Source organism: Panicum virgatum, chromosome 5K, assembly GCF_016808335.1.
Source record: "Panicum virgatum strain AP13 chromosome 5K, P.virgatum_v5, whole genome shotgun sequence".
Taxonomy (NCBI): Eukaryota; Viridiplantae; Streptophyta; class Magnoliopsida; order Poales; family Poaceae; genus Panicum; species Panicum virgatum.
Genome location: NC_053140.1, coordinates 53,067,153 through 53,206,214, shown reverse-complemented (window position 1 = coordinate 53,206,214; position 139,062 = coordinate 53,067,153). Strand labels below are relative to the sequence as shown.

Here is a 139,062-nt window from a genome sequence, read left to right as displayed (position 1 = left end):
CATATACGATGGATCCAACTCAACAAATATTTCGTGGACTCAAAGATACATTTCAGCGCATGACGGATCTCCAGAGCGCCGTGCAGGCATTGTAGGAGTTTGACGTGTTTCAGCAGAAGGTTGGCGAGTATGGCAGTGAAATGGCAATGCGGATGGCGATGGACCCAAAGACATCCTCATGTAAGAATTACTCCGTAGGACATTGTTGTTTTCTCTATTCGAATATATTGCTTACATATTCGGTTGCACATGCAGTGTCCTGGTGGATGATGTTCGGATCAAGCACTCCAAAGCTGCAGTACCTTGACATGAGGCTTGTTTCGCAATGTTGTTCGTCCAGTGGATGCGAGCGGAACTGGAGTACTTTTGCATTGCTGTATACAAAGGTTCACAATCGGTTGTCGCACAAGAAACTTAACAAGCTTGTCTATGTCAACTACAACCTTCGTCTCCGACTTAAGGAGGTCTCCGGCCCACCGATGCGTGAAGAAGGTGATTTCATTGACCAGCTGGCCTATGTTTCTTTCTATGATGAGAATAATCTGGTGCGAGAATGGATGGAATATGGTAGATCTATCCGGGCTCCAGTTCCGGACGAGGATGATGATGACGGCGACATCCCTCTCTCGTCCCATCTTGTCAGAGATCAAATAAACGTGCCAGATTTACGTGAGGCTACGGGGGATGATTCCATCAGCGTTTGGGCACGTAAAAATGTGGATGACACTCACCTAGAGAAGAGGAAGTTGCAGAAGGGGCCTACAAAGGGTGACCCGAAGCGTCAAAAAAGCAAAGGAACATCAAAACCAGTAAGCAGCGGCACCGAGACTGATGATGGCGAAGGTGAGCGTAGTCCTCCATATCAGAAGTCCAAAGATAGCACCTCGGCCGATGATAGTGATGATAGTGACGGTGTTGATGCTGGTGGTGGTGGTGGTAGTGGTGTTCGTTTCACAGGTATACATTGCACATACAAATACACACATATTACTGACTATGAGTATTGACTACTAATTATGATATATGGTTGATTGCAGGGGAGACTCGGTTCACACATGCTACTCAGGACACCGACCATGGAGCACCGCAATCGCAGAGGGGAACAGGTGGACCGACGGACTACGACACTCCACAGTACTCTTCTTCCTCCTACATCGATTCCAGGCACTCTTTTCACTACCCCATTCTTGACATCAGCATGCAGCCACCGACGAGATGAGTGTACGAATAGAAAGGCCCCCATTTTTACACTATGTTAGTTCAGGAATGGCAGACAACATCGGTGTGGACGGGCCAAACTTGGCAACAATACAAGGCTGAGCTGCTTAGAGTGCGAGGTATCGCTTTGATGTCCACCGCCGAATATCAAATCGCGTTCCAAATGGGAGTCTTCCCATTCCTACGTTGAACTCTTATTTGATGTGTACAAGTGTATGACTCGGTATTTGTATGCATAATTATAAATTCTTGTTTTGGTGTGATCATTTACATTAATATGTGCATAGCTCATGCCGAAATTTTCTTTTATTTCACACCGGGGAACCACTTTTAACCGTCGGAAAATATCATTAAACTACCGTTATACCGGCCAAACCGGCCGGTAAACCGGTCCGAACCGGTTGCACTACGGCTTTTCAATTCAAATTTGAATTCAACTGATTTGGACCGGTTTTCGATCAAATCGGACCGATATACCAGAACCGAACCGCGCCGGTTTGGCCGGACCGGTTGGTAACGTTAACCCTGCTTCTGCTTGTACTACACTCCCGTTCGGTCAGCTAGCTTGGATTGGTTTTACGCTGGTGAAAGTTACTGCTCGTACTAGACAACATCGGACGGTGAAATAAAGTTACGCGCGGCGGTGGCCCGTGAGAGAGATCCGGCGGCCGGAGAACCGTTGTTCAAGACTCTGTCCACCTCCGGCGACCATTCTTGATGTGCCGGAATGCATTGTTGCCTCCACCTGTCGCGTCTCCCGTGACCACGGCTGTGTATCCGTAAAAATAGTGGTAAAAATATCACATCGAACACTGTAGCATTTTTCGTTTGTTTGCGGTAATTGTTGTTCTACTATGACCTAACTAGGCTCAAAAGATTCGTCTCGTCGTGTACATCAAAACTATGCAATTAGTTTTTTATTTATATATATTTAATGCTCCATACATAAGACAAAAGATTTGATGTGATAGATGAATAGTAAAATTTGAAGAGAAATTTTGAAACTAAACACAGCCACGTGGTCGCCCAGTTCGGGCAGCTCATTTACCCATCAGGCCATCACTCCTTTTCCGACAGAAACAGCTCTGAAAATCTCCAGAGCCATGATAAGTACAGTAGGTACTGCAACAGTACTCAGAAAAACAAAACATGAAGAGAACGATAAATTGCCATTTTTTGCGAGCATGCAGGCAGGGAGGATCGTCCGAATTCTGAAAACATGCATGTGATGGATTGGATGCAGGCATTAAAGGATCGAGCGGAGTGGTTGGTCGATCCATCCATCCATCCAGCGGGCGACGCCGCATCAGTAGTGTGTGTCCCGTGGTCCTCTCACATGCTGCGCGATGGCGCCACTACAGCTGATGATGGATGCGCAGGCAGCCGGGCAAGTACTCGGGTGATGGATGCGCAGCTGCAATGGCTCTATTTATTCGCCGAAAGCGCGCGGAGCCATCAAGTCTTCAACCTTAGCCCCCGGCCGGGCATGGGCATGGGCTCGCCGCTCGCGCTGCGCTAAGGCCGGCTCCAACGGTGCCCCCTATCCCTCCCCCACCTCATATCGGGAGAGTTATGGGGGAAATCCAATCCAACAATTCCCCTATAGCTCCCCCTATATACGAGAGGAGTTAAAACTCTCTCTACATATAGAGTGAGTTCCAATTCCTCCTATATCTCTAATTACATCGTTTTTTCGCGATATTAATTCCGTTTGAGCCCCGTAACATGATGATAATGCGTATTATGATAGTACAAATACTGTATGATTTTTTTAAATTCAAAAACGTTAAATAAATAGTTAGTTAATGAGTGATAGTATATAGGAGGAATAGATATGGGGGAATAGTTGGAGAAAAGGAGTTATAGGGGGAGAAATCTTTTGGAGGGAGATAGTAAAATATAGTAAATAGTACGTTTGGGGGGAGTTTGATGGGGGAATGGTTGGAGATAGACTAAGAGAAGTTTTATAGCGGGCCGGGAGCACGCCATCATCAGGTCGTAGCGCCTGCATTGAATGTGTTGCAGTGAGAGCGGAAGCGCTTGCCGCCGGCTGTAGCGGGCGATTCAGCATCCGCCCGTTATCGCTCTCTCATCTCCACGTCGGATCCCAACCGGTTCTCGATCCCTTATAATACCTGCTCTAATAGCCGGCTAGCAGTCTCCAATCTTTCTGGTGAGCTGCTGACTCTCATTTATGGTTGGCCAGATCGGTGCTCCCTTCCCGTGGACGTCGGCGATGATGGCACGTCCGATCACTCGCGCTTCAGCCTGGGTCTCACAGGGGCCTGAAGCCGTCACGAGCTCGATCCCCGTCAGCTGCATGCCACACAGTACATTGTTCTCAACAGAAGTTTTTTAGATATATATTTCTATATATAAACTAGTTCAACAGTGCATCATCATGGCCATGGCCCTGTTTGGTTTTCAGTAGTACTAGTAGCACAAAAATTTTGACCAATAATTAGGGATACTAAATAAATTCAATTTATAAAACTAACTCCACAAACTTGCTCTACTTCGCGAGACGAACCTAATGAGGTCTTTGACCGTACGATTCGAGGATGGTTACTGTAGCATTACTGTAATCAATCATCAATTGATTACTATCATTAGATTCGTCGTGAAAAGTTACACCCATCCGTAAAAATTTTTTGCAAATAAACTTCATTTAGTACTCCATGCATTGAAGATTCTTTTTTTCGGGAATCGTGTGCTAGTAGTACTAGGGAGAAACAAACAGGGCCCATGTTTTTGTTTTCCTGACACGTTACGGTGGATGGGTCTGATGAGGAACATCCGTACGGGGCCCAAAATAAGCACCCTGATTCCTGATGTTGCCCTCCAGCCGTGCCCTTGGCCGGCTGCTGCTGCTCCACCGCTACAGTATATACACGGCTGCTCTGCTGGGCGCAGCAGGCAGGGGAGTTAGTGTGGTGGATGGGGGTGCCGGTGTTGGTGGAGGCCGTAATGGTGGCGGTGGTTGTTGAGAGAGCTAGCAGAGCGGGGCAACGGCAAATGCGCGCGCGCCAAAAGCCAAGCCAGCCCGCCCGGCCATCTCCGACGACGTGTGTCCGTCCGTCCTGCGACGAGGCTTGAGAGGGTGCCGGCGGGCAGAAGTGGCCCGGCCCCGGGGGGACGACGACGGATCGGAGCGAGTGAAAGTGCGCGCCCTTCCCTGTCCATTCGTAGACGCAGATTTGCCGGCGATCGCGGTGCGGTTAGTTGGACGCGTCGTCGTCGTGGTTCGTGGACGCCATGATTGCTCGCCGCTCGCCGTGTCACTGGTGGTGGTCGGAGTGGTGGATCCGTTGTTCGGTGATGCTGCTGCTGGAAGCATGGCGTCAGCAGGGGAGGTGTATATCTCCGGGACTCCGGGTCTTCTGCCGCTCTGCATGGCATTTCTTCGGGGACGCGTCAGGTGAGAAGCTAGCTGATGTAGGTAAAGGGACGCTCGTCCACGTCGCCCAATCATAAGGTGCTAGCATTACTTGCGCTGCGTCCCTACCGGAGCAAATGAGCGTCCGTATCTGTCTGTTGAACGTTCAAAATTGTTCGATGAATAGTTCATATATATGGTTCCCCTCCTGGCATGTACTGTATGTGCCTGCTTATATTCGAGTGTTCGTCCATGATGCCCATTGCCTAAGGTAAACGATTTTGATTACTAGCTATAGGTCCTTATTTTTTATACGCACTATTCTTCCATTTTATCACGCGCGCGCACACACACATTGTGTCTCGACTCTCCTGTACTGACACAGCCTAGAAAGCAACATTCCAGCTAGCTATCTTACTATTATTAATTGGAGTCTCCTCTTGAAGTCTCACATTATCTAGAATTCTAAGTGGATACTTAAAAAATAGAGAAATTCTAGAAGTTCTCTTAAAAATTAAAAATATTCGGTCATCAATCCGACAACTCTAATCATAATAGTCATTGGATCTGCTATCATTTCTAATAAATTACCCACATTCACCATTATGAAAAATAGATTAAAGTAACCCCTAAATATGTATTTAAATTACTTACCTCTACCTTATAAAAAAAATCTAAAGTAACCCCTAATCTTTGTGTAAATTATCCACTTACACCATTATAAAATAATGCACATAACCCCTAAATTTTATATAAATTATCCAATTTTGTCATTATTAAAAATTAAATTAACCCTATAAATCTGAATCTAAATATATAACTATAATAAAAATATTAAAGTGCACCAAAATAATATTCTAAATTATTATTTTTATCATTATTAATGCATTATTTATATTATTATTTATATAAAATACTACCCATGATATGTGTCACCATATATTCATGTATGATGGAAGAGATAAGAATACAAATTCACAAACAAATAATTTAATTAAATATATATCAAACACACGTGGAGGTGTGATGCAAAATGAATCTATTGCAACTAGAATGATAAATATATATTTTAGAGTATGTGTTCGAATATTTAATAGATAATTATAACTATTAGTTATAAGTTTTGTTTTTTTTATATTAATTCTAATTAGCCGGTGCGGGGGCACGGGTTGATAAGCTAGTTTTTATGAAAATTATGACATTGATTCTTGGCACACTGACGGTTAACATCAGGTAGTTCTAAAGAGGCATAGTATATTTGTAGATAGAGAGAGTGTATTATATGTATTAGTTATGCTGCAGTAAGATTACGAAGTGAACTAATATTGTACTGTAACTTAACTGGATTCTAACATCTATATTAAACTAATTGTACCACATCTGTCGGTCTCAGTTTTAACCACGCACGCAATCGTCCTCACATTCGGAATGACGGGAAGGATGTAGAAATGTGTACACACGAGCCATCACATGGACACGGCAGCAAATAAGTGTCTCCACAAATTTCCGACTCGTGACGGATCGAATCACCTTGCTGTGTCAATTATCGCCTCAGTGGAGGAGAAGAGGACAAATGGAGATTCGCACCGATTTGACAACCCCCCCCCCCCCCCCCCCCCCCGGCCCGCCCGCGAACGAGCAGGGGGCGCGTTGGTCTCTTCCCGAGCCTCACACGATCACATCGCCCCTGATGTAGAAACCTCATTTTCAAATTTTACTCGAGGGCCATCGCGGCGATCCCTTTCGCCGAACTTATTAATTTCTCCGCCGGATAAACCCAAGACGTCACCTGGAGAAACCCGATTCTGTTTTGGCTACCAATGCGTCGTGCGGAGCAGAGAGCGCGGTGATGCTCGAGTTGGCGACCGAGAGAAGACCTGTCCACGGGCAGGGAGAGACCCGGCGGCCACCCGGGGCGCGCGCCGAGCGGCAACAGCGCCGCGTCGGCTGGGCATCGGCGCGCCGCGGTGTCCCCACAGCTCTGCGTCTGCCATCGGTCGCCTCACATGCATGGGCCAAACCCCGGGATCGCGTCGCGTCTGTGTCTGTCCCCGTCGATCGCCTGGCGGTGCGAAGCCACGCCCGACACGCCGACGACGGCGTGACGCAGGTCGTGACGACCACTCGAGGCTGCAACCGCGGGGGCCTTCTCCCGGTCGTTTGATATACACCTCGCTCACTCTCACTCCGGAGCTCCACTGGTTTGGCCTACGGGGGAAACGCCAAGCGGAGGCGGAGCACGCGCGGCATCGCCCGTCGCACTCGCGCGGCACGACGCCGGAAAGGGACGGCACGGCACGGGCAGGTTGGCTCATATAGCGATCAAGGAACAAGGAAGATGGCGGCGGCCGCGTACGACCTGGCACGCTTTCATTCGGATGCGTGGACGCCACAGCTTTTTACAGCGGCGGCGACTACCGATCGCTCCGTTCAACCGGGATCGAGCAGCGGCACGCGGTGACCACCGGTTTGTCGCTTTGCTTGCATTGCATGCCCGCTCCATCTTGGCATCATCCCCGCGCGCACGAACGCATGTAGCCGCAGCCCTAGCCTAGAACTTTTACCCTTTTTTTACATGTAAAAGGCGACGAGCTAGGGAAGATCGTATGGACAGGACGGGAGAGCCGGCGGGGCGTGCTGCGCTTTTACGCTCCTGGACGGCGAAGAGTCCCGCCGGCCGGGCCGGAAAGATTAGTTAGGCGTTCTCCAACGGCACCCGGTATCCCTCCCCCCACCCTACGTAGGGGGGGCTGGGGGGGGGGGGGAGCGAGCCCTCCAACGGCTCCCCCCACAGCTCCCCCTATATATAGGGGGAGTTGAAACTCCCCCCATATATAGGGTGAATTTCAATTCCCCCTATATCTCTAATCACACCGTTTCTTCGCGATATTAATCTCGTTTGAGCCCCGTAACACGATGATAATGTGTATTATGACAGTACAAATATTGTATGATTTTTTTTAAATTCAAAAACGTTAAATAAATAGTTAGTTAATGAGTGATAGTATATAGGGGGAATAGATATGAGGGGAATGGTTGGAGAGAAGAAGTTATAGGGGGAGGAATCTTTTGGAGGGAGGTAGTAAAATATAGTAAATAATACGTTTGGGGGGAGTTGGATGGGGGGAATGGTTGGAGAAAGCCTTAGTAGGAGAACAAAGCTCGTTATAAAGGATAGCACGGGTTAGTGGTCGACGGAGAAATGGCAGACCCTTTTTCTCCTACTATCGCGTGCGTGCGTGCTTGCGCGTGAGGGAAAAGGGGCGTGCATGAGTACAAGCAAAGGAAAGGCCGTCTGAACTCAGGTCACTCCACTCCACCGGGCCGTGTGTGTAAAGCGAAAAGCCATGGAATTGTGGAGAGGAGGGGACGGGAATTAGCAAGAGGGGTGCAGGGTGCTAGCGCGCGCACTAGCTCTCGGGGAGGAGGTTAGAGGTAGGGGGGGCGACAGGCCGTAATGCGCGAGCTGGGGGAAGGAAAGCAACGGCCGCGGCGTCAGGGCACCGCCCGGCCGGCCAAACACAGGCAGAGAGCCGGCGGCGTTAGTGCGGTGTTCCTTCTGCTGCCGGTCGATCGGATCGAGTCGTCGGCGCCGCTGGCTCGCCGACCCTGCCGGCATGCAGCCGCTGCTCGTCCGAGAGGGCACGGCTTTCCGCCGCCCGTGCCGTCCACGGCAATGCGTTGCCGGTGGTGCCGCGCCACTGTACCGGATGCATTTGCGTCGGGTCACGGCGCACCACGCCATGCCATGCCCGCCCGTGAAAACGGAAATCTATCTAGGAATCGAGCGTGCGCCGGCCACGGCTTTGGGCGTGCGGAAACGTCGGGCTCGTACGGGCGCGCCAGTCACGGCGGGCGCCCGTGCCGTGGTGGGTTGGTGCCCGGGCGACCTCGTGCGGCCCGTCCGGGAGACCGAATGGCGGTTGGGCACGATGCTGCTGCTGCTCTGTTGCCAAAGACATGAGGATCGGAGGAGGAGGAGGAGGAAGAAGCCGGCCCGGCTGACTCTCTTCCTGCCCGAAGTCAATCGCGGGCAAAGGGACGGGCGGGCGGACGGCCAGCCATGCCCGTCGTTCCAGTTCGCGGGTGCGGCGGGGCCGTGACGGCGACGGCCGGTCAGTCACGCGCGCACGCCATCCACAGTGCGCGCGCGTAGGAGGCCGGTGTACTCCCTCAGTCCCTCCCCTGCTGGGCCCCGGGAGCGCGGCAATGAATCCGGGCCGGCAAGGGGGCGACGCCGACGCGCCCCGACAGCGGTCGTGGGGGCGCGTAGCGGGTGACGCTGACGGCACCGTGACGCCGCGGCCGCGTCAGAGGCCACCGCAAGGGGAAAAATGAAAAGGTAGCTGAGGAATCAGGAGCCAGAGGCTGAATGGATGATGCCACGATGGTAGTGCTCGGCAAGCAAGCCGGCGCGACCCGGGAGGATGGATCAAGGGCGCCAGCAGAGCGCCGGCTGTGTGTCACGTGTGCGTGTCGCGCCCACCTCGACTCGACTCCGCCGGGCACTGCCAGTGGCAGCTAGCTAGCTAGCTAGCTCTAGCCAGCGGGCGGCGGTTGGCTCCGTTCGGGGCACATCGATCGACGAACGGAGCTGTCGAACAGGCTCCACCGGTGGGTCGTCGATCGCCCCGGGGCACGGCCCTTGATTGCCACAATTCTGGAGCCTACAGACACGCGCGTTCTTGTTGCAACCGTGAGCCAACACGGATCGATACCCTCGGATTCGTTAATTATACAAACCTCCAACGTACACGGATGATCTGACAATAACGGCCGAACATGCTTGCCTACTTTGGTCTTTATCGATGCGTGTGTGAACTGAATCACGCTGACGCAGGCTCTTCTGTGTATGGGTACATCGATCCGTGGGTTGTGTTACCTAGCTGCGATGGGAGGAGCTAGCGCTACAAAAGGTAGCTAGTTCGATCGAACAAAGCGGTCTTCTTTTTTTCGGGAGATGCAAGTGCGAGCGCGAGTGCTGCCTCCACAAGATTTTTGGTATATCGGCAGGGGGGTTCATGCCTTTTGACCGTCCCTTTCTTTGCGCCCTAGACGAAGACAGTAACTAGGCGGCTAGGCCTAGCTCGCTCTTTGCGATCGAGATCGAGGATCGGTGGGCTCCGCCACCATCTCCAGCTATTAGTAGCGGAGATCTAAGTGGCGGACGAGGCACAAGATCGGGCGGCTAATGATAGGGATACTCTTCTAGAAGACGCATCCGTAGAATATTGCGTCGTCCGTGCACAGCCTACGTCATCACGTCGTGCGCATCCGTAGGGCTACACGGTATGGTGAGATGCGAGAGACTGGAGCAGCGAGCTAGACACCACCTGCAACGCATGCAGGTCGTCCCATTGTACTTACGTGACTCCAGATCAGACAAAGCTAGCTAGCTAGGGGAGTTTCGGATGTCTTCAGATTAAATTTGTCCACATCTTTAAGCGCCAGTACGTAGCTGCAGACGCTCTAGCTAGGGTTGATCCATTGCAGCCGAATCCGAATTGTACCTGTATACGGCCAATGCTGAAGCTAGCTAGGCATAGCGATCTTATCCCAGGCGACTGAAGAAACGGACAACTAAAAGTTTGCATTTCGATTTTCTAGTAGAGCTTCTTACTTCTTAGAAGTGCAGTGTATGTATCTGACGTGCTAGCAACAAGGTGTATGTATTTTTATACTCATAGTGATGATTAGATGGTCTAGATATTTGCAGAAAAGCGATTCACTACTTTTTTTTTAGATAATGGAATTTTTCGGCCTCTACAGTTTAACGTACACAGCCTTCAATTATTACAATTTTTCCAGCTTCAAAAGCTGTAATAGCAGGAGAACAAAAAAAATTAAGCCTGACAAAGTCTATCATTATACTTCCATCCATGACTCGCAAACATTTCTAAGGCTATTATCTCCAAAGAAGTGCTGATTTTCATGAACAGATCCTTTGTCGTCTCCTTATGCTGCAACATTGACCAAAATCGTAGCCAGTGGGTCCCTCTGAAAATAACCCGCATAAAGAATGAATGTTTAACGTTGTCAAAGATAATAACCTACAGAAAAGCGATTCACTACTTGTGGCAGCAAAAACAGAAAAAACAGCACTACATGGATCTTATCCGCTGCATCCAGTGTACCACCGAAACCCAGTTTTGATTCAAGAATCTAACACGTCTCCAATGGCAGCAGATTGCCTGATGGTCAGAGCCTCCGAGCGGAGCTTTCATTCCGCTGCTCCCCCCACTTTCTGAAAAGATAGCTTAGTTCTCCAGTAACATTATAAGTTACGCCGTGTAATTATTGTAATTATGGGATGATCCTAGGACGATGTGACTCGAGATCTTTTTTTTTTGTTTCCGTCCAAGAGCATGGCTGTCCCTGAATTGGATCATTACCCGTGGTTTTCTCTGATAAAGCAAGAGAGAGATGACAGACTTGTTCTTCAAACATTCGGGGATAACTGGCTGGGCTGAATGGGGCCCAACAAGACTGTACAGTAGCAGATGAGAGCCCATCAGCACGGTTTGGACCTGGATCCTGGTTTCCCCCAAACAAAATTTGCCTTTTTCTTCTTTTTTTTTCTTTGCAAGGAACGAAAATGGGGTACATTTTCTTCTTAGTGTTTGCAAGATAAACGGAATATATTGGCTGCACGTTTTCGTGAAGTGAAACAATAGTTGGGTAAATGCATAGAAAAATTAGATCCGGTAGTATCTTTCTTTTTAGATAATGGAGCCTTATAGTAGGGCACATCCGCACATATAGATACCCATCGCTCATATCGTGGCGTGCCTGTTCCTTGGTCGGACCTGGGTAGAAACACATAAATAGGCCATCATAGATGATCGGGCCTGCAGCTGTCGCACGTGAAATTAGAGATAAAAAAATGTCTTTGGAAATCCAAACATCAAATGTTGAGATGGCCGAGTTGGTCTAAGGCGCCAGATTAAGGTTCTGGTTCGAAAGGGCGTGGGTTCAAATCCCACTCTCAACATAATTGTTTTTTTTTGCCTTTCTATATACACTCGCTGGTTGCATCTATAGTTTTTCAGGCCCGGTTCACGATGGGCCTTGGCGCCTTGCTCATATTTTTCCTGTTCTTTTGATTTTGATAAAGGCTATGTACAACTCGCTGGTTAGTTTTTCATCAGCCCTAGTCCTCTTGCTCTTGCTAGGTCTTCAAACTTGTGCATTTACAGTGACGCCGGCCCAACTAAACAAACAGAAAAAACAAGCGGTAGCCAAGCTTTGTGCACAACGAACGCAAGGAAACGGAAGATATATATACATCAGTTGCATGCCATTTAAGGCTCGACTATTCTGAAGAGAACGTGTTTCTGACTCGACAAATTAAACCGGCTGCGATTTAATTTGCCAGCGGTGCTGAAACAGCAAGGCGCCCGCGGTGACAAGTGTACTCGCCGAACATGCGCGACAGTAGCGCCGGCCGGCGGCCGCGCTGCCGGGGTCGCGTGCAGCTGCCATCACCACGTGCAGCGTCTCAAGATTCGCGAAGTCGGCACCTCGTCCCCGGTCAATGAGCGAATGAAACCGCTAGATTACTATCGTCGCCGCAGACGATTTAACTAAAGCCCAGCCCAGATCGATCCGCAGTGTGCTTCTGTACTCGCTGCCGACCGGTCAAACTGCGTGAACTACGTAATACTGATGTGGCTTATTCTTTCTCGCAGAATACTATTAAATTAACTGAAATCAGCCGACTTTTTACGAGCCGAACAGACGAGCGAGCTATCTAGCTCGACATGCATGCCGTTGCCGGCCCATCGCTGCTCGACCACGGCGAGCTCCGGCCGGCAACGGCCACGTCCTCGGTCCAAGCTTGCCCGGATCGGAACCAAAGCATGCATATCCATGGCAGCTCATGCAGGGCCTTCTTGCATTGCATTGTACACACGTAGTAGTCGCCATGGCTTCCATTGCGTGAGCAGCGAGCACATCAGTGACACTGTCTGTACAGGTGGTGCGCGTTCCGTGCTGGGTTTCGAGGGAGGCCAGCTAGCTTAGCTGTTGAAGACTTTGAAGCATCGGCATCGGGGTTGAGTGCAGACAAGCCGGGATCGGTGCGGCGGTGCCCGGCGTCTGAAGCAACAAGCAAGCTAAGAACTGTGCACGACGGTGGACCAGATCCCAGCAAATAAACAAACGGCCGGCAGGGCCGTCCTGGCTGGGCTGAAGCCCTGAAGCTTCTCCCGCCCGTGTCTGGGAAAGACAGCCAAGTCTCAGCTCGCTCGCGCACACATGGACGACGACGGATCCTGGAGGCAGCTCAAGGAGCCCGTACCAGCTGGTGATGCTGAGCATTTTTAATGCGCAACAATTCAAAGACCGAGTTGTCTGTACCTGACTTTACCAACTTCGAACTCAACTCGTACGAGCTATCGGCGAACTCTGCACACCAAGGAAAGGCCCCTCTCTCCATCGCCCTCGTCCTACTGCAGCTTTCAGGAATGCAATTAGCTAGCGTAGCTGTCATGGCCTAGTCATTGACATTGGACGTCCAATCCATGCATGAAAGATCCACCTCACAGCTCATTGTATGCAGCATTGCAGCACACATGTGTGGAGACGACCCAACGCCTGCTACTAGAAGTCGATTAACATTGCTTTCTATTGGGACAAGATCACATGAGCAACGAGGTAGAGGACTTGCCTGCAAACGCGACATATATCGCCTCCAGTAAAAAAAAAACTGCGATGCACACACAATAAGTATTTAAACTTTTAGCTGATCCTAATAGCTATCACAATTTAGATCACCCATGTGAAGCAAGAGAGTTTTGTTCGAGCAGCATAATCTAATTAAAAGGGTAGACAAAAAAAATAACTCTTTGATCGATGAAAGGTAGTGTTTGGAAACTGAATAATGCCACTATGTAAAGCAACGTGGTACAGCTACTCCGTTGTGCAATAATATGGCACATAAAAACTATGAATGTGGAGACAAAGAAAACCACGTGATCCTTCCTACAGATGAAGCTGTTGCTTTTCTGAACCACTTAGACTTCAGAACAGGGATATGCTAGAAAACAAATACAAAAAAAATCAGCACGTGGAAAAACGAGAGACGAATGTGTAGCCAATACATCAATGCAAGATGATAGTACTACCATAATAGATAAAAATATCTCTAAAACCAAATGATAATGCTGCTGAACTTACAGACGGTGAGAAAATCGCCAGAGGTAGGTTAGCTTAATAGCTGAAAGTAATAATGATCAGCATAACTGACAAGAAAACGTGAAGCTGGGGAAATTCATTGATCAACATATATAGCGATACAGGATAGCAAACTTTCGATGATCGGTAAAATAAGATCATCCATCATCATATTATAGATGGTCTGTGAAATGCAAAGTGTGCTAGCTATAGTCTATAGATAAACCCAGAATATATTGGAGTATGAGCAAACAAATACTGTGCTATATTGTAGCTTTGTTGTGTTGCTTCATTCATAAGTTCTGTAGACTTTGATTTCTCCTATCCGTGTACAGTTCTAGTAGAGCAAAACTGAAAAACTGACTGAAATTCCAAAAACAGAGAGATGGACAAAGACATGGAGTATGCACCAGTTGCAAAGAAAAAAAATAAAAGAAACCTAAAACCTGAAATAAAGGGTCCATGGAGAAACAAATAGTAGATAAGTACCTGAAAATGTAGTGCTCAAAGGATCCAATTCATTACCAGCGTAGCTAGATGGAAATTTATATCGATAACAACAGATTCATAAAATCTAATAAGTGGAAAGGGGGGGGGCATTGATTTTCCAATGCGAGCAAATTAAGTGTACCAATGCCTACGCTTGGATCAATCCAATGAACACAGGGTGGTTGAGCTACACACGTTTAGTTTTAGCCACTTTGGAATTTGATTAAATCTTTTGGAGCCAAACTCCCACATAGTACATACTATCATATAGAATCAAGGTGCATTGTTTACCTGAACTAATAATCAACCGACAATCTCTATGGGCAATTACAAGAAAATAATGGCACATACATTCCACTGGACGAACTTTTTCGTCGCCCAATGTGACCACTATATATAGATCTACTTCTAGAAAACCTGTATATATATAAAATTAAACTTTCACGCAGTTTATTCTCCCGGCAGTTTAGTTGTGATCTCACCACAATGTTAAATAAATTCAAGCATGTCAACCAAAGTATGCAGCATGCTCACTTGGGTTATGGGAGCTATAGTGATCAGTAGTACTTGTGGGCAGCTCGGCTTCGGCAACGTACACCGCGGACGACGACACCGACATCCCCGGAGCGCCGCCGCCTGCAACCTCTTGGCCTGCCTCCACCACCGACACCACGTCCCCCGCGTGCACCGGAGCCACGAAGCTGGCCGTGGCGGCGCGCGCGTCGTCCATGAGGCCGGCGCCGGCCTGCCGGCACCTGTGCTTGAGGATCTCGGCCCTGACCGCCTCCAGCTCGGCCTCCAGCGCGTTCACCTGCTGCTGCAGCACGGAGATGGCGCCCATGCATCCGTACACGGGGTCCCGCAGCCGGAGGTTCGCCTCGTACACCAGGCTGCTCGCCGCGTCCGCCCTCTCCCCCTCCGCCACCTCCTGATGAGCGAATCGACGCGTCGGCACGGAAGAATCCATCGACGCACGTTACGATGCAATTTTTATTTTTTGTGATTAAAAAAGGAGGGATTTTTTCTTCATGGGTTTCGGCTTACCAAGAGCATCCTGGAGACGTTGCTGGCGCCGAAGACCTTGTGGACGGCGGCGAAGTTGTGGGGCTCGTGCGGCGAGAAGTAGGGGGCGAAGGGGCACTCCTGCGCGCAGCGGCGGCGGAGGAGCTTGCACGCGGCGCAGGGGGTCACGGTGTTGAGGGCGCCGCCGAGGCCGAGACCGAGGCGGCGGGGTGCGCGGTTGTCTGCTGCCGGCGCGGTGGAGGTGGAGGCGGCGGCGAGGGCGAGGGCGGCTGTATCCGGCTCCCGCTTGATCTTCTTGCCGATCTCATCGAGTCGCTCCCTGCAGGCGGAAGTCCAACAGGCAGAGTCGTCACCACCTAGGGTTTGGTGCATGGGATTGATCCAAGAGGGGAAATAAACAATCTCGAGACTTTTGATGGCAAGCACAATGGTAGAAGATACTTAAAACACTAGAACGTACAAGAGAAGATGCTACAGCATACTAGCTTATCATCTCCTAATAATTAACGAGCCTTTCAAGCAAAACGAACAGAACAAACAACAGCAATCAGCAGATTCCTTGGAAGAAATAAAGTTTCTGTTGGAGAAGTGTCGGAGGATTAAAGAGTCACACAAGAACACAAGAGAAGGAAGAGAGTTGGCCGAAGCAACCTATGGCGGGTCTCTTACCTCTCCGTGGACATCCAGGCATGCTCTCCTCCTGAACTCGGGAGAGGGGGATGGAGATGACAGGGAAGGGGGATCGGTAGACGACGACGGACAGGGAGATGTGGTTACTATAGGTGCGTAAAGTTTGGAAGGAAAGAGTGCTTAAAAGGCAAGGCATTTAATGAGGGGGATGGGCCTGAAGACCAACAAATTGGTGGTAAGTAAATACAGTATGCATAGCGAACGGAGGAAGAAATGTTTTTTCGTGAATAAAAAAAGAAATGTTTGGAAAGTGCAGCAGGTTGACTCGATTGGTTGGCCGTGGTCTCGCTAGTTTACGGTCCACCGTAGGGAGGGGCTCCCTACAGTCGATCTCCCGACCGTTTTTTCCTCTTTTAGTAAGTTTTTATCGTTTTGTTTACGGTCGACCGTAGGGAGGGGCTTCCTACGGTCGATCTCCCGACCTTTTTCCTCTTTTAGTAAGTTTTTATCGTTTTGTGATAAAAAAAGGTTTAGAAAAAAAAATCAGAAAACATTTTCGGAGAGATAGAAAAAATTTCAAGGGGAATTTTAGGGGGGAGAAAAAATTTCAAGAAAATTTTTAGATAGATAAAAAAATTTCAAGAAAAAAATTGAGAGAGATGGAAACAATTCTGAAGAGATAGGAAAAAAATTAACGAGAAAAAATTTGTGCAAAAATCAATTGAAAAAATTCATAAAAAAATTGAAGCTAGAAATTTTTTATTCAGATTATAAAAAATAAAGAAAAAAAACAACCCGGCGGCGGGCGGCGGCGCCTCCTCCCCGCCACCGGCTTGCTGCGCCGCCTCCGCTCCTCGCCGCCCCCACCGTCGCCGGCCCGCTGCGCCGGTCACCCTGGGGGCGGAGCTCCCCAGCGCCGCCGCCGCACCGCTCGCCCTGGGGCTGCAGCTCCCCAGTGCTGTCGCCGTGCCGCTCGCCCTGGGGGTGGAGCTCCCCAGCGCCGCCGCAAGGTCCCCTGCCGCCGCACCGCTCGCCTGGGGGACGGAGGTCCCCAGCCGCCGCCACCGCGTGCCCCTGGAGCGGAAATCCAACTGACCGGATGTGAGGAAGTCGAAGAGGCGCCGGATATTGAGCGAGATGTTGTAGATGAACTTGTGGTTTCCTAGAGCCGCCTCCCCGCCGCGCGCCACTCCCCCGCTGCTCGCGGAGCTCGGCCTGAGGGGCGCCCCGTTGCCGCCGCCGCTCGCGGAGCTCGACCCCATGGAGCCCCGTTGCCGCCGCCGCCACCGCTCGCGAAGGTCGGCCTCGGGGTGCCCCCCGTCGCAGCCTCGCCATCGCAGCCGCGCCGCCACCAGCTCGCCGCCGCGCCGCTTCCCCCATCCTTCGTGTGCGAACCGCCGAGCCCCACCTCCCCGTCGCTCGCCACCGTGTTGCTAGATCCAGAAAAAAAAGAGAGCGAGAGGAAGGGGAAAGGGAACGAGGGAGTCGCCGCTGGAAAAAGGATCGGGAGGAGTCACGTGGGTGTGGGACCCGGCACATGGGGATCGACCGTGACTTTAGATTTGTGCGGTCACCCGGAAATTCATCACTCCGGCCTGGCACCCTCCCACCCCATCATCCCTACCTTTGATCCACCTGCTGTTTCTGCTCATGTGATCATGTCAAGGATTATTGATATTTTGTCCCTTTGGGAAATCCAACGGTGACGGAGATACATCCCTCTGCAATGTCGGTCCCTCCAATTCGTCTTGATTGAATTCATAAACCGTCGTCAGAGGGGTTTTTTCCCCCTCTGAGATCAGTTTGGAGTGACCCACTGAAGTAAAAATCAAAACTTTACATTGTTTCCGTCAAAAACAAGAAGACAACATGCAAACACCCTAGACGAGTAATGATTGCGCTGTATTTGTAACTGCCACTCTGTCAGGAAGTGCATTGGGCCGTATTCTACCAGTGCTATCAAAGGCATGTGGTTTTAATTTGGCCTAATGTCTAGATTTGGGCTCGGCGGGCCTTCTGGCCAGGCTACGAATTAAAAATAAATCTACTTTACCTTCCTCAACTTTTATAGAAGTCTGATTTTTCTCCCTCAAGTGTAAAACGGGTATTCACCCTCCCCCAACTATTTGTTTTACAAGTGGTTTTACAATGGTTTTACACTTTTTTATAGTTTTTTCTCCCTTATCTCTTTTTTCACTCAATTGAAGTAGCAAGTGTGGTTCAAAAATCATAAAAATCAATACAATGTTAAAGGAGAGTACAAAGAACTCAATTTTGCAAAGTTTAAACCTAAAGAACTTTGAAGCTTAAAATTATAGCGAAAGAACGGATTCTAAATTTATTAAATTTTTAAGTCATCAAGATGAGCTCCATCTTTGACAAAATTTGAACTGTGTGACACATATTAGATGTATACCACTAGAGATTTTTTGTGAGTATAGTTGTATAGGTTTTGTAGCAAAATTTGAAGTTTATTACGAAGGGTTAAATTGGAGCCAAATTTTATAGATTTTATTTATTTCACATAATCAAAATATACTCAAGAATTTTCATATGTATAAATAAAATATGCAAATGATTGGGTATATTTTAAATTCTATGAAATAAATAAAAAAGTATAAAATTTTTATAGGAAAAACGCAACAACATTTCATCCAATAAGTTGCATTAAATCTATGATGAAATGTCTTCGTACTTAATTTATTTGGTACTATACATATTAATTATTTAAGCTTGGGTTCTCTTCTTCTTTTCAATACAATCGTCAACATCTATTTTACATAGTTCGTAACATTAGGCCTATGCATTTTTTTCAAGAGAAAACAGGAGGGGCACACCCCTACTGTGCTGTATTAAAAGAGAAAGCCGTCCAACCAAGTACAAAGCAGCAAAATAACATTAGCCCTATGCGTTCGCCTGAAAAAAAAATTAAATGTATTACGGAGATTGTAACAAACCTTTTCCATCCACGAGCACGAAGTATTTGGTTCCCCTAGCCAGGCTCATCAAGAAAGTGTCCATGGGCACATGCCGGCCGGGCTACAAAACAGCTTCCAACAAACTTCCTGTTTAAATCCGTAAGCAGCGCAATTTGGTGGGGGTTTATGGCTCCCTTTGGACGGAGTCCTTTCATGTCACAAAACCCAGCCGTTACCAGGAAATTAAGCATCCACACTCTGTTCGGTTGGCTGTGGCTGGTGCTGATTTATTGTGAGAGAATGATACTGCTGGCTGGCTGTGGTTGGTAGCTGATGCTAGTTTGGCGTGAGAGAATAATACTGCTGGCTGATTGCAGCCGAACAGAGTGAATAATACTGCCGAAAATCGATCGACTGACACATTAGGTGATGATTTGCGGTCGCTCGCTAACAGCGACCTTGATTCTAATTCTATCCGAGTTTGGCCGAAACCATGAGTGCCGATCGATCGATCTGCAGCACTGTCATTGGCCGAAACCAGAACTCGTGAATGTGTACACTGCTAGCTAGGCTACAACTACATGACGCTACTAAGCGCTCCTCTAGGACTAGGTGCGGTTGTCCTGTTCACTGGCCTCTTCGCCACGGTCTCAAGGAACGTGCCAACGAAGCTCAGCAACCAAATGTGACAAAACGGGGGGGCCATGCTTACGCTAGTCAGTACTCAGTAGCCACCCTATACTAGGACTACTACTGCTACAGACAGGTCAGCTGACTGCTGACCTATCATGCGTAAACTTGACAGGACTTGTATTGCACAGGTAGCTGCTATAGAGAGTTATCCATACATTTAATAAGCCGAGACTAACAAGCTTGTAGCTAGATCTATTTGAAGCAGAGCCTCCAAGAGTATCGATCATGCAGTGACCAGTGATGCAGGGAAAGAAAGAAAAGTTCGATATATGAGAAGAGAAGAAGAAAAGTTGCTGATATCGTCCTGCCACTGCGTTCCGTTCCATTTCCAGCTAACTGAATCGCTTCGTTTTTAGGAGGCGTGAGGACTTTCTGACAAGGAAAACTGCTTGATCGAGCGAGCAATCGCTATCATCAGTGAGCTAGCTAGCTGCATGCATGATTGGTCCCTTGAATTTCATAACCGTCGGCAGGACGACGTACTGCACTGTTACCTGTGACAGAACCGCTAAATTAAAATTTTAATTAAGCGTAATGGCCGTAATTTGAACATATTGGGCACATTAACTTAACGGCTTAATTTGGCAATCCTTTCTTAACCCACGATCCGATCGAAATAACACCGGTACTCCCACGCGACGGTGGGCGCAAATGGAACAAGCACGGCAATATACTTAAAAATAGAACAACACGACATAAATAATACACAACTTCATACAAACCCAGTTCAAATACAGTAGTTTTACAAAGTTTACGTAAATAAAATAATTTACAACTTTACACTAGGGAAGCCAGGTTCAAACGGAAAGCAACCAACAACTAATTTAGTGTTCAACCACTGCACTACCGGTCAAACCGGTTCGACCGACCGGTAAGACCGGTCTGCATGGATTCCACACGTGAACTACAGGTCAGACCGGTCTAAGCAAAACAGAGGGGTTGCACCCTCAGCCCTCAAGCGTGCAACCCGCCAATTCCCTAATCTAAGGGTCTCGCTCCACGACCTGCCACCCCTCTGCATCCCGGCGGATGAACTTGACACAACAGGGGTAGAAGTCGACGTCATGGGGTCCTGAAATAATTTGGGTAGCACTAATCCCTGAGCAACTAATACTCAGCAAGACTTACCCGACCAGTGGGTATAACTTAGCTCACATACCTAGACATGCAAGGCATTTGGATGGTGGTTATTTTGCAGAAAAGCGACTAAAATAATTTCTTACTTTCATGATTTTAGCCCCAAATTCTATGTAAATTAACTCTAATCTAACATTTGCATAGACCATCTCTAACAAATATGGTGGTGCAATGAATATTAATTCAAGGTAATAATCTTCATATACATATAACTTAACATCCCATCATAGCACTACGATGTGACTCGGTGACCAAGGTGCTCATATTCGAGAGCGACTGACGGCGAATCGATTCGATTTAATCCTTGCAAGGTGGACCTAACCAACACGGCACGCATAAGCCCCGTCGGACCACACGCACCAACCATTCCCCTCCCCGCCTCGAACTACAGGACCGCCCCACCATCATATGGTCAGCCGAGCTCAACGTGAGACCACCAAAAGTAAATACATGCATCCCATTTCTCCGCGACTACTCGACTACCACAGGAGGTGAGATGGGGTCCTGTACTTTCGAAGTGAGGCAGTACTAGGCTTACCGGTTTCGACTACCTCCTACTCCCGGCATGCGGTTAGTACAGTTCAATCATGATCAACAGGGCCAACAATGGTACGGTCCTCTATCGACTCGGACGGGGCTAAGACACCCAGAAACCCTGTCCTGCTGCCATACCTATACATCATCATCATTCCCCGCCCGGTCTCATATTTCCATGTCAATTTTAACAGCTTAGGTACTGTATATAAGTATATAACCTATATCTCGCGAGTAACAAGAAATTACTCGACTTCTAAGTATCCTATATCTCGCGAGTGCAAGAAGTCGCTCGACTTCTATCGAGAAGTATTAAGCATAACATTTCTATCGTCCTATACATGCTAGTATAATTCAGGGGAAACTAGGGATCATGCAACTAGGGTTCCAATCAACTCCTGAAACGTAATGCACAAGTAATAAATACATATATAAGTGTCATAATTTCAAATAATACGATGTGCACCGGGACTTGCCTTGAGTCTGCGGCTCAGTGCAAGGGTGAGATGGGCCTTGGGCCGACTCCCCACGATCCCCTTGCTGCAGGGCTTGCCCCTGCGGCTCCTGTGGCTCCGCAACCACCTCGTACACAACCTCCTCCGCCGCGGCTGCTACACGTGTGCATATGCATATGATATGAGAGAATGCATGCATGACTCGCAAAAATTACAAGTAATCAACAACCAAATTAATTTCTAACCAATTGTACCAACTACCCCGACTTTCACCCTCTCAGCCAACACCCCATCGGTCAGACTGGTCCCTCCGACCGGTCAGACCGGTCACACTTAACCCAGCCGCACCACCGGTCAGACCGGTCCTAACCAGAGCAAAAACTAGAACCCAAGTCGCGGCTAAACTAGCCCACCAAAACTCAATCCCTTTCAGGCACTAGTTCAGAGGTGCATATAGATGATCTTGACCCAAGGAAATCGACTAAAATCCTCTAGAAAGATGGATTCACCCAACCCTAGGTGAAATACCTTGGATGAGTTAACTAGCCCACCAAATTCTAAATCCCTTCTAGGCTTTAGTTCATGAATACAATTAGAGGCGTTTGACCAAAGGGATTCACTTATAATCACCTAGAAAAGAAGATCGAACCACCCTAACTTGTTTACCTTGAATGGGCTTCTCCCCCACGAAGAACTTGGATTCCTCTTCACCCCGGAAGGAGTACATGGAGGAGAGGATCACCTACGCAAATCCGAAGCTCCCATGGCCTTGAAATCAAAGGGAGAGGGAGGATTGAAGAGCTTAGGGCTTGGTAAGGGAATGAGAGGGAGAGAGCTCGGGCAGGAGCTGAGCTGGGCGTGGTGAGGATGAGGGAGTGGTTGGGAGAGAGAGGAGAGTGGTTTAAATGATGTGGGCCCAAAATGGTTGAATCAGCTTCGACCGGTCAGACCGGTTGCCTCGACCGGTTAGTCTGGTCCGGCCCAGACTGACATGAATTTTTGCTAACTCATGGTTTAGGGTTTAGGTTCGAAACTAATGCCCCGGATTAAACTTAATTAAAGTTGATTAACACCTGGGTGTTACAACCCTTCCCCCTAAAAGAAATCTCGTCCCGAGATTTAAGGAAGGTCCTAGATTGAAAGGAAAATGGAAGATGGTGTACCTTGGTGAGTTTGCAGCAACTCGAGACAGTTGGACTGAATAAATTCCTCCGTTTCCCAAGTGGCTTCTCGCTCGGAGTGATTGCTCCATTGCACCTTATAGAAATTACTAGTTTGATTTCAAGTGACCCGAGTCTTGTGGTCCACAATTTTGATAGGATGCTCTGGATAGACAAGATCGGGTTCCAATTGCACATTCTCCATTTCAATAATCTTGGTAGGAACACAGAGGCATTTTTTGAGCTAAGAGACATGGAATATGTTATGCACCGAGGATAATTGGGCAGGAAGTGTAACACCCCGGTGTTAATTTCGATGCTAACATTGTGCTTAATCGCTAATCGTGGTTAATCATCGTCTTTAGCGCTAATCGAGTTCGCATAGTAACTTTCGACTTAGCTACGTTCGATCTTGTTTTTCTCCCTAATCCGAATTCTAAATCAACTTTTGCCCAACATCAATGTTGTAGAACTTTTCTTCCTTTGCAACTTTCATTTTGGCCAAAATTCAAGTTTCATCACGAAATTTAAAGAAAATCTTTAATTTTGTTTTGAATAGGACATTTGCAAATGCACCAAAGTTTAAATTTTATCTTTCAAACCATTGCTCAAATGAAAAAGTGCCAGAAACAAAAGTTGAAGATCTCAAAATTTTGAACAACTTTCGTATTCAAAAGTTTTTCATTTGAGTTCAAGAACAAGGGGAAAAATTAAATTTACCAACTGAAATTTGAAACTTTGAGCTATTTACAGAAATGCCATTGCTACATATCCTCCTCTGCTCGTCGCTCGACACGCCGCCGGAGCCGTCGCCGCTCTTCGACGTCCATGTCCATGCGTCGCGCCGACGAACCTCGCCCCTCGTGCTCACACACCCGTCCTTATCCGCACGGAGCCGTGCTCGTTTCGCCCTCCCCTTTCCTTCCTCGCACTCACACCAAGCTGAGCTCGAGCTCAGTGCCCCGTCGGCGTCCACGCCGGCCATCCTCGCCGCCGTGCCTCGATTCGCTGCGCCCCAAGCCGCACAACCTCACCCTCCACCTCCTCCGCCCCGCCCCGAGCTTGATCGCGCTGTTCCCCGGCCGGAATCGAAGCCGACCGCCGCGTCCGCCATTGCTGCTCACGCCGGAGCTCCGCCTCTCCGTCGATCTCCGTACTTCGGTCCACCTCCGCCCGATTCAAGCCGTGGTGAGCGTCTCCGTGAGCTCCTCGTCGTCCCCGACCCTTTTCCCCTCCGAACTCGGCGCCACTGTTGCCGCAGCACCGCCGCGCCGCCGGGTTCGAGCCGCCGCCGCCGCGCTCACGCCGCGGGGCCGCCCTGCGCGAGCCTGCGCAGCGCCGCCGCGCGCCCCGAGGCTGCCTCAGCTCCCTGAGCGTCGCGCCGCCCCGTTCCGTGGCCGCCATGCGCCTCCACCGGCGGAACGCCGCGCGCCGCCGCCCTGCTCCGCGTGCGCCGCCGACCCAGGCCCTTGCGCGCCGCCGCCGCCCCGCAGGCGCCTCCGTCCCACCCCGCGCGTGCCCCCGCTCCGCCGGGCCCTCCTGACCGCGACGCGCCCCGCCCCTCGCCGGTCTGCACCGCCGCCGGCGAGAACGCTGCGCCGCCGCCCATGCCCAGCGCCACCCCGCGCGCTTCCCGCCCCGCCGTGCGTGCGCCCTGGCCGCCCCCACCCGCGCCTCTGCTCAGCCGCGGCGGCGCTAGCCCTGCACGTGGGCCCGCCCGCACTGCCCCGCTGGCCGTCCGGCCAACGGCCCCGCGCGCGCCAGGCGCGTCGCCGGCGTGCGGGCCGGGGCAGGCGGCAGAGCAGAGCAGGGGAGCTCCCCTCCCTCCCTTTATTTGGATGACGAGTGGGGCCCACGGCTCCAGATTTGTTTTTCTTTTTGTTGTTTTCAGCTGAAAAGTTTGATAATTTCTACAAAAATGCAGAAAAATCCTAAAAATACAAACTAAAGTTTGTTAGGTTTCTAAAATCAAGGTCTTCAGATGAAAAATATTTGTGCAGGTGAAATGTCACTTTTGCCCCTGCTTAAATTGTGTTTTGTGTTTAAACTAGTTTATTTTGTATCGGCTGTTTTGTTTGTCTAAAAATCATGAAATTTATGCGGTGGCCTAATCTTTGAATGTGTAATCCTCTATAAAATTTCAGGTGTGGGTGCTGTGCACTTTTGTGTAAGTTTAATTGTGTTTAGTTTAACTGGCTAGGGTTAAAGTAAATGTTTTCCATCGTCGATAAATGTTGGAGATTTTTATGTGGCATGCTTTGCCAAGATCATTGTTATTCTGATAATTCTTGTGGCTTGATCATACCTGCAGGTTAGTCTTGCTTTTAATTTGATCCTAGCTAGGCTCTTTTCTTTTATAGTTGTTGTATTTAATTCTTTCATGCATGCATGTGTTTTGCAACAAAACAAATCCCTATTTAAGTTGATCCATGTTGTTCTAGGATAGTATTTAAATCTTTCGAAGCGAGTTTAGTAACTTTTGCTTGATAGGAATCACTTCAGGCTAAAGAGGCCTTAGAACCAAAAGCTGCACATCCATTCTAAACCATTGCTATCGTAACCCTAGTTGTAAGGTTGCTCTGTAGACGCTTTTGGAGATTGGTCCATGTCTTTCGTTGTGAGTAGTGCTTTGCATCATTTCTTGAGTTTTATGCATGTCATATTTTCCTCGTGTAGCCGCCGACACCGAAGTCGCCTACGAGCTAGTTGCCGAGCCGGTCCAGGAGCCTTTCGCAGGAGAACCGCAGCCAGAAGAAGTCGTTAATCAAGCTCCCGGAGAAACCACTAACCCCGCTGACCTGCAAGGCAAGCCCCGGAGCATAACCTTTATTTTCAAGTATTCAATGTTATTATTTAAGTATTGTGCATTAAGTTTTTAGGAGTTGAATGAAACCATAGTATGCATGTTTCTCCCTAAGTACCTATGAGCCTCTACTAGTATACAGGCACCGTTAGAAATGCTTTGCTAATTAGGGACCCGGTAGAAGTCGAGGGATTCCTGTCACTCGCGAGATATAGGTCTTGTTACTTATGAAAAAGTTACTGAAGAAGGAATCAGTGAGAAAAGAAAGGAAAACTGGAGACCAGGCGGAGATGAATTGGTTATGGATATGGAATGGATGGAAAGTAAGCCTCCGCCTGTGTCGCTTAAGGACCGTTCCGTTGTTGGCCCTTTGACTGAGGATTGAACAGTACTAACCGCATGCCGGGAGTAGGAGGTAGTCGAAACCGGTAAGCTCAGTACCATATGTGCACCGGTAGGCGGACTTGATACTGTCTTCACCAGTGGAGCTAGTATACAAACTCATGGCTGACCCTTCGTTGGTATCGGTGGGGCTAGCAGTCCCGGGTCGCAGGGCAGTTCGGCTATTCGGTGTGCATATGTGAAGGGTTGGTGTGTATAGCCCGACGGGGCATATATGTGCCGTGTTGGTTAGGTCCACCTTGCAAGGTTAAATCGGATCGATTCGCCGTGACTCGTGGATATGAGAGCCTTGGTCAATGCGTCGCATCGTAGTAAGGATTGAATGGACAGAAAGAGAAAAGTTTGACTTTTGTTGATGTTCTTGAAAAGATAATATGATTAACCATGTGTGCTATAGAGAATTAGGCAAACCTAGTTTCTAGCTATCAACACAATTGGAGCTAAAATATTGAAAGTAAGGATCCAGTGTTAATAGCTTTTCAGCAAAAGAACCTAGAGCCAAAGAGCTATGCATGTCTAGGTGATGGGCTAAGTATACCCATAGACGGGTAAGCCTTGGAGCAGGCTATATTCCGGAAGACTTCGAGGAAATCAGTGCGTCCTGGAGTGGTCAGCCTCTTCCTCCAGGTTGGACAGTCGAGTGGGTTCCGTCTTCTCCGTGAAGTGCAGGCAGGTGAGCCTCACATCAGTGGGCAAGATGTGAAGTTCGTCTTTTGGTCGTCGACGTTATTTATCGTACTGTATTTTGAAGCTTGTTTCAAACTAGTTGTACTTTCCGCTGCGTGTGAACTCTGTTTGCGAAATGTAACCCTGGCTTGTAAAACTTTATTGTAAATTAATTTTGGAGACTTTTTGTTTAACTCTGATTGTAAGTTAATTTTGAAAACTGTTGTTGCTTGTAATCACCTGTGCTCATCTTTTGGCGAGAGTTCCTGTGCAATCGATCCTGGTTAAAGCAGGCAGTCTGGGTGTACTGGTGAAGTGCAGTAGCGGAGGTTTAAGTTAAAAGGTTAATTAGTGCACTTGATCGGTATTATTTGGACTGTTCTGTGACAGGAAGTTCCAAGCGATATGCCACTGGCCCACACCGCTCAATGATAGGAATAGGCCCAACATAGCGAGGTGCGAGTTTTCCTTTTACCCACAAATAGACTTGCTCCCCACTTGGAATGAGATAGCTTGTCGTTTCTTGTCCGCATAACTCTTTTGGCGGGACTGTGCAGCTTTCAAATTTTTCTATATGAGCTGGACTTGTTCTTCAGCTTCCTTAACCACGTCAGGCCCAAAGAAATTTCTTTCTCCGGCTTCTGACCAATCCAAAGGGGTTCTACATCTCTGCCCATATAAAGCCTCAAAAGGAGCCATTTTGATACTCTCTTGGTAGCTGTTGTTATAGGCGAATTCAGCCAAAGGTAAACACTCATCCTATTTCTGGCTGTAGGTGAGTGCACAGGTCCTGAGCATATCTTCAAGAATATGATTTATTCTCTCAGTCTGTCCATCGGCTTGAGGATGATAAGCCGAGCTGTGAATGAGTTGAGTACCAAGAGCTACATGCAACTGTTCCAAAAAAACGTGCAACAAATTGTGAGCCCCTGTCAGATATAAAGGTCTTAGGAATACCATGAAGACTCACAATCCGGGCAATGTACAGCTCGGCGTACTGGTGGGATTTATACCCTGTCTTGACTGGAATAAAATGAGCGGATTTAGTGAGGCGATCCACTACAACCCAAATGGAGTTGTATCCCTTTGCAATTTTGGGAAGTCCGACAATAAAATTTGTACTAATATCTTCCCATTTTCCTGACGGAATAGTCAGTGGCTGTAGAAGACCAGCTGGCCTCAAGTGGCTCGCTTTAACCCTTTTACAAATGTCACACTCAGACACATATTGGGCGATTTCCCGCTTCATTCTCATCGACCACAACCGCTATCTGAGGTCCTGATACATTTTGTTGTTGCCAGGATGGATGGAATACCTAGAGAGATGAGCCTCATCAAGAATCCGCTTTCGAAGCTCCAAATCTTTAGGTACCACTAACCGATTCTTGAACCATAGAACCCCCTCACTGTCTTGATGAAAGCATTGAACGTGAGAATCATTCTCACCGAGCCGTTGTCTGATCTTATCCATGCCCACATCATTTTTCTGAGCAGCAACAATTTTGATCCCGAAGTGTTAGAGTGAGGGTAATATTAGCAAGCGTGCCTTCAGATGCAATAGCCAAATTTAACTTCTCTGTTTCCTGGCATAAGGTTGCATGCACCGCTGTAGCTGAGATGCAACTGCAACTGGCTTTGCGACTCAATGCATCGGCAACAACATTTTCCTTGCCCGGGTGATAATGAATCTCCAGGTCATAATCCTTAATTAACTCTAACCACCGTCTCTGGCGCAAATTCAGCTCGCTCTGGGTAAAAATATATTTGAGACTCTTGTGGTCTGAATATATATGAATATGATTACCCAGAAGATAATGCCGCCAGATTTTTAATGCATGGACCACTGCTGCTAGCTCCAAGTCATGAGTAGCATAATTCTCCTCATGCCGCCTGAGAGCTCGTGAAGCATAAGCAATCACTCGCTGATCTTGCATAAGGACGCAGCCAAGTCCTGTGCCTGTTGCATCACATTAAATGTCAAAGGCCGAGTAATATCGTCCTATACATGCTAGTATAATTCAGGGAAAACTAGGGATCATGCAACTAGGGTTCCAATCAACTCCTGAAACGTAAAGCACAAGTAATAAATACATATATAAGTGTCATAATTTCAAATAATAGGATATGCACCGGGGCTTGCCTTGAGTCTGCGGCTCAGTGCAAGGGTGAGATGGGCCTTGGGCCGACTCTCCACGATCCCCCTGCTGCAGGGCTTGCCCCTGCGGCTCCTGTGGCTCCGCAACCACCTCGGACACAACCTCCTCTGCCGCGGCTGCTACACGTGTGCATATGCATATGATATGAGAGAATACATGCATGACTTGCAAAAATTACAAGTAATCAACAACCAAATTAATTTCTAACCAATTGTACCAACTACCCCAACTTTCACCCTCTCAGCCAACACCCCACCGGTCAGACCGGTCCCTCCGACCGGTCAGACCGGTCACACTTAACCCAGCCGCACCACTGGTCAGACCGGTCCCTCCGACCGGTCAGACCGTTCCTAACCAGAGCAAAAACTAGAACCCAAGTCGCGGCTAAACTAGCCCATCAAAACTCAATCCCTTCCAGGCACTAGCTCAGAGGTGCATATAGATGATCTTGACCCATGGAAATCGACTAAAATCCTCTAGAAAGATGGATTCACCCAACCCTAGGTGAAATACCTTGGATGAGTTAACTAGCCCACCAAATTCTAAATCCCTTCTAGGCTTTAGTTCATGAATACAATTAGAGGCGTTTGACCAAAGGGATTCATTTATAATCACCTAGAAAAGAAAATCGAACCACCCTAGCTTGTTTACCTTGAATGGGCTTCTTCCCCACGAAGAACTTGGATTCCTCTTCACCCCGGGAAAGAGTACATGGAGGAGAGGATCACCTACGCAAATCCGAAGCTCCCATGGCCTTGAAATCAAAGGGAGAGGGAGGATTGAAGAGCTTAGGGCTTGGTAAGGGAATGAGAGGGAGAGAGCTCGGGCAGGAGCTGAGCTGGGCGTGGTGAGGATGAGGGAGTGGTTGGGAGAGAGAGAGGAGAGTGGTTTAAATGATGTGGGCCCAAAATGGTTGAATCAGCTTCGACCGGTCAGACCGGTCCGGCCCGGACTGACAGGAATTTTTGCTAACTCATGGTTTAGAGTTTAGGTTCGAAACTAATGCCCCGGATTAAATTTAATTAAAATTAATTAACACCTAGGTGTTACATTACCCGTCGATCCCGTCCGAAGCCGGCCATGCATCTTTCTAACTTCAACGCCTGCCGAGTGCTAGCTCGACGACGACGACGCATTCAATTAGTTTCAACCCTGTTACTCCGCTATCAAGAGATGGATCGATCAAGTGGTTTCCCGGCAGCCCCGGGACTCCTCTCTATTCACGCATCTGCACATCCAATCAAGCTGGTCGCCACGCAGGACGCTGCAGGCGTAGCTAGCGGCTACTGGATCGAACTGATCAAGTTGGCTTGGGGAGCAAAATGGACAGCCACATCGATCAGATATTCAGATCATAGGTAGATCCTGTTTGTTAACCACCTGCTGCATCGCCCGGGTTTGTTGCGAGGAGACTGTCAGGATCGGTTGCGTTGGTTGGCCAGCGTACGGCAAGGGCTGCAGAAGCACAGCCACATGACACTGATGCACTTGATCCATGACCATGAGTCGTCGATGATGAACGACTCTGGCCTACTAGCCCACAGACTTTTCCGATCCCATATGCGTACAGAAGGTCTCCTGCTGACGTATCCCATTAAGCACGCACGCACTGCTTCTTGTATTCAGGGGCCGTTTAGTTCCCAAAAATTTTCACCCAAAAATTTTCACCTCCCCTTTAAACACATGTATGAAGCACTAAATGTAATTAAATAACAAAACTAATTACACAGTTTGGATGTACATGACGAGACGAATCTTTTAAGCCTAATTAGTGCATGATTAGCCATAAGTGCTACAGTAACCCACATGTGCTAATGACGCGGTCAAAGGCCTCAAAAGATTCGTCTCGTGGTTTCCAAGTGAGTTCTGAAATTAGTTTTTTAATTAGTGCCCGAAAAATCCTCCCGACATCTGGTCAAACAATCGATGTGACCTTTGATCCAAAATTTTTCACTAACTAAACACAGATGGAGATGTCGAGGTACCCAGCAGAACCAGCACGGACCTGACGATGGGATGTGTTCTTCGTTCGTTGCAGCAGCCCAACGCCTACGCAAGACTGCCTTACTTTCAGGGTTACCAGTTAGCGACATCGCTCGTCTCTGCAACTTCAAGAACCCTGACGAACGCACCGCTGCGTATTTGTTTCCTGAGCATTTGGTAACATCCCTATCTTCGAGTGACAGCATGCATTTATTGAGTTCAAGGAACCAGTCAATATATCCAACAAAAACTTAAGCGTAGCTGACTAAATGTGGTCATAATAAACTAATAAAAAATATTTTCTATAGGACGGCAAGAGTTTATTTGCCCTGAAGCTTTTTTAGAAGGAAAGAGTGTCAACAAACAGAACAACAGTCCTTCAAAAAAAAAACAGAACAACGGAAAACAAAAAAGGGGGGGTGCGTGTAAATATGTACTTGCATTGATCAAGGGAATTTATGCTCCTATTCTGAGAAATCTTTTTTTAATCACTATTATGAGAAATCGATCTCGTTATCGGTTGGTTCCCAAGTCACTACTGACATCATGGGGTTTACATCGCTGTTTCATCATTTCCAGTTGAAGAGAGTCATCTGAGCACCCCTGCCAATTACATGCAACTAATTTATATGATGATGGTAATGATACTATGATAGGATCACATATTAAGACAAGTAGCAGAAGTGGAGGTACAACAAACATAGGATTCCATCTGAATAGTTCATGAGCATGTACAACAAAAAGTGGAGGTGTATATACTATCTGAACATCTGTAAGCACGATGAACACAAAGGAATAAAAATTTCATGCAGATCTCGCTAGGCAACGCCAAGCGTTTGGCCTTGCTTGATGGAGATACTCTGAACAAAGTCTTCGCATGCACGAACACAGCCGTCAACGTCTTTCGTTAACCATAACAAACCACTTTCTGACTTGCGATTGATTCCTCCACCCTTCCTTTCCTGGCGTCGGCGTCACCGCCCCTGAGGGCGACCGTTACGCCCAGCCGTGGGTGCCGCCGCCGCCGGCGCCCCGGCTCCCGGAGCTGCCGCGGAGGCGCAACAGCCACGGGGCCGCGAAGCTGCCCGGCGCGGCCTTGTGCTGCTGCTTCGCGACGGCGGCGATGTCGTCCTGGTGGGGGAGGGTGTGCTCGCCTGTGTCCGCGGCCACGGACGAGAACAGCCAGCGGCTGGAGGAGGAGGACACCTTGACCGGCGGCGCCGACCGCCGCCACGGCCTGAAGAGGCGGAGCCTCCGGAAGATGCCCGCGATGAAGCCGACCCTGATCCGCCTGAGCCTGCACCGCCGCCTCTGCCTGCCGCTCCTCTGGTCGTGGCGCGCCGCCTGCCTGCCGCCGCCGCCACCGCCGTTGCCGTGGCGGGGCAGGTAGGACGGCGGCGGAGTGATGGCCGGGAGGGCGCCGGCGGCGCCTATCCGCCGCGCGACGTCCTTGGGCGTGCCCGGCTGCGACTCCCACACGAACGGCACCGCCCCGGGCTCCGCCCAGTAGTAGCGGAACGACAGGTTGGCCGCGGAGGTCTCCTTGTCCTTGGTGAGCAGCCGCTCGTAGAACTTGCCGTCCTGCCTGATGCGCAGCGGGCTCTGCGGCATGACGACGGCGCCGCCGTTGCCCCGGTGAGGGCTCCGTGGCGCCGCCTGGGCCTGGTCTGCCACGCCGGGAGCGGGAGGCATCTCGCTTTCGCTCTCGCTCCCTGACGAAACTGATGTCACCGGGGATCGGAGTGTACTTGCGCTGTGGGTGGCAAGGACGCGGCGGCGTCTTATAGAACGGATCTTGCTCGGTAGTTGGACGTCGCTTTTCGTACGAGCGCGCACGCTTGCAGACGACGACGGAGCGCCACCGAGCACGCGGACACGATCGGTGCCGCGAGATGGGGGATGGATGGAGAGTAAATTCCCTCTATGTCATTGTAAAATTGAAGTGATCCTTTATGTGCTATTGAAAATTAGCTCATCCCTTCTATGCCATTATTTATAATTTCCGATCCCTTGTGTGCCACTACTGTCAAAATCCGAGGTTAACGGCGTCAAACTTTACTTGCCAGGACGCTTTTACCCCTGAGTCAACAAGCAGGGCCATCGATTAAAAAAAAATCCCACCCGGCCGGCCACCTACCGCATCCCTCCCGCGATCCCATCCGCGAGCTCTGCCTTGCTGCGCCTCCCCCCTCCCGCTGGCCTCCTGCGCCTCCCGCGCCCCTCCTCCCGCCTGCTGCTGCGCACCCCGCGCCTTGCCTCCCGCCGGCCTGCTGCTGCGCTCCCCGTGCCGCGCCTCCCGTCGGCCTGCTGCGGCCCCCGCCGGCCTGCTGCTGCGCTCCGTGCGCCGTGCCTCCCGTCGGCCTGCTGCGGCCCCCGCCGGCCTGTTGCGCCCCCCGCGACGAGCGCCAGCGACAAGTCGGCGGCCTCGGCGCCGGCGCCGGCGCCGCCCTGGACGAGGATGACCCACGAGGCCGCCCACGCCGCACCCCTGTCAGCTCGCAGCACGGCACGAGCTAGCTAGCAGTGTGTCAAGCAGCTGTGAGCATGAGCAAGCCGCGGGCGTTGAAGGACCTGATGATGGCCGTGGACGCCGGCCGCGTCGACGTCCCTATGATCGACTCCGACAAGCAGCGCACGGCCCCGTGGCGCTCGAGCTACGGCCGCGGCCGCGGCTGGAAGGGCGCGCCGCCGCCGACGCGGCCGAGGCCTCGTCGGACACGAGCTTCGAGTTCAGCGCCGTGGTGAGCTACAGCTCGTCGTCGCCGGCCAGCATGGTGTTCTCGGGCAGGGGAACAAGAAGAGCGGCGGCCTGCTGGGGTGCATGGGGTCGGCCTGCGAGTCGTCGCGCAGCGAAGTCCATGGATGCTGGCAAGGGCGCGGCACGCGCGGCGCGCGGCGGCCGGCACGACGGCGGCTTGGGCATGGGTGCGGCGGAGGGCGCGGCCCGCGGCGGAGGACGCAGCGCGCGACGGCGCCGGAGCAGGGGTGCGGCCGGTGGCGGAGGACGCGGCGCGCGTGGTGGCCCGCTTGACGGCGGCCGCGGCAGGGGGCTGACGGAGGGCGCGGTGCGTGCGGCGGCTCGCGCGACGGCGGCCGCGGCGGAGGGGCAGCATGGGCCTCCGCCGCGTGCGCCGGGCCCTCCGTCGCCGTCGTGGATCCGATGGGTTCAAGGTTGAAGATGAATCTGATGTGTGGGTCCCACACGTCAGTGGTAGTAGAGAGAGGGCAAGGAATAGGAGCCAGGGGTATTATTGTCCTTTTGTCTTTCAGTTTAACTGCTCTGTTAGTATTTTTAACACCAATGGCATAGAGGGAATGGAAAATTAAAAACAATGGCATTGAAGGGAAGTGCTAATTTTCAATGGCATAGAAGGGATGGATTATATTTTACAATGGCATATAGTGAATTTACTCATGGATGGATGGATATGCATGGCAATGGGCATGGTCCAGCTCCAACCGAAGAGCAGACTGCTGCCATACTCTTCAGCAGTTGGCCGGTACAGTACTTCTCTGGGAGGGTACAGTACAGTACTTCTTTTTCCCCCCTATACATGCTGAATGCAATGTGCACAAGAGCAGTTTAATAAAGTTCTTGTCAGTAATGATGCTCCTTCTTAGGAAAAAATTATGCTCCTTGTAACCTTTTTTTTCTCATGTCTGAACAATCCAACAGTATCAGAGGAGCATGTCTGAACCTGTATAAAATTGGGGCATCATTCATGTATAGAGAAGACTCAAAGAGAGGCGATGACCGAGGAAACGGCTCGCGGCACGGCAGCTATGCTAGAGACAGAAATAGCAGTTTACTGTTAGGCCATGGCCATTAGCCAAGAAACAGATGGATGCAACTGACGACACCTCATCCGGCCGTGGACTGCAATGATGCCTGCTTAAAAGAAACTCACATTTACTTCGCAAAGCGACGGGCAAGCTATACAGTTTGTTGATTTTTGACGTGGCCGTCTGAAGAATCATACTGACGAGCACTCTGTCGGTTAGTCAGTCCCGGTTCATAGGATGGCTCTTGGATGCTGGGATGATTGATGGTCTCACTGTTCTTGCAGGTCTTGCAGATCGCATCGGTCAGACTGTTCGCTGCTGGAGCTGGACGCGTAGTGCTGCTCTGCCTCCTTGCGTGTCTATGCTTGGGAATCTGGTGCTTCAGGAAGGAGAAGGTAGAAGGACCGAGCGATCCTGAACAGCAATGCCTCACCTTCCTGCCATCAATTTTATCCTCTTTGCTTGTTGCCGAACGTGATGGACCTGCTCGTGTAGTAGTCATTGTTCGTCATCATTACTTGGCGAGTCGACGACATGGATGGCAGCTGAGGTGTGCCAAGGCAGCTAGGTGAAAGTTTTTTTTTTTAAGAAAGCAACTTTTCAAAAAAAAGAAAAAAGAAAGCTAGGTGAAAGTAGTTGGTCCGTTACAGCTTTCATGATCTTGATGGGCTCGAGTCGAGGATCATCCTCGTTTCGTCAACGTTTGGGGCAAGAGGACCGGCTAAAGGAAAGGGGTTTTGTCAGGACCTAGTCCTTGCTGACATTGGTGACGGCAAGCCGGCAGTGGAAGAGGACCGGCGGGAGGAAGGGGGAGAAGAAGAAGAGAGGAGAGAAGGGCATGTCGCTTACAAACGGGCCCCACATGTCAGCAGGTTCTTATCAGCCTTTTTGTCCGGCTCAACACGCCACGTGGCTAAAACAGCTTTGCAAAACCATCTGATGGGTTAATATTTGGGGGGGGGGGGAGGGGGGGGGGGGTGATGTAGTCTGTACACACCTGGCTAAAACCGCTTTGCAAAACCAGCTAAGGAGGTTAAGTAAACGATTTTGTGAAATTGAAGGGTTTAATATTTGTTTCTATTTTCAGATTTAGAGGGGGTGACGTAGTCCGACCATAATTGTTGGGGGTTCTATAAACTTCAACCCCCTTTGGTTGGCCTGATGATAAATTGTGCAGCTTGGTCTTACTTGAAAGTGGAATAGAAATTGGGATATTGTGCAGAGGGCAAAAGGATCATGTTTCGACAACAAGAAAAAAAGGTGCTTCTAGTGCTCCTAGCATCTAGCACGCGCGTTGGGCCTATTTCAGCCCAACAAGCGCACGAGTTGGGTTATTACAATACATCCACCCTAAGGACTCGTCGTCCTCGTCGAGCTATCAAAGAAATGATTAAGATCCATTGTGCACGTTGAATAAGCCACACTTATTAATTAACTATCTTGCGCTTTCGTTCTTGCTTCACGCAAAAGATTTCAACTAGAGCTAATTACTTTCTCAAACCACCTATTTAAGTTGGTCTAGCTCACCTTACCTAGGCAATATGAGACAATTCTCTCATGGATGCTGCTAGTGCTCCCGGCACCTAGCACGCGCATTGGGCCTATTTCAGCGAGAATCCAATACCACGCGCGAGCGTCAGCGAGCGTGCTGGCGCTCGATTCCCAACCGCCCAACTAGTTTCACGTGGGTGGGGCCTGTTGACCGTTTTTATTTCTCATCCAATTCTATCCTCACACGTTAATTGATTTGCATTAACTAACTCCACGGTGTGGGACGTGACGGCGACATAAGCTGTGTATATGCTTGTCGTGCATATACATATAGGAGATATAAGAGCCTAGTTGTCTAATTTAGAGTCGACATGTTCTACGTAATAGGCCTCAGCCACATACTCTATGTATTCGACCTACCTGGCATTCTCTTTTCTTTTTCTTTTTTCAATCTTTTTTGTTTATCGTCTTTATGTTCTGTTTTCAAGATGTTCTTTTAATAAATATTTCGTATAAAGTAAGCTAAAAAGTTAACTCAATAAGTTGTATTTCTACAAGTTGTATCACGAACTTATGCATCAAAGTTGTGTGAGAAGTTTTGGAAAAAGTTATGTTCAAAGTTATCATTTGGTAAGGAGGCTGGCATAAGTTATGCGTAAAATTTATACGTGTCATGTTAAAAAATTGTCCTACAAAAAGTTGGTTGAAAAAAGTTATGCATAAAGTTACAAGTATAGTAAAAGTTGTGCTGCAAAATTATCATCTAGGAGTAATAGTTGTGCGTAAAAATTTATACGTGTCAGCTAAGAAGTTGACCTACAAAAAGTTGGTTGAAAAAAGTTATGCATAAAAGTTACAAGTATAGTAAAAGTTGCGCTGAAAAATTATCATCTAGAAGTAATAGTTATGCTGAAAAATATCATCCAATAGTTGTCTAAAAAAAGTTATGCATACAACTTTCTAAAAGTAGAAAATTGTGGAGAAGAAAATTTTTCCAAAAAGGAAACTCAGCCGCTGGCATCTCTCCTAGCGCGTGCTCATTAGCCGAGCCCCTGTATACTACTCCAATGGTCCTGAATGATTTCATAAAGAGAAAGGTTATGTGAGCTGAATGAGAATTTTTTTCCTACGTGAAATCGCGGAAATAAAAAAAAAGGCGAAGGAGCCGGATATTCTATCCAGGTTGGGACGCCAAGAGGGGGATGGAGCGCGGAAGCCAAAAATGGAAAGGAAAAAATGCAGAAATCAAAGATGAAATGTTTTGGGCTGTCGGAAATCGTTTGTTAGGTTCCTTCCTGGCGCGCACGCGAGGACTAGCATGCCCCCTATTTCAGTCTAACAAGCCCACGAGTTGAGCTGGTACAAAATATTCCTGGAAGCTGATAAGTTTGTGCACATATTGGTCCAGTTTGTGAATATCAGCCAGTTGTCTGAATCCCTCTGTTCCATATTCCCCATTCAGCAAAAACTAGCAGTAGCTTAGTCGTGCAGTGCTGTAGTTTAGTCGTGCACAGAAGCCCCCCATTTTACTCTCCTATATACGTTTGCTACTTAGCTTACTCTGGCAAAGCATTCTTTATTCAAGAATTCTGAGATGTCTGGAGCTGTTTGCTAATAACAAAGTTTAGTTCAGCTGACACAGAAAAAAAGGTATTTTTTTTAAAAGAGTAAAGTCCATTTTTGGCCATCGAACTATTGCCCGAGTTTGGTTTTGACCATCGAACTCCAAAACCGGGTATCCTTGACCACTCAACTCTCAAAACCGTTCATTTTTAGCCATCGGACGGTTTTGGTGAGTGGTTTTGCTGATGTGGACACCACGTGGCGGTGGGGCCCACATGTCAGCTTAATTTTTTTCTCTCTCTTGTTTCTCTCTTTCTTCCCCGCTCTCTCTCTTCCCCGCTCTCTCTCCCCGGCGGCGCCACCCTCCCTGGCTCCCTGCCCGTCCCCACCTCTCTCTCCAAGGCCATCGCGCGCGGAGCAGAAGCCCGCGGGCGGGGGAGCTCCGCGCCACCGCGGCCCGTGGGCAGGGGAGCTCTGCTGGCGGGCCTCCTCCCCAACTCAACTGCAAGGGTGGCGGGGCGCGGCCGCGGCCCCGGCGGTCTGGCGAGAGCACAGCGAACGCGCCCCGGCAGCCGCGTGGTTGAACGGAGGCGGCTGGCGAGCGGCGGCGGCCCTTCGCTCCCTCTGTAGGCGGCGGCGGCGGGTCCCCTGGTCGAGGATGCGGACGGCGGCGAGTGGCGGGCGAGGCGAGCGTGGCGAGGGCCTGCAGGGCCCCCACTCCGCCGGCCTCGCCTTGCTCTGTGTGGCCGCGGCGCCGGCGAGCGCGGGCGAAACACAGCCGCGGGAGGGAGTAGGCGGAGCACGGCGCGCGCGGGGGCCCGCGGGACGGCGGCGAGTGCGCGGCTCGGCGTCGAGCGAGTGGCGCGGCCGCGGCGAGCGCGCGCGGTGCCGCGGGACGGCCGTTCGTCGGGCCATCCTCCCCCGCCGGGCCGCCCCTCCTGCTGCGGCAGATCAGGAGCTCGAGCTCCACCGCGCCTCCCTTGGCGGTCGAGCTCCGTGGAGACTCGGCGGCGACGGCGAGCTCCGCCGGCCTCCCTCCTTCCTCTTCTGTCCTCGTCCCCTTGGGGTGCCGCCGCCGGATCACCTCGTCGCGCCGCAGCTCCCTCCTCGGCGTCGCGCCGCAGCTCTGCTCCCTCTGCCGGCAGGCGGAGCTTGACGCGGCTCCAGGAGGCGCCGCGGCCCCTCGCACGGAGCTCGGTTGCGGCCCCCTGGCGGCGCGGCGGGCGGATCTCGGCGCGGACCCAGGCGACGCTGTGGACGGAGACCGGGCGGAGCAGGCCGTCATCGTAAGTGCCCATCTCCCCGCCGCCGCCGTACGGCTCGCCGCCGGCGGGAACACGCCGGGCGAGCTCCGCCATGAGCCAGAGCTGCCGGCCGGGTGAGCTGGAGAGGCATGCGCGGGAAGGGCGGCGGCCGACGCAGGGTCAGCAGAGTTGGATAGGAGAGAGGAGAGGTAGAGGGAGAGAGAAAGAGAAAGAGGAGAGAGGAGGGAGAGGAGGGGCTGACATGTGGGTCCCACCGCCACGTGGCGTCCAACTCAGCAAAACCACCCAGCAAAACAGCTCGATGGCCAAACATGAACGGTTTTGAGAGTTGGATGGCTGCGGATGTCCGGTTTTAGAGTTGCATTGCCAAATCCGGACGCAGTCGATAGTTGGATGGTCAAAAATGGACTTTACCCTTTTTAAAAAAAAGGACCGGCAGGAGGATCTGCCTGTTGCAAGGAGGGAGGCTAGACAGCCCTTCAGAGAGAGAAAAACACAATGAGGCTATAATCAGCTACTGAAATCAAGCTTACTAGCTCTGTTACAGCTATAATCAGCAGTGCTGCATAAATTAAACACAACATAGATACTAGATAGTACGTAGGTTCCAGGTTATTTTGTGTGTGAACAAAATTAATAGTATGCTACAATATTACAAGAGTTGAGTCCACTGCTCTGAACAACAAGAAATCTCCAGTACCAAGTCCGACGACGATGACAACAACAACAGCAATTGCGTGCGCAATGTGCATCATAGTACAGAATTAGGACGCGGGGAGCACGTTGGTGACGACCTTGGCGGCGAGCGGGACGGCCACCAGCATCTCCACGACGGGGAGGATGTTGCTCAGGAACACCACGCACGCCGCCGCGTTCTTGTCGCGCCGCGGGCCGCAGAGCGGCCCCGCCACGCGCCCCAGGCTGGACATGACGGCGGACACCAAGGTGAACACCAGCGCCTTGGTGTACACGTCGTACTCCGGCGTCCCGAGCAGCGCCGCGTACGCCGCGCCCAGCATGCCGAAGCCGAACGTCGCCACGACGGCGGTCGGCAGTACCTCCATCTTGTGCTCCGCGGCGGCGTCGCGCTGGCGGCCCTGCTCCGGGGCCTCGTCACCGAACAGGTTCACGGCGTAGTACATGGCAGCCACGGTGATCTCCGGGAAGAGCGCGAGCACGGTGTCGCCGCCGAGAAACTCCTTGCCGATGGTCACCGCGGTCACCGCGAGCAAGGCGATGACGGCGTCCTTGAGGTACCTCACCAGAGACAGGACCTTGTCCCTCGAGGCCTCGGTCCTGTACCCGAGCGGCATGCAGGTGGCCACGACCAGGAACACGCTGAGCGCCGACGCCAGGAAGGACACCGAGAGGTCGAACCGGTGGCCCAGCGCCCGGAAGCTGGAGTTACTGAGGTAGCCGAAGAGGAGCGTGGTCTGCACGGCGAAGGCCGCCGCCGTGGCGAACAGGGCGACCTTGCGGCCGCTCTTGATCCCGGCGTCGAACGCCTCGTCGCGCATGCTCTCCTCCGTCGGCGTCGCGTGGTACGCGAGAACGCCGATGAGGCCCTGTATGGGCAGCAGATTTAGAGACAACAAGAAGTTGCCTTCACTTATGAGGACCAGCAGCAGGGAGTTCGTCGCGATCAGAGCCGCGCCGCTGATCACGCAGAGGAACTGGATGAACCGGATGTGGCCCTTGTGCAGCTGCCTGTATCCCGACAAGAACAGTTTCAAGTATACCAGCAGGAGAGCAGATAGGTATGCAATGACCAGGAAGCAACCGCCGGCCACCAGAACATGCCGGTGCAAGAGAACATCTTTGTGCACGGAGAATCCTGCGGTGACGAAGCCGGTTGCAGTGGCAATGGTGCCTTGAGCGAACGATGTGGTGCGCTTCAATATCTTATTTGTTGCCTGAGATGGCTTCTCCTCTAGGTCTTCGCGAGGAGCATCCATCTCTGGGTCATGCATCGTACCCTTTACCTTCAAAAGAAAAGTTCATCGGTAATTACCAAATTATTATCTCTCAGAAGATAAAGCTGGTTTCAGAATCAATGTCTACTAGAAGCCTCAACACTTGGTGCCATGATCTCAGCGCACCATAATACACTTCAGAGAGTTAGAAGATAGGAATCAATTCATAGCACAACGAACAAGGCTTTCAGAATAAGCTAAAGCTGATTTCAGAAGCAACCTCAACCAGCTGCAGCCCCAATGCTTTGCAGGAAAGATAACTGCTAAATTTGGACAATGCTTTGAACACAAAAGAGTACACATGTCAGAGAGGTAAACAACTAGGAATCAGTTCGTACTTAATTCCTCAAGACACCATTATAAGAAGAGGAATCAGAACTATACAGGTCAGGGCAAGAATATCTAACACAAATACATGCGGAGTATTCATATTTGACAAGAATAATGCTCTTATTGGGCTAATTTCATTTCCCTCTTCTTGCAAAACCGTGTGCTCACGTTAAGCATTGGCATTTCTAACTAAAAATATGCTGATCCAGATGTTGCATACTACCCTTCAAAATATTTCTAAGTGTAGCATAAATATACAAGTAGCGATAACTACATAGGACTAGGCATGGCAGTAAGCTCAGTTTCCATCAAAAATCAACTACTGTGAAAAAAATGGAAATCTATTATCTTAATACAATAGTGTTAAAAGAAGCCACTATGTTCGCCGAGAGGACTTAGAAATTCTCACGTTAATCTAAAAAAGAGAAGGATTTATACCGTTGGATTTTATGAAGATCAAATGGTCTAAAAAACTCAAGAATCCATATCAAATATAATTAATAAATAGCTAATTTCGAAATTTAAAAATAATAAAATTATAACATGACTGAAGAGTCCATGCTCAATACAATTACTAAATAGTTAAATTGGGAATTAAAACATAAGGCAATTAATAGTTGACCAAAATGTCCATATCAAATACAATGCAACTAAACAAATAACTGTTTAAAAAACTCAAGAGTCCATATCAAATATAATTGATAAATAGCTGATTTTGGAATTTAAAAATAAGAAAATTAGAACATGGCCAAAGAGTTCATGCTAAACACGATTACTAAATAGTTAAATTCGGAATTAAAAATTAAGGAAATTAATAGCCGGCAAAAAAGTCCATATAAAATATAATTAATAAATAGCTAATTTCGAAATTTAAAAATAATAAAATTATAACATGACTGAAGAGTCCATGCTCAATACAATTACTAAATAGTTAAATTGGGAATTAAAAAATAAGGCAATTAATAGTTGACCAAAATGTCCATATCAAATACAATACAACCAAACAAATAACTGTTTAAAAAACTCAAGAGTCCATATCAAATATAATTAATAAATAGCTGATTTTGAAATTTAAAAATAACGAAATTAGGACATGACCAAAGAGTTCATGCTAAACACGATTACTAAATAGTTCAATTCAGAATTAGAAAAATAAGGAAATTAATAGTTCACCAAAAGTCTATATCAAATACAACTAAATAAATAGAAAAAAAAATAAAAAATTAGTAGCTAATTTGTATAGCCAAGAAGCAAATTAGAAAGAAAAATAGCTAAAGAAATACTATATTCTATGTGTTATATTAGTAAGTGGCTGTTAAAAGAAGACACCACATCTGTTGAGTGGGTCTAGATATTCCCATGTTAATCTAAAAAGAAAAGATTTACACCATTGAATTTTATGAAGATCTAACAGTCTAGACTTATTCAAAGAATCCATATCAAACACGACTAATAATACACATATAAAATTTTATCCAAATAATTCATATAAATTATGAATAATATACATATATAAGTTTAAAATTTTAAAAGTAGAAAAACAATCTATCAAATAGAAAGCTAAATTTTGAATTAAAATCGAGTTCCATGCAAGCATACAAGAGTGAGCGAAGACGTTGGCCGTGGTACTTCAGATGCAGAATCAAGCCAAAACCAATCACCACCACCCATGGTTTGGTGACCACACGAGGAGGTGACAAAATATTAAGCGCGGTGGTCAACCTTGCATGCTAGCTTGCGCTGCATGAGGTCATGACATCCTTTGCTGGCCACTGAGACAAGATATATAGGGGCTAAACCTGATAGGGGAAAAAATACGGGATAAGATACGAGGAGAGGGAGCGAGATTGAGCTGGTGGAATTAACGCATCCGAGCTAGTCATATGCGCCGATCGATGTTCTGTGATAAATGTACTATGCCAATACCAAACTGACATGCTAGAACAAGAGATGCACATGATTGTTGTAGCATGTATGGTGCTTGATTGGTGGTGATAGCACTCACGCTTAGATATTGGTGATATGCTTTTTGTGTTGATCATCATCAAGCTTGCAACCGCAAACTTGGATGGTTACTTGCTCGGTGGTTTGGGAAGCTAGGACATGAAATTTGACATCTCTGCGGTCATCGTCATACTGGTAGCTTTTGGCATCTAGACATAGGAATGACCACAAGAAGTTTAGGGATCTGTTTTGTGGCCAGAGCGAGAGCAAGCAACACGAACGATTCATTTGGCATTCCGAGTATATCAAAGCAGAATTTGGAAGGTCAAAAGCAGATAGATGAATCAGGGTTGTTGGCGTGGCAAACTTTTGGTCAAAGGAGTAAGGACAAAAATAGATTTGTGATGAACTAAGTAGAAGTACCAAATCTCATCTGACCAGAAAAAAGCTTTTTTGTAACTTTGATTTGTTTTCATCTCACGTTTGTGAAGATCTCACAGCAGACCCTGGCAGGTGGCTTGGTGGATTCATATGAAGTGACAAGGCTCACATACATGCTGCCTAGACACCTATTGGAACATCAGCGGTCAGCCGATCAGTAACAACAAAAAAATAGTGTGGCTGGGCAACCGTGGTAGTTGCCACATGAAAACGGAGTTTGCGTGGATGCCATATCAATTCATGCCACCGGCCACCTAGGGGGATATATGGTGCAAAAATATGCATGAAGGCATGGCACAAGGGGCACAATTGTTGTCCTTCACGCTCCAGAAACTGCGCAATGGAGGAGAGAGAACACCCTGATCATTATATATGGAGATTGGATATAGTTTTCCGTTGCGGCCATAGCGTAAATTAAAGAGGTCGTAAGTATAGGATTCGAAAGAAGCAAGACTTTAGACATGGGATGATCATTACAATGGAAGCTAACGGCTTATGGACTTTGGAATTTCGTTGGCCACGTCCATCTTTTCCCAATAAGACTGTAAAATTTCAGTTAGTAATTCAAATGGTAACCATTGTATCTTTCATTTATAAATAATTTAATCATTTTCACTAAATGCTTTGATATGCCAACCCCTCTCAGCAATAAAACATGTAATATAAAAACTGTTAAATCGGCCATTCTTCTTCATAAGATCTAAGCATAATTTAACACCGCAGCTAAGACTCTTTGACTAAAATTAAAATTACAAGATGTTTCTTTGTATTCTCTTTTAGCATGAATTCATATTGCACAACACATGATGTGGTGATGAGGGAAAAAAGACCACACCTCAATCTGGACAATTTAGACAAAACAACAATAAATTAACAAAACCAGACTATATAAATAATATTATTTTTTTAAAAAGAAATAAAAAATTGAAACTAGCTGCCGCGCTATTTGCGCGGGGCACCGGGCTAGTTCTTTATATGACAAGAGTAGGTATAAATGTAGGTTGGCAATAAATTTCAGGCCACGCTTTCAACACACTAAAATTTGTGATAGAGATCTGATCAACTAGAAATCAGATCATACTACACGACATATACTGTTAGCATACAAGCTAAAATAACAACTGTAAAATTATTGCATCGAGACATTCTTCGTTCAGTACTGCTTGAAAACATGCAGTAGTGCAGGTATGTCTAAGACATGCTTCGTTGAGTGCAAAATGTGTCTAAGATAAATGTTGCATCAACAATTTATTGGTTGTAAAATTGTACCTCTCAATAAAATCAGAAGTTCAGAAATACTTCAAAAGATCTGTAGAATGATCATCATACGTATTTCTTGTGGATTGATGTGTAAACAGGCTAAAAGTAGGTAACAGATAAGCTGACATGGGAATTGCTAAATATAGTACTAGATAGGACAGCAAGTTCAGTTTGCGTCAGGACTTGAAACAATCTTATGTTGAAAACACGAAGACACTTGTTGTGAAATATCATGGATTTTGCAACAGATCTAATTGATGCGGCATAAATCATGCTTAACGTAGAGTTCACTATAGATCTGTGATGGAAGGGTCGAGAAAAAGGGGAACAGAAAACTAGGAAAACGCGCATGAAACGAAGATAGCCATGGAAAAGGTGCAAAAATCGAACCAATTGAGGATTTGCCTGTGTAGTACCTGTGGAGGAGGCAAGTCTGCTGCCATGGCGTTCGCCCCCGGGTGAGCTCAGAAACAGAGGTGGTCCTCGATTGAAGGAAAAGAAAGAGGGGAGGGGAGCCAGTAGGCCGGAAAGACTCTCTCTTCATAGTCAGTCAACGTATCACTTGCTGGGAAATTTCTGACCACCGAAAGTACTGTTCATTTTTAGAGCACTTTAACCATAAATACACCGAAAATTTTTAGCAGCGGACTAACATGATTCAACTGAGACCCCGCTAAAATCTCTTAAAATCTGTGCTTTTCATTTTCTGGGGGTGATATGACCGCTGCTCAGTAAGTAGATTAATCGGTAAAAATGCTAAAAACTGCACTGCCACTATTAGTGATCGACTGAGTGGTGGCAACCTGCTAACAGTGCTATAAAGTATAAACCCTGTTACTTCTATTTAGTTACTCTTGTTTAAACAGGTAATTTTCCTAGGTGTGCTCTCGTTACCATGATCGCAGTGCCGACACCGCGACCAAATAATGCTCCCGGTTTCCACGTCTGATTGAACAGTGATTGGAACGGCAAAGCATCTCCACCACACCCAATGCCAATGGGGGCATGCCGCATGTGACGACAAAATGGAGGCGGCTTGACTTAGATAACAAGACGTGCTCGTCGTCGTCGATGCGCCTTTCGGTCTGTACTCTGTGGTGATGGCATTTCCATGTTCCTTCGGCTGCCGAGTACGAGCTTCCAAGAGCCTATTAGCGTCGACGCACTGGGCAATTTCGCAGCAAAAATGATCTCCGTGATCAAGCAGCTCTGTTGAGCATCGGCCGAAAGGGTAAGCAAACTGGCGGCTGTTGCTTCCCGTGCAGCGAACTGGTAAGCAAAGGAAAAGAATCTTCCGTCGAAGTCCTCGCTTGCCCAATTCTGGAGCAGAATGCCTCGCCAAATCCATGCGGGCACCCTGCACCCTGCACCCTGCAGGGAATAGATCTATCTGCTGGTGCAGTGGTGAATTCGGCACGAACTGGAAGTAGCATGGAACTGATATGTCAAGTACAGCTCTAGAAAACCTGTCCTAGAAAATCATATGAACGGCACAAAAAAGCAAAGTAATCCAACTCACGTACCACATAAGGAAAAATTGTTTGCCTGTGAAATAGGGCTTGAAAAATGAAGCTCCGCTGCTGCTAAAGTAATGCTGATGCTACAGAAAGCTGCCCTGGAATGCAAACCAAACTAAGTGATAAAAAAACGCCCACTAGTGTACAGCATGTCCCTCTGCGACAGTAAGAATTGCCAGCTCCCCAAACACTTCTAAAAATTAGCGATTGAGGTAGAGGTCGAGGAAAACCTTGAGCACCAATGGAATGGCAGCCACGAGCGCCGCCGCCGGGAAGGCGACCACTATGCCCGCGATGCCCATTTCAACAGCTCCTGCTGCTCCCACCTCAGGGAGGTCAAGCGGGATGGCCAAGCGGCTCAAGCTTGACAGAACTGCCAGTAGGAGGATGAACATGGCGGCCTTGAGGTACACGCTGTAGTGGTCGGTCCCAAGGAAAGCCCCGTACAGGCCGGCCATGAGCGAGAATCCCACGGCGGCAACGATCCGGAAGGCGAAGTCCAGCCATGGCAAGCTCCCCCCTCGGGCCTCACGCGAGAAGAACTCCACCGCGTAATACAGGACCAGGGCGACAGCCTCCGGGCAGACGGAGAGCACGACGAAGCCCTCCAGGAACTCCACGGAGACTACCAGCGCCATCACAGCAAGCGCGGCGAGCACGACATGCCTGAGCCTCTCGACGACCCTGATGAGATCCTCCAGCATGTTGGCCGGGAGAAGCACCAGAGGCATGGCGCAGATCATCATCATGAGCAGGGAGAACGTGGAGGTGGCGTAGCACACAGCAAGGTCCAGCGGCGGGTCGCCTTTGCCCTGGTTGTTGTCAGGGGTTTTCAGGTAGCCGAAGGCGACGGTCCCCTGCAGAGCGAAGGAAGCCATAGTGCCAATGGTGGCCATGTCAAAGGTGCCCTTCATCACCTTGTCGTACCTGCTGCCGAGCGTTGCGCTGCGCTCTTCCTCCATCCATGATCCGGTGCGCACAGCCACACTGACAAGCACCAGCACCGGCGCGAGAACAACGGAGAGCGCCGTGTTGTTTCTGTTGGTGACGATGACGAGGACCGTGTTGGCCGCAATTAGCATCGTGCCGGTGACCGCGACAAGGATGGTGACAACCCTGTACCAGGAACGGCCTTGCCGGCCATATTGGTACACGAAGAACTCGAACATCATTAGGACAACCGCACACAAGAAGGTCATGATTAATAAAAGGCCCTCAGCGACAAGAAGGTTACTGAGGTGTACTTTCTTGTGGTTCGTGGTCGAGTAGAGCTCCTTGATGTCCTTGTAGCCTGACAGCGCCGCTACGATGAATACCACGAGCACTGAGAGGATTGTCTGGTAGAAGGTTTTTATCCGTTCTGACTCAGATTTTGCCAGTTCCTCTGCCGATCCAGTTCCATGGAGTGGTGGCCCACCTTCGATGTTTAATCCCTGCTGCAAAGAGAATTGAAGAACAGACAGAGGTAAGAACCACCATAGAAGACAGATATCCATTGGAAACAATTTAGACAAATCATCTACTCAACTACAGAATCTTGTGGCGCAACAAACTCTGGATCCAAGCAGCAAAAAACAACCCGAGACCCCAAATTCCACGGCAAATCTTACCAAAGCACAAGTGCACAATAGTGATGAAAATCAAGAGATAAAACATATCTGGAAATATAACAAATAGAAATCAGGACATCTATCACAGATTAAGGTAAGTTACCTGCAGTTGTTCATTCATTTCTCAGGTATCAGCCAACGCAGCTCACCGTCTGTGCCAGCAGGGCGAGGTCAGAGCGAGCACCGTATGTAGGAACGAACTGAAACATGGATGAATTCTGACTTTTCTTGTTTTGCAAGTGCACATGGGTAGACGAAGACTTGCTCTTTGCAGAGGAAGCTATCAGGGAAGCTGCAATCATTGTCGTCTTCTTCCACCAGATCACCAAGTATTAAAATCAATTATCGATGTACTTTTCATTGACCTTCTGTTATGGAAGGGAAGTTAGATGGCATTATTAACTTGCTAATTTGGCCAACACTTGTATTTCACCGATGGGAGCAAGACAAGTTCATCTGCTGTACTATAACCCATCCGTGAGACTTTTCGATACATAAATGACTACAAAGCAGGTGCAATCTCAATCATTTCATCTCCAAACAAAGAAAATTCAATAATTTATGTAATCATAACTTAACAATTTGCACAGGGTCTCTACCAACAAAAGATAAACTTGAAAGTTGCAAGATAAAAATCCAAATTATGCAATGACTTAACTTCTGCCTAATGCCCTAATTCCACTATTGGGACTGTATTCACAAACTTCAATATTTGTTCAGCGTCAACAAAGGGGAAAATTGAAATGAAAAGAACAATGAGGTCAGCATAGTTAGCATGACATTCTACTTTAGTGCCTTGTCTCCCACATGGCAATCAGCTAGGTTGCTATATTGGTAAAAATACAGATAGCAGTAATAGCACGCCCACAGCCCACAGAACTAGATCTACTCCCAACAGTGAGACAGCATAGTAAATCAATAAAAAAAGACTTATCAATCATCAGAACTCATAAAACTCAAAATAATGGTCAATGGCTGTTATTCAGTTATTCTTTCCAAAATTTTGGTTCAACATCAAGATCAATTCTCCAGTAGATTCCAAAATGAAAAATATGGCACTTCTGTATTACAAACAGGCATACAGCTTTACAATTGCAGAAGAATTAGAAACGGGCAGAGAAAAAAGAGGAGGGTAAAAGCAGCACAGCTACTCTATGGTAGAGGACATATGAATTACCAGTTGGCTATTAGAACTAGTTCTTTGGCTACTCCGGAGCAACTGGCAATGGCAACTGGTCCAACTGCTCTGGTTGTTCTGGGGCAATAGGTGATTGCTGCTGATCCAGCGGCTCTTGTGGTGCCAATGGTGCTTTAGGCAAGTCCTGCTGCTCCTGCCGTGGTAATGATGCTTGCAACTGATCATGTGGGTGCTGTGGTGAGAATAGTGGTCGCGGCTGCTGTTCTTGCAGAGTTGGCTGTGAGTGCTGGTGCTGATCACCTTGCCAAACCCAAATAATATCCTTGAGTGCTGGTCGTATCTCCTCTTTCACTAGCTTTTGATACTCCATAGTGTCACCATTAATCTTTTTCAACTCAACCAAGAGTAAAGAAGGGGCAACCTCAAAAATCTCTGCATCAATCTCAAGCACCCCCTTCTTTCCTTCCTTTGGAGCTGCCAATTTCAAGATCCCATTTTCTTTCTTCTTAACCTTTAGCTTTAAGCGTCTGGAAAGCTCCTTCAGCTTTGCAAATACTGTAGTTACAGACTGCCTAGTTGTGAATCTTTCTTCCCTGTTGAGACCATACTTATCCTCAAAAAATCCAGAGAGATTAAAACCTGTTGAGAGAGAGATTATGTCAAATGCATTCAAGTTTGGGAGGCTTAATGAACATTGATTCCCCTCAGATGTGCTGCATTCTGTCGAGCCAGAGCTTGTAGCTTCACCTGTACAGGCATTTTCAGGTGTTTCAGTCTCATTTTTCTTTGCGTTGACTTCAACCGGTTTTTTGTACCAAGTACTCCGTTTTATCCTTGAGATAGAAATTCTAGTGCTTGGATCTGGATCAAGAATTCTATGTAGCAGATCCTTCAGCTCAGCAGAGAAACCTCGAGGGCATCTAAACTCTGCTCTGGAAATCTTTCTGTACATCTCTATCAAATTTGTGTCATGGAAAGGAAGGTAACCAGCCACAAGAACAAATAGAATTACTCCACATGACCATATATCTGCTTTTGCACCATCATAGCCTTTTCTGCTTAGCACTTCAGGAGCAACATAAGCTGGAGTTCCACATGTGGTGTGGAGGAGACCGTCTTGCCTTTTGGACTCAGCGAGAGCACTCAGACCAAAATCTGAGACTTTAAGGTTTTCATTCTCATCCAATAGAAGGTTTTCGGGCTTCAAGTCACGGTGATAGACACCTCGACTATGGCAATAATCGACAGCACTGATTAATTGGTGGAAATATTTCCTTGCAGCATCCTCACTGAGCTTTCCCCCTTTAGCTATTTTGTTGAAAAGCTCGCCACCTTTAGCATACTCCAAGACAAAATAAATCTTGCTCTTACTAGCCATAACCTCAAAAAGCTGAAGAACATTTGGATGCTTCACTAACCTCATTATTGAAATCTCCCTCTTTATCTGTTCCATGAGCCCAACCTTCATGACCTTGTCCTTGTTAATCATTTTTATGGCAACAGCTTGGCTGGTAGTAAGATTCCGAGCATAAAAGACTTTTGCAAAGGTTCCTTGTCCCAACTGTTTCCCAATTTCATAACGTCCCATCAAAATTGTCCTTCTCTCGTCCATCATATCAAGCTGTGCAACTATAGTATAAAGAGCAAACACTGCGCCACTTATACAAGAGAATTTTTTTTAACCGTCGTCTCCAAGATGATGGACTACAAATATAGAGGCCTTCAATCTACTGTGCTTTAAATTACGGAAAAGAAGAATGGTATCAGCATGAAGCACATCCTCATGAGAGACCAACAATATCAGCTTGAATAAAACCCGGGTCTCGTTTGCACGGAATATTTGCTTCTTGTTGAGCAAGCACATCTTTCTGCATTCCCAAGTCTTCTGTGGTAGGTTATAGACTGCCAGGTGGAAGGACAAACCAAATTAGAATAGATATAGATATAGGTGTGTTGAAAATTGCGACTCAGTTGCTAAACAAAAATTCAGCAGATCTAGGGAATTATGGCTCCAGCACAGTCCTTGCATTATCAAACAGAGACCCTGGATGGTCTGGTTAAGTATGGGATACAAGCATAATAAACTTACTACCAATCAGAACAGCCATGATCCATAATGGTTCTCAAGATAAAAAGTGCTCTAATTTCAGTCCCTAAGAAACAATATCAGTAAGCCTCTGAAACTCTAAGCTGTTCTAACACAAAGCCAAGTTGGTCGGGCCATTTTGGTTGGGCTAAATGATTTACAACACCATCTGATAGAATTAAATCACGTTTGGTTGGGCTGAGATGTAATCGCTTCCCGGCACGATTCAATACGGTGCTATGTGAAGATGTTACCACCCATGACCCAGCATTATGCAATCCCTACAGCGTGACTCCCATCTGCACACGAGTTGGCACGACACACCCAACGAGCATCCCTGTGATGATGGCATAAATGCGGTGTTCGAGCTAGGCAGCAGGCCACGATAAGGTGCTATTCACGTGATGAACCAAACAAATCAAGTGAACGATCATTCCATTTTCATTATTGTTGTGACATCATCCCGCTTGCGTTTGCGCAAAGGAACCTTGAACCAAACAGCACCTAAGTTTTTTCAACCCTGCTTTTATAGAAAGCAATAACGTTTTTGGAGTACACTGGATCGCTGGGGATACCAGCTCAAGTTAAAGACCAAATAGAAACACGCAGGTCTCAAACAGCACCAAAGTTCTATTGCACAGATGAACAAAACATCCAAACAAATCCAGCAAGAGGCATGTAGAGTTCACTAAAACTCCATCCAGAAGCAGGGGGCGTACACAGTGTGGGGGGCGGGCATTCGAGCTCAGTCGATGTTCGGAAATTTCAAATGCGCCCTGACCCTGTGTCAAGTCATGTGGCGTCGACTGAGGTAGATAATGGGCGCGCCAAACAAGAAGAAAGCGAAATCCAATCGAGCAAAAACCATGGATGGAAGATGGAACAGATTGGCACTCCACGCCACCGCGCAGCAACGCCATCCACCCTAACGGGCCGAAAGGAACAACTGCTAGATTGGAGATCCGATTGCTCGTCGCTCGCAGCGTGCGTCCAAAATAAGATCTCCTACAGCTAAACTCGCTCCTCGAACAATCCCATCCAAGCAAAGCTAGGGTTGCTTACCAGCAAAGCAGAGCAACTCAATGCCGAATCGGGATGGATCTCGACCCCATCTCCACGCCAACCCAGCACCAGCGCGGCCGCCTGTCTGTGGCCTGCTCCGGGGGCGAAGCTCGGTCTCGTGAATAAAAAAACCGAGACGGGCGCCTCAGCCTCCGACCTCCCCCCGAGCCAGTCGAGCGCTCGAGCCCTCCTCCCTGGCAGCCACAGCAGCTTGTTTCCGTCTGGGCTCGCTCGAGTCTGTCTAGAGTTTGCTGCTGCGCTGCGCCCCGAGATTTCTTCCGCGCGGGCGCAGCAGCAGAGGCCGTTTGGTGGATCCCCGGGGATCTTCTGATTCCGCCCGTTTATTTTGGCGGCGCGCTCGGCGCTCGTTCCCAGTTCCCACGGCGGCGGCGCAAGGGCGGGCGGCCGTTAGTTCTAGCTGTCCACCGTGGGTCGTCGGGGGGGTCGGTGTGTCAGAGACAGGCGACAGCCGGTGGCTGCAGGTGGGCCAGTCTGGTAGGCCAGGTGGCTGCAGGTGGGCCAGTCAGGTAGGCAGGTGGCACACGTGTAGTTCCTCTGGATGCGCAGGGGCACATACGGAAGAAGAGAAATGACGCCGGTTGGTCGGCGCGAGACAGTGTGGCCGTTGACGGAGACAGAAAAACGGAAAGCACGACGGGCGACCAAAAGCGGGGGAGAGGGGCTGAGCTGTCGTGGCAGTGGTTCTGTGGTAGCGCCCCCCACGCCACGTCGCTACACTGGACGGACGAGGAGGCGCTGCGCTGCGCTGCGCCGCCGCGCGCTTTCCCGTGACCGCGCGGCCGCGAGCCGTGTATCATTGCCGCGACCCGCCGTGCTGGCGCCAGCCGGGGACCGACGCGTGCGGCGGCCGGCGCCGAATTCACGGGCGCCACGTCCGTCCGGACGTACGTGTCCGTTAAGATGGCTCGTCCTCTTTAGATGGTCAAGGTTCAGTTTCAGCTCCGCAGGCAAAAGCAGCAACAAACGCGAGTCCTTCGGCCGGGCCGGTGCGAACCTTTCTTGGCGTGTTTCTCCAACAAACGTGACCATCATAATGGGCCGGGCTGGTACGAACTTCAGTTTCGGAGGTTTTCGGCCTGGGAAAACGGGTTCGTATCACGGGCCCGTGGCCCAACAAACAAATACTGTCAAGTATCTGGGCTCAAATTCTGGCAACGGTTATGGGCCACATGCGCACGCTGACGGAGCACAAACAAAAGGAAGAAGTCCTGCGAATTGGCTTGTACTCCAATGGTAGGACGGTCCAGTGGGACGCTACCCATCAGGGTTCAAAATCCTGGTGCTCGCATCTTTTTCTAAGATTTTCCTAGGATTTACCGGTGTTACACGTTAAGTGGTAAGCGACGTTCCCGTCGACGACGAGGCGACAGTGGTGACTTCGGAAATCTTCAGATCTGCCGGTGCTCAGTCCTTCAGAGGTGCTCATAGGAGTAGGGTTTGCGTACGTGTATTTATAGGGTGTGAGTGTGCGTGCGTGTTGTGGGCGTCTTCGTTGTACTGTGTGATTCTCAAAAAAAAAAGAAAAAAGTCCTTTTTGCCTCCCTAAACTTTAGGCCGAGTCTGCTTTTCCTCCCTGAACTTTGAAACTGGACGACCAGCCTCCTCGGACTCCCGAAACCGGTCACAGGACCTCGAGGGCGGTTTTACTAATTTTCTTTTATATTTATTTTAACTAAATCTTTAAAAAATTATAGTAAATTACAAAAAAATTATAAAATAGAAAATTCAATTTTGTTGGACTCCACATAAGTAGATATACGCAGTGAACATATTATATGGTATAATTTAGTATAATTTTTTGCTATATCTTTAAATATATTCTTTTCTGTAAATAATTTATAGCTACAATTTTCGTCATACAACTATGTTGAAATTTTTATGGTGGACTTATCATTATATGATTGAGCTATACTAAAAATTTTATAATTATTGGATAATTTTTTACTAATTTATCTATATAAACTAGATAAATCTATAGAAAAATCTAGACGAATCTAAAGATAAACCTAGATAAATTAATAAATTATTCATAAATGATTTAATAATCATAAAATTTTTACTACAGCTCAATCATATAATGATTAACCCACCATAAAAATTTCACATTAATTGGATGATGGAAATTGAAGCTATAAATTAATTACAGAAAAGTATATATCTAAAGATATAGCAAAAAAATTGTACTAAAGTATACCATATAATATTTTTGTTGCGTATATCTACTCATGTGGAGTCCAAAAAAATTAGATTTCTTATTTTATGATTTTTTTGTGATTTATTATGATTTTTCAAAGATTTAGTTAAAATAAATATAAAAGAAAAATAGTAAAATCGCCCTCAAAACTGCTGAAAGAGGTCCTGCGACCGGTTTTGGAAGTCCGAAGAGGCTGGTCGGCCGGTTTCAAAGTTCAGAGAGGAAAAACGGACTCGGCCCAAAGTTCAGGGAGATAAAAATGACTTTTTCCCAAACAAAACAACTAGGTTACATGGGCTAGTAAAACCGTCATGGACAACGGACTTGAGTCCCAGGGCATTTGGTCCAGTTTCTGGTACGGGCCAACATGTCCGAAGGCACCGTTCCAAAGGTTTACCAGGCCCGGACTGACACAGTCGCAGTGTCCGATTCCACTGACCACTCCAGAGAGTTTTACAGCGGCACAGCGGCAGCACATGAAGTACTAAATGAAGTTTATTTGCAAAACTTTTTTAGAAATGGGTGTAACTTTTCGAGACAAATCTAATGAGCAAAGTTTCATCATTATTGGCTACAGTGATGCTACAGTAACCGCGCTCAATCATCCTCTAATCATGCTGTCAAAGACCTCATTAGCTAGAGCAACTGCTACAGTACCACAATTGTGGAGGTAATTTTGTAATTAGACTTTATTTAATACCCCTAATTAGTAGTCAAAGCATCGTTTCTCTCTCATCAAAACTTTTCCACCCTTCATCCAAACACGGCCGATGTGTTGGGCTGGACCAGAATGCAGGAATACAAAGACTGCACACTGTCATACCCAGAGACAGTAATTCCATTCTACTACTCGTTCGAATTGTTCCATCCTACTGTACCACGCATACCTACCACGAGATAGTTTTTTTTTTTGAAATTTGGTACCACGAGATTGTAGTACGAGCCATTTAATTACAGCTACAAAGCGGACCACACAATTTTGTAACAAGCTCAGATCCGAAAACAGCAGCACAAGAAGAGATTGAAGAAGACATGGAGCATCAACACTTGAACAGAGCATCCGGACACGTGCAGAGGTGTGGACCGCCGCCCGCCCGCAGGCCGCAGCAGAGCAGAGAGCCGCTCCCGACTCCCGTCGCCTCCCTCCTCGGCTCGGCCGCTCGATCCAGCACGCACTGACGCGCCGTACGCCCGCCATGCCTGCGCGCCTCGTGGTAGGGCCGTGCGACGAATTCCAGCGCGCGCGCCCCATGGAGAAAGGACACGCACAGTCTCAGTATCCCCGACCCCGCCGGGCCGGCCTGTGTGTGTGGTAGGTCGCCACCACGCGCGCTGCAGATCCCGCCCATGCGCGGCGCAGGCGAGCCACACCGGCCCGGCGCAATGATGCGGCGCCCGACCGGCGCTGCGCACGAGCGCAGAGCAGCAGGCTGCGCTCGAGTCCAGACGGGCTCACCGGCCGGTCGGGCCGCCGTCTGCCCGCCCGCCCTCTCCTTGGCTCCGGCTGCGGCGGACGGGCCGTTCACGGCATGTAGAGCCGGTTGCCGCACTTGCACCGCCACGCCTCCGGGTAGTACTCGGTGGTCACCGGCACGCCCGGCGGCACGGCCACGTGCACCGGGTAGCACGGGCTGCAGTCGCCGCACTTGGACGCGCACCGCGGCGGGTAGGACCCCGGCCCCTCCGCCAGCAGCCGCCGCCGCCGAAGCCATTGCCCGCCGCCGCCAGAGCACACCTGCGAGCGAGCAGCGAGAAGAATGATGTGAATCCGTCAGCGCCGAGGGGTCCGGTCCGTCGCTCAATCATCGGACGCGCGCCGGCATCTGGCGGTAGTAACGTCGCTGTCGTGCGCGGCGTTGCATCGAACCGGCCGATCGATCGGCAGCGACGCGTGGTCAAAAGGCCATGGGACCCCGAGGCGTGGAAGGGCTGTCGGACGGGAGCCGTGAGCTGGCGCGGCCGCGCCTGTCCCTGTGCGCGCTAGTGGGAGCAGCAGTGTGCGGCCATGGCGGAGCCGGTGTGCTCTGGCACACAGTGTCTGTGCGGGCTTCGATTTGATTAATGAATGCGGTGGAGCAGAGTATGCGTAAGGACCGTTTGATCTCCGCGCTGTCTCACCGGAATGCAGTAGAGCAGAAGATTAGCTTAGCTAGAAGAGGGAGACGCGTACGCACCTGATCACCGCAAGAGGTTGCAGCTCGTCTCCAAAAGTCTGAGACAGCAAAGAAAGAGAACAACGAAGTCAGACTATGCCGCAAGTGATCCTCGGTCCTATGCTAAAATGCAGCAATCCAGTGTTGCAACGAAGATTAATCTGTTTTTGCTTTCTCGTCAGGCCTGCAGCGCAGCAATAAGCAGATGCATGGAGGAACAAAGAACAACACGCACGCTGCATATTTTAACGAAGAATGAACCTCGGCAAAAACGAAACCGACGAGAAAGGTGCAGCACCAACAACCTAAACCATGAAACCAAGTTGCCGGAATGCGGCCAACATCTGCGTGAAACAGAACAGCTCGCTCGATTCCTTACCTGAACGGAGCAGCACAGTACGCGGCCTGCAGCCACTGCCGCCGCCGCAAGCCAGGGACCGAACGCCGCACAGGCAGATGGCCGCGGCGAGGCACAGCCCCGCCAGCTTTAGCATGGATCCGCCACTCCACCTCCATCTCCGCTTCCCCCGGACGGACTCCATGGCCAGGTCTGGGGCACCTCCCGGAAACGGCTCCTTTTTGCAACAAGCCCTGAAGCCGGAGCAAAACTCTAGCGCAGAGACGGAGCTCGGCAGCGCAGGAGGCCAAATTTAGGAAGCAGAGAGGCACGGGGGAGGCGGTGCTCTTCTCCCCTCACTGCCCTGTAAAAAAGACACGCCTCCCCTCTGGTCACAGGACCGGACGCCACTGTAGCCGCGTCAGATCTCGGCGCGGCTCCCTCGGACAAGACTACCAGATCGTCAAGTTTGATACTCCGGTAGTGAGAGGGAAGGAAAGCACTGTGCACTGACTCCGGTAGTGAGTAGCTAGCTCTGTATCCTCCTCCTCTCGCCTCACTCGTCACTTCTAGTCTTCTAGACCAGTTGTGTTGTGTGCGGCTGCCCAGCCCAGTGCCGGCTACAGGTCGACGTCGGTCAATCGGCCTCACCAAAATCTACCGTCATGAACCAGTTGTGTTGTGTGTGGCTCATCATGATCTCTCTACCCGATCAGAGCAGGTGGGGAAACGCAGGCAGGACGGTGGTGGGAGCCATGGGGGGTGCTGCTGCATGGCATGTGCGCCCGAAAAGCCTGCAGTGCTTGGCAGAAGTTAACGCTACAAACATAGGGGGGCCAAGCCAGTGGTCCAGCAGAGAGATATGATGCAGATCGTGAGGGGTCTGGTAATCTGGTCGTCCTTGCGCTCGGTCAAGTGGGAGAGGTGCACACGCGCTCGGTCAAGAATTGTAGGAGAGGCGTCGTGCCGGGCGGATGATGTCGAGGGCTTAAGGGCGTTCGTGTGCACGCGTGCATCTGTTTGTAAGGCGGCCACAAGTTGCCTGCATAGCTGATCTTGGCTGGAAACGGACACGGCTGCTGCTGTTTTTCTTGTGGCAAGTTCTTTGGGTTTTCACCGATGCTTGGAGCAGTTAGCCAGTGCAGGGCAACAACGAATGCTATAAAACTGCTCCATCGGGCCATGGGCATGGGCGAACGACTGAACCAAACTCCCAAGATAGCTTGTCGCCTAAAACTGTGTCTACGAGTCGTCCAACTTTTCCTACTATCCTCGCGGCGGCTTTTGATCCGCAGGCTTTGCTGATTACAGTTTACACAGCGCAGGTCCCCCTTTTCACAATGTGCACACACGCAGCGAGGAACGAGGAGCAGCTGCGTGCCTGCCCGCCTGGTCCATCCATGCGGGGGGTGCAGTTTGTGTCGGGGGTCGCCCTTTGCAGAAGCTCCAGGACTTGGAGTGAAAAAAAAATCTCCGGTTTACAACACCCAGCACTTCATTTTCAAACGTTCAGATTTAGAGAGAAATCAATCTGGTGTACAACACTTGAAATCAAAGGTCTTTTTAACATTTCTGAAAAATAGAAATTTTATTGTTGATGTAAAATAATTTATTTTAAATCGAAATATAATTTTAAAAAATAACTTTGTCTTTTGGTGCACTATTTTAAATTGTTTGTATCTTATTTATTCAAAATTAATAGGTGCAAGTATAAGGGGAAAAATACCAGAAACAAGAACAAACTAGATCCAAATAGGTGTCAAGTGGGAGTACCAATGTATATGTTACATTTTGAGGAAACAATCGATACCAGTTTCATATTTTGATATTTAAATGAGTTATTTATAAAAGTTGCACTAAACTAATTTTTACGAACTTCCATAAAATGAAAAAAATCCATTTTTCAAACCACCCAGGAGCAAAATTTGTCGGTTTCGATAGCCGGATGATTAGTTATGTCTGGCTTCATAGTTGGATCAATACTTGTACAAAGAATAATTCTGTTACCTTTGTTTAAGTACAAAGAAAAAAAAAGAAAAAAAAGCTAAGGATACCCATGCGTGGCAACGCCACGATCATTTCTAGTAGTACGTGCTAAAGTTTGACACACAATTTTGTTTGATCAAACAGCTCTAACATAATTAAATGCTTCTCCCGTTCCCCCACCACAGCACCGACTCTGTTCAGATCGCGGACCCCTCCCAAATTAATTCCCGCTCCAAGTTTACGAACGCGTTTGCGCGCGCGCACAAATTAGGAGACCAAACAACCGCAGCAGCGACGGCTGAGAACCGCAGGTTGCGATTCTCATCATCAGTCCCCCAGCTTGCCATTGGCAAGGGCATCTGTCACCAATGCTCCCCAGTAAAGATTAGGCGGTGGCCTTGTCCTGGCACGACGTCGCTATTCCTTCTGCTTCCCGATCTGATGATTCGATCCGACCCTGTAGGTATCCCCTGTTGGCTCAACCGCCCGTCCGTCGTCGGTCGCCGTCCTGTCACGCTCCCTCGCGGCGCGCGGCGCGCCAGGACGGAGTTGGGTCGCGTCGAGGAACAGGGAAGGCGGCAGCGGCGACGCCTGGTCGGCCCGATCGATCGAGCAGGCGCAGGGTCGCCACTCGCCAGCGAGATCCGGAATCGGCCGCCGGCGACAAGTCCGTGTGCTCGCGCCCGGCACTGACCCGTCCCCTCGCGCCGGACGCTGGGTACGCCGTCCCGAGAATAGACGGAACCCAATCTCCACAGGTTGCGTCCCATCGGAGTTGTTGCTGCCCCCGCACTCTGCGGTCATTTCCGGCATCGACTCGAGTCCTTTCGCCCCGCTTCGATTGCCTACTGGCCGGTGTCAAACTGGCATGGGCCAGGAGGAGCCATGTGGTGCAAACAGTGGCATCCTGACGGGGGTCGACACGTACGTGCGGCGCGGCTGCTCCGTCCCCGTGCCTCACCACCGCCAGGCAAGGTCAACACTCGCTACGGGGGGCAACACGTACAAGTGACGTCACGACACAACTAGTAGACGTAGTAATAAGAGAAAAATGAAGCAGACTAAGACCATTTTGCGCACTAGTAACGAAGTAGAGAAGTACGGAGGAGCTTCGTTTTGCGGGTAGATGTACGCAGCGTTCGCGGTCCGCCGTGCACGTACCCGTGTCTGCACGTTAATTAGTTCAGGCATGTACCACCCGGTCTGGTCTCCCGTGATATCACAGTGTCTCCGACAGCCCAGCAACTAGCAGTCGACGTCGTCGTGTATGGAATGGATGGTCAAGCTAGGAGCACGGGCGGACGCCAATGGGCCGGAGGAGCAGGTTTTCCACCCCGAAAGTGGCCTCGCAACGTGCGGCTCGATCCCATTGGAGGGAGAGATTTCTGCCACGAAACAATCGGTCTGCCCGTATGGTGGCCCATAATAACGAGAATCGAGAATGTCCGGTCGCCACTAGCTGTTCGTCGGCTCTCTCTAAACTCCAAGGTCGCCTGATGATGGTGCACCATTCATGGCGATCAATCTTTCGAAAAAAAAAAAGACCATTCATGGCGATCCGGGTTGTCGTACGCACACACTGAGGCCCGTTTTTAAAAAATTTCTTACAGTATCTGTCACATCGAATTTTTTGACATATGTATGGAGCATTAAATAGAGTTTAAAAAATAACTAATTACGTAGTCTAACTGATTAGCACGAGATAAATCTTTTAAACCTAATTAATCCATGATTAGATATTATTTGTTAAATAATAACGAAACATGCTACAGTATCAAAATCTAAATTTTTCACCCACTTAATTCCTAGACTGGCGATGCGACTGCTATATTGACGCATCAGGCCATCAGCTAGCCCCACCGGGTGACCGGGACGCTCTATCCTGCCATGTCCTACCGATTGGTTGAGGAATGAGCGCGTTATATATTGTCCTTGCTTGTCCCCATGGCCAGGACAGGGTTGGCTGTGAGTTTAGGCCGCCTCCCAGCAAGTTTCTCGCTAGCGGAAGGATTTTCATCGTTTCTCAGCCTAAGCTGACGACTTCGACAGTCGTTGGACAAGGCCTTAGAGGCCTCCGAATCTGCACATCTGAACTGCGTGGTAATTACTAAAACACCCGGAGGCCGGAGACACCATGTTAAATTTTTCATTCAAAAAACAAAAGAGACCATGCTAAGATTTTACCTTAGCGTTAGCTTTCTTTTCTTTGGATTACCTTAGCATCAGTTTGGAGTGCAACTCCGTACGCGCCAAAGGCTTCGCGCGACAGCAACTCACTCGCCGCTCGTAGAAACAAACGCAAAAGCCGAATGGAAAGAGAGCGGGGCGCCCAACGGGCCTGGTGGAGATCAGATCAAGGCCCAAAGAGCACTTTCAGACCGTGCAAGCAGGGGAATTTTTTTTTATATTTAAAAAAAATCAAAATTTCAAAAAAATATGTCCATTTTGGAAAATTTCAAAAAAATCCCCCGGTCGCCCTAAGGGGGGCGACAGGCCCTAAATGTAATTTTTTTTCTTCAAATTTGCAACGAGGTCCCTGACTGGGGCGCGCGCGTGCAAGGGGCCTGTCGCCCCTCCCCTCGGGCGACCGGTGGGCCCCGTCCACAGGCGCGACAGGGGGGCCTGTCGCCCCCCCCCCCACCGGGCGACCGGGTCCCTGCCCCCTATATAAGCATTTTACCCCATTCTCTCCTCATTTGAGCCCAAAAATTCCACCAAAAATCCAAAAAAAGATAGGGGTGAGGAGAAGGGAAGCGGCGAAGCCTTGCCGGATTCCGCACTTGTGATCTGCAGGTTAGTATATTTAGTTTATGTATTTTTTCATTGGTATTATAGAGTAATTTAATTTAATTAGTGCTATAGTAGAACCATTTAAGAAGGAGTTTAATGATACTTCAGTTACGTAGTAGTAAATTAGTTTAGAAAATTAGTACTACGCGTTTATTATTACAATTGCAGTAGTATTAGAGATGTGTTTATAAATTAATTACGATTTAGAATAGAATTTCGCATATACAGTATAGAATTTGAGTGTCATCACGTAGTTATGAATACTTATATGTTGTAGTTGAATTCCATACTTAGTTTTTACGGATTATTGAATAAGGTAGTGAAGTAAAGAGTATAACTCGATAAATATTCTGTGATATACATATATGTCGAGCAAGATGCAATTTTAAGTTTTTTTTGTGACTACAATGTTTTGTACGGGCCAAATGGAGTATACCTTTCTGCCTTTAAGTGCACATCTAGCGCCATAGATAAACCTCTGGAGAGGAGTTTTGGTTTCATATGTAAGTGGCTGCAGTGTGGGTTCCATGTTGATCTGTTGACACATGTGATGACCGTCCAGTCTCTTGTTAATTGGGAGGTAGAAAGTGATTTATGAGAATTAATGATGATACAATGCACTGATGACTGGCAGAAGTACATGCAAGTAGCTCTAGAGCGTGGGTGGCCTCTGGCCATTCTTGTTCAAATCCGGGAGAAGACACAAAATAAAATCCAACATAGTGCAGATCAAGCAACTCCGAGTATTCGAAGAGAGACCAACTATGTTAAGCAAGATGAGTCAGAAGAGATAGAGAACCAAAACATGCGACCACAGGGCCTTGCTGATGAGGGAGAGAGGATACATAGCATTGTGGACGAGATAGAGGCAGAAGACCAAACCGCAATAGAGATGGAAGAATATGAGGGCTCATCTGATGACGAGCAGTACTCATTATCAAAAGAGTGGAAGGAGCATGATTTTGACAGTCATGTCGCAGAAGACGTATGAAATCAGGAGTGGGAGTACAGAGGGAATGAGGTAGTGCAAGGTGCAACATATCCAAATATTGAAGCCGTAAAAGATGCTGTGAGACTATGGACAATATCATTGAAACGAGAATTTAGAGTCGTAAAGTCTGGCAGTAAAGAATATGAGGTGAAGTGTGTGAATGATGGATGTCCATGGCGAGTACATGCATTCAAGGGAAAATGAAAGTCGAACTGGAAATATTCCATTATGACAGAGCAAACTTGTTTGCTGTCAGAAGTTGTTCCTTCGCATCGCAATATATCATGCGATTTTGTTGCAAAGCAAATATATGGGTTGATTATGGACAACCTAAATTATGAGCCAAAAATGATTGTTCGACACATTGAGTAGACTTACCAGTACACCATTAGTTATTTGAAGGCATGGAGGGCTAAATAAAAGGTGTTCGAGATGCGGTTCGGCACATACGAGGCATCATATGATAACCTACCTCGTATGTTATCCCAGGTTGCTGCTAGAAATCCTGGAAGCTTTTATGACACATACCTCGTACCAGCCGTGACTAGGAGGCAAAACATTCTGCAACGAGCCTTCTTTTGCCTAGGTGCATGTGTTAGAGCATTTCAGTGTTGTCTTCCGGTGATCTGCATTGATGGCACATTTTTGACTGGAAGGTATAAAGTTCAGATACTCACCGCAATCGGGGTAAATTGCAACAACCAAATAATTCCGCTCGCATTTGCATTTGTTGAGAATGAGAACTTAGACAGTTGGTATTGGTTCCTTGAACGAGTGAAGGTTCATGTTGTTGTTGCACGTCCAGATGTGTGCCTTATTAGTGATAGGCACGCAGGTCTGCTGCAATCAATACTGAAATTGCAACGTGAAACTGCAACAACGCCTATATTGTGGCCCGATGTCCAAAATATGTGGTGCATTAGGCATATGGGTGCAAACTTCTATGACCACCTCAAGAACAAGGCTCTTAAGAACATGTTCAAGAGGTTGTGCACCCAAAATCAACAGAGAAAATTCAATGCATTATGGCAGATGCTTGATCAGTTGACTGCAGAGCTAGTGAAGGTTAGGGCATCAGGAACAAGCACGAGTCAGGCTGCAGAGTCTAGGGATTCAATTGAGAAGCCATTTTCACACTGGATTCGAGGTGCACCTAAGGAGAAATGGTCATTCCTTTATGATACTAACGAAATACGGTATGGTATTCAAACAACGAACCATGCATAGTGTTTCAATATGGTTATGCGTTCTTGTCGTGCCTTTCCTCTTGTGGGAATTGTTGAGTTCATCATGTATGGGTGCGTGAAGTATTTCAGAGAGCGTTACATGGCTGCAAGCATAAACATCAGCAACTCCCAAATTCAGTTTTGCACAAGAGTGACACAATATATGCAAGAGTAGATTGAAAAGGTCAAACTGCACCGCGTCATATCGACAGGTACAATGGAGCATAGATTTGAGGTTCTATGCAAGGATAGAACTGGTCGTGGAGCATTTCTTAGTTCTTATTTCTTATCGTTATATTAATTAAATGTGTGCTTTTTAGTATTCTAGTGACATGAAAAGCTCCGAAAATATTAAGGACAAGTTCAAAGATTTCATAAATTCCCGGCTGCAACTGCAAATTAATGGTAAAAGTTACAACACACAGAGTCAAGCTCTCAACTGAAAACATAAACAACTAGTTGCAGTGGCATGTGCACGCGACAAGGTAATTTCTTGTTGCATCTAAACCTACCATGCCTTATGAAATTTAAAATGCCGGGATTACATGGTACTACTCTACTGAGTGCACCGAGGATATTTGCCCTTCCTAATTGCTTCGGACCCGGCTTCCTTCGCATGGCGTGCCCTCTCTCGCTTTCTGTCCCTGTCAGCTTCACGTTCCGCCGCCGCCTTACGATCCACCTCCTCCATCCTCTTGCGGATATCTTCTTGCTCTTTCTTGCGCTTCTCCTCTTGCTGTTCCTTGTGCTTCATTCGGCGTCAACGTTCTGCAGCCCACCTTGCTTGTTGTTCCACAAAGTCCTTTGCCTGCTGTGACTGCACGGTGTCGAACCACTGCATAAAATCACAAAGAGGCGGAGGAGACTTTGTCTAATAAAAGTTAGAATCATAACTCAATGTTAGGTCACAAAGAAAAATAGCGTCTGTTGTCCTGCTACCTTGGCCCGATCATTGCCGTATCGCTTAGGTGGATCATATTCGTAGTTCTGACACATAAAGAATCTCATGCCATAGTAATCTCCTAAAACCTCAGATTGCATGAACTTGCATAACGAACCGCAGAAGCACATTGGCACATTAATTCCTTCGGGTACGGTGGCTTCACACTTGCTCCACGGAATATAGGTTGATCCTGACGAAAACATTGGCGCTATAGTGTGGTGCGCCAAATGACGAACAATGATTTCAATAATGCACATATCGTATTCCAAATCGATGCGTAAAAATATAGGTACTGTCGTAATTCTATTGTCTTATACTGCAATATCAATAAGGTATTGTCATAAATCTATTCTAATTCATAACTAATTTAAAAACAAGTCTGTAATAGTACTGAAATTGTAATAATAAACGAGTGTTCTAAAGCACCAAATCTAATTCAGCTAATCCGTTAATTAAATTAAATTGTTATACAATATCAACAGATTCATACGGAAGTTACCGGTAGATCACAAGTGCGGAATTCGGCAGAGCTTCGCCGCTTTTCTTCTCCTCACCCCTCTCTTTTTTTCTGAATTTTTAGGCTCAAATGAAAAGGGAATGGCGGGCAGGGCTTATATAGGGAGGGAGAATCCTGTCGCCCCTGGGTGGGCGACAGGCCCCTGTCGCCCGTGGGGGGGGGGGCGACAGGCCCCCTCCCTCGGCCCAGGGATCTTTTTGCAAATTCTAAAAAAAATTACATTAGGGTTCTGTCGCCCGTTGCTTGGGGGACAGGACCTAAATTTTTCAAAACAGATATATATTTTCGAAATTTTTATTTTTTTAATATAAAAAAGAAAAAGACGCGCAAGCAGGAACGATTTTTTCCATGCACCAGATGGGCCCAAGTTACATGGCATGCATTTCCCGGCCTCTTCTTATTTGCAGCTGCCGGCCCAACTGACGAGTTTCAACTTGCCAACTCAACTCTGCCTGTCCTTCTAGAAAGGAAAAATCTAACCTACGACAGGTCGCGCGCGGCCCATCTCTGGCCTATATTGCGTCCTCCACGGCCCAGCAATTTACTTATGTGTGTGTTTGATCTGCTTTGTGCTTACAGCCCAGCGACCCCACGTGCCTTGTTGTGTGCTGACAGATTTGCATGCCCACACTGAACAGAAAATGGACTCTTTTTGTACGAAGATATCCTAAAAAATATTTTATCTACTTCATATTACCTCCATTTTGTGAACCGATTGCACCAATATGTTATACGCGACGAGATGAACAAAACTAGATTTCACTTACATATGTTTTAACGGTATTTTACGCTAGTAGCAACTTATATAATGACTTACTTTCTTTTTTGTAGCAACTTATATGTATATCATATTACCGTAGTAACAACTTATGGGTATAGCAACTATTGTTTTGTATCAACTTATGTATATGAGTGTATGATTGATTTTATTTGCAATAACTTGTATCTTATATGTGGGAGCAACTCGTGTATAATAGATGTTGTTTTTGTGGCAACTATTGTTTTGCATGTGTGAAAAAATTATTTCTGTAGCAATTTATTTATAAATTTATGTGTACGACAACTTACTCTTTTTACTACTCATGCGTATGACATGTTATGTTTGTGACAATTTGTGCATATGACCGATTCTATTTTTAATGACAACTTATGTTCATAACAAATTATGATTTTGTGCCAACTTTGTTTCTGAAACAACTTATAAATATTTTTATAACTATTATATTATATTATATGTGTTGTAATTTATATCTTATATGTGTGGCAACTCACAATATTTACTCTTATTTACTACTTATATGTATGATATTTTGTGTTTGTGACAACTTATGCTTATTAGTATATGACAGAATTTATTTATGGCAACTTATGTTTATAATAGATTAACCTTTTGTGGCAATTTATATTTATAATATTTTATAAATATTTTTATGAAAGCTCTTATTTTATATGTGTGACAACTTATATATTATATGTGTAGCAACTCATTTGTCTAAAATCTTCTATTTTATGGCAACTTATGTGTATAACATATAGTAACTTTCTACTAGTTCAAAATATTTTCAAAATATATGCAAGTGGGATCTAGTTTTGATCGTCACATCACATAGAACACAACAGTGCAATCGGTATTCAAAATAAAGCTCGTACAAAGAAGATAAAGTATTTTTTAGAAAGCTATCTTACACTAAAAAGTTTACTGTAGTATGAAAATGGCATCCTCTATATCTCGAGTGGAAAGTTAGACAAGAATTTGGTAGAATAATATAGCGAGTACTACACGTGGAAGGCAAAAGTGGAAGGAGAAGATGTCGCGCGCTGCGTCCCCACGCGACGGGTCGCGCGTTAACATCGTCCTTCTAGAAAAAAAAAAGGTTTAAACTTGTCATAAGCTTGACGTTCTCTTCCACGCGCGCACCCATTCATCACCGGTCGCCAGTACCACGCGCCCCTCCGCAACTTGCCGCCGCACGAGGACGACGACGGCGAGACCAGCGCTATGTGGGGCTCGCGTCGCCGGCGGCGCCGCGGAACTCTGAACGGGCGTGCCGATACATGCCGCCTCAGCCGGCCGCGGCAGCCGTCCGGATACGGCCATACGGGCACGGACCGAGCGGGCCGTGCTTTCCCCGAATGCCGGACGCACCCGGTTCGTTCGAAGTGAGTGACAGGAGGATGGGTGCGACCCGCAAGTTGAAGCGGTTGCAGGCATCATCCTGCCGCTCTGGGCCGGCGGTCGTCAACGTCACCTAGGGTGTCCTCTGGCTGCAGGCGAAATCCATCCAGCTGAACGGCAACCGGCCGTAGCTAGCTCTAGCTGGATTCCACAGTTCCATCTGCCTGCGCGGCGAATCATTTGCTTTTAGTTCCCATTCCTTTTGCAGGAGCTGCCACGGGCAGTCGGGCACGGCCGCGCGAGCTAAATGGAGCCGCAACGCGCTATCCATGCTGCGGGTTGCGGCCGAGTTCTCTGGGCATGTGCCCCACGCGGCAGACACGCTCCGATCTACTGGTGTCCGCGCGGCGCATGCGACCATGGCGGGCTGGCGGCAGTGGCAAGGGGTGGTAAAGGGTCTAATATTTTGAAGTACAAAATCTAAAGGTCGGATTCTAAAAGGGTTGGACTCTAATCTTATACAATTTAAACTAAATAATTTAAAGGTCTTGTTGGGCTGTGAAGAGACTACTAGGACCATGACTATTACCACCCCTAGCCGTGGCACGACCGCATGAGTACGTATACGCGTGGGCGTCGCAGGCATGCCCGGGTCGTGTCTGGCTCAGCTACAGGCAACTACGGTGGACCGGCGGTCGGTCTCAGTTACGCGAGGGCGAGGTGAAGCATGGTACAAGACATTGATCGGGATCCTCTTGGGCCGAAAGCCAATGGGCCACGCCGCTCCACAAAACTGTCCAAGTCCAATGTGCGCGTCACTGGCCCGGGATGGAACTGCGGCGAGCGCTGAGTCGCCCGGGATAGGCTAATCTTTTTTTAAGAAAGAGATCGGATTTCATTAAAAAATAACCCCTTTTTACAAATGAAATCTCAACATAAAATAAAATTACATTGAACCACGCCACTGGGTCTCTGCCCTTCGTCTTCCTTGCAACTGGCACCGTCCACTGCTTCAGAAAACTCCATCGCCGTGGAACAACACCAGATCCGAACAAAACTGCAGTCCCCACCAACGGAAGACTCCACAGATGTGGAGACAGCAAAAGAGGCGCTGAATGTTCAACCATTGTAGGAAGTAAAAGGCGCTGAAAGCACATTGACCATATTTTCTGAAGGTTCAACCGAACATAAGATCCGACGCCGCCATTAGCCATTACCAATGGCGGCCGGAAGAGCAGATCCGCCGCCGCCAGTAGTAGGACCAACAACCGGAAAGACGATTCCACCAGAAGGGAAAACAGATCCAATCCCTCCTCAAAGAGGATTAGGCCAACGTACCTCGATCTCTCATTGAAGAATGCGACGTCTCCGAAGAAAACGACACATCCACCGGAGAAAATCCAATACGACATAGAAAGCCAGATCGAAAACATCGAAAAGACGATCCAAGGTTTAACCTAATTATTCTGGAGGAAAGAAAATTATTGAAAAAAACTCAACGATGAAGGAGATCTTTAAGAGAATGGACCCCCGCCCCCTTGCCAGCAGCTGGGAGGCCGGAGACGAGAGGAGACAGGGGCCAGAGGAGGTGGCGGGCGGCAAGCGCGGCGCGGAGGCGATCCGCCCGAGGCGCCCTGCGCCGACGCGTGGGACGAGGTGGCTGGGATAGCCTAATGTGTAGGAAGATAGACGAGGGGAAAGATGATTCGTGAACTTGTATCCCAAATATTCCCTAAACTAGCATTCCTCTGTTCTTCTCCAATTGCTCCCTTCCTCCAATACCACCGCACTGTGCTTTGTGGGGACACACACCTGAGTACCTGACACCCGATCGAGATTCAATCGCGCCTCCGGCAGTCGTTTCGCAGCGTTTACTCCCCGCGGCCTGGCCCAGAAAAAACGCGCGACGCAATCAACCTGGTGCTTTAGGGGGACGCGGACCTGTAACGTGGTGCATGCGAGGTTGGTGGATGGTGGCACGTCCGCGCGGGGAACGCTCCGACGTGCGCCGGCTCCGGACCCAGCCAAACCAGCCCTTGGCTTCCTTAAGCCTTTAGGCTGGTGGGGTGGGGTGGGGTGCGGCAGCCACGAAAGCAAGCGGAGGACGGACATGTCGTTGGCATTTCGCGATCGGCCATTTCGGACCGGACCCGGGCGCCGTTTCCAGGCCTACCAGGGACAGCCTACCGAATCCCCCCGCTCTCTCTGCCTCTGCTCCTCGAAGCCGTTCTCGTGTCTCCTTTGTTGCGTCCCTGTTCCGCGCTGAACCACATGCCACCACCGTCCGGAAAGGACGTGCGCGCAAGCCTTCTAGATGGGCGATGATGTGACCGAGCCAAGCCTTCTGCTCCCGCTCGATCTGCAAGCACTGGCTACCATTCTGCTGAGGGGTACGCGCGAGCTAGCTAGGCAAGCTAGCTGCAAACCGCGAAGCTAGGAAATGCGGATCGGCTGGCCCGGCCGTGCTGATCCGGCCACACGTACGGGCGATTTCGATTTGGCAGGGGTACTGTTGCTCATTGCTCGCTGCTCCTCCTGCGGCCTACGGGCTACGGCTAGCTCGTCGTACGGGACGGACGATGCACATGGCTTGGGATTTGGGTGCTGAAGCGTTGAAACGAAATGATCTCCCCTCCACGACGTACCCCGCGGCGGACGTGGGTCTTGCCGCCTCGGCTCTGCTCGGTCCCGATTCTCCCCGTTCCATCCGGTGGGCGGGGCCGCGCGGTCGCGAGCGGCCGAGCCGAGCGAAACCAGCGGCGGAGCTTATCGCTCCAGCTCGGACTGCCAGCGCCGGCCAGCGGCCTTCAATGGCGAGGGGCCCCGCGCCGACACCATCCCGGCCGGTGACCAGAACACGGGGGACCGACACCGCACGCGGCGCGCCAATTTGCCTGCCCCGGATAGCTAGGCCGTCCAGGTCTCTGTCCCATCCCTGCCGCGGCAGCCTGCAGGGCGACGGTCCACTTGGGTGCGGCGGCTCTCTCGCCGTGCCGTCTCGCTTGCGTCCCCACCACCGGAATGTCTTGCATGAGCAGATAAGGCACCGTTTAGTTCCTAAAATAAAAGTTTTTGGTTGCCAAATCGATTGTTTGACTAGATGTCGGAATGATTTTTTTGACACTAATTTAAAAATTAATTTCAGAACTCGCTTGGAAACCGCGAGACGAATCTTTTGAGACTTTTGACCGCATCATTAGCACATGTGGGTTACTGTAGCATTATGGCTAATCATGCACTAATTAGACTCAAAAGATTCGTCTCGTCGTGTACATCCAAACTGTACAATTAGTTTTGTCGTTTATCTACATTTAATACTCCATTCATATGTCTAAAAAAAAGCAAAAAAATTTGACAAAATTTTTTGGGAACTAGAAGATTTCGGTGCGAGCAAGGGGTACATACAGCACAGTGACAGGGGCATCCACGCATGCATGTCCAGCCATCTCCCTTCCAATCTCTAGTCTCTAAAACACGAAAGGGCGTACCGCCCGGCCCATTCCCTGGCCAGCGTGGCCACGTCGGATGGCCTGGATCTTGCATTTCCCGAATATTTTGCAAAAAAGTTCTCGAACTTTAAGAAATCAACCTGCGGTCCGGCTTCCTCACTTAGAAAATTTTATGAAAAAATCCTCAACTTTAATCAAAATCAACCCGCAGTCCAACAGTCACCTTTCCCAGCCATTTTGCAAAAAAGTCCTCGGACTTAAAAGAAATTAACCCGCGGTCTGGCCTCATCTCTCAGGAAATCTTGCGAAAAAGCTCTCAATCTTTCTCGAAATCAACCCGCAGTCCAACAGTCAGGTTCAAGGAAACTTGCAAAGAAAACCTTAAGTTCTCCTAAAATCAACCCACCATACAGATCCTCTCTCACGATTTCTTATAGAAAAAACCCTCAAATTTTAATTAAATAAAAACATAGCCCGTTCCATCCGTTACTTCAACACGAGCAACATTATAGTACAATTTAAGTACCAAAACGCGTTGGAATCAAAACTGCTCGATATAGAATTTGATAAGAATTCAAAAAATCCAACTTCATTATAAAGCGAATTGTAAAATCCAAAACACTATCGCAATTCATTTGCACAAACGCGTACATGAGACCCATTGTACCTACAGTTTGGACAACAAAATACCATGAACACAAAAAATAATCAACACGAAAGTTGCCACAAATTTCAAAATCTTAAACTTTAGTACATAGCACAGTTTTGTAAATTCAAACCGCTTTCCTAATTCGTTCAACAAAAACATCTTATTTTGCTCAAAAAATATAATATCGTACCACCTCTCTTCTATGGCTTCTCATGCTACCTCCACAATAACGCGTCATATTTTCATATATCCACTACTTCCTAAAAAAAATAACACATCGATTAATCGCAACAGGTTTTCGCAAATACATTAAGTATCAGACTAATTATGCTCCGCCCTCCCTAATAAATTATCCTACCCCTTATTTCACCAAAAAAATGTCACAGCTTGATTTCGATACCCAAAATAATATACTACTTAAAACAACATCTCCATAGTATAATGCCCACAATATATACCAGGTGCTCAAAATATATACAAGGTGCAATAACGAGCTGCACACCATGACAACTATGCAAAAATAACAAAGCGACGGATTTATCTTAACTGTGTTCAACCATACAATTAATATATATATATATATATATATATATATATAGACAAATTACTCACTGTTAACCCAACCTGGCGCGGCAACGCCGCGCCCCAGGTTTTCTAGTTCTACCTAAAAGGCGTATCCATGACACCCTGGCGACTGATACGGCCGTGGCTACAACAAGCGTCGTCGTGCGAGCCTTCATGCGCCGACGTCCGACGAGCCCCCAGTTATGCTCCCGGCCATACATCTGTCCTCTCGCTCTCTCGCTGGCACCAGAAGCTGTTTCTTGATAGGAGCAGCTGAAAAACAAAAACAATGGAGCAGCTGGTTCAGTGCAAAGCTTTCTTTCACGCCTGAATTCCGTACGGCAAAACGGAAGGGGACGAGCAAAGCAATGGCCAAACATTCAATTAGCAGGTGGACTATACTTTTGAGTTAGATCTTTTCTGTGGATTTGAGCAAGGGTTCTGTGGGGTTAGGAATATCAATGGATGGTCACTACGTGCTCACAACGGTTAAAAGATCGAGAGATTGTTCCCTCTTTTTTTTTTGTATGTGGATGCCACGAACCAACCTTTATATGGTGCTGTCTAATTGATGTCAGTGTGCAATAGAAGTACTGATCGAAGGGGGAAAAAAGCGTCCTAGTATAGAAACAAGTGTTTATGGCATCTTAAAGATGAAGGAATGCATGCAGGCGCACAGTCATGATTATAGGTGCCTAATTGACTCTGCTTAGAAAATCTCGATGATAGATTAGGTGCGGCATCATATCATTGATCATGCTTCTAGTATCTTTTTCCCCCGTGCCTTTGCCTTTTCTTTCAGTCTGTTCTTCCCCCCACAGACATTGATGACGTCTTTCAATATTATACCAGGAAGATAGCGCAATCATTCGTATGATGAATACTAAAACGTACACCCCTACTACATCGCTAAATAAAAAGGGAGAATAAATGTGTGATTGGACTAAAATAAGCCAATACCTGCTCTACTTTAAGTATCTGAGGCACTGCAAAACAGAGAGAAGAGAAGATGATAGGAGCAGAAAGGAGAATCTGTTTGATAAATAAGCACCAACCAAATATACACCTAAAGAGCCCAACCAACGGTTCATCTATGCCCATGTGGTCATACCCAGCATTAATATTAAACGATGGCATCATAATTTAGTTTCTTTCATCAGCAAGTTTTTTTTAACATACTGGTAATTTCAATCACATACTATGCTGGGATACATTTGTGAACTTTCATTAGGAACTCTCGTTCTCGTTATAAATAGTACACAATATGCATGGAGGAAGTAAGCGCCGAGGAACCATCTAACCACACACACACACACACACACACACACACACACACTTCATTATCCTTGAATGTACCGACTTCCATTTTAAATAGTACTATATGTTACTGCTAGGACTAGTACTAGTTAACGACTCTATATCCACCCAAGTCATGGGAAAAAATCTTTTCTTCAGCTTTAACCACGTTCGTAAATCATGGTTCCATAACAACCCCCCACTGACCATCCCATATCACTGAATGACCATGGTCCATGGGTCCACATCCAGTCAGCCCAAGTACCCGCTGTTTACGAATTAGGTGTCGCCTTTACAAAATCGGTCGGAATTCAATTACCGGTGGCTGCGCAGCCTGTTTGGATTGACCATATATAGTAATCCAGGACCGCCCCGAGTCAAACAAAAGGCACTCGAGCCGCGGCCGTCTCGCTGGCGCGTCTACGAGCGCCGGCGGCCCGGCCACCAGCCCACCACCACCCCCGCACCAACCAAAGACGCCGCCGTCGCGTGTGCCGGGGCAGCCGGCGGAAAGCCGCGCCACCACGAGGGGAGGTTAAGGAAAACGGTCAGCCTCCCACACTGCTTAACGAAAAGGAGGCGCACGGGGTGAAGCCGGCTGCGGAAACCGGCCACGTCCCCTGCACTGCACCAGCTAGGGCGCGATCACCGCGCCGGCGGCGGCAGGGTCTGGCGAGGCCAGACCACGTCCCGGGTTTCGGCTGTGTTGGAGTTGGAGATGGGCCGAACCGTGGCCGCCGAGGTTAACAGAGTAGCAGGTCAAAAGGTGGCCAAGCCGCTAGCCCGCCACGCTTTGGTTATTTAGGGCGGCCGGCGGCGCGGGTCGTGTGGCCTCTTCCAAATGGCGTCGTGCGGCTTGGAATTCGATCGGGTCAAATGATGATTTGCTTGTTCCACATGGCACCGACGCCCGTAATCAGGAGCCCTGCTCGTTGCAACTGCTTTGATCGTAGCCTCGTCGTCCGACCTGTTTGGATCCCTTCCAAAGTTCCAACGCTGCTGCCTCTCTCTCTCTCTCTCTCTCTCTCTCTCTCTCTCTCTCTCTCTCTCTCTCTCTCTCTCTCTCTCTCTCTCTCTCTCTCTCTCTCTCTCTCTGGACTCTGCAGGGAGAAACGAAAAACAAAGGAGAGGAAACCTTGCTCTGAAACAATTCTGACCGCGTCAGCTGGACAATATTCGAGTGGAATTTAGAGCCCCCCTGATTGGAATTGGATTGGATTGCGTTGGGCCGGTCCTAGAGACCCAAATCCGGTAAAATGCCCACGGAGAAAAATAGAAACTCCTGTAAAGCGTCGGAGTCGGACCTCCCGTACTGTTGGAAGGATCCAAGTGGCGCACTGTTCAATGCGGAAGCGCGCTGTGTCAGAATTGGCGACGAGGTACCGTCACATCGATCGCCCAGTCGCCTGCTCTGACCGGCAGAAATTTACTGATCCCACAGCCTGGGGCCTGCCAAAATTCACCATCCTATTCCTATCCTTGGCTCTTTGCTCTCCATCGAGTACTCTGCTCGCATGGCATGATGCTGCCATGAACCAGAACATCAGCAGGTGGTTTTTGAAGAAATCGCACGATTGTTTTCTTGCAAAGTTTCAGTAAGAGTGAGACAGATTAGTTTAACAACCGAACCATACTTGGATTCTCGAGAGCCCATGCTGGCCGTGGTCCTCCACTCCTCTGAAAAAAAAATACAGAAACAAGGCCGCCGGATCTCATTCTCGTGCGCTCTCACCCCATGCTGTCGGCCGTCAACGCACTGTTTGTATGCCCTCGGGCCGCCGCCGCCGAAAGAGCGATCCGATCGAGCCGGAGCTGAGTCACCATTGACCCATCGCGCCACATTGCTAACCCCATCCCTCCGTCCCTTCTCCATCCGACGGCCGCAGGGTCACGCGACACTCCCCGCCCCCCTTCCATTCGTCTTCCCTCCCACTCTCCCAGGGCCAGCCATATATTAAAGACAAAATAGGTTTTTTGGTCCCTCAACTTTGATCTAAGGGTCAACTTCATCCCTCAACTTTCAGATAGGTCAATATAGTCCCTCAACTTTTGTTTTTGGGTCAAACTCATCCTTGTGCTATATTATACTCCATAATAATATGATATTTATGCAAAAAGTTCTCTTTACTCTTGTCTCCTTCCCCTTTTAAATTTCTCAATTGTTTATTATTACTATTAAATATTTAGCCAATGCAAGCAAATCAGTGTAAGCATGAGCATTAATGCATTTAGGAGCGGAACATCACAAGTGTTAAATTTAGAATATAGAATTTTATTTATCCATGCATCACATTGTATTGCGGGCGCACGCAGAGTGAAAATTAAGGAGGGGAAGAAGAAGCCAAGGGTAAAAAGGACTTTTTGCATTTATCTAATTTTTTATGAAGTATAATATTAGTATAAGAATGAGTATGACCCTAAAATGAAAGTTGAGGGACTATATTGGCCAATTTGAAAGTTGAGGGACTATATTGGCCAATTTGAAAGTTGAGAGGCGACTTTGACCCTTACAATAAAGTTGAGGCACCAAAATGGCTATTTTGCCTATATTAAACCCGGGCGCCACCATTAAACTAAGCACATGAAGCGCAGCCATCACAGAAGATAAGCAAGCAAGCAAAACCCCATGCGTGATTCCCTCCAGCTCTCTCAACCAACTGCGCCCGCCCTCATTTATAAGCCTTCCTCTCTGCCCCCTCTCTTCTCCGCCCCGTCATCGGACACCATTTCCACTAAAAACCAGCCGTTCCTCTAGGTGTTAGTTACGGACCAGTCAGTTCCAATTCCTCGTTCTCAATCGCCATGGCTAATCCAAGAACGGTGCTGACCTCCGCGCCGTCGCCGCCCGGCTGCAGCTGCTCCTCCTCCTCCTCGCCGCCAGCGTTCGAGCCGCCGTCGCCGTCCGACGGGGAGCTGCTCCGGTCGCTGCACCGCCTCGCGCGGGACCTGTCCGCCGGCGACGCCGCCGCCGAGACGCCGGCGCCGTTCCTGCGCGCCGCGCTCGCGTTCGTCACGAGGCGGTCCAAGCTCCTGGCGGCCGCGTTCGACGACCTGGCCGTGTGCGCCGCGGCGGCCGACCTGCCGCGGTCCGCCTCGCTGTGCCTCCGCGAGGTGCTCCTCGTGCTGCAGCGCTTCAAGGCCCTGGCCGCCGACTGCGCCGCGCGGAGCCGGATGCGGCTGCTGCTGCAGTCGGACGAGATCGAGGAGGAGGTGCGGGAGCTGCAGCAGGACCTCGCCACGCTGCTCGACCTCCTGCCCGTCGCCGAGCTCGGCCTCGCCGAGGACGTCCTGGACCTGCTGGCGCTCGCGTCGCGGCAGTGCCGGCGGTTCGCGCCGCCGGCCGGGGCGGAGCGGGCGCTCAAGGCGAGGGTGCTGTCGCTCATACAGGGAATCGAGCGGGAGATCGTGCCGGAGCGGGAGCGGCTGGAGGAGATCCTGGAGGAGGTGGGCATCAGCGACGCGGCGACCTGCAGCGACGAGATCGAGAGCCTCGAGTGGGAGATCGGCGACCGCGCCTCGGAGAGGTGGACGGACGCCATGATCGCGCTCGTCGGCCTGCTCCGGTACGCCAAGTGCGTCCTGTTCAGCGCCACGCCGAGGCCTTCGGATTCCAAGACGGGCCCCGAGGTCGACGAGGAGGGGGAGCCACCGGCGGCGCCGCCGGACTTCCGCTGCCCCATCACCCTCGACATCATGCGCGAACCCGTCGTCGTCGCCAGCGGCCAGACATACGACCGCGAGCCCATCGCCCGGTGGTTCGATTCCGGCAAGTCAACGTGCCCCAAGACAGGGCAGGTCCTCACCAATCTGGAGCTCGTGCCCAACAAGGCTCTCAAGAACCTCATCGCCAAGTGGTGCCGGGAGAATGGCGTCGCCATGGAAAGCAGCGAGGCCAGCAAGAGCGAGCCGGCGCAGGCGGTGTCGGCGAACAAGGCCGCGCTGGAGGCGGCGCGCATGACGGCGTCGTTCCTGGTGAAGAAGCTCTCCATCTCATTCTCCCCTGACGCGGCCGACCGCGTCGTGCACGAGATCCGGCTGCTGTCCAAGTCTGGCAACGACTGCCGCGCGTTCGTCGGAGAGGCCGGGGCCGTGCCGCTGCTGGTGCCCCTGCTCTACTCCGAGGACGCGGGGCTCCAGCTGAACGCTGTCACGGCGCTGCTCAACCTGTCAATCCTCGAGGCCAACAAGAAGCGCATCATGCACGCCGAGGGCGCCGTGGAGGCGGTCGGCCACATCCTGAGCTCCGGCGCGACGTGGCGCGCCAAGGAGAACGCGGCGGCCGCCGTGCTCAGCCTGGCGGCCGTCCACACCTACCGGCGCCGCCTGGGCCGGAACATGTCCATCGTAGAGAAGCTGGTGCACCTGGTGCGCACCGGCCCGGCGAGCACCAAGAAGGACGCATTGGCCGCGCTGCTGTCGCTGGCCGGCGAGCGGGAGATCGTCGGGAAGCTCGTGGACGCCGGCGTGGCGCAGGTGGCCCTGTCGGCGGTCGGCGAGGAGGAGACCGCGGCCGCGGTGCTGGCCGCATTGGCGAAGCGCGGCGGCGCGGAGGCGATCGTGGGCATGGACGGCGCCGTGGCGCGGCTGGTGGCCGAGATGCGGCGCGGCACGGAGTGGGGCCGGGAGAACGCGACGGCGGCGCTGGTGCTGCTGTGCCGGCGGCTGGGCGCGCGCGCGGTGACGCAGGTGATGGCCGTGCCCGGCGTGGAGTGGGCCATCTGGGAGCTGATGGGCACCGGCACGGAGCGCGCCCGGCGCAAGGCGGTGTCGCTCGGCAGGATATGCCGGCGGTGGGCCGCCGCCTCGGCCGCCGACGGCGAGCGCGGCAACGGGTGCCCCGCCGCCAGCGTCGTGCCGCCGGCCATGATGGCGTCATGACCGAGTCGCGATGCCAGATAGGGTAAGCTCAGAAAAAAGAAAGAAACGATCCCCCCCCCCCCCCCTCCCTCTTCCCCTTCATCATGTACAAAAAGTTTGCTTAGGCTGTCACGATTCTTTGATCAGAAAGAGAGATAACGGCGAGTGATTGATCAACTGTGCATACGGAAACCTCTGTACGACTGTACCAAATGCAATCTCCTCCATTTCTACAGGAATTTTAGTCCACGCCAGCTCGGCGGTTCGAAGCACGCAATGATACAAAAAAAAGGGATTAGTTTGAGACTCCATTTGCTGATTTGCGGCCTGTCATCAAACAAGGATAACAAAACGAAGAAGGTTGTTTGCTCCTGAACCGTCCTGACGTCTGAGCTACTGTTTGGTACGGGAGGGAAAGCAGCGGGATTTGTTCCGATTAGCCAAGTGATGGCCTGATGGGTCCATCCCGTCTGCTCCATCATCCATCCGGCGTTAACAGAAGGAAGCAGGCGAAGCGACCGCGCGAAAAAAATTTGGCGCTTCTAGTTTTTGGTTATAGGAGTATCATTGGTGGGGTGGTTGATGGGGCCCTGCGGCCTGTGCGACTGGAGGAGGAGGAGGATCGATGGGCTGGCTGATGGCCGATGATGATCGGGACCAGGAATCTGCCACCCTTCTCCCTCCGCCCATTGGCCATTGCCGGCGAGGAATAGACGAGATGGTTTCCACGGCAAGCACGGTACGGGATGCCCTGGTGCCCAACCGCCCCGCAACGCCAGGAACAGGTGCCGGATGGCGCCCGTTCCAGGCTTCCAGCGAAGGCGGCGGGGCTGATCGCGGCCGCGCGCCGCCGGCTGCCGACCAGCCCGTGGTTTTCTTCTCGGTTTCAGTGATGATGATGATGGTGCGGCAGGACACGAGAAGAGGACAGGTTATTCTCGGATCGCGCGGCGTGTCCTTTGTGCGCGGGCGCGGGCCGCGGGGGCCGGCTCGTCCTCCGTCCTCGTCCTCTTGCAGCTTGCCGAGTTTGACCGGGCCATCTCGATCGGGCTGGGCGCTTTCGTGTCGTTTTATAAGATGGTTCAAACTTTAAACCTTGGGTTTAGGCATATCTTTTCAGGCAAGGCAAGGAAAGCACGCCCGCCCCCTTGCCTCCCAGTGGAAAGCCAAGGGATGATGCTGCTCTGCTCCCTGTCATGCTGCACGAAGCATTGCTTTTTCCTTCTCTCCCAATTTCTAATCGGTGTGGCGCCGTTCTGTGTCCGTTGTTTGCATCTCTTCACCCCCAGCCGACTGCAACCGCAAGCGTGACACCGCGGATCCCGGCGTGTATTCCCGTGAAGTCCACTGTTGGAACCATTCCGGACAACATGCCGGTTCACGCCGTCATTCCATGCTGACCTTCGCATGGAAGCGATCGGCATCACGGATGATCTCACCGGAGAAATGTTAAGGGTTGACCTAGCTAATACACACGTATGCACCTAATTTCTTAAAGAAAAGCATCTGTAACCGTAACCCGGCGTCTACAACAGAGTACTAGTTGGCTTTTCGTTTTTAAAAGGGCCGAAGGACATCGTCCTTTTTCCATTGAAAGAGTGCAAAACAAGCAGAAGATGTAGAAATCTGGTTGACACAGTCCAAGCACTCAAATGGTGTTTATTGCCAAATGGTGAGCACTCGGCTTCTAGAACAGAAGCTGAACAGCAGAGGAGACCAGTAGAGGATCTCATAACCGGAGCCATCGTCCTTTTGAGCATTTTTTTTTGCGACCGTGCCTGAGCGTGTTTTTCATTAAGAGGGAGAGAGTTTGAAATACAACAGGGTTGGTTTCAGAGACGTGAAACCAACCCTCCGTTAGCTAAAACACTACACTGGTTCTATGGTGCGACCCGGTGCCCTATCGAAAGTAGCAATTACACACTCAAGGCACTTAAACCCCGCAGCGAACCAAGACACGATCTCATCAACAACCAAGGCTAAGACCTCATCTATTGTTTGAACACGCCGGTTAAAAGTTCTATTGTTTCTCTCCTTCCAAATCATCCAGCAGGACAGTAGCACCAATGAATCGAAACCATGCCGCTCGTCCTTTTGAATGCGCTTCCTCGCAGCTTCCCACCATTCGGCCAGTGTATGAGCTTGCATGGTAGGAGCGACCTCAACCCAACCAAACCTGCGAAGCAGTTTGAACCAGACCTCTCTGGAGAAAGGACATGTGACCAGTAGATGATCAATTGTCTCTGTTGACTGGGAGCATAACGCGCAAGTGTCATCGTCTTCTAAGCCATGCCGCTTTCGACGGTATGCCGTCCAGCACCTGTCATGCAATACAAGCCAAAGGAAGAATTTGCACTTGATTAAAGGAAGTTTTTTTTTGCAGTCCTTTTGAGGGAGTATGCATTTTGTTCTCTCTGCGTCCGGGTGAGCGTGTGACTTCCAACCCAAAAAACTCGAACTTTCTGTAATCTCGTTGCTGTCATGGTAATGAAATCAGGGCTAAGTCCAAGGTTTGGATAAAAAGTACATGTCATCAGAGTAGACTGTAAATATCTGGATCTCTGTTCTTCCCGTTCCCCGCAAACAGCAATTTGGTCAGTATCACCATCACGGCATCACACCAAGTAATGACTCCTCTCCTACTAGCTTCTTCTTTGCCCTTTTGGACCTGTCGCAGATTGCAACCACCGCCGCTCGCCAGGAACCCGGCCGGTCTTGCAGCCGCAAAGCGGGAGGCGGCGTGGCCGGACGCTGCGCGGCCACTCAAACCCGGGCGCGTCCACAGAAAACGGCAACCCCCCCCCCCCCCCCCCCCCCCCCCCCCCCGAGTTAAGGGCCCGTTGAAATCCGGCTCGATGCGGTCGTTGCCAGCACATTTCAGTCGCTCTCGTGTTCCCCCGACGGCGATCGATCCCGGCCGGCGGCGCCGTTCGCCGAGACGATCGAGCCGCTGATCCGCGGCCACGCCATCCGCCGGCAGGGTTGCGGGACGTGCAAGGCAGGGAACTCGCCGCACCGGCCGGTCTGCTGGCTGCTGCTGCTGCTGTTCCTTGTCGCTGACAGCATCGCAACGTGGACAACGGGAAGTTCATGGAATTTCGCTTCGCGGAGGCGCCAAAGATTTCAACTTGTTCTTCAGTTGGGGATGATCTTAGGCCTTGTTTAGTTCCCACCCCGTAAACGCAAAAACATAAAATTTTGCGAATTTTTTTGCTAATTTGAAGTACTAAATGAAGTCTATTTACAAAACTTTTTGCATGGATGTGTTGTAAATCGCGAGATGAATCTAATGAGCCTACTTAATCCATGATTTTCAACAGTGATGCTACAACCATCCGATAATTATTAATTACTCATGAATTAATTAGCATCATTAGATTCATCTCGCGATTTACAATCCATCTGTGCAAAAAGTTTTGTAAATAGACTTCATTTAGTACTTCAAATTGGTAAGATTCTTTTGCAAAATTTTTTTGCAAAAAAAAACTAAACACAACTAGGTGTCCAAGACTGAGCGAACGACAACGATCGCATCGGAGGAAATGGGTCACATCACAGAAGCTGGAAGAACAAGCCTGACCTGTGAAGACATATCGGCATTCGGCCGTCGTCTTGCATATTCTCTTTTACCAGCGCGAGCCTTATCGATTTATCAACTTGTTTGCATTTCTTTTTTGGTGATTATCCTGGCAGTATGGTAAGTAGCTTTCAGTCCCCGGAGTGGTCTACATGTCGATTGTTAATTGCCAAAAAATCTCGGATTTGTCAACTTACCTCCCTTTCTCTGAAAACCCAGTGAACGTCGCCGTCTTATCCCCCCCCAAGCGATCAACACGAGCTTCTGGCTCCATTCAGAAAAGTGCGTCTGCTCCTGCACTTGTACTGTACAGTTGCAGGTAAATGACGGTGTGCAGTTTGCTGAACAGAAAAAATGTTTGACTTCAAGTACATTCGGCATGCTATTCAGCTTAGCACATCACCAGGCCCAGGGTAATAGATCTTCTTGGTTTTACAAGTGGTGACACCAGGCAGCGGTCGATGAGCTAGCGTGTTCATTTTTATTTAGCTTACCTTTGATTGAAATTCGAATTAGTTTGTTTAAGTAAGTTTTTGGTCGACTCAATGATCTACCAAAGCGAAACTTGCATCCCTGCTTGCGCATGCCATCTTGCTGACCTTTGATTTTTCAAAAAGAGGAATAGTTATTTTCGGATTAGTGAGTGGCTTATGTCAAGCAGGTTTGACGTCCAGTAGACAACCAACAATTGTAGTATTGCACAGTTTGCAGATGACTGATGATGTGCAGGCTGTGGAATGCTACTGCACATATATTCTTAGATGCTAACAGTGAAATGAGTTTGACTTCAAGGACACTCAGCATGTTATTTAGGATCATGCATCATCAGGGGACCAGGGAGGTTGATTTTTGCGGGCACGGGCATGCCATCTGGTTTTCATTTTCTGCGTTTCTGAATTGCTTATATATCATGCAGGTTTGGCGTCCAATATACAGCCACCAGCTGTACTATTAAAATTAAACGTCTCCCTCAGTGAAAAAAAAAAACCCTGACATGTCAACCATCGACATGCATCACTTGATGGATAGCAAATCAAGGAGAGTTGAGATAAAATAGACGGCAAAGAACTGTTGGTCAATAATGGCCAGTGGAGCTGCGGATTGGGTATTGCCAAATCATTGTTGATTATGTAAGCAGGGACAGTGTTAATGGAGTATATCTCAAGGACAGCCATCTGGTGTTCAACCGTCTGCTAGTTAATGTTGTAATGATATATTATTAACATTGCTGACAAAATCAATGCGATTTGCTGATGATAGTTTGTCTAATTAATTCTACTCTGTATCAGGGAAAGTATCCCGGCCCAATACAAAAAGAGCCTGTCCAAAAAAACAAAAACAAAAGATCTTTTCCATCAAAACCGTCAGAACCATGACGTCGATATAGAAGATAAAAAAAAAAAGAACAAGGAAGATCTGGATGAACTTGAATAACACAATCAGACTACAATAGTCGCTCGTCCGAAGAACGGATGCATAGAAATACTTGAGAAACGGGCGGGGCAAGGGGCTGTGCTCCTGTGCCCTGAGCTCCCGTTGTAGTATGCCCTACAACACTTTTCTGGATTCATTCACATCTCTCTTACGCCCCTTCACCAGTGTCGCTCTTTCAGGTTGTTCCCCCTCGTTTAAAATTCAGATGAGGAAGAAAGAGAGCGTGCGATGAGGGCATCCCTGTATAACTTCCAGAAGATGGATAATTTATGTATCTATAAAGCCCATTAGGATCAAATTATATTCAACATTTTCTAAAAAATAGTTCAACATTTTACTGTATTAGATTCAATATCTTTTACAAACTATTTCAATATTTGGATATAATAGATTCAACATTTATCAACTTGCATAAACATTTTTTTAACAAAAATCGCCGGTCGCCCCACCCTTCCTCTCCGACGCCGGTGGTGGCGGGGCGCTCCCGCGCAGGTGGGCAAGCGCGGCGGAGCAGCGGCCGCGCCACCAGTAGACCACGGCGGCCGGTAGCAGTGGCGGGCGATGCGCGCCGAGGGGAGCATTCCCGCTCGCGGGGCCAGCAACACAGCTCGGCGAGGCCGTGAGGGCGGCGGCGGCGTGCAGGGCTGGGGGCGCGTGGCATCGGAGCGCACCCGTGTAGGGGCCGGCGGCGGTGCACGGGGCCGACAGTGGCGGGAACAGCGGGGACGGCAGCGTTAATGGAGGAGGCAAAGGCAGGGGAGGTGGTGTGGGTGAAGAAGATCCAATGGGGCTAGTTTTCGCACAAATCTCAAATACTACTAGAAGGTGAGTAAGAAAAAATCTATGGAAAGATGTATAGGATTTCCGGTGCGATAAGGCTTAAGGTAAAAAGGGCCATGTGATTGTATCGGGGGGCCAATGTGACCTGGCAAGGCGTAGGCCCGGCCCATTCAGGCGACCGAGAAAAAGAAAATACTAGGCCTCATACTGGGTTTGCAGCACTAGGAAACCCAGCAGATAATTTGTATCAGGGCCCAAAAATGATTATACTTTTGGCCCGTTAGGCTTGTGTTAATCGCAACAAAAGAATCCTTCGCCTCTCAAAAAAAAAAGGGAATCCTTCGTCCCTCTCAAAAAAAAAAAACAACAACAAAAAAGATTCCTTCGTGAACTGGGCTGAAAGCGTACCACGGTGCGTATGTGTTATTACCGCCACATGCCAACACATCTTTTGCGAGAGATAGAAAGAACGTGGCTCTACACGTGCCTGTATACAAACCTATAATAGTCTAACACGATCAGTTAGCCCGTGTCGCGTATCCGTTGAATTTGTGTCGCAACCACAGAGAGCCCTTACCACACACACGAGCATGTCAAAACAGCCCGCGGGCACCGCACCGTCCGTGTCGCGCCCCGAGCGGGTCACACCATGGCGTCCATGATCTCGGTGGGCGAGAGGAGGACGTCGGCCCGGCACACGGGGCAGGTCCACCGGCGCTGGAGCCACAGGCCGATGCAGTCCGCGTGGTACACGTGCCCGCACGGCCGCAGCCGCCGCCGCCCGCCCCACCCCGCCTCCGCCAGCCGCGCCTTGCAGATGGCGCAGAGCTCCACGTCGCCGTCGCCCCACGGGTCCGGGCCCGGGCCCCGCTGCTGCTGGCCGCCCCCTCCCCCCTGCTGGGGCCGCCCGACGGCGGCGGCGGCGGCGGAGTCCTTGCTCTTGTCCAGCAGCCCTTCGTGCTTCACCCCCGTCGAGAACGCGCCGCCGCCGCCGCCCCGCTCCTTCGCGGCGGCGCAGCAGCAGCACACGGCGCAGATGACGGCGCCGAGCGCCCCGATGCACGCGATGACGCCGAGAGCTATGAACGGACTGGCGATGCTCGGTGCCGCGGCGGCCATTGATGGTCGGAAGCTAGCGTCGTCGCACGCCGTGGCGTGTAGGTTGCTGTGCCGCGCCGCACGCGTTTGCTGCTGGTGCCTGCGGGGGTGCGCGCTAATAGATGCGGCAAAGTAATTGGGAAGTAGGCTGCTGCTCGACTTGCTTTGTCGCACACGATCTCTAATCCTAAATACATTCGAATTTGGACGTGTGCATCTTTCAGTCAGGCAAGAAATTAGATTCGGATAAGTACTTGGATTGGATTCCACATCCAAGTCAAGAGTTCATCAGCAAATTCGATTCAATTTTCGTTCCCGAAACGAGCAGAAAACAAGTTACAAATGTTTGCATATTGCTGATGAACCAGGCACCGACGAGAGGTCGTATCCCAAAGCGGAACTTCTGATCCCGTAGCTTTTGCCTGCCGAGGCGAGGCAGACCAGTCAGTATTCAATACGGAGCGCCATGACCGGCGAAGCATGGGCCGCCTAATGGCTAGTGGCAGCCTAATCAATGCGCCGTGTTAACCACGAGCGTAGCGTCCGTTAACAAGAACGAGCTTTGCGAGATTTACAGGTGGACGTTGTGTGGATGCCATTGCTTGGCACCTCTCAAATGATGTGGCGATTTGCAAAATACAGCAGGGGCTTTTCCGCTTTAAAGCTCGAAATCCTTTTGCTTTGAGTTTTAAATTTGGAAACAAAAGCAGCGCCTTTGAGCTGCCTTCATATGAGCTGAGCTACGCATTGTGAAATGCACATTAGTGCATCTTCTCCCAGTTTAGATGGTGAGCTTGTTTATCTTTTCCCTTACTACCACGACCAACATTGTTTAGTTGGGCAGAGAAAAATTCAGTCGTTCATGGTTCACGATTGCTCCCCGGAATAATATTAAGTACACTCTAAATGATACTGAATACCTACCATTATTTTTTGGGAGGGCACTGAAGACTGAACTTAATCGAGCGCCAGAGCCGGCTCAAGATCAGTTTTCACCGGTCATAAACCCTTTTCTTAATTGCAACGTGGCCACGTCCTCTGAACTTTGAGGGTCTGAATATTCCCCTTCCATCCCACGGTAAAGATCTGGAATAGAAGCTGAGAAGTCAGATCTGCAGTTACAGAGCCTAAAATAAAGATATCAGTCGGTTACTGCCTTTTACTGGAGGCTGGCTGTGCAGAGCCGGTCAGAAGAGGCGACGAACACGGCGTCCACTCGCCAATGCCCCAGCTATTGCTAGGGTTTCCGAACCCCGCTTCCTTCGGTCGGCAGCATCCCTTGGCCTCTTGGGATTACAAAAGAAACACACCGCACCTGGCTCCCACTCCTTTCTTTGTTCGAAATCCATTGGAGCCCACGAGGTCGTTGCCTCCCTCCCCCACCCAAAACCCTCTAGGCCTCTACCTCTGCTAGTCTGCTACTAATAAGTGAGTCCCATCACTTCAAGTTCCAGTCTTGGATCCTGGAAGATTCTGAGCGATCTCATCATCTCACTCTCGATGGGGCCTATTCTTGGCAGGCTTTTCGCTTCCTGGATCCGGGCTGATGTGCAGGAATGGCAGTTCTAGGAGTTTCAGGACCCGCCACATAAAAGGTACCACTCATTACAGGAATCAGGCCTGTTCTATTCTTGGATCGTCGGTTGTATTTATTTCTTCTTCTGGATGGCAACCGGGTTGACGCAAATCCTTTATTCGTACTGTAATCGTGTTCTTGGCATTGATTTGATCTCAATAAACATCTTCGAAAGCCGCGATCTTTCTTCTTGGAATCTATGCGCGTTTGACTTCTTGTCTCACGCAGACTGAAGAGCACGGGCACTCGGAGTCGGACGCAGCTCGGTCTCCTCCTGGACGGAGGAATCTTGCAGATGGAGCCGGCAAAGGGGAAGATGAGGACTTCCTCCAACCTGCTTCTGCGAATCACGGACATCTGCAAGGTGCATTCCGTCGGCGTCGCGGAGAACGTCGGCGGGAAGCCCAAGGCCGACAGCACCGGGGGGAGCAGTGAAGACGGTGCACACCTGAAAGTACATCCGCATCAAGTCTCTGACCATGAGAGTTGCTCCGGAAGCTCCACTGCGCGCTATGAGGAAGCGGTTGTGGAGAAGCTTCTTGAGGCAATCTCTTGTCTGAAGCTGGCTTATGTCAAGGTTCAGCAAGCACATGTGCCGTATGATCCTGAAAAGATTGCGGCCGCTGGTGAGCATTTCGCGTCCGAGCTTGAAGGGACGTCTGGGCTTAAAGATCTGTATGTTAGTGCCAACAAGTGGAGCAATCCAATGTACCAGTCTCATGTCAGCTCAAGAATTCATGAGCATCAGAAGCTCGCTGTGGATTTGCAGGCTGACATCTGCAAGAAAGATTCTGAACTTGTTGTGTTGCGCGCAGAGTTGGAAGAGCTGGAAAGGAGTAATATGGAGCTGAAGGAGGAGGTTGATCGGAGAGCAATGCACACAGAGAACAAAATTGGCATTGGCAAGGGGGAATTAATGGATGTGTTCATCGAACTGTTTGAGGGTTCGTCGAAGCATATACACGATTTTACAAAACTCGTCGTCAGTTGGATGAAAGTTTCAGGATGGGACCTCGGCATCTCTAAATTTCCAATTGACAAATCTGTGGTATATGAGAAAAGGTCTCATAAGAAGTATGGTGTTGAGGCGTACTTTGCTCGTGCAATGCTTATGGGGACCAAAGAAGAGTACTTCTCCATGGATTCGTATGATAATGTTATGAGTTTTAAGGATCCATTTGATGCTCTTATGGAGGCTCCAAATTCTGCTTTTGGAAGATTTTGCCGAGAAAAGTATCTGGTGGCTGTACCCAGGAGTATGGAGGATTCCTTCTTGGGAAATTTGGATCACAGAGCATTTGTCGAGAGGGGTGGTCATCCAAGGACACAATTTTACCAGACATTTGCAAAAATGGCTCGACATGTTTGGGCATTGCTCACAGTTGCTCGCTACTTGAAACCAAGAGCTGAAATGTTCTTTGTGAAGACTGGAGTTCAGTTTCAAAAGAAGCACATGGAAAGTGTACCAGCCAAATTGACCACGGAGGAAGCAAAGTTCAGTGTTGGCTTTACAGTAATGCCTGGCTTTAAGATTGGATGCACTGTCATCAGGTGCAAGGTCTATCTGTCCACGCTGGATGCACGGCATTTCTAAACACATCATATAACTAAAGCATTAGGTAAGCAGAATGCAATAGCTTTATAGTATAGTTCTATAAATAAAGCTTACGATTGGAAGCTCCTCCTGTATTACGACGAGGAACATTAGCCAATATATATAACTGAAGAGCACTAACTTGTTGTAAAGTCTTATGCTACTATATGAAATATTTTCAGTGTTCTGAACTTTTCTTAGTCATGCCTTTGTTCCTATGGAAAATTGAACGTGTAACATTTTCTGTATATCTAACCATGAGTGAAACAATGCTTCTGATAGTAAAATAGAATTTCATCTGGCAAAAAGTTTGGTGAAGAAGTTTGCCGGTTTTGGGTTCTCCAAGCATGCGACATGCGCATATCTCCCTAGTTTGTCAACCTGCCTTGGCTCCCCCCTTGTGTCCTTCTTGCAGATCTTGCAGGTCTTATCGACCCAGCCGTCCTCCACGTATTCCCCGTCGACTGTATTTGAAGCCAGTTTGGTTGGTCAGTATTCACTATTCAGTAACTTGATATTCATTCTCTTCTTCAGAAACGAATAGCTAGCAATTCAGTCCTGCAGTGTTTATGTGAATATAAGCAGACAGTACTCATGATACTGACACACGTACCATCGACATACGACTTGAAGAAATCATTGTAGGTGCCGCCAATCTTCCTCCTAAGCGCTCCGTACTTCATTGCAAACCCAAGCAGAAGTTAGTCAGCATACAGGAAAGTTCAGATTACCGATTGCAACATCGTTGATCCGCGGCTGGTTTGATCGGTGATTCCGTACCTGCTCCCTTGTCATCCTCCCTCCACCTTTGGTCTTCTCCCGGGCCTCGTACAGCAGCTCGGCGTCCTTCTCCGACCTGACCTGCGAGAAGTCCAGCGCCTCGGTGATGCTCCCAAAGAGGGACTGCTTGTTGCCCTCCTCCTCATCTCCCTTTGCATAAGCTCTAACTGATCTGAGGCTACCACCGCTCGGCCTGAAGGACGGCATGGTCTGGTGAGCTCCAAACGCGGAGCTCTTGGACGGGGTCAGCGGGAGAGCCCTCATGGCCATGGCTTCAGCCTTCAGGAGTTTAGTTGCAGTTGCAGCTGGTTTCTGCACAAGTACAGACTCGCCAAAGAGATTGGCTATTATATATGCCGGGCAGCACGGCAGTTTTGTGGAGGGCACAGGGCTACGTGGTGAAAGGAAAGCCTGCTGAAACGAGAGGGGGATTTTGGCCCAGAACGACGTGGGTGCGTTCAGGCTTCAGACCACACGAAGGTGTTGAACGCTGCTGCCTGCAGCGCCGTGTGTGGCCCACGAAGGAGATGGCTTGCAGTTGCAGGAGCTGGGGGCTCTGGCTGCGTGGCTGGTTTAGCTGATGTGTACGTGAAGGGATATTTGTGGAGCACAGAAATGCTTTGCATGTTTGGATAGAAATGAAAAAAAAAGTATTGTGGAAATGACATCCGTAAAAGTGTAAAACCAACAAATCTCAGGAAATTCTGATGACACAGCAATCAAGATTTAGTTGGCCTTAACGATTTTCTGGAGAGCACTTGAGAAATTAGCCTTCCTGTCCACGCATCTGATTCTTTGAAATGAGACATTTGTGGCTGGGAGTCTTGCATTCATTGCATGATCCTCTCCCATTTCATGTAGATAATGTTCTATGCTGAGCTTCACCCGGGACCTCGCATTAGCTTGAAACTAGAAAGACTGGCGCGGCGTTGCCGTGCCATAACCTGTAGCCCAATGATTGGTACGAAGGCTGGGAATGTTTTTCGCGAAATTTTAGGCTGTGGATTAATTTATAGAAACTTTAGTGTATTATTACTTAGTTAGAATGTAGGGGCTGCGGGTTGATCGTCATGATTTTGGGAGCTTTTTTGCAAAGTCTATGGAGCATGGTTTAATTGCTGTAGAGCTTGGATTTGTAAAAAATGCATGGATCGTGGGTTGGTTGTCATAAAGTTACCTGAGAGGTAGTTGGATCGAGAGAGTTCTCGTAAAATTGCTGAAGAGGTGGCTTGAATAAATGATATTTATGAATTAACTGAGTGTGGGCTGGACTATATATTAATTTTGATAAAGTTCAAGGAGTTTTTTTATAAAATTAAGTGTAGGCTGAAATTAACTGAGTGTGGGCTGGACTATATAAATGAGTTGAGTATAATTGACAATAAAGTTACTTTTTTTTCTCCAAAGGTAGGAATTCTCTGGTATATTCTATTATAGCCAGTGTTATAGCCCATTATGCAGTGTGTAAATGTGTGAGGCGATTTAACCCGTCCACGATATACATTAAGCGGGTTGGTTCTGTAGAAGTCTTGGTGTGTTTTCTGTGGATTTGTTGTTCGTGGAGTGTAAATTGATTTCACCAAAACTCATAGGGTTTTATGTGGAGCGACGTAGATAGAGTGCGAGTTGATTTTATCAGATTTCAGAGATTTTTTAAAAAAACTGTAGTAGGCCAAACATATAATTGGTTCCGTGGGCCCCACATACGGTGGGACCCACTTTTGGGTCTCGTGAGTCCACAGTGGGGACCACTTGTGGGACCCACATTGTTGGGTCCTACGGGGCCCACGGTGGGGCCCACTTGTGGGACCCACATTATTTGGTCCTACGGGGCCCACGGTGGGGCCCATAACCCACTTGTGAGTCCCATGAGTCCACAGTGTGGCCCATTTGTGGGTCACGTGGGTCCACAGTGGGGCCCACTTGTGGGACCTACATTGTTGGGTCCTACGGGGCCCACGGTGGGGCCCATATGTGGGACCCATATGTTGGATCAATCTGAGCCATTCACGCGTGATCCGACGGCCGAGATATTTCAGCCTACGTGGCGCAATGTGGGGGCAGAAATCCCCCGTTAGGTCTTTTAAAGAATCCACAGTGGGGCCCACTTGTGGGACCCACATTGTTTGGTCCTACGGGGCCCACGGTGGGGCCCATAACCCACTTGTGGGACCCATGAGTCCACAGTGGGGCCCATTTGTGGGTCACGTGGGTCCACAGTGGGGCCCACATTGTTGGGTCCTACAGGGCCCACGGTGGGGCCCATATGTGGGACCCATATGTTGGATCAATCTGAGCCATTCATGTACGATCCGACGGCCGAGATATTTCAGCCTACGTGGCGCAATGTGGGGGCAGAACCCCCCAGGTCTTTTAAAGATAAAGTGGGCAACCATGTGCACCGTGCACGACATCATCAATGCTAGACGTGATTGTTTATCTTGCTCGCTTGACTTGGTTCCTGATAAGTGCAAGGTACAGCACCGGCATAGAGCCCCGAGCAGGCCTGACTTTAGCTCGGATTTGGATGAGTTCAGTTGTAGTAGAAAGCAAGGTCTATCAGGATTCAGGATTTCGATGCTATTCTAATCCTAGGATCTCCAATTACTCGTGCTCGTGCATAATGCCAGGATGCTGGACACAGGTAGTACGTGCTATGCTTGACCGTGGCGCTTAAAAAAAAAGGAAACATCTCTGCGCCCTCGTTGCGAGTTTCAGAGGCAGTTTGACCCTTGAAGGTTACCAGAAAACAGGGATCACTTGAAGAGAAGATTGGGGCAGCCACAGACCCATGACTGCATGACTTTCCTAGGCGGCCGAGTTGGCTAGCCCAATCCGATAGCGTCGCTCCCACAAGATCATGAGTTCGAATTCTAGCTGGTCGTGAGTTCGAATCCTAGCTGGTCGTGAGTTCGAATCCCAGTTGTGACGAATTTTTGCTCGTGTATAAAAAAATCTTCTCACTGTGCACGCCGAAAGGCTTGGCCCATTCGAGCATGGGCCAAGATTCGAAGGTTTTTTTTTCCTACGGCCGTGAGAAGCCGTAATTGCTTCCTCTTAACGGAAAAACGGTGGCAACCCCAAAGTGCCACCATCTCCGTGATTCCCCCGTCAGACCGTAGCACCATCCAGCAGCATCAATGCCGAAGCAAAATCATGGCGCCGTGCCGTGTCACGCCCCTTTCGCGTGGCGCCGGCCGATCGACCGGATCGATGCCACGCAGCGCGAACAGTCGCTCCCGATCCCTTTTCCATCGTCATGGGCTGTTTTCACTTCCAAAATTTCTTTCTCACAACTTCACTATTCATCTATTACATCAAATCTTTTACCTTATGCATGGAGCATTAAATGTAGATAAATAAAAAAATTAATTGCATAGTTTTAATGTACACGACGAGACGAATTTTTTGGACCTAGTTAGGTCATAGTATAACAACAATTACCACAAATAAACAAAAAAGTGCTACAGTATCCGATGTAACTCTTTTTACCACTATTTTACGAATCTAAAAGCCATGATCGCAAGAAGTTTTGGCCGTCCGCTTCGGTGCTCAACTGTTCACGCAGGTGACACCGTCAGGCGGCGAAGAAATAAACGCATGCAGACGCTGCCGGCACTGCAGTAATTGGGGGATTAGTGGCATGATTAGGTTTTAACTTTTAAGCATGGTTTCCAGCATTGGAATGGCAGCGAGCCAACGACCATGGGGGAATTTGTGTGCTATGGACCGCCGGCATGCGCCGTGAGCTGGCCTGCATTCCAAGAGAAGAAGAGGAGGAAATTAGCGGAAGATTTATCGGGGGATTCGCTGCTGCTGCGGCGTCCTTGTCATTGAATAGCCTGGCCGGGGGACTGCGCTGCGCCTGTTCCTCTCTCGCCCGTCGCGTTGCCCGTCTCTTCCATCTACGGCGGCGTCGGCGTCGGCGCGTCGCCAGCTTTGCCCCGGTCCGGCATCCCGCGCGTCGCACGTGCGTTGTCACGTCAGGTCAAAGGCCTGCCCCACTCCGCTCGCTCCCTCCTTTAATCCTGGCCTACGCTATACTGTAGTGTAGTACGTACAGTACGTGCCTAACAAATTACTAGTAGCTAGTCTACCAGTACTACTACGGTGTACCGCCGGTACATTTTGGCACGACGAGTATACGTGTCCTAGCCTACCAACCAGCCCATCGTGACGGTGTGGTACCACCAGGTGCTGGTTCGTGCACGCACGTTGACAAGGCAGGTATCCGGTCATGTCGCCGGCCGGGACCAAGGGTGCGGCTACGCCGTCGGGCGGACGTATGGAATGCTCCAGCGCCGGCACCGTCCTCCACCCACCCTCCGCGTACTTACTTTTAGACTGTGTTCGCTGCATTTTTATTGCATCCAACCAACAATATTTCTCTCACACACAAAACTAACACCAGCTAGTCAGCAGTATTTTTCTTTCACAAACAATCAACACCAGCCACCAGCACCAGCAACCGAACACAGTCTTAATTGGGCACTGACGAATCGAGGCACGCTAATCCCGTGACGGGGCAGGCAGACATGGGCCTTAATCCCAGCGACGACGCCGGCGGCGGCGGCGGCTCGTCCTCGTCCCCAGCCACTGCCCAGTCGTTGGTCACGCCTCGACGCCGACGGGTGACGTGGCCGCCCCGCCCCCGTTGTCAACGGCGGCCGCCGGGCCGGGCACGCCGAATCTTGAGTGCGCGCCGTGTCGCGGGCTCTTCGCGATTAGAGGAGAGCCCCCCGGGAAAGATGGCGCGGCACGGGGGAGCTTAAACTAATGGCGCTCAATGCGGCGAGGGGAGCCAGGATGACACAGGATCCTGGCCTCTGCTGACTGCCGGTGCCCGGACGCTGCTCGATTAACATATGCTAGGATGGGCAGGATCAGCCGCGGTGGTGGCAAGCCAATTCAGTAGTAGGTGCGCGATGCTGCCGCGGGGCGATCACCGCAACGCCCGACAGGCCGGGTAAAATAATCGCCGGGACGCGTACGTGCTGCCCCCGCGGCGGCGACGGCCGGTCTCGGAGCTTTCCTAGGCGACGCGCCCGTGCGCGCGCGCGCGCCACGACGGGGAGCGACGAGGCGTCGGCGTCGCTGCCCGCGCCATCGCCGTGACCCCCGACCTCCGTGCGTCGCGACGGTGGGGGGAAACGCGGGTCGCTCGCTTGTAGTATATCTGTATATTATATACTGCGGAGCGCCGCATTTTTCAGACGAATATATATTCCATCCCGGAATTGCAGATACCTTGGTTTGGGGATTTGGATATGATTGCAAACTCATCGCCATGGACCGTACAGCTCCTCTCATTAACAAGAAACAGACCCCTTTGTCTTTCGGACATGTGGCTCTGGTGGATAAGATTAACGAAGCAGCCATTGCTCCTCACAACCTCACTGACACTGAACGTCCTACTTCACGCGATGTCTCAACACCGAAGATAAGCCTGTGAAAACAGATGAAGTTGAGGCGACAGCGGTGGCTCGCCCTGACGAGGGAGGCCTCAGCCACTCTTGCGCGGTAAGGCAGACACACGCTCGGTTCCCTTTTACAGCACGGACCCTGTGTCCTGAACTCCTGTCAATAGCCCAGCATCCAAAGAAGCCCCCGTGCGTTTCTTAGGTGACAAGCCAAGGAACAGAGATTGCATTGCACAGCAAGCTTTGACCGGTGCCCCTCCAAAAGCCGCGCTCCACAGGCTTGGATTTCGATCGCCAACGTGAACCGCCCACCATCTCTGGGCGGCTCTCATCGGACCAGAGCTCAACGCGTTTAGTTCCGTTTGCAAAAATTTTTGGGTGTCAAATCGATTCTTTGACCAGATGTCGGGAGAACTTTTCGGACACTAATTAAAAAACTAATTTCAGAACTCAACACTAATTAAAAAACTAATTTCAGAACTCACTTGGAAAACCGCGAGACGAATCTTTTGAGGCCTTTGACCGCATCATTAGCACATGTGGGTTACTGTAGCACGTATGGCTAATCATGCACTAATTAGGCTCAAAAGATTCGTCTCGACGTGTACATCCAAACTGTGTAATTAGTTTTGTTATTCAATTACATTTAGTGTTTCATACGTGTGTTTAAAGGGGAGGTGAAAATTTTTGGGTGAAATTTTTTGGGAACTAAACGCGCCCTCACTCCCCAAGGGCCTGGATTAACATGCCCATTTCAACGCGAGTCCCTCTCCACCGACCGATTGATAGCTGCACTCACGCTGTTGACGCGCGTAATTTTTTTTTTTTTTTGATACTGACGCGCATAATTCAATTGAAGGGGGAGTGAAGAGGAAGAAGGCAGCCATTCCTATCCAGCTACCACTAGGATCTATCCTCTACTTCCTACGCGCAGCAAGGCTCATCTCCCTCCGACCAACACTCTCTGCGACCTCCATCCCCCTATCCCTGAATTTTTTTTAAAAGGCCAGGCTTTCACATCTCGGCAGAGGAGACGAACACAGTAGTGTAAACGCGCTCCCCCCCCCCCCCCCCCCTCATCAGATTTTAAAACGAGCAACGAGCCAAACAACGCGATCCCCCCACTCTACTGCGCGCCATTTCCTTCCTGCGCTCCTCTACTCTGTTCGACCCCCTCGTCTTCCCCTGCGCCGCGCAGCGCGCCTCTGCTCCTCGTGCAGAGCAAGCTACGCGGAACAGTACACTGCATTCCTCCCATCCTCTGTAAGCAAGGCTAGAGCAGCAGAGGCCATGGGGCGGCACAAGTTCCGGCTGTCCGACATGATCCCCAACGCCTGGTTCTTCAAGCTCCGGGACATGCGCGCGCGGGGCGGCGGCGGCGGCGGCGGCGCGGCGGCCAGCCCGCGCGTGGCGGCCGCGCACGCCGCGTCGCGCCCGCTCCCGAGCACGCCGAGGCACGGCCATGGCGGCGGCGCGTGGCTCCCACACAGGGCGTCCCACTACTACACGCCGCGGGCGGGGGACATCGTCCTGGGATCGTCGCCGCTCCACCACCCCAGGGCCCCCGACACGCGCTTCCCGCCGCTGCAGCTCTCACCGCCGCGCCGGTCCTCCAGGCGGCGCCACCACCGGAGGCGCTCCGTCAAGCTGGCGGCGCCCTCCTCTGTCAGCAGCAGCAGCGGCGTCGCGTCCTCGCCGGCCTTCACCACCGGGTGCCGCTGCGGGCGCCGGCCCGACCTCGCGGCGGTCGAGGCGCCCGACACCCCGCCGTGCCGCCGGGACATGTTCGTCGGTTACAGCAGCGATGACGACGACGTCGACGAAGACCTCATCAAGAAACCGACGCTTCCCGTCCGCACCGACGACAAGCTCGGCGGCAAGGTGTTCACTTCCGCCACGGAGATCATCATCGACCTGCGGACCAAGAGGAGGCCGGGAACGACGCTCCCGCCGATCACGACCAAGCCGGCGAGGAAGGAGCCAGCTGACGGCTGCGAGCTGGAGGACAAGCACATCGACGTCCTGAAACACGCGACCCAACGAACCTCCCCTGCTCCCGAGGAGCAGAGCAAGCTCAAGCCGAGGCGATCCGTGTCGTCGGCGCGCCGCCTTAGGACGCGCGCCAACACCCCGCGCATCGCGTCGCCCAGGAAGTGCAAGCCGCCCGCGACGAGCCCGCGCTCGCCGGCGCCGGCGCGGACCACGCCGCCGCCGCCCCTGGCGGAGAGCTTCGCGGTGGTGAAGTCGTCGCGGGACCCGAGGCGGGACTTCCGGGAGTCGATGGAGGAGATGATCGCGGAGAATGGCATCCGCACCGCCGCCGATCTCGAGGACCTCCTCGCGTGCTACCTGGCCCTCAACGCCGCCGAGTACCACGACCTCATCGTCGAGGTGTTCGAGCACATCTGGGTCACTCTCACGGACGTCAAGATGTAGCAGAGCTCATGCAAAAATGCAGCGCGCTCATGGCACGGTGAATTTTATTCAACGACTCCTCCGTCGTGCCAAGAGCGGTGGCTGTAACTCGTAATTAGAATCCTGTTACTGGTCCTAAATTAGCATGCAAATATTCTCCCAATCCTGTGAAACTACGATGCTGTTCTTCCCTTTGCCTCGATGATACTGTAGCACAGTTGGTTGTGCCTAACACCTGTGCACTGTGAAGATGCTGAACCAGGTAAACAGTGACTGTAACTAGACTGGGAATCAACTCTGGTGCATGCTACTACATTAAAAAAAAACTCTGGCACATGCTACATGAGCTTCAATGGTTAGAAAAGAAATCAACTTCACACTGTTAATTTTAGAGCTGGGGCTGTGTCGTTGCCTTGTACTACTCCTGTAACATGCAGGAGGCAAGCAGCGACTCTACTGTTTCACATGTACCTGGTGGTGAAGAAGAAGAAGTGTATACCATTTTCATCAGTATTTTTGAAGAATTAAAGTTGGTTGAGCATCCCAGGCCGATGTGCTGAATGAATCAATTCGGACGCTTGACATGCAAGTAAGATCTTGTTTAGATCACACCCCATAAATCTCGTAAACACAAAAAAAGTCACATCGAATATTTCGACACATACATGTAGTATTAAATGAAGTTTATTTACTAAACTTTTTGCATGGATGGGCTGTAAATCGCGAGACGAATCTAATGAGTCTACTTAATCCATGATTTGCAACAGTGATGCTACAGTAACCATCTCGCTAATTATTGATTAATCATGGATTAATTAGCATCATTAGATTCGTCTCGCGATTTACAAACCATCTGTGCAAAAAAAATTTGTAAATAGACTTCATTTAGTACTTTAAATTAGCAAGATTCCAACGCAAAAAAATTTGCGCCGAAACTAAACACGGCCTAATTCTATGTCTTTGCCTGTTGTTTCTTGAATGCATCGGAGTGGTTTCTTCTCCTCTGTATTGTTGGGGAGGAACTGTATAGAACAGTACTAGCAGTGTAGACGTGTAGTATTGATGCAATAAATGGCATGTCTTCCCTGTGTTATGTAGTACTCGAGTTCAGACGTTTTTGGATCAATCCCGTAGTGGTATCCAATGGATGCTACCCATCCACTCCGGTCCAGTGTCTTAGCTGCTGTATTCGACTTATGTGTTGACAGATGTTGTACATGGATTTATATGCTTTATCAGACACAGAGTACTAAAAAAACAAGGATACTAAAATTTTCCTGCCATTGCACAGCCCAAAATAATCTCAAAACTTTTTTTTTAAACTTGCAGTTCAGGGAAAAAAGAACAGAAACACTCCTATATGATTACTTCAGTTCATTTTTTTGTGATAAAAAAGAATATGTGCAAAATACTTAATCTCCATAGGGAAACTTTGCTTCCTCAAAGCGCTGGACAAGTCAATTAGTATGATTTTCATTGTAATAATAAGGTGGAAACCAGTTTGATACTCTGATCAAGTTCTTCTATTTCTTTTGTCCTTTTTGTTTCTGAATTTTTAGGATTTAGGACCAATCCGTTTTCAGTTCTGGACTACTACCGATACAGTTGTAAATTCCTTGTACTTACCTCTAAGGCCGTGTTTAGTTACAAAAATTAAAATTCCAATTTTTTTTCCGGCGCCTGCATGGAGACTTAAATCTAGACGAAATAAAAAACGCATTGCGACTGCTGTCTGTAAATGGCGAGACGAATCTAATGAACCTAATTAGACTGTAATTAGAGGCTAAATTGCTACAGTAATGATACAGTAAATAACATCTAATGACAGATTAATTAGGCTCATTAGATTCGTCTCGCAATTTACAGACGAGTTCTGTAATTATTTTTTTGATTAGTCTATATTTAATACTTCAAATATAAAAAAATGTCTTTTCAAAAACTTTACCACGCGCAACTAAACACGGCTTAAGACTGGTTGAGTCTGTTCCTCCTTTCGATAAGAGCTTTTTGGAGCAGCTTGCATATTTTTGGTGCTTGCTCTTGAATGCTTGTTACACCTAGGGATCTCCTTGAGCCTCGCAGTTGTAGGCTGCAGAACTAGCTAGGGGACAACGGCGACACCGGTTGCAGAAAAAAAGCCTAGCTGGTAGTATAAAACTCCGAGCAATGCTACTGCTGCGTCGAGCCTTCTACTTCGACATCTCTACTGAAGCGAGGGACTGACAGTATCGTAGTCTGGAGAGTGGAGATTCCATCCCCAGCAACGAGAAGCGTTTGTGTGCGCAGATCACAAGGAAATAGTACTCAGTTCCGACTTCCGAGAAGTTTGAGATACTTGTAGGTAGCCCCGGTCTTGATCAAACAAAACCGGTATAGTATACGAACTATTGGAGGGTTCGATGGGTACATTTTGAGCAACGGAGTATGCTCCATAGATAAATTTTCCGCCCTGAAAAGAAGTAGTACTTTATAAGCATTTTTAGATTTGGTCAAAGTTGAGTTATTTAATTTTGATCATCAATATTCTTATAAATAAATTATTTTAAATGAAAACATTTATATATTATGATAACTAGTAAGGTGGCCCCCGCTAATAGCGCGGGTATATCTAGGTTTTTCATTTTACATATTTTTATCGCAAACGGTAAAAGGAGATAATTAGTCGCGTGGAAAGGGTTAATCAGATCTAATCAGAATGAGTAACCACGCCATCCAAAACTGAATCCTCATTGTTCCTAGCGCTTCCTCGGTGCTTGAACATCATATGCGACGATGTTTCTCAGTGCCTCTTTGAATTAATATGTATTGATTTAGACCGTTGGGTAGGTCCGTAAGAACCAAGTGTAGATTTTTATGTTTTGTTTCTATATTTGTCTGAACTAATATAGATGGTTCGATATTTTAAAATCTAATAGTTGAGATTTTTTTTCTTTTTATATTTAATATGATTTAATGTAGATTGTTATATATTTATAAAATCTTATTGTGTTTATTTTTTCTTTTATATTTGATATGATTTGGTATAAACCGTTAGATCATGATGCTGTTGGCTGGCGAGGGTACCAGCTTGCCTCTGAACGCCGACGGCCTTCATGTTGTGATAGGAGCGTGCGACGTATTTGATTATATATTTATATATTTTAATATAGATGGTTATATATTTTTAAAATCCAGCAGTTAAGATCTTCTGAATTTTTTATATTTAATATAAACCGCTATATGTTCATAAAATCTTATAGTTTTTGTTTTTTTATTTTATATTTGATATAATTTAATTTAGACTGTTAGAGCAATTGTGCTTTTTTAAAATCCAGCAGTTAAGATCTTCTGAATTTTTTATATTTAATATAAACCGCTATATGTTCATAAAATCTTATAGTGTTTGTTTTTTATTTTATATTTGATATAATTTAATTTAGACTGTTAGAGCAATTGTGCTTTTGTCTTAGGCGAGGGTGCTAAGCTGCCTCTTAACACTGATGCTTACCGTGCTGTTATGGTAGCGTGCAACGTATTGGGCGAGACGAACATGGTGGCCTCGCGTTCAAGCTGTTGGTCTTGTAATGGTACCCTTTTAACACCTACGTAGAGATATACGCCATTGTTTGCGACGCGTTGGGATTGGCTGGCAGAGTCCTGGATGCTCTGCGGTGCATGTGCTATGCCTGATGGAAGCAGACGGGCTCTCGCCCAACTCTGCGATCTACAAATCTATTATATTATCTATATGATTTAATATAGATGGATTTAATATGAGCCGTTAAATATTTATAAAATCCAAGGGTGAAGGAGGGCTTTTATTATTTTAGTTTAACGTGGCAATATGATTTAATATAAATATAAATTGTTGGATGTTCATAAAATCCAACGGTGAAATGCTTTTCTTTTTTACAAATCACAAACCTCAAAGTAAGACTAAGAATGCCTGAACCTCAATCAAAATATATGTGCATGTGTGAATTCCCGCTTATCTAATTTGTGAGATTTTGAATGCCTCGCCATCGTTGGTATATTCTATTATTATTTATTTGAAAAGGGTATATGTTTTGCATTGGTACTATCGTGGTATATTCTATTATCATTTATTTGAAAAGGGTATTTTTAAAACTATCAAAATAGTAGTCTCGTCCCTTTGGCTGTGAGCCTGTGACATATCCAATCCGTGTGGGACTTTGATTTTGATCCATAGTCTGTTTTGTGCACGCTTTCTCATCTCTCTTTTTTGTCTCAAATATTGTAGAGTCCGGATGCATCGAGGATAAGTATGAAGAAAAAGGACCTTGTATCTTAACCGTTAGATGCTCATAATATCCAACGGTATAGGGCTTTTTCTTTTCCCGTTTAATGTGGCAATATGATTTAATATAGACCGTTGGATGTTCATAAAATCCAACGGTGGAGAGCTTTTCTTTTTTAGATTAACGTGGTAATTTCTAGATCCTCTCGGCGAACGTGGTGGCTTCTTTTAACATTCAAATATTTATATAATAGATTGCTTTCATAACGAATCTAGTAATGTCATCTTTATTTTATAGAGCTTTATAAATTATTTACTATTCATAGTCAATGTTGAATAAATTATGGGACGGAGGTAGTAGTAGGCTTTGTATCTGTATGGAAGTATGGAACTCCTATCTGTATTAATGAAACACTGACAGCTTAAAATGGCAGATTTCTCCATGAGCCACACAAACTATTAGTGAACAATGACAGTTTTAATTTAGAATGACAAAAACATCTATTGTTTTTGCTGCATAAAAATTAGTCACAATCATATTCTCAAATCTAGCAGCTCCATTAGGCAGGCCATCCGCCAATTCGGTTAATAAGCGATCAAACTTGAGCTCAGTGGGCCCAGATAGTGGTGCCCACATCTCCGGGGCCCAAGGACAAGAGGATCATCAGATAGATCATCCTATGTGTTCTTCTTCTCCTCCTCCTTCCTCCATCCACAAGAACATGGGATACCCCCTTAAATGGTTCTTTTTTTGAAAGATCCCCTTAAATGGTTCTAGATGCTGTAGCAGCATTACGCCATTTGTCCCAGCGTGCAGTGTATGGCCCCGTCTGCATGCCATGCATAACAAACAATACGGCATGATTGGAAGCAACCACAGCCGGTTCACGTCACGGAACTATGAGAGCAGCCGTTGAATCCGCAGCATGCGCCTGACGCGACGGAGAGACTGTTCTCATGTCCAAGTGACCCAAGGTTTTCTTTGCAGATCAGGTGAACCGTGAACCTAACTAGTGTAAAAGTTGCCAAGAACTGACTGAACGATCCAGCTGAATTCAGTCGAAAGTTTAGATGGCTTCGGAAGAAGAAAAAATCACTCCTTCCGAGTTCCGACAGCTAGCAGAAACATTTATGTGCCCTTTTCTGTGTTCCGAATAAGGTCTTCGGCTCACGAATACCCGCCAACAGTGTTCAACAAGCGATGAACCACGTGAAACCACACGCAATGCGTACGGTACGGCGTCCCCAACTTGCACCCGTGTCTTCAGTACCGTGGTACGCGAGTCAACATGTATGCCACCAAGAGGTTGGTGCTGGTAACACCTCATGTGTTAATTACTTGTCATTAAAACTAATTATGGTCATTAGCGCCACAAACCATTAGAGGGAAACTTTTTAACAAATTCTGCCCAGTTCAGCCCGGACCGGTCTGACTGATATGGGCGACCGGTCTGATCGGTCTAAACTGAGTTGGCGGTTTTGAGCCCCACAGCATTTAAATCACTCTCCTCTCTCTCCCAACGACTCATTCATCCTCCCTAGTGCCCAGCCCGTCTCTCTCCCGAGCTCCCTCCTCCCTCAAACCCTCACCTCCAAATCCCTCTTCTCCTTTGGATTCCAAGGGCGGGGAGAGCTTCAAATCGGTGGAGGATCAACTTCCCCATGTTCTCCTCCATGGGGTGACGCGGGATCGCAAGTTCTTCGTGGGGGAGGAGCCATTCAAGGTAAATAGGTTAGGGTTGGATCGATTTCTTGTTCTAGAAGGTTTTGAGTGGTTTCCTTTGGTCGAAAGCATCCACGTGAACCCCTGAACTAGATCCTAGAAGGTATTTGGAGTTGGTGGGCGATTTTCGCCGCGCCAAGGTTTCTAGATTCTGGCCTGGGTAGGACCGGTCTGACCGGTATCACGGTAGGCTAAGGGGGACCGGTCTGACCGGTATAGCTGGGCTGAGCAGGGGTAGATAGGTGGTTGTTGACACAGTTAGTTGGAAATTTAATTGGGTATTGATTACTTGAAATTTTTATAAATCGTGCATGCATTTCTCATATCATATGCATATGCATACGTGTAGCAGCCGCGGCGGAGGAGGTCGTATACGAGGTGGTTGCGGAGCCACAGGGGCCCCAGATGCAAGCCCCGTAGCAGGAGGGTCGCGAGGAGTCGGCCCAAGGCCCATCTCACCCTAGTACTGAGCAGCAGACGCAAGACAAGCCCCGTGAGGCGTCCCCTCATAAGAGAGAACTTAAATGTGATACAAACATCAGTCCCAGGAGGCTGATGCCACATTTATTACCTTAGATGGTTCATTACCGTACAAACCTCCGAGGAGGACACTCGATACATATGATAATAACAAGTAACCAAGCTACGACATAACACCAGAGCGCAACCCACATGGGATCTAGCTCGGGCTCAGAGTACTGCGTCAGCGAAAACATCTCGAACAGGGCCAGTTCCACAGGAAAGGTTGGGTGTAGGACGATAACCCTACTCGGCGTCGTCTGGTACGAAGTCTGGGTCTTCTTCTGTAAAAAGTAAGAATGGGGTGAGTACAAACGTACTCAGCAAGTCCAACCACACCCACGGACGGGGTTATATCAGAATAACATGCTCAGGTAAAGCAAGGATAAGGTTACGATTTAATTTGCAAAAAGCTCAATTTTATGCAGGGGTTCATTTAGCAGAAAACATTTCTGAAACCAGTTTTTGTATTGAAAATCACAGAGTTTAGGTTTTAAACTGCTACCGGACTCCCCGTCCGTCGTAGCACACGGCACCACTGCCGGACACAAATCCAAAACAACTCACGCTAGCCAAACCCGAAGAAACACTAGTTATGTGACCACACCGTAACTCGCCCAATACCGTGGGCACGGCTATTCGAATAGCTTTTGACTCTGCAGAGGTGTGCAACTTTACCCACAAGCGGGTACTACAACACGAGCTCCGTAGTGTCGGTGTAGATCCCAACATAGCCATTACCCACCTTAGCTAGACCTGATTCGCCATCACGGGATTCACCAAGGGGTCTTCGACCTAACTTTGAGGTATAACCGGGGTATAAGTCACACTGAGCCTATCCCTTCTCCTTGGTCACCCGTTGCTCTCAGCCCTCCTGATGGCTATCACATCAACTAGTGGGGTTTATGCTAAGCCGTTGCCCATTCAACGGTCGAGTGGTTTGCATGATAGTGGAGTTAGGTGAGATGACACACCAACTCGGTCCTTAGTTGTGACAAGATGGATATCTCCCTCCTTGCCCTGCCACACAGGCACGAGCACACCAAATGGCAAATCCCGCGGAAATGCCATCCACCCTGTCTAAACTCACTTTTCAAAAACACCACTTTTATCCCTTCCCACATACTCACGCATTTTCTTTTATAAAACAAATAGCATTATGTGTAGAGTCCTAAGCGTTCTAATAGCGATTAACGTCCAAGCAAAATCAGACATTAATCTAGGTGGTCAAGGAATGGTTATAACAAAACAAGGGGTGGCTATCCAACCGTGTTTCCATGGAGGAAAAACATATGCAATTTTATAAAGCAGGCCAATAGGTTATGTTTATAAAAACTAGGACCGAAACATGCATCAAAGGGCGGGATTGAACTTGCCGTCTTCGAAGCCTTCGGGGAGGTCCTGGTCGAAGCACTGTCCTTCAGGCTCGGGGTCGCGGATCTGGTCCTCGTTCACGGGCTCACAGGACTGCTCGTCAACGGGCTCTCCTTCGTTCACACCGTGGTCTATGTCACGCACAAACAAACACACAATCAATAAAAGTTTATCGTTGAGCTCGAATCGAAAGTAATTAAGAGATGGAGTTTGGAGTAATATTTTGGGGCGGTTTCCTAATGGCATGGACAACATTATGTCACGAGGGGCGTGGTAAAATTTCGGGTCGACCGGAGTTGTTTTGGCGCATGAAATGATAGGTCATACACAGGTTCAGGGGTTAAATAAGGGTTCATGGACTTGTTTGTAATTATATTTGAGGAGGCAGGGGCTTAGTTTGTATTTTAGAATTTATCTGTGTTAATATGGAAAAGGTCAGGGGTTTATTTATTATTGGGTTTATAAGTTGGAGGGCTTATTTGTAAAATAAGAAAATAGGATGGGCTTCTTAGGAAAAAGGTTAAAAGGGTGGGGGTTACTTTCACAAAAACAGGGAAGGCTAGGTGGTTTTGGGCATAACTGCCCTGTCCTCTCCCTCCCCTCGCGCTGGGAAACAGGGGAGGGGCGGTGCCCGCCGGCGACGGTCGATTTCGGCGGCTCTGGGGTGAGGGAAAAGAGAGAGGGAGGAGGGAGGGTTCGATTCCCGGCCGTGGCTCGGCCAGAGGCGGCCCGAGGTGGCCTAGCCACGACAGCCGGCGGCAGCGGGCGGCGGTGGCGCTGGGTCGGCGGCTCAGAGGCGTGGTGGCGGTCATGGAGGTGGGGAGGAGCACCGGGGAGTCGATTACCCCGCTCACCTTGGGCAGGGGTGACGCGCAGAGGCAGGGCGACGGGAGAGGGCGGCGGCGACAATGGCGGGTGGTGGTGCTAGGAGACAATGGGCGGTGGCGGCCGGGGATGCGGGGTTCAGGGGCGATGCCGAGCCCCTTTTATAGTGGGAGTATGGCGGTGGAGGTGGGAGCAGGGCGGTGGCGGGCGTGGGGTAGGCGGCGTTGTGCCAAGGTCGCCGGCGTCGTGCGTGCACAGGGCAACGGCGCGTGCGGCGAGGCCGGGCTGTGCGGGCGTCAACGGCGAGCGGTGGCGAGGCGAGTGCTGGCGATGCGACGCCTCGGGTAGGCGGCGCTGTGCGGCGTCAACGGCGGAAGTGGGCAGGGTCGGGGCAGTGGCGAGCGGGGCCGGGCGGCCGGCGAGCGGCGTGGCCACGCGTGTGCGTGTGCGTGTGCGCTGAGGTGGCGAGTGGCACAGGGAGGTGGTGCTGGCGCGGGCCGGCGCGCGGCGCGAGCACGCGGTGCGCGTGCGCGCGTGTCGCGGCTTGGCGCGGCGCGGGCGTGCGGGCAGGCGGCGGTGCAGAGCGCCAGCGGCGGCTTGGCGCGGCGGGTGCGCGCGAGCGAGGCCGCGGCGTGGCGTGGGCGCGTGAGGCGGGTCACGGCAAGGGGAGACGGTGGCGCGCGGGGCAGGCAGGGCTGAGCCGCGGTCGGGAACAGGGAGCGGCCGGGGTGGCGCTCGGAAGCTAGAAGGGAGAGAGAGAAGGAAGGAGAGAGGAAAAGAAAAGAAGAAAAGAAAATGGAAAAAGAAAAAGAAAAAGGGGGGAGAGAGAAAAAGGAGAGGGAGGTGGGGGATTCACGCTGCGATCGTGGCGCCCGGTCGGCCACGCGCGGTGTCGGGCCCGCGCGCTCGGTCGGGCGCGTTGCGTGGGTCGAGGGTGAACAGGGTGGTGGATACGGGTGTCGGGGTCGGGTCTTTCGAGGATCGGGAGATCGGGCGGGAAGTTCCGGAATGAACCGAGCTCAATGATGAAAATTATGATTAACACGTGTTTTATTTTGGTGCATTTTGGGATGTTACACACCCGGTGCATGTCCTATTATTTTAAATTATGATTCACTATGTATATATTTTATCTATTACTTGTGGATTACGTATTAGGAATTGATTGGAACCCTAGCTGCATGATCCCTAGGTTTCCTTGAGTTTTTACTAGTATGTCTAGGTCGATAGCGGTGCCAGGCTAAATAAGTCCGGTAGAAGTCGGGTGACTTCGTGTCACTCGTGAGACACAGGAAACTTTAGAAGCCGAGTAATTGCCGATTACTCGCGAGATACATTATTATCTTTATACTTCAGTATTTGACTAATGGATTGAAATGGATATGGAGATGTGAGACCGGGCGGGGATGATGGTATTAGGTTTGACAGCAGGACAGGGTTCCTGGGTGTCTTAGCCCCGTCCGTGTCGATTAAGGACCGGTCGTTGTGGCAGTGCTGATTGGGGATAGAATTGTACTAACCGTATGCCAGGAGTAGGAGGTAGTCGAAACCGGTGAGCCTAGTACTGCTTTGTTTCGAAAGTACAGGACTTCAACTCACCTCCTGGGGTAGTCGAGTAGTCGCGGAGAAATGGGGATGCATGTTTACTTTTGGTGGTCTCACGTTGAGCTCGGCTGACCATTTGATGGTGGGGCGGTCATGTAGTTCGAGGTGGGGAGGGGAATGGTTGGTGTGTGTGGTCCGACGGGGCCTATACGTGCCGTGTTGGTTAGGTCCACCTTGCAAGGTTACAACGGATCGATTCGCCGTGTCTCGCGGATATGAGGGCCTTGATCTCTTTGCCATCTCGTAGCGAATGAGTTAGGATATTAGAGATATAAAAATAGATACTATTCTGAATCTTAATTGGATGCTCCAACATGCGTGTGTAGATAGGCAAACATTAGTGAGAGTCTATCTATATAAAATATGCGGCTAAAACATTGAAAGTAAGGATACACCTCTAGTAGACCTGGGCAAACGTCGGGTCGGGTCGGGTTCGGGTCGGGTCAAGGCTCGCATAGGACGGCCCGCGCCCGACCCGTACCTATCACCGGGTCGGGTCGGGTTGGCCCGTGCACCCTGCGCGGGCGTGTCGGGTCGGGTTTTTTTCGGATTGGGTCGGGTTTTTTGGCCTTTGGGTCGGGTTTTTCGGGTTGGGTCGGGTTTTGGGTCAAAAATCACGGCCCGTGCTCGGCCCGTTGATTGTTGCGGGTCAAAAAATACGGCCCGCGCCCACCCGCCACGTAGCTCGGGTCGGGTCGGGTCGGGTTTTTTTCGGGCGGGTTGGGTCGGGTTGTTCGGGTCGGGTGACCCATGCCCAGGTCTAACCTCTAGTTGCTATTTCTGCAAAACAAACCACCAGCCAAATGCCGTGCATGTCTAGGTAGGTGGGCTAAGTTATACCCACTGGTCGGGTAAGCCTTGCTGAGTATTAGTATACTCAGGGTTTGTTGCCACAATTATTATTTCAAGGCACCCGGACGTCGACTTCTGCCCCTGCTGTGTCAAGTTCATCCGCCGGTATGCAGAGGGGTGGGAGGTGGTGGAGCGAGACCCTTAGGTTAGGGGATTGTCGGGTTGTACACTCGAGGGCAGAGTGTTCAGCCTCTCTATTTTGCGCAGACCGGTCTGACCGGCCCGTGGGACCGGTCTGACTAGTGGGGGCGGCAGAATGGTGCCGACCGGTCCGACCGGTCGAGAAGGATCAGAACTGGTGATAGTTAGAATAGATGTAGAACCTTTTGATTTCGAACTTCAGACCATCTATTGTAAAGTTTTGTAAATTAATTGCATATATTTGAACTCGGTTTGTAAAACTTATTGTTTCGTTTTCATTGAGTTTATATTTTTAAGTAATATGCCGTGCTTGTACCATCTGCGCCCACCTTCGCGTGGGACTACCTGTGATGTTTCGATCGGGCCGTGGGTTGAGAAAGAATCGCCAAATTAAGCCATTAAGCTATGTAATCAAATGACGGCCATTACGCTTAATTAGAGATTTAATTTGACGGTTCCGTCACAGATGGTATCAGAGCCGAAACGCAACGGGGGTGGTACGAGCATGACTAATTTTCAGATATTACAAATTAAAAAATGGACTTCTGACGTAGGATGAAAATAGTTTAGTAGTATGGGTGGGATTACTCGAAATAGACCTATATAGTTCTTACTAGAATCGTACTTACATGTTAGTTTTGGGTGAGAGAGAAATGTAAGACGCTCATGCATCATGGCATTTAAATTTTCGGTTGCATTTGAGAGTTTGGCATAGGAGTTCATTCATTATATCATACATCTCGGCATTATGATTTCCAAAATTTCAGTTAATGTTTTGGTTCAAGGGGGTTGGTACACAGTTAGGACTTACAAGTTTATTTCCGTTGGGGACCGGTCTGACCGGTCTTGTCCACCGGTCCGACCGGTTGCTCTACGTCGAGCCGGTCATAGTACCATGCAGCCCATGCGGACCGGTCAGACCGGTCGGTTGCACCGGTCTGACCGGTCGAGCACAGACAGAGACCCTCACATTGTGTTTAAATAAGTTATTTTCTGCATTTTCTTCCATGATTCGGATATTAGTTGCTGTCACTATTATTTTTATGTAATCAGAAAAGTGTAACTAATCCAATCATGGTTGAATGCAGAATGGGAGAACCACCAAACCCTCCTGAATTGGCTCAGGCCTTTGCGGCCATGCTCACTGGGCGCAATGAGCAGACGGCACTCCTCCGTGAGCTTGTAGCGCAGGGCAGAGCGCCGCGGCCTGAACATCACCACCAGCCACCTGCTCCTGGATATCCAGAGTTTTTAGCCACTCAGCCACCGCTCTTCCATAAGGCGGATGAACCACTAGAAGCGGACAGCTGGCTTCGGACCATTGAGTCCAAATTTACCCTGCACCCGTACAATGATGGGGATAAAGCAGGATTGGCAGCCCAGCAGCTGAGGGGTCCCGCGCGCACATGGTGGGAGAATCATGTGGCAATGTTCCCCACGGACACCCGGTTCACTTGGGTACAGTTCAAGGAAGCCTTCAGGGCACATCACATTCCAGCGGGGGTGATTAGAAGAAAGCTCACTGAGTTCTTGGCCCTAAAGCAGGGCAATAACAGTGTACTACAGTACTCCAAACCTTCGACACTTTGTCACAGTATGCAGGGTACCATGTAGACACTCATGATAAGAAGCAGGCGTGTTTCCGGCAGGTGCTTAGCAGCAAGCTCCAGGATCGCCTGGCCATGATCAAATTTAACACCTTCAGTGAGCTAATCAACGGGGCTATCATTCAGAGGACGCTCATTCTAGCTCACAAGGTTGTTACTGTTGGACGAAGCTTCGGCTGGGGCCACAAGTGGCAGGCTCCTATGTCCGAAGCCAATCAACGGTGATGGGCACGCCGCAGCCTGTCCCCCGTATTTACGGCTCCGCCACTGTGGACACTGTTGCCGTGTGACCACTTGTCGCACAAAAAACTGTCGAGTGCTCATGGTATTTGCTGAAATTTGCTGGTTCCTCGCAACGATTTTATTGATGGTTCGAATAAGCTCATGCCAGCCAACTGCCGGAAAGGTTCAGACATGCCAAATTATTGCCAATCCAATGTCGACTACTACAGCGTTCAAGGAGCAGCTTCTGAACATGAAGCCTGACAAAAGGCCCTGCAGCTACACAAATCGTGCATTTACTTCGGTTTCTTTGGAGGCCTGTAATCGCGCAGCGCCGCTCAGCGATTAGTCAGTGAGGGGCCTTAACTTCGAGACATCACATCCAGGAGCAGGAATCGGCAGGAGGCAGCAAGGCAAACTTTGGAGGCGATTACCTGTAGCAAAGCTTACCTTTACTGCAGATGAAAGGGTGAATGGACGGCTCAAAGAGCAGTCCTGTCCAGGTGACTTGTTCATACCTCAAGAATCCAACACTGCAAGTGTCGGGTAGACTGTGGCCCTGTATGTGGTTACTGTTCCTACAGAAGCAATTTGCTGTGTTTAGATTCGTAAAATAGTGGTAAAAAAAGTCACATCATTGTAGTACTTTTCGTTTGTTTGTGATAATTATTGTCCTACCATGACCTAATTAGGCTCAAAAAATTCGTCTCGTCGTATACATCAAAACTATATAATTAGTTTTTTTATTTATCTACATTTAATGCTCCATACATGAGATAAAAGATTTGATGTGATAGGTAAATAGTGAAATTTGAAGAGAGAAATTTTTGAACTAAACCCAACCAATGGTGCAGTAAGAGAGGAGTGGGAGAAGTTCCAGTGAACGCCACAGGAGCATGGCCGCATTGTGCTGCGCTCTCGATCTGCATCAGTCTGACCAGGAGGCAGAGCTCGCCCTGGATACCAGATTGACAGAGACAGTCGGCTTTTACTCGGCAGCCATCAGTCACCACACGGCCTGGCCACATCGGTGTAAAAGACCTCTGTGAATTTACCTTGTCCCTTGCTTCGACACGGTGTTATAGAGAACAGCCGAGGATTAACAAAATAATAACAAGGACGTCACAAAAAGGAAAGGCAGGATGTGAGACAGCAGGCAAAGAAACAAAAGGGTCCGAAGGAGCAAAGATGGCGCCAATGATTGCAATGATTAGCGAGAGGCAACACACAAACAAACAAACAGGATGCCAGGATGGTGGGGGTTGAGAGATTGGCATCAGCCATCAGGAGAGGCCGGCCCCGTGGGGCTCTCGCGCGGAAGGTTTCGCCTTGGCTCCGTGCAGATCGTTCAAGAGATCGCCCGCATTGATGAGGGCCGGCCCCAGATCCGCGTTACCGGACACGGAGACGAACACGGCGACGAGGGCGCGAGGACGGGTTGGTCGCACGTCCTTCTTCCACCTTGAGGAGGTACACGCGCCCCGCGCCGACGCCCGGAGCCGAGCACGTGAGGAAGGGCTGGCTCGCAAGACACGCGGCGGAGGCGCTGCCGCCGCTCCACCGCCGGGTCCGGCGGAACAGACCGCGGCGATCCGCCCGGGCAACGCACAGCGGCAGCCACGGCTCCGGCGACCCGGCTGCAGGATCCACCCGCGCAGCTGGTGCGGGCGGCGGGGCCCCCACCTGCCCGGCGTCGCACGGATGGATGCTCTCGGCGAGACGGGCAGGGACCTGCCCGTCTCGCACCCACGCTCGCGTCGTGGTCCCGTGGCCGTGGCGGGCACCTGCGCGAGAGGGACCGGGCACCGGAGGAGGCTACGGGCGTTTGTTTGCAGCTGGAGGTGTGGGGGGGAGACCTGCAGGTGGGCGTTCAATTCGCATGGACCCCCGTTCCGTTCCGTCACGGGGCCACCGGCCGTGACACCCCGTTTCAGCGCTTGTACCCTTGCGGCAACACCGGCACCGTCTTTCCGGGTGATTAGTCAGGATCAGGACCGGACGTGCCGTTTTGTTGCTACTACTACCGGAAGAGCGCAAGCAAATCCAAGGATGGTAGCGGCACGCTGTACTGGCACAACGACGTGACAAGGCAAGCAGGCAGTGCGCCGCTTGACTGCGTGAACGGTGAGGTGCCAAAACAGGTTATCACCAAGAGTTCACGGTAACAAAACAGGATCTCACAAAACAGTGTCAGTGCTGTTCTGCTGTTTGCACCGCTTGGTCAGCAGTGGGGAAATTGTCACTTGCTGGACCGGGAACAGGGGCAGACTATAGGAAAAATAAATCTATGGAAGACTACAGTCTAGTCTAGCATGGTCATCTCAGATGATGACAGGACAAAGGCAACGAAATATTACGGGGAGAGCAAAATGTAGTGTAAATGCATCCTTCTTTATTCATTAAAAAAATTACAAGCTTTCTTTCAGGTGCACCCAAGACCCAACACAGCTAATGGCTTTTACAAAATTACATTACAAATTTGCAAGGCAACACGTCCCCAGATACAGGCCGCAGCCCACAACAGCAAACCCATATTCTACTGCATACATAGTTCAGTACAAAAGAGAACCACCCACCAAACTCTTCTCCAAACGTAACACCTCCATAGCAACATGCACCACTTCAATCCAATCGCAACGGCAACATCCTCAATCGGAAAAACAACTAATCCCCTAGCATTCCCTTCAAATGGGAAGAGCTAAAGACAGTGTCTAAAATTTTTATTGTGTGTATTTTATTCCTCAAGAAAAAAAAGGAATAAGAATCAGCCAAAACACTCAAACCACCTGTGATCACCGCAACCCATGCGGTGTTTCCACAATCTCCACAATCAACCAGTGGAGAAGGGCAGGCAGTTAGGGCCAAGAAAGCTGTTCTGCAAAAATTAGCTTATCTCGGGCATTTGCATTTTGCAACGGACTCCCGGATGCACTCAGCGCCAGAAGAGGTAGAACAAAAACAGCAGGATCAGAGCAACCAGTATCTGGTCCCTAAAGGAGACGATCGTCGGACGGTCAATGCACCTGGCCCGCCGGCCGACCTCAGAAAGATGCAGGTCGTCTGGAGAGTACACGAGTTCCAGGGAGACGAAGGGGCCTGGTTCATCGGTTATCTCAAACAGTACCTCGCCAACAGCGGTCTTGAGCTGCCCATTGGACCATTCCTGTGTTCAGAGCAAACACTGTCAATGTTTCAGACTTGGAACAGGACTCCGGCGTGCGCATCTGCGCATACATGGGCCGCCGAACCGAGTTGCAGAGAAAACCACTGACCATATTTCACAGATCACAAAAGAAGGTTAAGGCATCTTTTACGCGGTAATCTGATCAATCTTGGCAGTTTTCAGAATGGACAGGAAGGAGTGATGGATATGGCAATAGCATGATACCTGAATCTGCTTGCCGATTGCGACGAGCATAGAGCCTGCAGGCAAACTGAAAACGGTCGAGCCGCCCTGGTTTCGGAGGCAAATCTGTCGATCGCCTCCAGAGAGGTGGATGCTCAAAGCGTGCGAGTTACGAGGATCAGTGCTGCTAAACTCGTTCCAACTTGTGTTCGATTTGCTACTGTTGTACAGTGTCAGGCACAGGATTGACTCTGCTTCTCTGGACAGAGCAGCAGAGTCTTTAGGAGTCTCGACAATATCAGATAGAAGCCTGATCGATTTTTTCGCAACGCTCTCCATTTTTGACGCGACAGTGTCCATCTTCTCCCTAGCAACAGTACAAAACGAAAGCTCATGTGAGTATGGTATGGGCCGCTGTGTTTCAGTACGATTTGGGTCGTATGCGCCTATATGGGCCTTGCCCACTCCTTGCATAGTTGGGCCTTTTCTCAAACATATGTAGGAAGTAGGAACTGGTTCGTCTACCTTATTCTCTGTTGCTTGCAGTTCTTAGTGCTTACAGATTGGGTAACCGGGCGATATCAATTGCGACAATAAAAATGACGATCATGCAAGCCACCAAGACATGAAAATGCCTCAACAGGTTAGCGGCGCTAGGTAATTGCCTCATTGGTGGCCTCCCTGGTCGATCATCTAAAACAATCGCTAGTGCTACTCAATAGTGATCTGATCTCACATTCTTGCTGCAGTTTAATGTAGCCTGCTTCTGATGGACTCAGATGATGTTTTTTTGACGGGAAATTCAGATATAGTAGGACGAGTCCTGATGGAGACGGTCGAATTTGGTTTTGAACTGAGCATTTTTCTGACGAAACTTGGCTTCTGAAACTCTCTCCAAACCTGCACCTAGCTACCTATTCTACAGGGTAGGTTCGTACTAGTTGCCAGGGTGACAAGGAAAGGGACAAAACATGGCGGGTTTAAATTGGCAGCACGCAAGTACCTGAACACCCGATACGTGGAGCCGGGCAAGGCCGCGCCCAGCGCGCGATCCTCGTCGGGGCTCACCGGCCGGAACCAGCAGAACTCCTCCCCGCCTGCCACCGGACCCCTCCTCCGGAACCACCTGCCCAGCTGCTCGCGCTTCGCCTCATCATCCGCCGCCGCGAACACCGCCCCCGACGCCTCCACGGCCTCCCGCACCTCGCGGGCGTCGACCGCGCCGGCCACGGAGAACGCGCCGGACTCCGCTGCGGCTAGCAGCGCCGAGCCCGCGTCGCCCGAGACGAGGGCCCGCGAGGAGACCTCGCGCGGCGCCGGCGGCGGGGGCGCGGGCGGGAAGCTGAAGCGCTTCCGGGGCGGGGGCGGCGCGAGGTCGGGCACGCGGAGGGAGGCCTCGAGGAACTCGGCGAGGACGCGCTCGTCGGCAGCGGCGGAGCGCGCGCCGCGCGCCGTGCGGATCGGGGTCGGCGGCGGGCCGCGGGTGCGGATGCGGGGGCGCCGCGGGGCCCTGGACGTCGCCGTCATGCCGCGCCGGCGAAGGCGAGGGGCTGGTTGGGTGGGTCGGTTGGGAGACCTTGGGGCCGGGCGGGTGGGCGGCGATCGTGCTGCGCTGCTAGCTGGGTTGGTGGCGTGCCAGTTTCCCAGTCGCCAGCCACCTTTGCTGCGGTGGAGGGTGGGCTGGCATCCGTGGTTCGGTGGTTGCGTGGGTTTGAAGGAAGAAGAAACAGCGGGGCCGGGAAGGGGTCGTGCGATGCCGGTGGGCCGTCGGATCAGTAGTGCGGACGGCTCGATCGGCGGCTGCCGGCAGGGAGCGATTCGATCGCGCGTGGAGGCAGAGGCGGTGGGGGCGAAGTGGAGGCACGTCCCTGCGGCGCGACGACTCTCCCCTCGCGACGGCCGCCGATCGAATCGAAGGTGGCGCTGGCGGTGGGGTCGCGTGCTTGACGCGAAGCGCGGTGCGGGTGCACGATTGCATTGCACGAACCACCAGCCCGGTTGCAGGATGGATCGCCGCGCGGCGACGAGCCCAGCAGTTTCTGAATGTTAGTCGTATCTGCAGATCTTCTTTTCTGAAGAATCAATGCTTTTTCGGTTTTCCTCTTTGGCTGTGTTCATTTCACTCCTATTCCTCCAAACTTTCTAAACATCCCATCACATCGAAATCACATCGAAACATTAAATATAACAAATAACTCATGTATGGAGTAATAAATATAGATAAATAAAAAAACTAATTGTATAGTTTTAATGTACATTGTGAGACGAATCTTTTGAGCCTAATTAGTCTATAATAGGACAATATTTACCACAAACAAACGAAAAGTGCTACATTATACTACAGTATCCGATGTGCTCTTTTTTACCAGCTTTTCGCGGATCTAAACACAGCGGAAAAGGGTGTACGCAAAGATCTCGATCAGCCTTTAGTTCGATTCGATATATCACTGTTGTCAGCACACGATGATCGGCCACCTCAACAGCTGCCAAACTTCCGGCGTGTTCCGGGCGCTGGGCCACCGGTTCGACCTCTCGGGTGTCCTTCCTGGAGTCGCGCTCAGAGTGTTCCTGGTCGGGGCCACGGGCCACCTGCATGCCGCTCGGTTAGGACAAGGTGCTGTCCCTCGTGAGGTACCTCAGGGACGCCGTCATCGCCTTGCTCGCCGCGGCGACTGTCGGCATGGAGTTTCTCGGCGGCGACACCGTGCTTGCGCTCTTTCCCGAGATCACCGTGGCTGCCATGTACTATGCCGTGAACCTGTTCAGTGACGAGACCCGGAGCAGGGCCACTAGCGAGACGACGCGGAGCACAAGATGGGGATACTTGCCGCCCGCCGTTGTGGCGACGTTCGGCTTCGGCATGCTGGGCGCGGCGTACGCGGCGCTGCTCGGGACGCCCAAGTGCGACGTGTACACCAATCACCTTGGCCTTCGCCGTCGTCAAGTCCAGCCTGGGGTGCGTGGCGGAGCTGCTCTGCTCGGCTCTGCAGCCTCCCTGCGCGACAGGAACGCGGCGGTCATCCTAACTTTGCACTATGATTGGTGCACATTGCACGGGCAAAATGTTTGTCTTGTCTTCAAATAAATTTGGCATATAGCCCGCGCATTTGCGCGGCTAGTATTGAAAATTCAAAAATTTACATGTTGTTGTATTCTTAATTAAAAGTAATACTATTTTTTTACAATACATCATCCTGTTCATTTTCATAAATTATGTCTTATTATTGATTAAAACAATTCAACTATGATCTACCTATAATAACAATTTGATTTGTTGAGTGTCGGTACCCTGTAGCAGGGATACCCACTCTTACTGCGGCAAGGCAGGACCCGCGTAGTTATCCGTAACTGCGTGGAAAGGACGGAGTAGCCAGGCCCCACGGGTCAGGCTCTTCCCACACCAGGCCAACGGCCCCGGACCCGTTCCCCTCCTGGGGATGGGTCCGTAGACGCCACGTGTCTCTAAGGAAGGGAAGCTCCGAGCTGACAGCCGAGGCCGCGGACCCCCATAGGGGTCCGGGACCTCCTGCGTCCGTCCGGACCCCCCCCCCTTTACCGTGTGGGGGTCCGGAACCGCCACGTGTCCCGGAGGCGCGGGCTCGTGCTCGAGTCTTCCGCTGGGAGACTCGCCCACCCACCGCATTGATATAGCAGAGGCCGAGGTGAGTCTTTGACCAGGGGACACTATTGATCGCGTATTACCAAGATGTGTAGTGGAGCCGCTGGCGCCGCCCACGCCGCGCCTGTCAGTCTGCCATGACAGATGGACACGACGGCTCGGCTTCACCCATTATGACGCCTACATAATAGCCTCAACAGGCCACGCCGCAAGCTATGTTCCCCCAACGGGCACCTAGCTGACAGGACAAGAGAAGACCTCCCTGAGGTAGAGCGCCAGCAGGGCATGGAAGGATATCGAAGAAAAGATTCACAGCTACTGTAGACATTTAAGTACTCTGCGCAGTATGCTACGTAGTCACGTTGGGCCCACCTGTCAGGGCCTCAACGACCAATGTATCCGCACCCCTTGATCTATAAAAGGGAGGGCGCCCGCTAGAAAGGGGCAGAGGCCGGAAAGAGGCCAAGGCCCGGCAGAGGATTGGTCCATATACAACCAAGAACAATACTTCTCCTAGTGGATGTAGGGTATTACGCTCCGGCGGCCCGAACCACTCTAAATCCGTGTGTTCTTGCGTTCTTGCCCGAAGCTAGATCGGCCTAATAGCTTAGCACTTCCCCGAGTACTCCCCCTCGGGGTAAAGGCGGGTGCGTTCCGCCACCCGGCTGTGGGTACCCCCAAAAGCCCACGACATTTGGCGCCGTCCGTGGGGACACCCCTTCTAGCTGGAAGGCAGTTCGGACCCCTAAGGACCTGCTTCGGAGAAGTAGTACTCGTATCCTGGGGTAGAGAAGCTCCGCATAACTTAGCCCGGTAATGTACCCTAAGTTCACGTACTTCACTACCCTGCTACAAGTAATCTAGTATCCGAGACTGCTGTCTTTAGAGGTCCCGGGCTCTCTTCTAGTATAAGGCTTGGCTTCTCGCACCTTACTATATGGTCCGGTGACGTAATTCATGGGATCATCAGCAACGTCTCAAGTCCACTCCGGTGGCCCGCTCCGGCGGAGACCGCTCGCCACGGTCATCTCAAGTCCACTCCGGTGGCCCGCTCCGGCGGAGACCGCTCGTCACGGTCGTCTCAGGTCCACTCCGGTGGCCCGCTCCGGCGGAGACCGCTCGCCACGGTCGCTCAAGTCCACTCCGGTGGCCCGCTCCGGCGGAGACCGCTCGCCACGGTCGTCTCAAGTCCACTCCGGTGGCCCGCTCCGGCGGAGACCGCTCGCCACGGTCGTCTCAAGTCCACTCCGGTGGCCCGCTCCGGCGAAGACCGCTCGCCACGGTCGCCAAGAGCCGGGTCCGGGAAGTGGTGCTTGCTCCCTGAGTGATCCGAAGTCTGTGTAGCTGCTTAGCTTGGTTCCGCACCCTAAGCCTACACCTTCGTCGCCCTGTGGAGAGCACTCTAGTACCTGAACCTGGCAACCGGTGTACCGGCCTCAGGGGTCCGGAGCGCCCGCTCTCTGCATGAGCACACCGACGCAATCAAGTTTGCGTGGAAACACATCACGATAGTAGGCCCCAACCGCAGCTTCGTACCTCTCCCGAGGTGGGCCCGGGGGCCACTGTCGGTACCCTGTAGCAGGGATATCCACTCTTATTGCGGCAAGGCAGGACCCGCGTAGTTATCCGTAACTGCGTGGAAAGGACGGAGTAGCCAGGCCCCACGGGTCAGGCTCTTCCCACACCAGGCCAACGGCCCCGGACCCGTTCCCCTCCTGGGGATGGGTCCGTAGACGCCACGTGTCTCTAAGGAAGGGAAGCTCCGAGCTGACAGCCGAGGCCGCGGACCCCCATAGGGGTCCGGGACCTCCTGCGTCCGTCCGGACCCCCCCTTTACCGCGTGGGGGTCCGGAACCGCCACGTGTCCCGGAGGCGCGGGCTCGTGCTCGAGTCTTCCGCTGGGAGATTCGTCCACCCACCGCATTGATATATCAGAGCCTGAGGCGAGTCTTTGACCAGGGGACACTATTGATCGCGTATTACCAAGACGTGTAGTGGAGCCGCTGGCGCCGCCCACGCTGCGCCTGTCAGTCTGCCATGACAGATGGACACGACGGCTCGGCTTCACCCATTATGACGCCTACATAATAGCCTCAACAGGCCACGCCGCAAGCTATGTTCCCCCAACGGGCACCTAGCTGACAGGACAAGAGAAGACCTCCCTGAGGTAGAGCGCCAGCAGGGCATGGAAGGATATCGAAGAAAAGATTCACAGCTACTGTAGACATTTAAGTACTCTGCGCAGTATGCTACATAGTCACGTTGGGCCCACCTGTCAGGGCCTCAACGACCAATGTATCCGCACCTCTTGATCTATAAAAGGGAGGGCGCCCGCTAGAAAGGGGCAGAGGCCGGAAAGAGGCCAAGGCCCGGCAGAGGATTGGTCCATATACAACCAAGAACAATACTTCTCTTAGTGGATGTAGGGTATTACGCTCCGGCGGCCCGAACCACTCTAAATCCGTGTGTTCTTGCGTTCTTGCCCGAAGCTAGATCGGCCTAATAGCTTAGCACTTCCCCGAGTACTCCCCCTCGGGGTAAAGGCGGGTGCGTTCCGCCACCCGGCTGTGGGTACCCCCAAAAGCCCACGACATTTGGCGCCGTCCGTGGGGACACCCCTTCTAGCTGGAAGGCAGTTCGGACCCCTAAGGACCTGCTTCGGAGAAGTAGTACTCGTATCCTGGGGTAGAGAAGCTCCGCATAACTTAGCCCGGTAATGTACCCTAAGTTCACGTACTTCACTACCCTGCTACAAGTAATCTAGTATCCGAGACTGCTGTCTTTAGAGGTCCCGGGCTCTCTTCTAGTATAAGGCTTGGCTTCTCGCACCTTACTATATGGTCCGGTGACGTAATTCATGGGATCGTCAGCAACGTCTCAAGTCCACTCCGGTGGCCCGCTCCGGCGGAGACCGCTCGCCACGGTCATCTCAAGTCCACTCCGGTGGCCCGCTCCGGCGGAGACCGCTCGTCACGGTCGTCTCAGGTCCACTCCGGTGGCCCGCTCCGGCGGAGACCGCTCGCCACGGTCGCTCAGGTCCACTCCGGTGGCCCGCTCCGGCGGAGACCGCTCGCCACGGTCGTCTCAAGTCCACTCCGGTGGCCCGCTCCGGCGGAGACCGCTCGCCACAGTCGTCTCAAGTCCACTCCGGTGGCCCGCTCCGGCGAAGACCGCTCGCCACGGTCGCCAAGAGCCGGGTCCGGGAAGTGGTGCTTGCTCCCTGAGTGATCCGAAGTCTGTGTAGCTGCTTAGCTTGGTTCCGCACCCTAAGCCTACACCTTCGTCGCCCTGTGGAGAGCACTCTAGTACCTGAACCTGGCAACCGGTGTACCGTCCTCAGGGGTCTGGAGCGCCCGCTCTCTGCATGAGCACACCGACGCAATCAAGTTTGCGTGGAAACACATCACGATAGTAGGCCCCAACCGCAGGTTCGTACATCTCCCGAGGTGGGCCCGGGGGCCACTGTCGGTACCCTGTAGCAGGGATACCCACTCTTATTGCGGCAAGGCAGGACCCGCGTAGTTATCCGTAACTGTGTGGAAAGGACGGAGTAGCCAGGCCCCACGGGTCAGGCTCTTCCCACACCAGGCCAACGGCCCCGGACCCGTTCCCCTCCTGGGGATGGGTCCGTAGACGCCACGTGTCTCTAAGGAAGGGAAGCTCCGAGCTGACAGCCGAGGCCGCGGACCCCCATAGGGGTCCGGGACCTCCTGCGTCCGTCCGGACCCCCCTTTACCGCGTGGGGGTCCGGAACCGCCACGTGTCCCGGAGGCGCGGGCTCGTGCTCGAGTCTTCCGTTGGGAGACTCGCCCACCCACCGCATTGATATAGCAGAGCCCGAGGCGAGTCTTTGACCAGGGGACACTATTAATCGCGTATTACCAAGACGTGTAGTGGAGCCGCTGGCGCCGCCCACGCCGCGCCTGTCAGTCTGCCATGACAGATGGACACGACGGCTCGGCTTCACCCATTATGACGCCTACATAATAGCCTCAACAGGCCACGCCGCAAGCTACGTTCCCCCAACGGGCACCTAGCTGACAGGACAAGAGAAGACCTCCCAGAGGCAGAGCGCCAGCAGGGCATGGAAGGATATCGAAGAAAAGATTCACAGCTACTGTAGACATTTAAGTACTCTGCTCAGTATGTTACATAGTCACGTTGGGCCCACCTGTCGGGGCCTCAACGACCAATTTATCCGCACCCCTTGATCTATAAAAGGGAGGGCGCCCGCTAGAAAGGGGCAGAGGCCGGAAAGAGGCCAAGGCCCGGCAGAGGATTGGTCCATATACAACCAAGAACAATACTTCTCCCAGTGGATGTAGGGTATTATGCTCCGGCGGCCCGAACCACTCTAAATCCGTGTGTTCTTGCGTTCTTGCCCAAAGCTAGATCGGCCTAATAGCTTAGCACTTCCCCGAGTACTCCCCTCGGGGTAAAGTCGGGTGCGTTCCGCCACCCGGCTGTGGGTACCCCCAAAAGCCCACGACATTGAGCTTTAATAATATTATGTAGATAATTATTTTTATTTTCATTTTATTTTGATTGATTGTTGTTTGTTTTAGTTTTTATTAATAGTATATATTTATAACTGATACACAGCTAAATGATATTTTATATTTATTTTTTCATAATGGCATTGGTGGGTATTTTTAATTAAGCGCAGGTGTATTTTAGGCTAATTTTTATCGTAATGGTAGTGGTGGGTAATTTTTATTTTTCTATTTTTTTGATTAACATGAGAATTTTTATGTCTTGAAAACGAACGTGAAAGCTCCATTTATTGGCCAAATAATAAGATAATAGATAATAAATTATTGTTGTTCGGTGCCGGACAGGGCCGCCGGTTTAAGAATTACGGACTTCATACTGGAGATTTCTGGTGTTCAGAGAGTAGTGAACTCAACACCTGTAATATTGTAGCATTTTTTTTCACATGCGAGATTTTTCTGAAGGAACATTCACGTGCGAGATATTCTGGGACTACTATCTGCATTGTGTTTAATCTCTCTCCATTGAGTTATTATCTTGGAAGCTGTACTAGTCGTCGATGGATCGTGGGCGTCGCCTCTTCTTCGGGAATTCCTGCTTTAGAACCTGCCTTCACTTCGTTTCGTCCACCTCGTCTAGGTTTCATTGGCTATTGTTCGGCTGATGCTTTGCCGTTGTTTCTCTGTTTGCTCTAGCGGATGCTTTGCCACCGTTGTCGCATTGGGGCGGATGCTTGGCCGCCTTGGTTGTGTTGGTTGGGTGGATGCTTTGCCACCATGTCGAGTTGTGGATCTTTTGCACCCTTGATGAGGTTGTATCTTTTAGCAGGTTTAGTGGTGTGGTCTTGTCTCAAGGAGTGGTCGTGTCTAGGGTCGTAGGTTTGTGTGTTCTCTCCCCGTGTTGTTCTTGCTAGATGTCGAGGTCATCTGCCACTTGTTTGGTGGCGCTTGTATCCGTCTTAATAGTCTCTATCTATTAAAGTTTGTATCAATCGTATTGTTTTTCTCTCAATAAAATATGTGCTCAGACAAGGTTGCGAAAAAAATCTACAAGGTGCTGCTGAGTAGCCTTGATTTCAGCATCATTTTTCTTTGTCGGCATTATTTAAGAGGGAAAAGACTTAACAGGTTTACAAATAGTTCGATGTTACATAAATTTATAAAAGTCTTAATAACACCAACAAAGAAGATAACATAAAACTAGGTAACACTCTCATCGAGCACTGGTGTCTGCCTAATGACTTCCTGCAGGAAACCAAGCACATGTGCATTGTGCTCGCCCAAGAAATTTGTTGTTATCTGCTTTGTTGAAAATAAGCCACCTATATAAAAAAAATTCTATAAATGTCCGGATCATGATTTTACGGATAACCCCTGATTTGGATCGTGATTTTTAATCACGATCCAATATAAAGGGCTTTATTTAATATTTGTAATCCCAATTAAGGGGTTTTCTGGAAAGGTAGCCAGCTGCTGTCGGATCGGAAGTGTGCGGCTAGGATAGGGGGTGTTCAGGATCTCCTCCGCCGGTCGCGACCTCACCACGGCCACGGCCATGGAGTTTCCGGCCACCGCGAAGCACCTCGGCGCTAAGACCGTACCGCCACCATGCCCCGCGGCTAGAGAACCTCCGCATTCCAGCATCTGATCTCTGGCTCCTTGAACGAGAAGAAGGTAGGAGACGAAAATGGAGGCGGTGGCGGGCCGCAACTGGCCGGTTCAAACGGACCGAGATTCAGTACCTTCGCTTCTCGAAGGCACGCCTTACCTTTAGCTTCATCCCGTGTGTTCATTCCACATCCGACAACTCTCGGCAATCCAAAGAAAAATAGCTAGGACTTCATCGTTCTCCCCGCAGCAGCTCCTGCCACCGTGCACGCCAAGGCCTCGCCGCCTTCTCCCTACGTGGCGGCGTTCGCGTCCTCGGGCCTTTCGCCGGGTCCCGGTGCGCCGGAGCCGTCCGCGGGCGGCAGGCGGGCGCCGCTCATTGTGATGCTGGCCGTGGTGGGCGCGGCGACGCGACGGACGGCGGGAGCACGATGGCGGCGCCCACCAAGCCAAGAAACCACCACCACCACCGACGCCGGCAAGCAACAAGCAAGGCTTCGCTTCCGTCGCCCCATTCGTTCTTTCTTTCTCTGATTCAGCGCCGGCAGGGAGGCAGCGGAGCAGCCAAAAGCCATGGCGGTGGACCTCATGTCTTGCAGCGGCGTCTACGAGCACCGCGCATTCCAGGAGGCCGCCGCGGCGGGGCTCCGCAGCCTGGAGCTGCTGGCGTCCTCGCTCTCCCCGCGCGGAGTCCGCGCCGCTTAGCCAGATCGCCGACCAGGCGGCCGTGTCCTCCGGCAAGCCTCCCCTGCCGAAGCGCAAGCACCCCGCCGGCGCCCCCCCCCCGCCGCGCACCACCACCATGCCGAGCCCGGCGCCGCGCGGTGCCACTGCTTGAGGAAGCCGAAGCGGAGCCAGCCAACACGGGCTGTCTCGCCGCACGGTGCGTGTGACCGCCGCCGCGGGTCCCAGTCGTCGTCCCACGCGCCGGCGTCGTCCGACATCCCCGGCGACGAGTACTCGTGGCGCAAGTACGGGCAGAAGCCCATCAACGGGTCCCCCTACCTGCGCGGGTACTACCGGTGCAGCAGGGCCAAGGGGTGCCCCGCGCGGAAGCATGAGGAGAGCGCCGCCGACGACCCAGCCATGCTCGTCGTCACCTACGAGGGTGACCACCGCCACGACGCCCCCGCCGGCGCCGCCCGCGCGCAGTGAACAGAGATCATTAGTTATAGCAGTAGCTTGTTTGATTTGTTCTTTGGGTTAGCGGTAGATGATCGCGCTCGTGCTTCTTCTTGTAAAGAAAACCATCATCAATCAAAGAGAGCCTCTCCAACCAACTGCATCTCCAATCGGCAATTTTCAATGTTGGCGCCGGCGCGCCAGTCTGGGTGTAGGCTCGGCGCCGGCGTCCTGAGGCTGCTGGCCTGCTGCGACGCAGTTGGTGAGGCCCAGCCTCGACGACTCCTGTTCTTCCACCCGGTCCCGCCGGCCCTGCCAGACGGCGCCGCGCCCGAGATCGCGCCGGCCATCCCGGACTAGCTCCGCGGCGCCAGGGACTTCCTGATGAAGCGCTCAAGCGGCCATGGCGGATGGGAGCGGTTCGTTTATGTGAACGTCGCCGCGTAGGGAGAAGGCGGCACATAGTTGGCGTCGCGAGAGGGTGACGTGGGGGACGGAGCTGGCGTGAGCACCGGGGATGGTCAGTGCGCGGGAGGAGGCGGCGGCGAGGCCTTGGCGCGGCTGCAGGAGCTGCTGCTGCGGGGAGAACGATGAAGTCCTAGCTATTTTTCTTTGGATTGCCAAGGGTCATAGGATGTGGAATGAACGCACGGGATGAAGCTAAAGGTAAAGCGTGCCTTCAAAGAGCAAAGGTACTGAATCTCGGTCCGTTCAAACCGCATCTGATCTCTGAATTGGAATTCAAGGAGGGGTCGGGGACCGTCGTGGATGCACGGCTCCTGCTGGACATCCTCCCTGGCGGCCGCCTGCAGCCTGCTCCACCACCACGATGCATGTTCCTCATCTGGATTCAGCAGCCTACTATTCATTTGCCCTGACCCACCGAATCAGTTCATCGACTGATCAGCTCTCTGGGTGAGCAGGCGGGTCAGACAGCGAGGTTCTGATTGGAGTTCGAAAGGATCTGGGAGGTTGGAGGAAGCTCCCATTCTCCCTGTCGCGGGGCGGTGTTTCTCTAGTCTTTACGCTACTCAAAATCAAACCCAAATAATGAACGAAGCATGCCTTCTTTTCAATGGTTTTGTATTGTAGCCCCATCTCAATATACTGTATTCAGCTTTAGAGCATGCTCGGTTGATGCTCTACCCAAGGCAAAATAAAGTTTTGTATAACGAAATCTTAGGAGGTGTTTTTTTTAGCCTCTTCTCGCAGTGCATCCATAATAAAAAAATTATAGAAAAGGTTAAGGAGGGACTTCATGGGTCCAACCAGGGTTTAAAAACCGAAACCGGTCCGAAAACCGCGGTTACCGATCAAACCGGTCCGGACCGGTTCCGGTTCCGGCCGGTTTCAAACCGACCCAAATTTAAAATTTGAATTTAAAAAATGAAAAAAATCTCAAAAATTCCTAAAAATACTTCAAGTTGCGACGAATCTAATTGTGTCAATTTTTTTTCAAATATTCGTTCAGTTAGTATACTTTGCGGGCATTTGAATTTAAACAAAAAAAGCGTGCATACAAAAGTATACAAATACAATGTAAATCATGTTATACATTGTATTAATGTAAAAGTAGTACAAAAGAGGATTAGAGGGTTCATTTAGGCTAAAAACATGTTATACAAAAATTTAAATTTTGAAATAAAATCGGTTTTTTTGTTCAACGGACCGGTTTACCGGTCAAACCGATCGGCTAACCAGTGGAAACCGATTAAACTGGCGTCTATAATTTGAAATTTTAATTTGACCGATTTTTACCGGTTTCCGGTCAAACCGGATCGGTAAACCGAAACCGGGCGGCGGCGGTTTGACCTCATCGGTCGGTAAAAAAACCCCTGTGTCCAACTAGGGGTTGGAGGCTTGGAGCCCACCCACCGTTGGCTCTGCCCCTGGTTTAGATTGAGACAGAAATTTGGCAGCGCTAGACTCGGCTCACCAAAACTAACTGCTGCGTGAAGTTTGGGCGGCAACACTGTTGGCTTCGATTACAGACAAGGCACCAAGCGTCATACCGTTGTCCTAATCTTAGCAATGCCCCTGAAGTCAAGTGACATATCAAGTTATCAACAGCATTGACCCTCAAAAGTTATCAACAGCATAAGAACTCTTCAGCAAAAATATATGCCGAATAGGGAAATTTTCAAAAATGGGTGCCTGTCGCCCCCCTAATGGGCGCCAGGGTGACTGTCGCTCATCCAGTGGGCGATAGGACCTAAATGTAAAAAAAATTTATATTTAGGTCCTGGCGCCAAGGGCGCATTAAATAGTAAATTTGTAAAATCGTAGAAAAATAAAAAAATACAAACTCAACTGTTATGGATTCTTTGAAACAAGATCTACAACTTTTGTTACATAAAGTTTTTCATTTGATCAATGTAGCTTTCTCTATTTTAAATACCAGTTTAATGCACTTTTATTTAAATCTCAAGATCCATCCTTTGGATGCATGTCATCTTTGGCCAGAGTGTTGAAGATGGTGAGCATAGGCTTGTACAAAATTGGTAGGGCCAGAAAACATTTCTAGAATAAGTTATTAAATTAGATCTTGCAATCTGTCTAGTTTAAATGAGTTATTTATCCATGCTGCTATACTGAGTATTAGAAGCCATAACTTTTACAGTACCATTATTTTATTTCCTAAAAGCTATAAAAAAAGTTTGGTAAATTTTAGATAAGCATAACTAGACCAAATGAATTATTTCAGATTTTTCTAGGTACAAGAACTATTTTTCTTGATTTAGATATATTGATCAAATGAAAAACTTTATGTAACAAAAGTTGTAGATGTTATTTCATAGAATCCAGAACAGTTGAGTTTGTATTTTTCCGATTTTTCTACGAGTTTATATCGTTTTTTCAAGTTTACTATTTAATGCGCCCTGGGCGCCAGGACCTAAATGTAATTTTTTTTACATTTAGTTCCTGTCGCCCACTAGATGGGCGACAGACACCCTATGGGGCGACAGACACTCATTTTTGAAAATTTCCCTATTCGACATATATTTTTGAAATTTTGTATTTTTTTAATATAAAAACGAAAAAGGTCCCAACCAGGCAACCAGCCCAGTTCAGGCATTAAAGGCCCAACATGTTTACTGGGCCATGTTGATCGTGGGCTAGAAACGGCCTAGTTGGTCCTGTGGAATCGGCCCATACTACAGCAGTTTAACCCATGCCATGACCTTCACCATGGCGGCCCATAGAAAAAATGTTGGGTACTCGAAACATTCGAGCTGGCCACGCGAGAACAAATTCACCTTTGTGCAAAAGCGCTGTGCCTCGTAAATAAAGATTCTTGAAAAAGATTGGGAAATTCTTGACACCGCACACATCGCCATCGCAAGTTGATAAGGCGGCGACAGATCGACGACAAAAGCAAGGACAAGTGAAGGTCAACAAAGCACAAAGCATACCATATATACTGCACGTACAGACCGGCCATGAACAAGCATTGGTCACGGTCCCAAAGGTGCCATCGGTGGATATATAGATCCCCAGCAAACATCTCCCACCCAACCCATGTAACAACAACAAAAGTTACACGAACACGACACCACACACTCCCCTGCAGCTTGCTCTACAATAATCGGCCCTGCAGCAGGTTCTTCTTTTTTTTAATCGATCCCCTTAGTCCAAGGCTACACAATCACTCACTGGTGCAGAAAAATATTAACTTAATCCTACCATCATCGGAGAAGGAAAGGCCTAAGCGGGTGCTAGTGATAATAAGCAGCCTCAGAATGGCCGGCGGGCTCTCTTCTTTACTACGGCGAAGAGGCCGGCCGGTTTCCTTCTCCGAACGCAATGCAAACCGATGATGGGTCGTCCTCGTCGAGCGGCGGCGCGGGGCCGGCCGGCGGCTAGATCAGAACTGGCCGCCCTCGAAGGTCTGGCCGAACTGCCAGCCAGCCGGCGCGGCGTTGTCGCTGGTGACGCAGCGGCCGTCGCTGGCGGTGACCTTGAAGGAGAGGGCCTGGCCGTCGAGGAGCGAGTTGCTCTGCCAGTTCTGCCCCCAGTTGCGGGACATGGCCTGCCACCCGGTGGCGGAGCCCTTGATGGAGACGGCCTGCACGTCGCCGGCGCCGGCCACGTTGGTCACCAGCACCAGGTTGAAGTAGGAGTGGCCGTTGATGGTGAACCGGATCCCGCCCTTCTTCACGCACGGTACCCTGCAGCAGCGCCGGCCAGAGGTGATTATTGTCGAACGATCATCATCATCAGTAAAAGGGGGGGAAAACTGCAGTGAAATAAAAAAGCGTTCATCTAGGACACGGCACGAACATGACATGACAGGTGAAGCGTTGCTATCGCCGATCGTTTGCGATGCTTGCAAGTTGCAACTTGCAGAAATCACAATAAAATCGTAACAAGGCCCACGTAACATGGCATGCAAGCTAAGCCGGCCGTGGTGAGGTCCAGCCGGTCCAGGCTCGGTTGGTCCGAAGACCTGATGACACCCGCACGGCCGCACGGGCGCACGAGAAGCAACGTACCTCCTGTAGGCGACGGGCACGATGCCGGCGCGGTACTGCGCGATCTGGAGGAAGGCCGGCTGGGCCATGTCGAAGTGCGGGCGCGGCGGGTTGCACCAGCCGCCGTCGTCGCTGGGGAGGCCGTAGTTGGGCGGGCAGAAGTTGGTGGCCGTCACGGTGATGGTGCCAGGCAGGCACGACTGCCCGGCGTTGTCGCAGCGGAGCTCGAAGCACTGCCCGCACGAGGCGCCGTCGTTGAACAGCGCCGTGCTCAGCGCCGCCGTGTTGGTTCCGTACCCGGTGCTGTACAGGTTCCCGTACCCGCACGCCCCGCCTGCATGCAAAAAATACCAGTCAGCTCAGCTGTGTCAGCTATAGCTCAACGGCGCCGCCGGCCAACCTAGCTCGATTGACCAGCGGAAGAGAGAACCACCCCGACTACTCACCCATTGTGCCGGACGCGTCGCCGCCGCCGTAGAACGTGGCGTGGGCGCTCTGCCACCCGCCGTAGTCGCCGGCGGCCCGGCGGGCGAGGAAGCAGAGGGTTGAGCAGAGCAGGACGAGGAGGACATTGGCGGTCGCCATTGCTGCGAACACACACAGGCACTGCTTCTCTCAAGCTAAAGCGAGCTCGATCGAGCTGCTGATTAGGGATCGAGAGTTGCTTGGCTGTGAAGGGACTGTGCGCCGAGGCCAGCTACTTATAGGCCCCCAACCCAACCAACGGCCAGTGCCCCCGGCGGTTGGAATCGTTAGCAACTTTCGTTGAGGGCCAGGGGAAACCGAGACAAAAGAGATAGCGGGGGCGACTGGGCGGAGGAGCGGCCGCCGACCACGAGAGGCCCGGTGCACGACGGCGGTTAGCGCATACGAATCAGACGCACATGCGAGTGCCCGTCGTCTCCGCGCGCAACTAGTACATGGGCGGGACCCACTGCTCGGAGCTCGCTCGCGGGCGCGCGGAGGACAGGCCGGGGGTTGCCCGGGCCCCGCGTGCCCACATGGGTGGATGGCTCCCGGCCGGTGTCAGCCATGGGTCTGGGCTTATTTGGCTAGCGGTGAGCAGAGTGAAGAAAAAAATAGTAATGAAATGTGTGGCAGATGGGTACGCCTATCCATCTCAGGACGCTGCTCCTCAGATCATGAATTGTTCGAGAGATCATGAATAGTAAGCTAGCAGCGAAAAGACGGCGAACGCGAACCAACCAAGCCGTTGGAGCGCTGCACATGCTCAAGGGATCGGATGCCTTCCCTTTCCAACGGCGGGTGAAAGCTCCCTGAGATATTCGAAACTTGCGTTCTTCAGTTAGTATTAAGCACCTTTATTTGGGCGAACTCAGTTAAGCACTTTTTCGCTGTGCTGTGCATAATCTCCAAAAGCTGCTGGTGGGCGGTCGATTTCTGAGAGGACTTAGCTGCTGTTCGCCTTCTAATCATCTAATGGGTTGTGTTCTAGTGTGATCTATCGGAGGAAGCAGCAGTTAAAACTGAACTGATTCGTCGATCTGCATAAAGTAATCTTCCTGATTCCCGTTCGTCGCGCCGCGCAGTAGTATGAACACTAGCAGCTAATTAAGCTAGTGTCACAGCCGTTTATAGCCAAAACGATCAGACTAACCACCGGAATCTTCAGGCAGTAGGTGCATAAACAACTCCTGTTCCTTACCAAATATTCAGTGCTACGTGCGAAAACGTTGCTCATCCCAATGATTAGTACTCGTCGGCGGCGCCTGTCTGCTCGTCGCCGGCGCATGAAGAGAGGCTCACATGGTCGCATGAGCGCCGCGACATGGCCAGTAGCTAGGGCGTAGGTGGGGCATGACCCTGGAGTTAGTTTACGCCCAAGTCCTGAGACAAACCTGCAGGTACACTGCATGCGCGCGCAGGCTAAGTCCAAGATTTCGTCTGATCCGCCTGACGCCGAGGAGCAGATCGAGTCGGTTCAGCGATCCGCGCCATGTGGGCTGCGGCTCCTGCTGGACAGGTGGCCGCAGCAGCGCATCTCTTGCTCGATCAGTCTGCCCCAGGACCTGCTCAGGCATCGTCGGAGCTGCCAGAAATAAACGAGAGCTAGCTCACCCAATGGCGCAGACATTTGCCATGTTTTCTGCCTGCTTTTAGTCCAAGCGCATCTTTTTCTCCGGACACCAACCGAAAAGGTGACTTGCTTAACGTTCATGGTCGCCATGCCTCCCTTTCTTTCATATTTATCCAGACGAACGGTCGAATCAGGCATCAAATAAATGCATACGAGAAGCATTTGGAAGCTCAAACTTTAGAGAAACAGCTGACAGATCATATTCTTGCCGCCCGGGAGAGCAGGCAGGCAGGCATCGAGGATTCAGACGTTTCGATCTCCTTTTTTCAGAGCACGGGAACAGTGTCAGTGGATGTTCAGCTGGTGGAATGCATCGGCGTGTTCACGCGGGAGACAAGAAAGTTCATCGGGGTTAGCTTCCCTGTCATTCTCCTAGCTAGCAGGCTCACGCTTTCGCAAAAAGCAACAGCCTCTTCCGGGCCTGACGGACCATCCCTTTCGCGTCCCCACGCCACGTTAGTTGCACATGGGCAGCGGCCACCCGGAGATCACGGGCAGATGCCCCTGTCATCAGCGCTGATTCTGAATTTGCCTGGTTCGCCTTCCCTTGGAAGCATTCTAAGCAGCATGCAGCTATTCCCCGGTATTGGGAATTGCCTTCTAAAATTAAAATTAGCTAACTCTGTTATTGTGCGTGCGTAACTGCACGAGCAAATTAAGGGTGTATTTTGGTTTTCCTTTTTTTTCCCCTTCCAACCTTAGTAGCTTCATTGTCCAAAGTAGCATGAACGCCGAAATGTACCTGAACATCCTTAATTTTATCTGTCAGTCTGTGCGGTCCTCAATAGGAAAAGAAAAATGGTTCATCTTTAGCGGGAGACGACAGACGAGTACAAAACCGGATGGAGGCGTCCACGTCCGGTAGCGGCGATGTGATGGCTGCACGAGGGAGTGAGGGGGGAAGCCATGTGGGGAGCACACCAAAAATAGATCACAGGATCGCCCCCTCACAGTGACCCGAGCTCCGAAACTCATCAGGTCGCCCCGCCCCCGCCCCACGCGAAAAGATAGAGAGAGAGAGAGATCTCTGCAAATCCGGGAGAAGGCAACAACAGCGTGCTGCAGACTGTAGAGAGAATCCCGTAGCAGGACCGGCTAATAAGGCTAATGGTGTCGCGGATTCGCAGTAAGTACGTACAATAGTGTACACTCCATGATAGTAGCGTGCCATCTTCCTTGGACGTGCGGTGAGAGATCATAGCTGCAGAAGAGAAGGCCATCATGGGCTGCTGCAGCCGTTGTTAACGCCCTAACGGTTGGGTGATCGCGTGCCCAGCTTGATGGCTGCTGTCTCCTCATGATGGCCGGAGGAGCAATGGAGAATCATGGTCGCTTCCGCGAGAGGCGTTAGGGTACCGAGCGCATGCAGGCGTCCTGCCACCACTCATCAAACGCCTTGAAGGAGAGAACGAAAAAAATAAAAAGCGAGATCAGAGCCGGCCCGGTTGTGGATACCGACGGCGAGCCGGAGGAGGGAGGGAGGGAAAGCGAGATCGAACCGACAGCGACGGCGCGCGCGCCCCGGGCCTGGCCATGTCTCGCGAGCACGAGTGTGGGTGGGTGTGGGTCTCCGCGCGGCCGCGGCAAGCGAACGGCCGGGCCTCCGTCCGATCCCGTTCGTTAATGGCGCGCGAGGCCCGGTCCCCTAACCGAACCGTCACCGACGACGTGAGCCGCTCCCGTGTCGCTCTCCGGCGCGAAACCCTGCCTGCCGAGGCGCGGCGCCGTCCCGTCCCGTCGCGCGCCAGTTCGGACCCGTGCCGGTGCCGGTGGTTAGCTGCCGCCTGCACGCCACCCCCGTCCCGTCGTCGGCGGCCGGTCCTCTCGAATAGACTCTCGATCGGCCGCCCGCCCGCCAGAGGGGTCGCGTTTGCGCGGCTGTTGCGGCCATGTGCCCGCGGCGCGTGCCGAGGCGAGGCGACACCGCCGTCGCCGTCGGGTCACGCGTCGCTGATGGCTGCTGTAGAGGGCCGGTGGGGAGGGAGGCGTGCCGGCGTGGCCCGACCGGCAGGGGGCTAGGGGCGGTGCGCCGCCCGGCGGCGTTTGGACGCGTTCTCGCGGTGGCGCTGTTTGCAGCACTGGAGAGCTATGGTACCCAATGGGCTTTTTCGTGGAGACTGATTTTTGCACGAATAAGCCCAGTTTCCCGCAGAAAAAGTCCGCAATAGTCCCGAACCGGGCCAACCGCGCAATAGACTACGGGCCTGGCCTATGGTACTGGAGAACTGTGGGCCGTCTGAGTATTTGTTCTCTGTCCCGCCAATCCTATCTATCTTCCACAAGATTTTTTTTCACCACCTTCCAATGTTTGAGATTTGTACAATTAATCACAACCGTTGATTCACCTCAAACCCTGCCTCTCTCCCTTCACTCTCCCCGCCGCCGTCACCATCGGCCGCCAGCGCCGCACCCCCGCGGGCCGCGGCTCCCGCTGCCACTGCGGCCTACGTCCCCTACGCGCAGCATACACCCGCCGGTGTGCGCTGCCTGCCTGCCTGCCGTTGCTTGCATGCGCACTGCTTGCATGCCTGCTGCTGCTTGCATGTGCACTGCGCCGCTGCAGTTCATCGCCGCGCTGCAGGCTACGCTGCCGCCGCCGCTCACGCGCTGCTGCACCGCCGCCGCTCACGTGCTGCTGCGTTGCTACCGCCGCCGCGGCCTGCACGCTGCTGCGTCGCCGAGCCGGCGCCTGCGCTGCGTCCAATCACTCGCCGGAGAAGAAACATGGCCGGTCTCCATTCAATATTTCGAATCTAAGGGTGTGTTTAGTTCCACCCCGTAAACGCAAAAAAGCCGTAAACGCATTAAAGTGAAAAGAAATCTTACTAATTTGAAGTACTAAATGAAGTCTATTTATAAAACTTTTTGCATGGATGGGCTGTAAATCGCGAGACGAATCTAATGAGCCTACTTAATCCATGATTTTGCAACAGTGATGCTACAGTAACCACCCGCTAATTATTGATTAATCATGGATTAATTAGCATCATTAGATTCGTCTCGCGATTTACAACCCATCAGTGCAAAAAAATTTGTGAATAGACTTCATTTAGTGCTTCAAATTGAGAAGATTCGAAAGGCAAATTTTTTTTGCGTTTACACCCTACCGAACTAAACACGGCCTAATACTTCAACATTTCATGCATTCAATTTCAACATTTCATCTGTACAATTTCAACATTTTATTATCAAATGTTGAACCAGTTCAATAAAATATTGAATTAATCATACCAAAATGTTAAATAGATCTGCAGAAGTTTATATAGAATAATTGGACCAAATGGGCTTTATAGATAGATGGGTTATCTACCTTCAACGAGATATATAGGAGTCCCCTCTCAGTCCCGGGGCCTCCTATATAACTTGTGGAAGATGTATAAGCTATGCATATATAAAACATATTTGGTCCAAATTAGTTTCAATATTTTGAAAAAATAGTTCAACATTTCAAAATAGTAGATTCAATATTTTTTAAATACTATTTCAATATTTCAAAAAAATAGATTTGTGGTTAGTAGCAGCACACCAGCGGCTCAGCAGCATGCAGCGGCGCAGCGCAGGGCGCAGCGGAGGGGCGGTGGCAGCAGCGCAGCTGTTGCGGCGGCGGCGCGCGGGAGGACAGAGGACGGAGGACGGAGGAGGAAGAAGGATAGGGTTGAGTAGATCTAACAGACGACGTGATGGTCTGCACAAATTTAAAATATTAGAAGGTGGAGAAAAAAAATTCGGAAGATATATGGGATTTCGGCTCAGTCCCCACTAGCGGCCGAGGAGGCCCGTAACACGCAGTTCACCAGGCTCCAGCCCAGTGTGCCAGATCGTATCTGGGTCAGCCAGCACGACGTGTTTTTTTTTTGCGGTTAGTGACTTATGGTTTGTTCGGAAGGATTGTTCCGGTTTGTGGTTTCAGCTTTTCTACGCATATCTAGCTACTAGTAGCATAAAATTATCTTCTTAGCTTAGTCTAAAATGTATTAGAAGCCGGACAAAACTAGTTTCGTTTTAACTTCAAATCGCCTTTGGCCGTTTCGGGAGCGCTCTCTCAAACATCTCCTAATCGTCGGAAAACAAACATCTCACTCCTCGGCCCTCGCGCTCTCCAACCATCCGTGCAGAGGCTACAGTGAGCGCACCTCCTGGATGGCCGGCCGGATCGTCAGGATCGAACACCCCCCTCGTCTCGAAATGAATGACGGTGCAGTGGGGGCAGTTAATTCTCCGCCCAGGCTGCTGCCAACGACCTTCGAACCACTACCATTATGCCAGTGGCAGTGCCATGTGTGGTGCTTGCACAATTCCGTCAGAATCGCCATTTGCGTCTATCTGGAGCTCCACGACGGAGATCTAGGGCACGAAACGAAGAAGAAGAAGAAGATTGGAGGCCCCAGGGTCGGCGGGCTTTCGGAAGCTACTAGAGAGAGATTGGCGCGCGCTGGGGCCTGGGGCGAGTAGGTCCGGGGGCATTGACGGCGCCTGCCGCCCGTCCTCCGCCGACTGGAGCAGCGGAGCAGCCAGAGCCAGGCGCCGTAATTAAATGGCGACGCAGCGGAGTGGCTCGCTCTCACATGGTTCCATAAATCGCCGGCCCCGTCCGTCGTCCTCCTGCAATCCTGCAGCTGCAGGCATGCCAATGCCATTGACTCTGTTTGGTTTGATTTAGCACAAGTAGTACAAAAATTTTGACTAATAATTAGGAGTACTAAATAAAGAAAATTTACAAAATTAACTACACAATCTTGTGCTACTTCGCGAGACGAATCTAATGAGATCTTTGACTGTACGATTAGATAATGGTTACGATAGTATTAATGTAGCTAATCATCGATTAATTACTGTCATTAGATTCGTCGTGAAAAGTTACACCCATCCGTGAAAAAGTTTTGCAAATAAACTTCGTTTAATACTCCATACATATAAAATTCTCTTCTTGAAAATCGTGTACGCTAGTAGTAGCTACGCAAACCAAACAGGGCGCAAGCCTGAGATCAGAAACCCACAGTAGTACAGTAGCTAGCAGCGTCCGCCCAACCTCGCCTGCGACTCTATTTACGCTCGAGCGCCGATCGAGACGATGCAGAGGCGCGTCCGCAGCCGGCCGCCGGAAACCCGGCCCTTGCCGCCATCCACACTGCGGGTAGGACTCGCTAGCTGCGCGGATTATACAGTACCTGTGTCGACTGCTTATACGATCGTCTCGATCATCTGGACCCCCCTCCTCAACCTGGTCGTCGTTTATTTAGATTGGGTCAGTACTCGCGAAACCCGTGGTAAAACGCCTCCCCCAAAGATGCAAGCATGCTCGAGAAGTCCAAGCAAAGGATTTGCGATTTACCCTCCCCCAAAAAGGTTCAACGAGTACTTGAAAAAGATGTGACGACAGGCGGAAACACGCAGTGACGCGTGTACAGTGTACGGTACGGTACGGGGGCCGTATGGGTTTACCAGTGCCACCCACATGGACGCTGGACGGTCTGCTTGCGTGAGCTGGTTATTCATCGCCCAATCCGGGGCAGCCAAGTAACCGAGCCGTCCCAATCCGGACCGGGCTTCGCCACGAACCAGACCATGGCTGCCCGGCTCGCTCATCAGTCGAGAGCGTGTGTGGTGGATCGTCGTCCCACATGATGATGGTTTCCTTGTATTTTCATGGTGCTGTTTTCTGAAATCTTTTCCGAGCAAATAGAAGAGGCCGGTAGCTTACTTGATGAGCTAGTTGAAAACAAGCCATGAGCAGACGTTGAGAGTGCCGGTGCAGCACGAATGGAAAGATGCTACAGCTTCTCGTAGTAGTAATTTACCCCAGCGATGCATCTACCAGCGAACCACATCTTTAACTCCTCCCCTGAATGCACTCAACAACCCCCGTAATAGTAACACCCTCCTCTGCTATATAAACCCCTCCACGGAAACCAGCTCCCCCACACCGCAAACCAGCGAATCGCAGACCACGCCCCACTGCACTCACTCAGGCCATCTCTTCCCTTCTCGTGACCGAGGGAGAGAGCGAGCAGGCAGGCAGGCGGCAGGGATGGCTGGCCCGAGGCTCGCGACGCTGGCGCTGGCCGTGCTCCTGGCGGCGGCCGTGGCGGCTCCCCCGGCGGCGGTGCGCGCGGCCATGTCGTGCAGCACCGTGTACAACACCCTGATGCCGTGCCTGCCGTTCGTGCAGATGGGCGGCGCGATGCCCCCGCAGCCGTGCTGCGGCGGCATCCGCAGCCTGCTGGCGCAGGCCAACAACACCCCCGACCGCCGCACCATCTGCGGCTGCCTCAAGAACGTCGCCAACGGCGCCTCCGGCGGGCCCTACGTCACCCGCGCCGCCTCGCTGCCCATCAAGTGCGGCGTCTCCCTGCCCTACAAGATCAGCACCGACGTCAACTGCAACACGTACGTGCCGCTCCACGCATCAACTGTGCCTGTGTTCTTCTGCGTTTCTGACGTGCTGTGACTGACCTTTTTTTTTCTTTTCCTTTCCTCCTCCTCTTTGCTTACGCAGGATTAACTGAGGCGTCCCGGGCGAGGAAAAGGAAATGCATGGCGGAGAATAAATAAAAAAAGATGCTGCAAGTAGTATTTAAGAAGCTGGAATGAACTAGTAGATCGAGGTGTGGTTGTCTGTAGCTAGTCGTCGTCTTTGATGGTGTTTAGGAATCGTCTGAAGAAGTTCCTCCTCCTGGTGCGTCGTGGATGCTCCCGCGAGCAGAGTAGTCATGAACCTGTGTGTGCGCGCGCTTCTGTGTACCGTGTCTATGTATTTCCTCGAGTCGAAGTACCTATTATTGCCGTTTCATCGCCGTGTGCTTTGCTAACAAGTGACTCTGAACCATGGCATTGGGAAACGAGGCACTCGGTTGGCTCCCTCCCCTGTAGTACAAGCTACAACGTTGCACCCTTTTTTCTTGGTGAACCGGTGCTCCACGAAGCTAGAAGTCATCTTCTTTCTGAACCCCAAGGATCGATGTGAATGAAAGTACGAGTCTAAGTCTCTCTTTGATTAGATTTTATTTTGATATAAGATCTTGATATTAGTATTTTAGATTATATATTGTCGGGTTTATTGTACCCACGGGTTTGCGGGTTTGGGCATTTAAAGAACAAATCCGCACCCGCAAATCCGACGGGTACAAAGTTTATCCTATTAAGAAATCCGCGGGTATAGAATTTAATTTATGTCCGAACCCTAATGGAGCAAAAAAACCCATCGGGTTTTGGGTATCCGTTGCCATTCCTATACATGGGTGAATCCCAGCAGACTTCACCCACTACAGATTTTATTGCCATTCCTATACATGGGTGAATCCCAGCAGACTTCACCCACTACAGATTTTATGTTGTTGGATCTAAATTGGTCCAACAAACCGATTTATAATCAAATTTGTTCTAGAATAAATTTATTTTGTTTTGAAATAATTTTTTAATTTTTCTAGTAATATACAAAATTTGTTCGGAAACAAAAAAAAAATTATTTTAAAAAAATAATTATTAAATTTTGTGCGATGATTTGAGTGCAGTAGGTCGAGCGACTCCTAGCATTTGCGCTCAAGCTCACCCTCTGCCCGGGGTTGGGCCTTCTCATTTTGTCATTTGTTGTTTTCCGTCCTGGGCTTCTGTTTTGCTTTGTTGCTGTTTTAGAATTTGGGCTTCCATTTGTTTTCGGCCCAGTGTGTCCGTCTTTGCTTGCTGCTGATTCTGGCGCATCAACACGTAGTATAGTACGTTTATCGAAGGACGGCTACACCTACACTACACGGCGAGGTCGACGAGTGCTGATCTCCGCCTGCGGCTAAAGAATGCTCGCCCTCTTGTGCTGTTCCTCACCACGAGGCCCGTATCTGGGCACGTGCAGACCGTGCGACCGCATAGGGCCCCTAAAATATTAGATATATATATTAGATATAGTCATGCAAATATTTTAATTTAGTTGATTGTTTGACCCAATTTGTGGCAAAATATGGCCCAAATTGCTCCTAAAAGATAAATCGTCGTAGGCGTATCACTTGCCATTTTTTTATATATGAGTGTTGTTTGGGGTCACGTGTGTGATCACAAGTGTACCTGTCACAGCACCCCAACCTCTTCAAGATTTCGTGTTTTGGAGATAAAATCGGCCTAATAAACCAGACCCCTCAATGCTTTGTTGCTAGAACAAACTTTTTTCG

General features: G+C 50.1%; 14 protein-coding genes, 1 non-coding gene and 1 pseudogene across 19 annotated transcripts in view; 7 read left to right on the top strand and 9 right to left on the bottom strand.

The window, feature by feature from the left end:
* LOC120708510 overlaps positions 1-1,108 on the top strand; it is a 1,200-nt gene extending 92 nt beyond the window's left edge. The window contains exons 1-2 of the mRNA XM_039993799.1: positions 1-180; positions 256-1,108. The exon at positions 1-180 is cut by the window's left edge and continues 92 nt beyond it. Of these exons, the coding sequence (XP_039849733.1) occupies positions 141-180; positions 256-1,007 (792 nt within the window). The 5' untranslated portion in view covers positions 1-140 and the 3' untranslated portion in view covers positions 1,008-1,108. The remainder of the gene's footprint in view (positions 181-255) is intronic.
* Positions 1,109-11,504: 10,396 nt separating this feature from the next.
* TRNAL-AAG lies at positions 11,505-11,585 on the top strand. Its single transcript has one exon. It is a non-coding gene; the product is annotated as a tRNA-Leu (tRNA).
* A 2,938-nt stretch (positions 11,586-14,523) lies between these two features.
* On the bottom strand, positions 14,524-16,185 carry LOC120708511 (LOB domain-containing protein 15-like). 2 transcript variants are annotated; one of them, XM_039993801.1, is made up of 3 exons: positions 15,950-16,185; positions 15,302-15,599; positions 14,524-15,185 (listed from the first exon to the last, which is right to left on the bottom strand). In XM_039993801.1, the coding sequence occupies exons 1-3, from the start codon at positions 15,961-15,963 to the stop codon at positions 14,766-14,768; spliced, it is 732 nt and encodes a 243-aa protein (XP_039849735.1). In that variant the 5' UTR covers positions 15,964-16,185; the 3' UTR covers positions 14,524-14,765. The 2 variants fall into 2 exon arrangements, with proteins under 2 accessions (XP_039849735.1, XP_039849734.1); XM_039993800.1 differs by lacking the exon at positions 15,950-16,185 and having other exon boundaries at positions 15,302-15,933.
* A 15,242-nt stretch (positions 16,186-31,427) lies between these two features.
* LOC120708508 lies at positions 31,428-32,642 on the bottom strand. Its single transcript, XM_039993797.1, has one exon. The coding sequence runs from the start codon at positions 32,507-32,509 to the stop codon at positions 31,814-31,816; it is 696 nt and encodes a 231-aa protein (XP_039849731.1). The 5' UTR covers positions 32,510-32,642; the 3' UTR covers positions 31,428-31,813.
* Positions 32,643-39,432: 6,790 nt separating this feature from the next.
* Positions 39,433-47,773, bottom strand: LOC120708505. 2 transcript variants are annotated; one of them, XM_039993791.1, is made up of 3 exons: positions 47,629-47,773; positions 46,615-47,516; positions 39,433-40,901 (listed from the first exon to the last, which is right to left on the bottom strand). In XM_039993791.1, the coding sequence occupies exons 2-3, from the start codon at positions 47,464-47,466 to the stop codon at positions 39,684-39,686; spliced, it is 2,070 nt and encodes a 689-aa protein (XP_039849725.1). In that variant the 5' UTR covers positions 47,467-47,516; positions 47,629-47,773; the 3' UTR covers positions 39,433-39,683. The 2 variants fall into 2 exon arrangements, with proteins under 2 accessions (XP_039849725.1, XP_039849724.1); XM_039993790.1 differs by lacking the exon at positions 47,629-47,773 and having other exon boundaries at positions 46,615-47,622.
* Positions 47,774-48,097: 324 nt separating this feature from the next.
* Positions 48,098-52,638, bottom strand: LOC120708506 (CBL-interacting protein kinase 11-like). Of its 3 annotated transcripts, none has more exons than XM_039993792.1 (3): positions 52,281-52,612; positions 49,172-51,034; positions 48,098-48,362 (listed from the first exon to the last, which is right to left on the bottom strand). In XM_039993792.1, exon 2 carries the CDS (start codon positions 50,745-50,747, stop codon positions 49,200-49,202), a length of 1,548 nt encoding a protein of 515 aa, XP_039849726.1. In that variant the 5' UTR covers positions 50,748-51,034; positions 52,281-52,612; the 3' UTR covers positions 48,098-48,362; positions 49,172-49,199. The 3 variants fall into 3 exon arrangements, with proteins under 3 accessions (XP_039849726.1, XP_039849727.1, XP_039849729.1); XM_039993793.1 differs by having other exon boundaries at positions 48,098-48,359; XM_039993795.1 differs by lacking the exon at positions 48,098-48,362 and having other exon boundaries at positions 48,947-51,034; positions 52,281-52,638.
* Positions 52,639-55,383: 2,745 nt separating this feature from the next.
* On the bottom strand, positions 55,384-57,655 carry LOC120708507. Its single transcript, XM_039993796.1, has 3 exons — positions 57,028-57,655; positions 56,670-56,707; positions 55,384-56,230 (listed from the first exon to the last, which is right to left on the bottom strand). Exons 1-3 carry the CDS (start codon positions 57,188-57,190, stop codon positions 56,018-56,020), a joined length of 414 nt encoding a protein of 137 aa, XP_039849730.1. The 5' UTR covers positions 57,191-57,655; the 3' UTR covers positions 55,384-56,017.
* An 18,436-nt stretch (positions 57,656-76,091) lies between these two features.
* LOC120708503 (U-box domain-containing protein 16-like) lies at positions 76,092-78,745 on the top strand. Its single transcript, XM_039993789.1, has one exon. The coding sequence runs from the start codon at positions 76,315-76,317 to the stop codon at positions 78,388-78,390; it is 2,076 nt and encodes a 691-aa protein (XP_039849723.1). The 5' UTR covers positions 76,092-76,314; the 3' UTR covers positions 78,391-78,745.
* A 6,057-nt stretch (positions 78,746-84,802) lies between these two features.
* Positions 84,803-85,279, bottom strand: LOC120710240 (E3 ubiquitin-protein ligase CIP8-like). The gene is made up of 2 exons (XM_039995887.1): positions 85,190-85,279; positions 84,803-85,099 (listed from the first exon to the last, which is right to left on the bottom strand). Exons 1-2 carry the CDS (start codon positions 85,277-85,279, stop codon positions 84,803-84,805), a joined length of 387 nt encoding a protein of 128 aa, XP_039851821.1.
* A 1,208-nt stretch (positions 85,280-86,487) lies between these two features.
* Positions 86,488-88,736, top strand: LOC120708501 (protein GRAVITROPIC IN THE LIGHT 1-like). Its single transcript, XM_039993787.1, has one exon. It carries the CDS (start codon positions 87,130-87,132, stop codon positions 88,426-88,428), a length of 1,299 nt encoding a protein of 432 aa, XP_039849721.1. The 5' UTR covers positions 86,488-87,129; the 3' UTR covers positions 88,429-88,736.
* LOC120708502 lies at positions 88,482-89,541 on the bottom strand. Its single transcript, XM_039993788.1, has 3 exons — positions 89,209-89,541; positions 89,042-89,105; positions 88,482-88,892 (listed from the first exon to the last, which is right to left on the bottom strand). The coding sequence occupies exons 1-3, from the start codon at positions 89,476-89,478 to the stop codon at positions 88,723-88,725; spliced, it is 504 nt and encodes a 167-aa protein (XP_039849722.1). The 5' UTR covers positions 89,479-89,541; the 3' UTR covers positions 88,482-88,722.
* Positions 89,542-95,712: 6,171 nt separating this feature from the next.
* On the top strand, positions 95,713-97,434 carry LOC120708500 (transcription repressor OFP2-like). The gene has a single exon (XM_039993786.1). It carries the CDS (start codon positions 95,919-95,921, stop codon positions 97,062-97,064), a length of 1,146 nt encoding a protein of 381 aa, XP_039849720.1. The 5' UTR covers positions 95,713-95,918; the 3' UTR covers positions 97,065-97,434.
* A 15,084-nt stretch (positions 97,435-112,518) lies between these two features.
* Positions 112,519-115,168, bottom strand: LOC120708499. Its single transcript, XM_039993785.1, has 3 exons — positions 114,498-115,168; positions 113,537-113,861; positions 112,519-113,311 (listed from the first exon to the last, which is right to left on the bottom strand). The coding sequence occupies exons 1-3, from the start codon at positions 115,019-115,021 to the stop codon at positions 113,081-113,083; spliced, it is 1,080 nt and encodes a 359-aa protein (XP_039849719.1). The 5' UTR covers positions 115,022-115,168; the 3' UTR covers positions 112,519-113,080.
* An 8,459-nt stretch (positions 115,169-123,627) lies between these two features.
* On the top strand, positions 123,628-124,491 carry LOC120710782 (annotated as a pseudogene).
* Positions 124,492-127,719: 3,228 nt separating this feature from the next.
* On the bottom strand, positions 127,720-129,499 carry LOC120708498 (expansin-A2-like). The gene is made up of 3 exons (XM_039993784.1): positions 129,252-129,499; positions 128,827-129,139; positions 127,720-128,502 (listed from the first exon to the last, which is right to left on the bottom strand). The coding sequence occupies exons 1-3, from the start codon at positions 129,388-129,390 to the stop codon at positions 128,199-128,201; spliced, it is 756 nt and encodes a 251-aa protein (XP_039849718.1). The 5' UTR covers positions 129,391-129,499; the 3' UTR covers positions 127,720-128,198.
* Positions 129,500-136,808: 7,309 nt separating this feature from the next.
* Positions 136,809-137,693, top strand: LOC120708497 (non-specific lipid-transfer protein 1-like). The gene is made up of 2 exons (XM_039993783.1): positions 136,809-137,290; positions 137,400-137,693. Exons 1-2 carry the CDS (start codon positions 136,932-136,934, stop codon positions 137,407-137,409), a joined length of 369 nt encoding a protein of 122 aa, XP_039849717.1. The 5' UTR covers positions 136,809-136,931; the 3' UTR covers positions 137,410-137,693.
* The last annotated feature ends 1,369 nt before the right edge of the window (positions 137,694-139,062 follow it).

Bases quoted from the DNA above. Each gene is read 5' to 3' on its own strand.
- LOC120708511 (XM_039993800.1), bottom strand. From the start codon at position 15,652: ATGCACCAAACCCTAGGTGGTGACGACTCTGCCTGTTGGACTTCCGCC. The intron at 15,186-15,301 runs GTAAGCCGAAAC...TTCGCTCATCAG, and splicing joins ACGTCTCCAGGATGCTCTTG to GAGGTGGCGGAGGGGGAGAG.
- LOC120708508 (XM_039993797.1), bottom strand. From the start codon at position 32,509: ATGCCTCCCGCTCCCGGCGTGGCAGACCAGGCCCAGGCGGCGCCACGG.
- LOC120708505 (XM_039993790.1), bottom strand. From the start codon at position 47,583: ATGACCTTCTTGTGTGCGGTTGTCCTAATGATGTTCGAGTTCTTCGTG. The intron at 40,902-46,614 runs GTTTTCCTCGAC...TTTCTTTTGAAG, and splicing joins CCATTCCATTGGTGCTCAAG to GTAAAGGGTACGATGCATGA.
- LOC120708506 (XM_039993795.1), bottom strand. From the start codon at position 50,747: ATGATGGACGAGAGAAGGACAATTTTGATGGGACGTTATGAAATTGGG.
- LOC120708507 (XM_039993796.1), bottom strand. From the start codon at position 57,190: ATGGAGTCCGTCCGGGGGAAGCGGAGATGGAGGTGGAGTGGCGGATCC. The intron at 56,708-57,027 runs GTAAGGAATCGA...TTGCTGTCTCAG, and splicing joins TACTGTGCTGCTCCGTTCAG to ACTTTTGGAGACGAGCTGCA. The intron at 56,231-56,669 runs GTGCGTACGCGT...GCTCGCTCGCAG, and splicing joins CAACCTCTTGCGGTGATCAG to GTGTGCTCTGGCGGCGGCGG.
- LOC120708503 (XM_039993789.1), top strand. From the start codon at position 76,315: ATGGCTAATCCAAGAACGGTGCTGACCTCCGCGCCGTCGCCGCCCGGC.
- LOC120710240 (XM_039995887.1), bottom strand. From the start codon at position 85,279: ATGGCCGCCGCGGCACCGAGCATCGCCAGTCCGTTCATAGCTCTCGGC. The intron at 85,100-85,189 runs GTGTGCTGCTGC...CTGCTGGACAAG, and splicing joins TCGGCGCCGTCATCTGCGCC to AGCAAGGACTCCGCCGCCGC.
- LOC120708501 (XM_039993787.1), top strand. From the start codon at position 87,130: ATGGAGCCGGCAAAGGGGAAGATGAGGACTTCCTCCAACCTGCTTCTG.
- LOC120708502 (XM_039993788.1), bottom strand. From the start codon at position 89,478: ATGGCCATGAGGGCTCTCCCGCTGACCCCGTCCAAGAGCTCCGCGTTT. The intron at 89,106-89,208 runs GTACGGAATCAC...TTTGCAATGAAG, and splicing joins GGAGGATGACAAGGGAGCAG to TACGGAGCGCTTAGGAGGAA. The intron at 88,893-89,041 runs GTACGTGTGTCA...CTTCAAATACAG, and splicing joins CTTCAAGTCGTATGTCGATG to TCGACGGGGAATACGTGGAG.
- LOC120708500 (XM_039993786.1), top strand. From the start codon at position 95,919: ATGGGGCGGCACAAGTTCCGGCTGTCCGACATGATCCCCAACGCCTGG.
- LOC120708499 (XM_039993785.1), bottom strand. From the start codon at position 115,021: ATGACGGCGACGTCCAGGGCCCCGCGGCGCCCCCGCATCCGCACCCGC. The intron at 113,862-114,497 runs GTACTTGCGTGC...TACTGTTGCTAG, and splicing joins TCCACGTATCGGGTGTTCAG to GGAGAAGATGGACACTGTCG. The intron at 113,312-113,536 runs GTATCATGCTAT...CTCTGAACACAG, and splicing joins CAATCGGCAAGCAGATTCAG to GAATGGTCCAATGGGCAGCT.
- LOC120708498 (XM_039993784.1), bottom strand. From the start codon at position 129,390: ATGGCGACCGCCAATGTCCTCCTCGTCCTGCTCTGCTCAACCCTCTGC. The intron at 129,140-129,251 runs GTGAGTAGTCGG...TTTTGCATGCAG, and splicing joins CGACGCGTCCGGCACAATGG to GCGGGGCGTGCGGGTACGGG. The intron at 128,503-128,826 runs GTACGTTGCTTC...GCGCTGCTGCAG, and splicing joins GTGCCCGTCGCCTACAGGAG to GGTACCGTGCGTGAAGAAGG.
- LOC120708497 (XM_039993783.1), top strand. From the start codon at position 136,932: ATGGCTGGCCCGAGGCTCGCGACGCTGGCGCTGGCCGTGCTCCTGGCG.